The sequence below is a fragment of the Dreissena polymorpha genome, chromosome 15 (genome assembly GCF_020536995.1).
Source record: "Dreissena polymorpha isolate Duluth1 chromosome 15, UMN_Dpol_1.0, whole genome shotgun sequence".
NCBI lineage: Eukaryota > Metazoa > Mollusca > Bivalvia > Myida > Dreissenidae > Dreissena > Dreissena polymorpha.
In genome coordinates, this window is record NC_068369.1 from 29,980,192 (window position 1) to 30,122,286 (window position 142,095).

At 35.2% G+C, this 142,095-nt stretch overlaps 3 protein-coding genes across 8 annotated transcripts; 1 reads left to right on the forward strand and 2 right to left on the reverse strand.

Moving 5' to 3' along the window:
• Window positions 1-9,394: 9,394 nt before the first annotated feature.
• On the reverse strand, window positions 9,395-11,835 carry LOC127861276 (uncharacterized). The gene is made up of 2 exons (XM_052399719.1): window positions 11,686-11,835; window positions 9,395-11,384 (listed from the first exon to the last, which is right to left on the reverse strand). Exons 1-2 carry the CDS (start codon window positions 11,698-11,700, stop codon window positions 9,819-9,821), a joined length of 1,581 nt encoding a protein of 526 aa, XP_052255679.1. The 5' UTR covers window positions 11,701-11,835; the 3' UTR covers window positions 9,395-9,818.
• LOC127861277 (solute carrier family 25 member 44-like) lies at window positions 11,792-35,839 on the forward strand. Of its 6 annotated transcripts, none has more exons than XM_052399720.1 (6): window positions 11,792-11,841; window positions 20,012-20,434; window positions 21,638-22,154; window positions 24,088-24,215; window positions 27,905-28,136; window positions 32,176-32,324. In XM_052399720.1, exons 2-5 carry the CDS (start codon window positions 20,285-20,287, stop codon window positions 28,091-28,093), a joined length of 984 nt encoding a protein of 327 aa, XP_052255680.1. In that variant the 5' UTR covers window positions 11,792-11,841; window positions 20,012-20,284; the 3' UTR covers window positions 28,094-28,136; window positions 32,176-32,324. The 6 variants fall into 6 exon arrangements, with proteins under 6 accessions (XP_052255680.1, XP_052255683.1, XP_052255682.1 ...); XM_052399722.1 differs by lacking the exon at window positions 11,792-11,841 and adding an exon at window positions 14,266-14,358; XM_052399724.1 differs by lacking the exon at window positions 11,792-11,841 and adding an exon at window positions 14,302-14,447.
• Window positions 35,840-41,164: 5,325 nt separating this feature from the next.
• LOC127859653 (kielin/chordin-like protein) lies at window positions 41,165-115,584 on the reverse strand. The gene is made up of 61 exons (XM_052397158.1): window positions 115,509-115,584; window positions 111,170-111,316; window positions 109,522-109,608; window positions 107,975-108,022; window positions 105,633-105,776; window positions 104,359-104,400; window positions 103,159-103,302; window positions 102,038-102,070; window positions 101,201-101,344; window positions 99,913-99,945; window positions 98,929-99,072; window positions 97,391-97,423; window positions 96,784-96,927; window positions 93,856-93,888; window positions 92,840-92,983; window positions 91,363-91,395; window positions 90,418-90,561; window positions 88,980-89,012; window positions 86,853-86,996; window positions 85,463-85,495; window positions 84,301-84,444; window positions 82,725-82,757; window positions 82,157-82,300; window positions 81,431-81,463; window positions 80,176-80,319; window positions 79,181-79,213; window positions 78,170-78,313; window positions 77,799-77,831; window positions 77,179-77,322; window positions 76,306-76,338; window positions 75,119-75,262; window positions 73,920-73,952; window positions 73,262-73,405; window positions 72,715-72,747; window positions 72,242-72,385; window positions 65,054-65,086; window positions 64,363-64,506; window positions 63,467-63,499; window positions 62,178-62,321; window positions 61,896-61,928; window positions 60,746-60,889; window positions 60,224-60,256; window positions 58,585-58,728; window positions 57,473-57,505; window positions 56,469-56,612; window positions 54,978-55,010; window positions 54,531-54,674; window positions 53,767-53,799; window positions 53,005-53,148; window positions 52,674-52,706; window positions 51,538-51,681; window positions 51,228-51,260; window positions 50,368-50,511; window positions 48,798-48,830; window positions 47,368-47,511; window positions 46,662-46,694; window positions 46,021-46,164; window positions 44,687-44,734; window positions 43,483-43,632; window positions 42,415-42,459; window positions 41,165-41,404 (listed from the first exon to the last, which is right to left on the reverse strand). Exons 1-61 carry the CDS (start codon window positions 115,582-115,584, stop codon window positions 41,316-41,318), a joined length of 5,445 nt encoding a protein of 1,814 aa, XP_052253118.1. The 3' UTR covers window positions 41,165-41,315.
• Between the last annotated feature and the right edge of the window lie 26,511 nt (window positions 115,585-142,095).

A 142,095-nucleotide genomic window follows, 5' to 3' on the forward strand; every position in this document is an offset into this window, starting at 1 on the left:
GTCCGTCTGTTACCATGTATGTTTATTCAATGTTACATAAAAAGGAATTGTAAGCAGATTTCAGTCTTACAGAAAAAAATCTCTATAAATATTTTTCCGTACAACACAACATGTATACAGTTTGGGAAACTGTAAACAATTTATAATGACAAGACAAAAAATGAATAAAAATGAGCCGCGCTCTGTGAAAAAGCGGTCACTTTTCGTGTAAACTGGATTTTTGCTAAGAAGAGACTCTCTGTAAACGAAAAATATTTTAAAAGCGGAAAGTGACGCCCCTGATAAGCCTGTGCGGAAAAATATTCCACCGGGATTCAAAGCCTGGACCTCGAGGGGCAGCAGCTTAATCGCTACAATTGCACCACTCATTCCTCTGAAGTTCGTATGGGTGTTTTTGTTACTCATATATATCACTGTTTCAGTCACAGTTAAGGAATTGTTCGTTTACGACGGAGGATTTAGAAATCCGATTATAGAAAAAAAAATGATGAACCTATATCGAAGCGAAACCAACAATAATAAACTGCATAGGTTTCGTATGTCTTGTGTGACTTGGATGGCTTCGATCACTTGGTGACTTAATTCACCTCGGTGCCTTGGATGACTTCGATCATTGTTTACCAAGACTTTGAAATTAAACATATATAAGGAGAATATTTTGCATAGGCCTAAACGGTCGAAAGTCCTCCAGCCGCCCCGTCACGATAATAAGAAAATTGAATTTTCATGTATTTCGCGATTCATGGTTCAGGTGTGGCTTTACTTTGGTCGAATTTTTTAAATTAAAATTCAACCATAACGTAGTTAAGCAATCATAAATGACCATAATTACATAAACGTGGTTAAAATAAAATTCAACCGCGAGATGATTAAAACTAAATTCAACCACGAGATGGTTAAAACTAAATTCAACTACAAAATGGTTAAAACTAAATTCAACCACAAAATGGTCAAAACTAAATTCAACCATAAAATGGTTAAAACTAAATTCAACCACGAGATGGTTAAAACAAAATTCAACCATAAAATGGTTAAATCTAAATTCAACCACGAGATGGTTAAAACTAAATTCAACCACGAGATGGTTAAAACTAAAAATCGAGATGAGCCAACCGCGCATATTTCTATCTACTGCCGATGTATCACGATGGAGGGCTAATCACTCTGGCCAAGCAGACGATGTACAACCTCCGCGCAGTGATTGAACTGGAACCAGAATAGTTGAAGCAAATAACTGCCTTCATAACCAACCACGTGATGAAAGCCTAGCCACGCGGTACAATAATTTAGCCGTCGTTATTTTACTTTTTTTTAATTTAGATAATTTATTATTTTATTATGATCCTAAACTTCTAATTTATTATTTTATTATGAACCTTAACTTCCAGAAAGTCAAATTCACTTCTTGAATTTAAGAGAAAAATCACTCAATGTCCAACAAAGTCGTGTCCATTATTCAACGTTGGTGATAGATTACAAATCTATCATTCTCGTCTGCGACTTGGCTGTAGCTCCTTAAACTACGATCTCCATCGTAGAAACCTTACTTCTCCACTTGATTGCATATGTGGTGCCATTGAAACTCCGTCTCACTTCTTGCTTCACTGTCCAAGGTATCAGCACATACGACACCATTGTTGTTACACTACGCCTCAGTGCCTTCTTAATTAACTATCCATTTCGTTTGTATGATATATATCCACACTACCATGATCCGTTTTAACTTTGAACCCGATCCAATCACAATCCTAACAATTACGTGAGCGCATCCATGTTTTTGTGGTCGCCTAAATGCAAAACATATATGAGTCAACTCCACCATGGAAACGAATTAATATCAGCTTTGCGCTTGTTTTCTAATCCATGATTTATACTTTGCAACAATGTATTGAATTATATGATTACGAAATGAATAAATACGTTTAAACTAACCTACAATTGTATAATCTTTTTTTAACATACAAGAAAATGATACTACTTTGCATAATATAATAATCAAACAAAAAATAAAAGCCTACCAAATTGTGTATGATTTTCTTGTGATGGCAGAGAGTGTATGTGAGAGCATGGAGAGACAACTCTGCGTGGAGATTGGACGAGTTTGTGCATAAATCTATCTTAAGTCGATGTATCACATATCACTTGAGATTAGCCAATCTCCACGCAGAGTTGTCGGTCATTGCTCACACATACATACAACCTCAGCCATCACAAGAAAATCCTACCAGATTTGGTAGGATTTATTTTTATTTTTGTTAAGTATTGTATTATAAAATGAAGTATCATTTTCTTTTATATTTTGAAAAAAGTATATAAATTTAGGTTCATACTAAAATATATTAACTAAATTCAAAAATAAATAACAACGGTAAAATTATTAACCACGTGGCTAGGCCATCATCACGTGGTTTGTTATGAAGGCAGGGTGTCACGTAATCGTTCATAGTTCATGGTCGACACATAGTTTCTAGCAATGTTCATTACTCTTAAATTACTGGAGTGTAGCCTATCATTCAATATCTCATCATGCGCGTAATGTCATGATGACGAGATTTGCATTAACTACCATTTTCTCGTGACGCACATGGGACAAGTCCGTCCCTCTCTATTAATGTTGGTTTCTCTGCATTATGTAGGATAAAATATTCAACAACACATATATCAGTTTCTAATCCAGTTTAATGTCTGACATATCTAATATTTTCAGTTGTACAAATACGCTGGGATTGCTACATGATTGTATCTTTTTCCATCTGTTCACCTCTAGGTCTAAATGCTAACTGACTATTTCCCTCTAACATTTGCCCCGTGAAACTCAGTTATGAATCCCATTGGTCAGTGTTCTATGCGTGCTTGTTGCTGGTTGGCTAGATTACTAAAGATGCTGAATCAATGAAGCCCTGGGAACGGGATAAACAAACCACCCAAATATTTACAAGCTTTATCTGTATAAACACTTTTGCTTGACCAAAACAAACATACCTGGCCTTGTGTCAACTATACTATTCTTTAATCTCTCCCTCATCGATAAGCTTATTTGTACATATATGCACTTTGTTTCCTACCATAATGTGACAAGGGATTTGATCCAGTTATGCTGGTTCCAGTCAAATCTCTGCGCGGGGGTTGGAGACGAGCGTGTTTGAAATTGTTTCGTTGGAAGGATTTTTGGGGTCAAAATAAACATAGGTTCCGGTCAAAAACAAATCAATTTCAATTTTCTTGCGTCTTAATGCCTGAATATGCGCCTATTTGAATTCATGATATTATATTAGTTTTGTTTACTACTATCTCATAAAACGATCTATTATTCATGCGGAAAAATAAAAATATATAAAGTTCATATCATGTAAATATTGTTATAGAACGCATTTAAACGAAACTAAAACACCCAATATGAGCTGGTGACTTAGGTCCACCGGACCGTCGTGCGTTCATACTTTACTTGATTATAATTATGTATTTGTTCCTGTGTTGTTTTGTTTGCACATGTAACGGTAATCAACGATGTAATTCCTTACCAGTATAAATTAATTCCTTATTGTGAGATATTTAGTCACCTTATCAGGGCCGTACACAGGAAATTTTGACTGGGGGCCCAAAGGAGGAGGTTGCAGAGGTTGCCCCTCCCGAATATATATTTTTTTATTAGGCACTATTTAAGGTGAATTTTAATGCGTATAAAAACCTTGCTTTTTGCTATAAATTTATGGTATATAACAAGTAAATCAGCACCTTTCTGAAGTCCAAAGCTTTATCCATTGGCGTGAAATTCACAGTGACACACATGTTTAAAGCTTTAGATTTCAGAATTGTATGATGTTTTATGAAGAAGGAAAAGCAACCTTTGAAACTCAAAAACCTTTATTAAGAAATGTAACATTAAGTTTGACTCTAGAGCAGGTGTGATTTCAAAGAGAAAATACTAGTATGGTTACATGTCAGTAACTGACATATAACCTACTAGTATGTTCTCTTTGAAATAAAACCTCCTCTAAAGTTTCAAAGTAAATTCATAATTAAATGTTTATCATCTACAACACAGTTTTCACAGAAATGTATCATAAAGTATGACTCTAGAGGAGGGTTGAATTCAACGAGAAAATACTATTATCATTTAGACCTACGACCTTCTGTATCAGTTCCATCCATTCGCTGTTTCTCTTTCCGTGGCCAATCAAAAGACGTGTTACACCAACCATCGATAGATGAAGCATTGAGCACAATCGGTAATTGACAGATCGGGGATGTGTGTACAAGGTGATAAGAAAACATAGCCTAGGGACTTATCTCCAGTAAATTAGCGCTAATCCCCTTGTGTATCAGGGGCAATAAAACACATCTGCGTATTTGTATTGCTGGGAAGTGTACTGTGGGCCCTTTCATGTGAGAAAAGTTTACAGCAGGCCCAATATTAAAAAATCATAAATCAACAGCCAGCTGGGGGGGGGACACAGGCCTCTGGGCCCAGTGCCTGGTTACGGGCCTTCTTATATCAAGATAGCGTCTGTTAAGTATCTCCTAGATAGGACTTAGTATCTCTTAAAAAGGACTAAGTATCTCTAAAATAGGACTTAATATCTCTTTAAATGGACTCAGTATTTCTAAAAATTGACTTAGTATCTCTTAAGTAAGAATTGGTGTTTCATCATAAGGACTTGTCCTAACAATCTCCTAAATATGAGACAATGAAAAATAAAAATATTACAGAATGTTAAACTATGCCGCTTCTATCTTTAAATGCCCAGAATAAAGGCATCTTCTGCTTGAATGTGGATGTATTTTCAAAGACGAAATCGATAAACGGTAAGGAGTTGATAAGATATATTTTAACAATATATTCTATGTTGTATTGCTTAGCAAGGTCAACCATTATCAGTGCAAGAATAGTATTTAGACCGAGACTCAGCTAAAACCAAATACTTAACACATGTTCAACGTAAAGTTAGATTAACCTTGCTATATAGACATGTGTAACGTGTACTGATAATGGATATTGTATTGCCGTTTTGGTGAGATTAATAAGGCATGGTCACACCCAAATAATGGCGAAGTACACGTACACAATATAGCAACGTTTCTAAAATCACTTTTCGGCAAATCTGTCAACCAATGTATAACCAATAAATTTGAAGAAAGCCCGCTGCTTAATTCGTGGACCGCTTATACGTACCAGTTTTGTTTCCATGTCTTTCTCAAATCTAGGTTATCTACCTTGCGTTATTTGAAGTGATGTCCAATGTTCACTTCCAGTGACTTTTATTTATTGTTTGGTGAAGTAACAATTCGATAACATGGTGATATATTCTGTCGAGAACAAAGCCACTTAGCATCGTCGAATATTTTCTGACAATTGTGCAGTTATGATCTGGAAATAAGGAATCTTTGTTTTTATCATCATTGTTATCTGAAAACAATGTACCGTTAGAATAAAAAAAACATCTAAATTAAAAAAAAAGCATAGATCTATAGAATTACTGATCGAATAATATGTTTCGGTTTATTAAAATAAATATATGGATATTGGGCTTATTTTTTTCCGTTTGTTGTTCGCATTTTGTGGCATATTTTTCTAGTAACGACTATATAAATGGTAATATTGCTATTCGGGTGAAAACAACGTTTTAATTTCAGGTTCCGTCCAATAACATTCAATTCTTTATGGGATTTGTCATCGCATTATGCCATATATGTTCTTAAAAATGTTGCAAACTATATCAAATATGCACTAGATATATAACAATATGTTACCGTGTAATACATGTACATCACTCTCCATGTTAAGAAGTCTATACACTGTTTTTGAATCAATGTTTGCATTTGTCTGTTATTATAAAACATTACCTGAACAAACTGACTACTGATTTATTGTATTCACATTTGCCACTATGAGTTTTAGTGTTTCTTTTTTCGAGAAACCCGTATAATTCGCGAAAAATAGCAAAGTATAATGGACTCTTTTTATTTCGTAAAAACAATAGAAGGTTTCTCGTAAACTATCAAGTTGGATCATGTAGTAGTGGGAATTAATACATATTTTTGGTGTGCAATGCTATACTCTCTAAAAAGACACAATTCTCTAGAATTGGGATACTTGCCATGACTTTATTTTTGAATATCTATGTGTGCATGTGGTAGGAAAACATTGTTGTTTACTACAAATTCACGGTTTTACATTAAGGTTTAAGACTTTAAAGGACCGACGTGACCTCTCCCGATTGACCATGTTTTACAAGGTTGTGTGTGGCTTGGTAGCCATTCCGCCGCCATCATATCTTGAGAGGCCTAGGAGGATGACTCGTCATATGCACCCAATCTCATTCAGACAAATACATACATCAGCCAACTACTTCAAATACTCATTCTTTCCTTACACCGTTGTTCTTTGGAACAGCCTACCTGCCTCAATTGTACAGCAGTCAGACCTAGAGGGGTTTAAGCGTTGCCTTAGTCCCACTCTACTCCCCAGTCGTCCCTGAATGCACAAAACAGTGTTTTGAACAACTTTTAACCTATAAATTTGTTTCTTCTTGTTTAACACTATCACACTTTTATCTTCACCTCATTTTCACGCTTTGAAGTCTCCCTTTCAATGCTTTTAACCCCCTTTTATCTTGCACTGACACGCGCACCTGCCAGTAAAATACCCGCGAGGGGAGTCCGGCAGTATTGAAAGATAGATAGATAAGATAGATAGGTTGGAGACTACATGAGACTTTAACAGTTGGCGGGAAACCCTCATCAACTGGAGAGAAGACCGGTAAAATGATGGCCGTAAAACAGTGACCGCTGATTCGCGTCGAGTTTTTTTTCTTGCATATTGCATGACCTATATTGTTATTGATTAAATCAATTTGGCTTGGAATGCTTGTTAAGAAACGGTTTGGTTATTAGAGTCTCTATGTGCAAAAGTTTGACTATTTTTTGTTAGAGTTATTGCTTTCATATTGAATTTGTTAAGAGTGCTCTCCCTTTGTTGTTTTTTCGAAAACGTCAATTTCATTTGTTCGACATATTTTTTGTTAGAGTTATTGCTTTCATATTGAATTTGTTAAGAGTGCTCTCCCTTTGTTGTTTTTTCGAAAACGTCAATTTCATTTGTTCGACATATTTTTTGTTAGAGTTATTGCTTTCATATTGAATTTGTTAAGGAAAACTTTTAGTATATTGTGACCTTATTTCACTTTTTGTAAATAATTGCCCGATTATTTAGTATAACTTATGGAGAAGTATGACGCCATCGGATTAATTTTCCGTTTGTATAACACAAACGGAAAATTAATCCGATGGCGTCATACTTCTCCATAAGTAATACGGGCAAAAGCCGCGAAGCGGGCGTTGACCGTTCATACATATGGGAATTTAGACATAAAATTACATAAGAATATCACATATGGATACGTCTCAAAAAAATTTGCCACGCGACATATATTTTCGCGATGCTATTTATGACCTTGAACAAATCCAAAACACTATGACATATGCTAAATCACATGTAAATACATACCTCAGGAAAAGTTATATCAATGACATCATAATTGTGTAGCGAATCGCACTAAATATTCTCGCATTATTTGTTTTTCTTCGCAACCGTTCCAGAATTAAGTCATTTCTCATTATCTCCCCTGAATGCTCTTCTTCAGTGGGTATAAGCCGAAGACTGGTCCACTACATATAGTGACAGTCTTTACCAAACAAAATTTAGGTGAACATAACCCGTCTTTAATATATTGCCGAATCTCAGATTTCTGTCGAAATTATTTGCTTTGATCTTCTCGATATCTTATTGTTATTATTATCCTGACAAATCACAAACGCTTGTTAAAAAATTATTTGTTTTAAACATTATAGTTGGCATCTCTATTTTTCCAGTATTCTCGCGGTATTTCAATAACGACACCCTACTGTTTTAAGTAGTGTTTATTTGTCACAATTGGTGACGCATTTTCCATTCGCTCTCAGAAAAAGTTTTACGTGTGATCATGAGCAATATTCTGGTAAGTTTTCGTTGTTATCCACCAGAAACACATTTATTCACAAAATTTAAAGATATTCCGATCTAACTTGCTAGTCTTTTAGCTTTAATTTTTTACGTATTTACACCTCGTCTGCTCGCACTTTACCGATATCCCGAAAGGTTGCATATCACTATGATTAGTTTAGGCCTAAAACCACAAAATCCGAAACCGTTGGATTTTCGTATCACAATCTTACGTAAAAAATCTTCCAGATTCGAAATCAACAAAAAACAAGACATTTATAAATGGTCTGCATTATTGATCAAATTTTAAGATATTTGTTGGTGTTCCGTTTTTAGAAGCTGTTCTGCCAAGGCAAGAGCTGGGCATCATACAAGCCATTCTATCCAGCAAAACTGACTGTTTTGGTTTACAGAAATCAACAAAGGAGGGATTCCTGAACTATCAAAATTTCCAAGCTATACACACAGTTATTATCTGTTGTGATCTTTATTGGTTCTGTTGGTTTACTTGGATGGAACATGTGTGAACTTTTATAGAACTTTAAAAAGTCTATATATCCTCCAATTACCGTAAGTCGACCGGTTAAGGAAACAAGTAAAAGAATTTCTGTATTTACTGCAACAAAATGCAGCAATATACTATTTACCTTCAGAGGTTTATTTAATTCCCGTTAAATCAATGTCAAAAATGATTATTTACAGCATGTTTTACTACGCAAAGCCGATAGTTCCATACACACTACAAGAACATTAACTCCGTGCGTTGTTTACCTTGAGTCGATAAGTCACATCCGGGAAAGGGACAGCACTCTAGTGGTAATGGATTAGGCCAACTTAATTTAAAACTTCGCTTCTCTGAACAATTTTAACACGAACTAAAACAGTAAATATATATTAAATATGTTTTCAATATTTTATAAATACAATTGAATAAGTTTCTTTCACTTTTCTTAAGAACAATTTTCACTCTTCTTTAGCACAGCATGGACACATAAATGTTGCACCTCTTCTGATGACTTGAATTTCTGTACAAAATGACAGGTGTACCCAGTGGTTGCAGGCTCTATTGTATGTGCCCATTTTACAAAAGTCGTTTTGGATAAGCCTTAAAAGAAAACAAGTAAAAAAATCACCATTAAGAAGAGGTCTGAAAACCAATTTAATAAAAAAAGCTTTGCCTTAAATTTACTACGATTTACTACTATTTCCGATATGAAGCGCTGTAAATGAAAGTGTTATGTTAAGATCGTCTGCTTTATGGTGGACGAACCAGTTATCGAACACCTAAGAAATTAAGTTAAATTTGCAAACACTTAAAATAACAAAAACAATTTGTTTTAACAAATAACTAACAGTTCAATCATTAAATAACTTATCTGTAAAGTTTTCAAGCAAATATCCGTCAAGAATTCATAACAATGATTCCTTGTTTATTGTCACCTCTAGCAGACAAAACAAAATGGCGGCCGATGTAAACATGACCTATTACCGAACAGTTCATAAATACTACTCCAGTGAATATAAACAAACATGAAACTGAACAATTTTTTTTGAAACATGAAAATTAACAAAATTAGAAAAGCATGTAGCTTTGAACACAAAAAAACAAGTCTATTCCTCTGCAATATTGTGGCAAGGACAATAGAACGGGTCATATCTCCTAACAACATTTGTGGCTGTGCAAAACTGCAAGTGCACCCAGTGGCTACAGTTATCAAAGTCACACTTGGCCCACTTTACACATATCAATGATACGCAGTTAGCAAGTTCTTTTGGCTGAAAGAGGCTGCATACACAACAAGTTTCATCATCATCTTCATCTTCAGAGGATTCAACATCAGTGTTTAGATGGGAGGGTCCAGGCTCTGGGTAAGTGTGTTGTTTTGTTGATTGTTTTTTTTTTCAGTTGTTTGTTCCTTGTTTGTGAAACTGTTTCTTTTGTGGGCATAAGCTTCGAATGTTTGTTGGATTGTTCAGTTTGTTGCTTGTTTTTCTGTTCATTTGTTGTTTCAGCTCTTTCCCTGAGTTTCTGTTCAATTATCGGATCTGTTATTTCTTTGCCAGATGTAAATTCAAGAATGTTATTCTTTTTCTTTGCATTGTTGAATTCTTTCTTTTTGTTAATGACAACTTCTGCTTCATAGAAGAAAACATCAGGATTTCTTTCATGCATGTTTTTGTTGATTTCAGGAACAGATGGTGCAGCAACATATGGTAGCGAAGTGGTAAAATGCTCCTTGCTAACAGCTGACTCGTCAACAGGAAAAACACCTGATTTCTTGAAGGCAGATCGAAGATTTTCCACAGACAATGCTGCTACGTATGCAGCAGATCCAAGAGGAGCAACATTGTACCTTGTTATTTTTGTAGAGGGATTTTCTCTGATAAATCTGTGACACATGGAGTTGTAGATTTTTTGAAGGGGTCCAAAACAACCCACATCAAGGGGTTGAAGGACATGGCTTGTGTGGGCCGGTAAGATGAATAGAATAATGTTATTCTTCTTTGCCCAATCCAGCACTGGAACATTTATGTGGCTTTTATGACCATCAAGCAGAACAAGGATAGGCTGTGACTTGTCCACTCTTTGCACATATCTGAGGAAATGGGTGTCCATGTAGTGTAAAAACACAGCTGAATTTGACCAGCCACTGTCAGACATACACCCTGATGACCCTTGTGTAGACCCTTGTAACAGATCTGCATTCAGGCGTTTCCCTTTGAAAACAAAGAATGGTGGAAGCTGTGTGCCTAATGCGTTTCCACATCCAATTATTGTTGTAACGCAGGACCTTGACGAAGTAACTGCTGGTGCCTTCAATGTGCCACTTATTATGAATGGTGGGGTATGCTCTGTTTGGATACCTTTTTCGTCAATGTTATAGACACACTCAGGTTTGTTGTGGAGGTCATGTTTTTCAACAACGCTCATCAAATTGTTGAAATATTCATGAACATTGGCCTCTGATGTGGCTTCAGCTCTGTAGTTGGACAGTGCCCTCGGACGAACAACTCGCAACTCAGGCCATCGCTGCTGGAAACCCTTAAACCATTTCACAGACAAAGGTTTATCATTTGGCCTTTTACCAAGGAACACTGCATAGTTTGTAGCACTTGCTACAACTTCACTGATGGTATAACCATACCCAAGGGCAGCCATTGTCTTGACATGGTCAACTAGTTTGACCTCTTCTTCCTGAGAGAAGAGTGGAGCTGGTCCGGGTTTGAGGCATTCAGGGTCAATAACCCCTTTCACACGGTCCCATAGTGTAGTATGAGGAACACCATACTGTTTTGCAACAGTTCTTACTGGCAAGCCACTGTCTTTTACTTTAAGGTATGCATTGTGAAGAGCTGTTGGTGAGTAAAGACCTCTGTGTTTAATTATCTTCTTAGGATTAGACTGAAAAAAAAGAAAAACAAACTTAACTTTATGATGATCAATTGTCAAGAAAGAAAAGCTGGAATATTTTTTCGGAACTGTGCTGTAGCTCTAAGAGCGATAATAAAACAAAGTCACATGACTATCACATGACTGTCACGTGACCCGGACTCGACGAAAAAATCTACGTCTGCTGCAACCAAAATTGCAAATGGAAATACGCTTTTTGGTGTGTAAATGCACGTTTTGATAAATGCATTCAAAAAGTAATAGCAAAAAATACATAAAACCGTGTAAATAACAATAAATGCATTTCTTTTACCTGTTTTCGGCGCATTTGTTGCAAGCTTAGTGGACAAGTAGGTCACGGACTTCATAAATGACCCTTTGTTTATGGATGTGACGTCATGCGCACTTTTGCGCATGCGCATATAGAACCAAAACAAACCGTCCGATATCAGGTTCTGTTCGATAATAGGTACTTACACGATACATTAAAAATTTTGTGGGAATTTAATAAATAGGACCAATAAAATGTATGGGATATAGTTAAATTTGTGTAATTTTATTTAAATTTTAATTTGAAATGCAGTTTTACCTGTTTTTTCCTCATTTTGTTTTTATTCGTTTGTTTATAAGCGTAGTTATGTCACTTCATCGAAAAACTCGGAGCGCTTGCGTGTGACGTCATCCAAATGGCCGCGTTCTTAATGTAAACAAAGTGGTCGAAATTAGGTCATGGTCGACTTGCGGTAATCGTACGATATGTCTATCTATAAACAAAAATCAGCTATGGTATAATAATATCAGATGTGCAAACAATGTCAATGGGTTGTTAAATTAACAATTTGAAGGCAATTATGCTGAAAAATATGAAAGTTCCCATGCAAATTTTGTCTGTATATCGACAAGTGTCTGCCAATAAATGTTAAACTAGTAATACAAAACTTACCGCAAGTATGTAAAAGCACTACAGTATGTACCTGTGATCATTTTTAGTAAGATAGTGTAATTCTAAACAGTAGCAAATAGCTTGTTTAGTAAATGCAAAATGCAATTAATATGATTTCCGTTCTATTGTGTAATTAATAAATTGGTTGTTACTTGTTAATCCATGATACATGTTTTATGGCTAGTACAAAGCCAGCGATGTTAATTTTGTAAAAGGTAACACAATAACAGCACTTTGTTATTTCATATACTAGTACGTAAATATTCTTGTACTGTAGGTTGATGACAGTGTTTTAGTATTACTTATTTTGTAACTATTATTTTATGTGCAAATAAATGATGTGAAGTGTTTTGTATCTCCACACAATACCACATACCAATTTATATATGTACTGTGTTATGTGTTATTTGAATGTTTAAATAAAAAATATATGGATGATATAACATGATGCATTCTAATATTTGCATTCAAATTGTAACTATAGAGCTAAGTGTATGCAGTTTAGACTGTGATTTTAGAATTGCTACAAAATGGCTAGTTTTTTAGTGGCGACAAAATTTAAACTTTTCAACAATAGTTTGCGAAAGAAAATTAGATACCTGCAAGATACCTGTATTTATTAAATATTTTAATTGCGAAACAAGTATGTTGTTATGCTGTTACACATAATTATACATTGATAATAAATAAGAAGACAATTAGTGGTGTTAACGTTTCCCAACAGTAGAAATCATTCTTCTGACGAAGTCAGTGATATACAGACGAAAGCTCCAGGTATGGCTTTCAATACCTAGTGTGTGTTATTTGACAGTCTAAAACTTATTTGATTAAAAAAATCCTGTCAAATTTGTCAATCAAAATTGATTTGACACATCACATGATTTTGATTATGTTAAATCAGTGTACTGTATGCTAAATGCAACTGCTTTAGCAAGCTGTCAAGTTGAATTGAGACATTTGATAAAACAAACTGTTTCCTGGGTAGGACCAGTACTTATTGTCTATATGACGTACCATGACGTCGAAAGTCTACAAGACCTACTAGGTAGAACGAGTAATGTACTTCGACGTACAATTTTCACCGACCCTTGAGTGTTAGCCAATCAGAAGACACCTTACGTCTGTTGCTTTTAGAGATATTTGACATTGAACATTATTATTATTATTATTTATACCGAATTATGCGACTATCGACCACTTACTCATAGATATTGTGCATATTAAGTAAACATTATTATTATTGTAATTTATACCAAATACGCACAATATGAGTTAGCGGTCGATAGTCACATAATTTGGTATAAATTAACCACTTAGGGGATCAATACAGAGACCTCCCAGTGACTAAGCCAGTTAGCAGACATCCCATCCACTATACCACAGACACCGAACCAGCTATAAATTCCTGTGGCTAGAAAACAAATTTTTTATTAGATGCTAGATCTTTAAGCTTGGAACATGTAACTCGTTTTAAGATTGATTTTTTTGGATGCATTACTTAATTAATGCAACAATTGGCTAGATTGAACTTTACCCATACGCAGTTGTTTACCACTATCGACAAAGCGGGGGTTTGGGGGCGGTAGCCCCCGATACTAAGGAAATATATAGGATAAAAAGGATTATAAGGTGTTGCGTTAGTTGTTATGTGTTAGGTGTTAAGGGTTAGGGTACGCTGTTTGATGTTCAGTGTTGCGTACCGGTAAAGTTCAATCGTCCCCAACAATTATATTATTTTGAACACAATCATGTCCATATATTTATTAAAAATACATGGTTATCAAAAAAACTTCAAAGCTTTTGCCCGTAAATTAGGTAGCACCTATAATCATATTACTAAATAATCGGGCAATTAATAAGTAACGTTTCAACATAACGTTGATGGAAGGCCGGGAAACAGATTAGCAATCTCTTGCCAACATTTTTTCTTTGGGTCAAAATTTCTTTTCGTTTGATTTTGACAGTTGTAGAACTTCCGGTGAAAATAACAGCTGCTGACCAAGACCTTTAAAATGACCCATTTGATAAAGTTATGACATAAAGGTCAGAGGATTAAAGCTTGAATGAGGCTTGTTAAAAACATGTTTGAAGAAAGATAAACATCTAATTGATGAAATGTGTTACTGTTTGAGGTTATGTTCGTTTCTGAAATGAAAAAAGCGAAAAGTTTGTTGATCACGTTTGGTTCGTCAAGGTTCAATTTTGTTTACTCTGTGCGTGAATAGGTTAGAGTCCACTCAATCATTTTTTATTCCCATCAACAGGGTTTATGAACGTTTCATGCCACTACCTTTTATGCCACTGATATTTGTGTTGAAAAGCGGTATTCGTTTGGTCCCAATAGTAATATTTAGCCGGATAGGTGTGAATCATATTGGGAAACTTTTAGTTCTTTGGTTGTCACCTCTGTGCAATAGGAGGTTTTATCGTGACGTCTCAAGAGGGGTTTTCCATTACTAAAAATAGATTGGCCTTCAACCCTCTTGATCACGGCCATTTAGATTGTATCAGAGTAAAAGTCGTCGGAAGACTAAATACTGACAATTTCACACAAACAAACTATAAATACACGTATTCTTTCTTAAAGTATCCCTGAGTGACCCGAATCGACGCTGCCCTAATTCAACGCCATGTTTGTTTTGCCTCTGTTTGATACATAAGCGACATCCGTTGACGTCATACAATAGCACATGGTACACAACGCACAATTTACTATAGTTGTTGTTTGTTATGTGGAAAAAAGCGTGTAAGATATGGTTGATTGGTTTGCAATTGATGGTTTTTTATGTATTTTACTTCATGCAAAACTTTTGAATACTTTACACCCAATTGTCTTTGTAAATAAGACCGTGGGATAATGCATCGGTTTCGTCTGCAAAAGTTCACTATTTCATTCATAAGTCACGTGACTGCCATTTAACAAAACATCATATAAATAGATTAATTTTCACTATGAAAAAGGTGTACGCGTAAACTTTCGATTTGAAGTCCGGATAATATCCGATATGTTTTTGGTTATGCTGTAATATAATTTTAACTACATGTAGCAAGTGTTTATGTTGGTAATTGCATATTAGGTTGATTACTTATTTTCATTTACTTAATTATAATTGTAGGTTCCACAAAAGAAGTACAGGTTATATATTCACCTACTTCCATAAACACAGCTTATGACAAGGGGTTGCTGACAGGGGCCCCTATTAAAACCACTGCCAGAAAGTATGGCATCCCAAAATTAAAAACCTTAATTGATTTAATTTATTTCAGTTCCATATTTCTTTTACAGTGATACAAATTTAAGTACATCAATCATGAGTTAATATTTTATGCATTCAGTCTCCACAAGAGTGATATTTACATTAATATCAGGTAACCAATCGAATGCGTCGTTTTAGGGCACTCTCAACAAATATGGCCGCCGTTACATAGACTTGGGTCATTTCGTTTTTCAACAAATTTTTGTTGATAACACAATCAATTGAATTTAAAATGTGTAAATAAAAGGTAAATGTGTAATGAACTAACACAATTAATTACATAAATCCCTATATTGAGCAACAAAACTTCAACAAACTGCTTGTATGCGTCAAAATTGGGCACTCAAGGATAAGACTTTAATAAATGATATTTCAAAAATAATAACACATATAATAATTTAATTATAATTATAAGTGGTGTGAATGCGAAAGTGTTATTTATCATCAGCGATCGAAATTTAAGAGGTGCATTGAATCAGTTATAAAACAAGGCCCTAAAAAGCGCAAAACATTACAATCTGTAAATCATTAATGTAGTTTAAATTTTCTTTTACATTGAATGAATTTTCGTTTCGTTTACATTGAATGAAAATATTTATAAATTTAATTAGCATTCAAATGGAAAAAACACCTGCATATTTTGAAAATTGAACTGGCATGTACATGTATATTGAAAACTCTACCAGTGTTAATTAGCGGTACAAATCTAGCATTTTATGATACCATAAATCTAAACATTTAATTTATTTTACGCAGGTATTTTATGTCCCTACTATGATCAAACGTGTTTGCATGTTTTCATCATGATGTTTCGAACACTGCAGTAACGCACGATCTTTACACGTTATAGCGGAGTTTACATTTGCATGTACCCGTTAAATACGTTAATTGTGTATGATGCTGCGTCTCATTTGGGTCTACGCTGTTTGCTGAAAGGAATTTCTGTAAGAATTGTTCTAAATATAGAAATAAAATACTAGACATCCCTAATTTTGGAAATAAATTGATCCAACTTTGAAGGATGGGAGAGTCCACTAGGCATTAATGGGTTAAACCAACTGTTAAGTATTTAGCTTAAATGACTGCTCAAGATGCCAAGAGATGACATGAAGGTATCATAAATTGTGTTTAATGACCAGACACATGTGGTTTATGCAGGGTATAGGTCCCCTGGTTTATGACACCCTGTTTTCTTAGTAAATGTCTTGACAGTATTCGATCATATCGAGATAATCGGTTGGTGATGAACAAAGGGGCAATTAAACACTGGGATAAAAATGCTGAAACAATCAGTGTAAAAATTGGTGTGAACAATTAAATAAAAACAATTACATTTATCAAGAGGATTTTATTAATCTGTAACAAGGTAAGTTTTTACAGTCATATAGGTTCAAATCAGTTCGTGTTGATTAAATAAAATCAATCTATTTGTTGTTTGTTTTCGTCCCTATTAATTTTGTGTTCGTTCATTGAATTCAATTTATTCTGAAAGAATTTCAATTTCTGAGTATTTTGTTGTTCTTAAAAAGGATCGCGAATATGTGTCAAGTAGAGATTATTATGGTAACCTTATCACGATGCGGTTCATCAAATGCAAACAATAGCGAAATGGCCGCAGTGTTGACTGCCAAAATTTACAGGGGTAAGCATGCGCAAACATGACGTTATTATCGGAATTCCTAAAACTTTCTATGTAACAGGGCTCGAATTTAACTTGGTTTTTCTACTTTTACAAATTTGCGAGCAGCTTTAATACCAACTCGCAAAATCAAAAACATTATCGCAAATTTTGCTAGAAACATAAAAAAGCAAGTTTGGTACTATTAAAACAAAGTATAAAGTACTTAACATACACATTTTATTTCTGCAATCATACAAAGATATCAGTTCCTTGGACCATACGGGCCAACATCAGGTTGATTGACGTGATCATCTTCATCGACATCAAGTTTTAGTTTTATATTAAGTTCTTTTTCCCACTTTTTTACTGTTTTCGTTGAAGGATTTTATTTCCCTTTTTTTTCTAACTCAAGGGTTAAGTTTGCTTTATCTTTCGTACTGTTATTTCTGTCTGTGGGCAAAAAGAAACAAGTTATTTTTCGCTTCGACGCCATGTCTGTTCAAGTTCAATGAACACGTATGAAAAGTCGACTGTTTCACGTTCTTTGTACCAATACCATCCTCGTATCTGTACTATAAGTATAACAGTCTACATACAAGATGCGGGCTTCTGCATACGAGTATTCGGGCGTTCTATAAATTGACATAAGGTTTAGTGTTCACGATGTTGCTGTCTTTTTGCTCAGCGTAACATTCTAGAGTAAACGCAAATTGATACCTTACTTTTAGAAATCATCTGCCCTCTGTTCAACTTTATAAAATCCCTGCTGAATATCCAATAAAAAATGCTGACAATGCGTTAGATAATAAAGGGCACTTAATATTTATAAGAAACAGATTGCACATTTACATACTGTTTTTTATATCACCAAGACTAGACATGGTTAAGTTTTATGAAAAATAGCACTGTTAGATCTTTTAATATGCATAGTCGGTATGTCAGCTGGTATAACCAATAACACGGCCGTTTTCTTCTGTAGCAAGAGCCTTATATAGAGAATTATTTATCGACAAAAAGGACTTTATAAAAATTACATATTTTGTAGGATGTTTAAAAAATAAAGTTGAGATATAGAGTCTTATAATGTGATGGGCCATAGTTCAGGAATTGGTGGAATCATACAAATTCAAAGAACAACGCCTTGCCAGTTAACCGTTTTAATCGTAGTAGACGTTACGACCAAAAAGTTGGTAAAAGACTGAAAATACACAGAAAAACAGGTTTAGAATGACGTAGACTTATTAAAATACTTTTATGACTAGTGATATTACAATACAATATCTATTTTAACGTGTACCAGTTGTTTAAAGAACATATAAACCTAACACAAGTACGAATAGGTTTGAGTACGAATCTTGAAAATGGTAAATTTTACTATGAAATATTCAAGAAGAAACTCTGAACTTATGCAAAATGAACATTATTACCAATATGACTAAATTAACAATATAAACACAATATCCTTACACTGTGTGGACTAAAGAAAGCCATGAAATTACAAGAAAATAAATGTGCGGGATGCCCGACCAGACGTTTCCGGTTCAATACTAGGTTACATTATACTATTATTAAAGCATCGATACAAAAACCGACACGGCTCGGGGATGAATCGAAAACAGAAATAAATGGAACAGTCGTTCCAGAACATATAAACTTAATTCATAAGAGACTTCTTTCTTTAAAAAATGATAAAAAAATGGGAAATTGGGATTTTTTAAATAAATAAATGGTTTGGAATCGGGTCCGTTTGCTTTGGGATCGGGTCCTTTTTACGGCCTATTTTACATAGCAGAAATTTTGTAACCCCTATATAAAAGCCCCTCCTAAGAGAATTTCTTTTAAATGATGCAATTTTTCCCAAATTTTAAGCTTACTTTGGGAAATTGTGTACCCTTTTTTAGTTTTGTTGATAATTTTCCCCAAAAATAGAAGGCAAGGCCCTTTGTCCCAAATCAAGAAAAAAAAGGCCCTAAATAAATATGCAACCATGAAACAAGCTTTTTACTGACATCGGTTGTTGTATTTGTCTTGCGGAAGGCTTTTATTGCAATTTAAGTTAAAATAAATATTCTATAAGATTGAACACTTTTCAGAACAATTTTCGTCAGAAATCCAGGGATAGAAATTAGTGAACTTGAACTCGCCAATATAATTTCAGGAGTTTCACTGCACACGGATAGAAGTCCTAATCTTGAGCTCAAAATTTCAACAGTCAAATGTATTTATTTATTGTGTACATATCCTGATGAAATTATGAAACATGTCATTTGAACTGACATGCAAGAAATGTATAATGATTTCAAATCTCTCACCTTTCATGGATTTAATCATAATAAGTTACCATTCATATTAAAATGATTCTGTATTTGTACTATTAAAGTACATTGCACTTGGGTGTTCTGAATAAACAGACTTATTAGATTTATTTTCGGAATTTATTTAAGAATTGTATTTTGTACTTATTGATAATATATTTAAACAATGTATAATGCAGTTTTATCTGGTCGCTTAATATTCGAACACAATATAACATAGTTTCATACACAACTACTTGAGATGTACTGGTATGAAACCCAGGCAATTGTTGCGTGTTTCGGTACTATACACTGAGCACGTAAAAGAACCAAGGGATCTATTCACAAAGTGCTATGGTATCGCACCGGGATTCCTTGTATCTCAATACTGTCTCTTCTGCATGCTGTCTCTTCAGCAAAACCAAAGGACCCCATTGGAGATAAGTGCTTGCACTTTCATGGGTTATTCTTGACTGAAAGGTCAAAATAAATCAACAATTCATGATTTTGTTTTTATTTTTCAGGGAAAGGAAGTGATCACAAATGATGTTCACCTGATAGAGGAGAAGGGATGAAGTTTACAATGAAAATAAACAGTATATGAAGTGGATACCTAGGTGTTTTGTTTATAATTTTGCTTAATACTTGTTTATGAAAAGTTTATGATCAGGAAATCATCGGTCTTCTTACAACTTAAAACCTGTGATATTTTATTATTTAAATGTTGTCACTTGTTTTGTTGCTACCCTAAGTTAAGAAGGTCCAGTACAGGAAATTCAGCTTAATAAAAATAAAAAATGGATGAAATGACAAGCGAAGAAATCCACATTGTGGAGTTGCACATGATGGACAAGAGAAAATATTTTCCTCTTACCATCGCTTCAAACATCGCAGTTAGATCGCTACTGTATCCCTTCCACGTGGTACGGACACACCTTCAAACCCAGGTTTGTATAATAATGCACTCTTAGATCAGGGCTTTTTTTTTTACTTGAGCAAGGGCCTTATAAAGAAAAAGGCCCCTCCCCCTAAGAGAAAGGCCCTTTACCCCAAGGGAAAGGCTCCTTTCCCCAAGAGAAAGGCCCCTTCACCCAACAGAGAAAGGCCCCTTCCCCAAGAGAAAGGTCCCCTTCTCCAAAGAGAATTTCTTTAAAATGAGGAAGTGTTCCCCAAATGTCAAGATTACTTATAGTAATTTTTTTCCTCTTTCTCAGTTAAGTCGATATTTTTTTCCCCCGAAATGGAAGGCCATGCCTTTTTCCCAAATCAAGAACAAAAGCCCAGTGTTTTTTTTTTAAATAAATTTTGTCATTTCTGTACGTTGCAGCTAAAGGCTTAGTTGTTAAGTTGTTTATACCATATCGGCAGCACTTCTATCTGACAGAAGAGAGACATAGCATAAGCCTCAAGCTTTTTTCCCAGCACTGTCAAATTGTACTTTGCATTATTTTGCAGTCTTTATAATGTTTTAAGCAATATACCAGTATCAACCTGTTTGGCATTTGTATGTCAGTGTTTTTTTGTGTTCAAATTTAGGTCTGGTAGGGGGACCCATTCCAAATGGAAAAAAGTATATATTTTTCCCAAATGGGATCCAAAAAGTCCCAACTGAAGGTTTCCAAACAAATATTTTTTTTAATAAGTCTTAATATTTAGTTAACCTCCCCTCAATCTCTTGAGCCTTAATAAATTTAATATTGAAATCACTTTTATTCTCAATTTTAAAGCATTTGTTTGCCTAAAAATTATTACACTTTTTCTGAATTTAAGAATTTAAAACAAGGCAATTTTTCTCAATTCAAAGGGACCTGGTCCCATTCCCAGAAAGTTAAAAAAACACACTGTATGTTGTATTGTATTGCTAACATGTGTTTATAAATAAGTCGTGTTCTGATAAAACTGGGCATAACATCATACGCATGTGCGTAAAGTGTCGTCCCAGGGATGACACTTTCCGCCTAAACTTGATTTTCTGTAAGGAGGGACTTCCTTGAAACTAAAAATACCATAAAAGCGGAAAGTGTCGTCCCTGATTAGCCTGTGCGGACTGCACAGGCTAATCTGGGGACACTTTACGCACATGCATTAAGCCCAGTTTTCTCAGAACGTGACTCAAATAATTAAATAAATATTGTTTAAACCAAACTCAGGTCGGAAAAGAGGCATACTCCGGTACTATTGACGCATTCTCAAAAATATACTCGAGTCAGGGATTGAAAGGGATGTATAGGGGTCTACCCGTGCATCTTTGTTTAGTGTTACCTGGTGTTGGGTATATATACACCTATGAGTACACGAGGACGTTTATCAAACACCACACTTCGCTGAGCGATATGTCAAAGACACTTATAGCGGGCGGCATGGCCTCTGTCGTCGCCCAGATCTTCAACACACCTTTCGATATCATTTCTCAACACATGATGCTTGTGGATGGACGCAAGCAGCCTATGCAAGGGATCAAAGCAAAACCCGCTATACAGAAATCGTTGCAGCAGATTCACATTCCTGATGAAATGAAACAAAAACGCTTTGGTGTTTTCCAGACGGTCGTGAAACACGTGTTTAAAACTGATGGGATTTTAGGTTTTTATCGAGGACTGTCCATGTCGATGTGTTTATTTGTGCCGAATAGTGCACTGTTCTGGTTCTTTTACGAGCATCTAAAAGGTAGGTGGAAAAAAATTCTTCCAGTAGTAATTTTTATGCCCCCGGATCGAAAGATCGGGGGCATATTGTTTTTGGACCTGTCTGTCTGTCATTCATTCATTGTGTGTGTCCCAAAACTTTAACCTTGGTTAAAGTTTGGTCATTACTTTTTATGCCCCATTTTGCATTATTGAAGATAGCAACTTGATATTTGACATGCATATGTATCTCATGGACCTGCACTTTTTGAGTGGTGAAAGGTCACGGTCATCATTCAAGGTCAAAGGTCAAATATATGGCTTCAAAGCAGCGCAATAGGGGGCATTGTGTTTCTGACAAACACATCTCTTGTTGAATATTGAAGATAGCAACTTGATATTTGGCATGCATGTGTATCTCATGAAGCTGCACATTTTGAGTGAAGAAAGGTCAAGGTCATCCTTCAAGGTCAAAGGTCAAATATATGGCTTCAAAGCGGCGCAATAGCTGGGGGAATTGTGTTTCTGACAAACACATCTCTTGTTGCACAGCGTTCTAGATAAGCTACGTGTCAGCGTAATATACACATTAGAAATATCAAGATACACTCAATTTATAATTTCAATGCATACATTTAAGCAAGCCAATCTGGACTTACGCAAATGATGTAAATTCTCTGCGTATAGCGTAAACAAAAATATAAACAGCTGATTGTCATTTGCCAAAATATGAGACTGGTTATCGTAAAAATTAGAGCTAATTTGTGCGCTGGGTTGAAGAAATAGTTAGCCAGTCGGTATGTATACTCTGTTTCATCTAGACGCATGGTAAATTTAGTTTTGATTTTTTTAACACACAGTCAAGCGCTTATGTGTTCTATTAAATTACATGAAGAGTTCAGCATGGCTTCGCAAAACAAATTACTTCCCAAAGTAAAATTGATTCTTTTATACAGCAAAAATTGTATTAAATTAAAACATTGTACTGCCAATACTGAATGATTTAATTTTCTTTGTTTTCAAATCAAAAAGGACACACTTAAACGCTTATTAAACAACTGTTGAAAGTTGGCAAAAAAGTTTTCCGTGGCTCATGCTGGTGAAAGCCTTTAAACCAGGGCAGTTAGAAAAAGAAAAACACTTTAAAAAACCTACTACTTTGAAGGGATACACATAGTAAATGGTTTATTGTGTTTAACATGATTAAAGTAGTGTGTCTGTACCGCGTCTATATTCTTGTTTTACTTTTAGCAAATTACCCTTCAAGCAAGGCAAAATTTGACCATTTACATGCTTTGAAAAGTGGGGGTATTTACCCCCATGGGTAAAGAATTATCTATAACGCTGTTGCAAGAGCTTTTTCTGCCATTGGCAAATTAGCCAATGGCTACAAATTTGGCAAAAGAAAATACCATTTGGCTATAACATTTTTTTTTACATCAAACACCATAAAACATATAAAATGTAAAGAATTTCTATGTTCTACTGTTAATTTGGCAAAAGAAATGGTTGAGTTAGGAGGAAACCTGTTTGCATTTATCTTTTATCCTTGATATTGATTTTAAAAAAAGTGATTTAATAAAATCTTATTTAGAGAAGAAAAGTTCTGCTTAAAATGTAATTTCAAGCAGAGTGATTGATTGTCATAAAATATTTGGGAAAATTTGTGGAAATAATATAGTAACTGGTAGTTGTGCAGTTGCGGAATGCTAAAACACTTTGATTTTAACTATAAAAAAAATAAAAAATTTGCATCAGTCACTTTCCGATGTGTTTGTGTCGAATTTGTTCATCCATCAATCAATAAAATCAAACAAAATTAATATCCCACGGATAATGATAACTTTACTAGATGTTTGTTTATGCCCCCGAAAAATGCTCATTTTCTATCAAAGCGTTTATCAGGGGCATAGTGTCATCCTATGGAGAATGCTTTTGTTTTAAGTTACGTTTAAAGTTGAAGTTTGGGTTTCTAGGTGAAATGATGAGCATTCTGCCAGAGAGTGTTCCCCGTATGTTGATCAACAGCATCGCGTCCCCGATGGCCGGAGTTGCAGCGTCCATCATCACCAATCCAGTAGACGTGGTGAAAGTGAGAATGCAGGTAGGCAATATTGGTGACTGTGCCATTTTGTTCTTGCACCGTGAATTCATAAGGTCCCTGCTACAAGGGTATTGAGTACGAATGAGCCATGTTCTGCAGGGATCAGCATCTATCATCAACAATCAAGTAGATATGGTGACTGTGCCATTTGGTTCATGCACCATGAATTCATAAGGTTCCTACACTTTGAATTCATTAGCAACCATCATCACCAATCCAGTAGATGTGGCGAAAGAGAGAATGCTGGTAGGAGATACCGGTGACTGTGAATTATGTTCCTCCATCATGAATTCATAAGATTCCTGCACTTTAAATTCATTAGCAACAATCATCATCAATCCAATATTTTTTGTGGAAAGTGCTCGTGCAGATAGACAATATTGGCGACAGTGAATTAATGTTATGAACAGTCGTGTTCTGGCAAAACTGGTGAATGTGTGCGCATGTTAATTGTTGTCCCAGTCTGAACAGGCTTATCAGGGATGATGGAAGACACAACCCACCTGGGCCAAAAAAAAAATAGGTCGGTTTCCGGTCGCCCGACCGTGTCTCCCGAATCGGCGCCGACCCTATACTGTTTATTGGGGTGCCGAAAAAAATATTTTTTTTGTACTTTTATAGAAGAGACTTCCTTTGAAAGAAAAATTCTGTAAAACGGGACAGTGTAGCCACTGATTAGCCTGCACTAATTAAACCCTTTCCCATTTTCCCATTTTCAGAAGCAAAGTTAAAATGGCTATGTGCAAACAGCGTAAAGCCAGAACAGCTTGCAAGTAACTTGCAGTCTGTTCAGGTTTTTTCTGTTTGCTGCTCATCAGTATCTAACAGTTGGAAATGGCCTTTAAAGGGGCCTTTTCACAGATTTTGGCATTTTTTAAAACTTATTCATTAAATGCTTTATATTGATAAATGTAAACATTGCATCGTAAAAGCTCCAGTAAAAAATCAAGAAAAAAATTAAAAAAAGGAAAAGAACATTGCCCGGAGCAGGTTTCGAACCAGTGACCCCTGGAGTCCTGCCAGAGTCCTGAAGTAAAAACGCTTTAGCCTACTGAGCTATTCCGCCGAGTACACATTTGTGACTTATTTTATACCTTATATAAGCAATCTTCGTAGTTTCACAAAATTTAACGACAAAAACAGAACTCTCCAAATTATTCAATCGTTTCGCGTTGCAACGCTTTATAATTTTTAGGTTTTAAAATCGTCAAAAGATGCATATAATGGCTATATTAGAGCATGGTTAATGTTCAGTATTACTGTTTCCTCACAAATATCATAACTAAAACGAAAACTTACGAATCTGAAACAACTTTTTTCAATTTTGTCAATTTACCAAAGCGTGAAAAGATCCCTTATAAAGCTTGAATAAAGTAAGAAAGGTCTTTAATTAAATGTTACTTTCCAAGGGACTACAAATGTGTCAAAATACTTATCTAAGTGGGAAAGGGTAAATTAGAAATTGTATGGTGTAGTGCATGCTATTGGCTTGTTACTGGTACATGTAACTATCATATTACACATATGTTTACATTTGTGACCAAAATGAACGGCATGTTGCCAACTAGCCTGCTCTATACGTAACAAGAAATATAACTTTGTACACTGTTACATAATTTGAATATTAGCTACTCACTTTGATTGGTCATTGTCGGCTCAGGTACTACTTCAATGTACCCCGGGTATTAAGTGTATTGCTTTTATATGTTGCATACTTGTTTACCAACATGACCCCAACCTATAAACAAGAGCAGACCACTGTATCAAGCATTTTGACATAATTATGGCCCCTTAGATAATTGAACATTTTGCTTAAATTGCCATAGCTTCTTTATTTATGATCACATTTAATTATTACTCTGACAAAACAACACTTACCTGAATACCACAATGGATTCCACCCAAACAATACCCCACGCCCTTAGCCAGAAATTTTCCCCTCACCCCTCCAATTTTTTTTTAAACATCATCTTATAAATTACCTCACCCCACATTATACCCCCCTTTCACCCCCCTACCCCCCACTTCCCCCATTATTTTTTGTTTAAACATCATCTAATAAATTACCACACCCCACATTATACCCCCCACCCCCCCTACCCCCCGCCCCCCATTTTTTTTAAACATCATCTAATATATTACCACACCCCACATTATACTCCCCTCTCTACCCCCCCACCCCCCCTACCCCCCACCCCCCACCAATTTTTTTTAAACATCATCTAATAAATAACCACACCCCACATTATACCCCCCTCTCACCCCCCTACCCCCCCCCCCCCCAAAAAAAAAAAACATTTATTTTTTATTTTTGAAAGATCGTCTAATAAATTATTGAATATGAACAATTTCCCCATGATGGCTTACGTTATACTGTCAAGCACTCAAATAGTCCAGCACACTGTCCTCTGACAGCTCTTGTTTTGAAAATGGGTCCGTTTAATGGGCCCGTAGAAACGTCCGGAAAAGGCCTGTAAGCAGGGCACACAAATGATATTTTAAGGCTTTCCTCTTGTCAGACAAATTGTCCAGTTGTCTTAGTGTTATTTGTACTTTAATCCTAGGTTGAAGTAGTGTTTGTTGAATATACTTAATAATATATTTATCTTTTTTGTATACCCACCCCCTTCAAAGATGGCCACATAAAGCAGTTGCACTGTTTATTCATTTGTCTGTCTGTCTGTTTGTCTTTCTAGCCATCATGATCAAAATAATAAGAACAAAACATTATTAACTATGTAAGAAGAAACTTTAGTAGCACTTTAAATTATACAACTTGAGAATTGTTTTTATACAGATAAAAGGTTGGAAGTATTTAGTATATTGATTAACAATTTAGTATTTAATTTTGCCAATATCCTTTTTTATAATGCTATTTTTCACATTCCAAAAGCCACGGGTGTAAAAAAGAAAAATAAAAAAATAAAAGTTAACACCTTTGTGGTTCGATTCCATTGCAGCTGAACACCACATTGCTGTCTATCAGCCAATTAAAAAATGTTCTGTTATTCGAATACTCTGCCATCCCTAATTTCCACCATTCAATTAGAAAGCTTCACCAATTTAATTGGAAAGTTTATCCTATTTTAACACGAAAGCTCAATACGAATTTTAGTAGAAAGCTCTTCCAATTAAATTAGAAAGCTCTATTATTTAAATTAGAAACCAACACCATTAATATAAGAGAGTTCTACCATTTCAATAAGAAAGCTCTACCATTCAAATTAGAAAGCTCTACCATTTAAATTAGAAAGCTCTACCATTTAAATTAGAAAGCTCTGCCATTTAAATTAATCTGTCAAAGAAATCAAGTAGGGCTTTCTAGTTTAGATGGAAAAGCTAACCCTTTTTTCTAAAGAAAGCTCTACCATTGAAATTAGAAAGCTCTACCATTGAAATTAGAAAGCTCTAACATTTAAATTAGAAGCTCTACCATTGAAAGTAGAAAGCTCAACCATTTAAATTAGAAAGCTCTACATTTATACTAAAGAAGTTTTATACTTGTTTAAAAGATAGCTCTAACATTTGAATTAGAAAGGTTTACTATTATTATTAAAACATATGTCATTTAAATTATTCTGTGAAAGAAATTAGGTTGGGCTTTCTAGTTTAGATGGAAAAGCTATCACCTTTTACTAAAGAAAGCTCTACCATTTTAATCAGAAAGCCCTTCTTGATTTCGTTAACAGATTAAGCGGACAACCCTCCGTGAGACGCTCCGGACATTGCACAGGGAGGAGCCCTACTTCTGGGCCGTGAAGGGCATATACGCGCGGCTGGCGCACACCTCGATAAGTTCCATAACTCTGATTGTCGGGTATGAGGCCGTTAAGCGGCTCAGTCTCAAGAAGCAGTATCTGGAGCAAGTGCGATGGTGATCTCATTTAGGATGTTTGAATTTACACTGGTACATTAGTCAAGGTATGTCCGATGGTGATCTCATTTAGGATGTTTGAATTCACACTGGTACATTAGTCAAGGTATGTCTGATGGTAATTTCATTTAGGGTGTTTGAATTTACACGGGTACATTAGTCAAGGTGCAGTATTCCTGATTTAATATAATGATAAATAACGTTAAGAATGTTTGAATTTACATGGGTACAATAGTCAAGGTATGTCAAATGGTGATCTCATTTAGGATGTTTTAATTTACATGGGTACATTAGTCAAGGTATGTCTGATGGTGATCTCATTTAGGATGTTTGAATTCACACGGGTTCATTAGTCAAGGTATGGTATTTCTGACTATGGTAAATAACATTTAGGATGTTTGAATTTACATTACTCAAGGTATGTTCGATGATGATCTTATTAAGGATGTTTGAATTATCACGGGTACATTAGTCAAGGTACATTATTTCTGACTTTGTTAAATCATAAATTTCTATTTTTGTTTCAATTTTCACTCCAATCTTTTATTTCAATTTACATGGGTAAATTATTGAAGGTATATAATTCTGACATTCATTAGAATTACTGGTCAATTGATGTCATGTATTAACAAATACCGGTATCTGCATGGATGTCGCCATCTTGACTGACGTGATTGCCCTCAGTACACACATAAACATCATATCTCTTTCTGCTGTAGGTTGCATGTTCAATATGTTTTATGGCTGGATTAGTTTTGTGTTTGTCTAAAAATCAGTGAAAATCAAATCATTAAGCAAGCCCAAGCATGTAAGTGTCTCTTGATTGGTCATTGTTGGCTTGGGGGCTATTTAAATGTACCCCCGGTACTTGTGAGTTTACTTAAATGAACCCGGGTACAAAAAATATACTGAAACAGAGCTCCAGATAAGGGTCGTATTTTCGTAATTACGAATTATTTTCAAGTCCGTTACGTATTTATTTTAAAATCTTGTCGTACCATTAAGAATTACAAAATCAAGTTACGAATATTATTTTTACATCGGTTCGTATCGAGTTTTATTGAGTTCTTTTCGCGTATTAAAGATCTTTGCGGTGCTTATATAGAATGGTTATCTGGTTTGTTTAACAAAGCGCATTTTTTCCAATAAAAGCGGCGTGTACAGTCTATCTGTCAAAAAAAAATGGCGGCGCCCAGAGAGCGTCCTAAAAAAATGCAAAGCGTCCAAAAACACGCTTTTAACATATTGTACGCAAAGTGAGCCGAAGTTAAATGTTTAGAAAGACATTATAGAAAAGATCTTATACGATGTTGTATGTTCAGTTTCCGACACAGTCGGAAAACCTAAACAAAAACGAGACAAGACGGGTCCAAACTTAAACACAAAAAAAACATTGAACGAGTGGAAGGAGACCCGTTTTAATTGTGAAATGTGTAAAAATTCATCTAAGGCATGCAATCTTAGTACAGTTTGGGCATATGAAGGTATTTGAAAAATAAAATTGTATAATACTGAAAAGACACTATTGAACTTGTATAAATAAAGTTGCTAGTATGTTTATTTTGATTTTTTTTGCATGAAAATAACCATTATTATTTATTTTTAGGTCATTTATAAAAAATAAGAATTATTTTCCAAAACTTAGTAGTAACGTTAAGAATAAAATTTCAGATTTAAGAATCCTTTTTGAAAATCTGGTAGTAATTTAAAAATTTCACAAAACCTTATCTGGAGCTCTGCTGAAACGTTCCCAAGAATAACATTGCTGAAATGGCCTTTGTCTGCTCATTTTTATGTCCCCCACCACTATAGTGGGAGACATATTGTGTTTTCCCTGTCTGTTGGTTGGTTTGTTTGTTTGTTTGTTTGTTTGCTCCAACTTTAACATTTTGCTATAACTTTTGCAATATTAAAGATAGCAACTTCATATTTGGCATGCATGTGTATCTCATGGAGCAGCACATTTTGAGGTGTGAAAGGTCAAGGTCATCATTCAAGGTCAAAGGTCAAATATATAGATTCAAAGCGGCGCAATAGGGGACATAGTGTTTCTGACAAACACATATCTTGTTTTTAAATTAATTATGTTCATATTTATGTATTTATGTCAATTTTTTGTTAAATGGCCCCCAAATGATTTTAACTCACACTCAAATAAGGTTTTTGAGGAAGGTTTTGTTCAAAGAGATTTTTTTTTGTATCCTGTAGTGCGTTTTACTCGATTTGATTTTGGGTAGGGAAAAAACTTGGTACTGAGTGTACATTTTCAGAGTATGTTTTTCATGTTGTATATTTTCCGTATCCGGGGTACATTAAAGTAGCAACCAAGCCATTTATGACCAATCGCGAGCGAGTGTCTATGTAAGTGTAGTACATAAATGCAGGATAAACGCAGAAGCAACACTTTTCGAATAAATATTTCAAATAGATTCTGCAGTTATATCAGGCTGTGGGCAAGATCAACAATAGAGTTTGTAATATGTTGTACAGACACATTTCTTGATGAATGAAAATGGTTTGACGTTTCACTATGATTGTTTATATTTTGCTGCAACATTTATTTCAGAAGATGGATGAAAAAGGAGAATTTCATCTGATTAGAAAGTTTTAACTGTAAAATAATATATATGCGTTGGCATACAATTTGGTGGGAAAAGAATTTTTTGAGAAGCAAATAATTTAATTCATGAATTTCTGATTGTGAAAAAATATGGTAATTTGCCAAAGTGCTCACCAGAGCACAATGTGCTCATGGATGGTAGCTTTTGTTCGTCGTCCGTTGTCCGTTGTGTGGCGTCAACATTTGCCTCGTTAACTCTCTAGAGGCCACATTTATTGTCCAATCTTCATGAAATTTGGTCAGAAGATTGGTCTCAATGATATCTTGGATGAGTTCAAAAATGGTTACGTTTGCTTCAAAAACATGGCTGCCAAGGGGCGAGGCATTTTTCCTTATATGACTAGTAAAATCTTGTTAACACTCTAGAGGCCACATTTATTGTCTGATCTTCACGTGGTCAGAAGATTCATCCCAATAATATCTTGGACGAGTTCGAAAATGATGCCAGTTGGTTGAAAAACATGGCCGCCAGGGGGCGGGGCATTTTTCCTTATATGGCTATAGTAAAACCTTGTTAACACTCTAGAGGCCACATTTATTTTTTAGGATCATCATGAAACTTGCTCAGAAGATTTGTCCCAATGATATCTTGGATGAGTTCGAAAATGGTTTTGGTTGCTTTAAAAACATGGCCACCAGGGGCGGGGTATTTTTCCTGATATGGCTATTAATGTACATGTATATGGCTATAGTAAAACCTTGTTAACTCTCTCGAGGCCACATTCATTGTCCAATCTTCATGAAATGTGGTCAGAAGATTGGTCTTAATGATATCTTGGATGAGTTTGAAAATAATCATGTTTGCTTGAAAAACATGGCTTCCAAGGGGTGGGGCATTTTTCCTTATATGGCTATAGTAAAATCTTGTAAACACTCTAGAGACCACATTTACTGTCCAATCTTCATGAAACTTGGTCAGAAGATTCATCTTGATAATATCTTGGATGAGTTCAAAATTGATGCCGGTTGGTTGAAAAACATGGCTGCCAGGGGCGGGGCATTTTTCCTTATATGGCTAGAGTAAAACCTTGTTAACACTCCAGAGGCCACATTTATTTTCCGATCTTCATGAAACTTGGTCAGAAAATTTGTCACAATAATATCTTGTTATCTCAGGTAAGCGACTTTGGGCATTTCAGGTCCTCTTGTTGTTAAATTCTTGCATCGATTAACCCATGAAATCAAAGAAAAATTAATGTCGCAGTAAATAATTTTGATTTTACTGTTTTTCTGAAGAAAAATTGAGAATCACACGGATTTCTGATTTTGGAAAATATATAAGGAATTTGCATCGGTCGTTTGCCAATGGATTTTGATTTTACTGTTTCCTGAAGAACAGTTGTGAAAAGGAGCCTGGCCTGATGTTTTCCCATTTCAGACCATTTTTTTATTTGTAGACATTTGCTAATTTGGTGAATGGCAAAGAAGACCCTGTAAATATGGCCCCTGATGTTTTCCCATTTCAGACCAAGTGTCTTACCATACGGGGCTCCCTAAGGGCTCTTGTTCAGGAGGAGGGACACCGCTGGGTTCTGAAGGGGATGACGGCGCGGACTACCCACTCTGCCCTCTACTTCCTCATCATCATGTCGGTCTATGAGTCCGTGAAACGGTTCAGTCTGCGAACTGAGTATAGCAACTCTGTGAGATGGTGATACAACTGTAGAATTGCATGGACTAACCATTGTGCGCTTATATTTTAGTCTTTGTCAGTAAAGAGAGTTCAATACATGTTTCTTAATCAGTATTTATTTAAGTCCTTGCAATTGTTTTATTTTTTTGTCATGAGAATCCAATATATGTTGGATAATGATATCCGTTTAACTGTCTTAAGGGGACATTTTGATTTTTTGCTATTAATGTAGTGATTATTTCTTAATCACAGAATAGATAACAATTAAATTTAGAATTGTTCATTTCAATTGGTCTTTCACTCTTTCTTGTTTTTAAAACTAGATCATTTCATTATTCAGAAGCAAAGTGAAAATGGCTATGTGCAAACAGCATAAAACCAGAACAGTCAGTTTTATGCTGTTTGCTGCTCATCAGTATCTTAGGGTTGGAAATGAAGCCTTTAAAACTTGAATCTAGTAAGAAAAGTCTTTAATTAAATTTTACTTTCTAAGTGACTACAAATGCGTCAAAACACATATCTAAATGGTAAAGGGTTATGGGGTGTTAAACCAATATAGAAAGGGATTTACCTGTCCTCAGATTGGTAAAATAACAATTTATTAAAAATATGTAAAAATGTTAAGTGCATTTATCACTTATGATTGTAATAAATAATATAAATTACATTAATGCCCAAGAAACAAAATGTTGTGATTATCAATGGCCATATTTGTTATGTTTTTTTTCTTAATAACTTGGTAAAGTAAATACTTAATTTATGTCATTGCTGGAAAATGACCCGCTTTGAAGGCTCAATTTTGTTTATGATTATTAGTTAATTAATAGATTAATGATGATTTCTTATTCACAGCATACATGTAGATAGCAATTAAATTTAGATTGTTCATTTTAATTGGTCTTTCACTTTCTCTTGTTTTTGTAACTATTTAATTATAGTCAAGTGAGTTAATTTGTCAAGATATGTCCATTTTTTCACAGTTTAAACATTGCAGTTAAAACAACTATTTCAGTTTGTATAACTAGAAGCATTGCATTTAATTATTGTTTCTTGTGTTATTTTGCTTCAGGAATTGAGATCCAAGACTTGAAAAGAAAATCATTATGTTATAGGATTTAAATGTGAACTTAAGCTTTTTGTTACACAACAAAAGGTTAAAATTCTTAACATTTTAGCAATATATTTACTTTTTCATTATATCATATTTTTATGCCCCCGAGGAGGGCATGTAGTGATCACACTGTCCGTCCGTCTGTCTTTCCGTCACACATTGCGTTTAGGTTTCGAAAAATGCTCATAACTTCTATGTTTCTTCAGATGTAATCTTCATACTTGGTATGCATTTCTTATTGACAAGGCCTCTCCATACGCACACAAATTTTGACCCATTTGACCTTTGCCCATCTATAATTTAGCATAAAAGTAAGATATATATTACAGACGTTAATAAACGGCTGAGCCGGACCGGGCAGTGATAAATGGCCCCAGGTCGCAAACGGCCCTCAGGCTAAAGCCCTCGGGCTGTTATGCTCCCTGCGGGCCGATTATCACTGCCCTGCCCAGCTCAGCTGTGACAATTATCGTCTAAGCATATAGTGTTTGTCATTATACATTGTATTTCAAAGCTAGTCCTACAAATGGTAACACAATAGTATAAGAAGTTAGAATAGGCATTAACACTCTCAATTATAAGCAAAGTAAAAATGGCTATGTGCAAACAGTATACAACCAGAACAGCCTGCGAGTAATAGGTTTTATGCTGTTTGTTACTCATCAGTATCTTAGGATTGGAAATGAAGCCTTTCAAACTTGACTATGTTAAGAAAGAAATTTAATTTGATTTTCTAATGGACTTCAAATGCGACAAAGAGCGTTTCTGAGTGGGAAAATGGGAAAATGCTTAATCAGGGATTATTGGTCTTATTACACAAGCATTTTACCATTAATGGTTTGTCATAGTTACTTTTGTACAGTCAAGTGTAAAATAGAAACTTGCATATATAATTACAAAGAACATTATGAGCGTATATGCTTGTGAAACTGTTTCACTTACTTGGATTCACTATTTCACTATTGTTGATTTTGTCACGTGATAGACTGAACATGGTATTTGTTACCCATACTACCAAGATTTTGTAATTGTGTCAAATGTTCCATGAAAGAAATTTTAGTCCTACCGATTATTATTCCTGTGTCTGATAATATTTATTATTTAAGTCCATTCTGATTTTTATGTTCTGATGCAGAAAGAGAAAAGAAAAAAAAAGAGTGAACATTTCTATTAATTTTCAGCAAACATGAAGTATATATGGGCAAAAGTGTCTTTGATATCACAATCTAACTCCTTCAGTGCTGGAACCGAATTTTGAAGGCCTTTGCAAACAGTGTGGATCCAGATGAGACGCCACAGAGTGTGGCATCTCATCAGGATCCAAACTGTTTGCTATTCTGATAATATTCTTTGAAAAAAATCAAAGAAAATGCTAATTTTAGAAATTTAGCAGACGACATTTTAGCAGACGACAAATTTCCCAGCATGCAAAGGGTTAAAACATAGATAAAATAGACAGCAACATTTTAGAGTGATTACCTTTCCTAGCCCTCCCCCCCACCCCCAGCATATTAATGATCCTTTTTGCTTCTTAATAAAATCACAGACTAAGCAGAATTTGTGTGTACACCAAAAAAGAAAAGAAATGGAAATGTTTCACTATAGTTTTCTCCACTGATTCATCCCTGACATTCAGCTATGATTATTAAGAATCAAAAATATTTAATAATAATAAGTTAAATAATAAAATATTAATGAGTTATAATTTATTGTGTAGTGTTTTTATTCCACATGATAAAATGCAGTTTAAACAAAAAAATGCTGATTGCAATTATTGGTCGTTAACTTTTTATTATTGTTTTTGTAACTGTTTGAATTCTTGGTTGGTTGTGTTCATTTGTCAGAATGCGCATGGTTTTTTTTCACAGTAAAAATGGAAGTCAAAACTACTATTCAGATAGTATATTAATTAGAAACGTCACACTTTGCTGTATTGTTTTTTGTTGAATTTTAATTTCGAAGTTGTAACTCAAAACTTTGAATGGACATTTTTGTGTGTAAGGGAAATTTTCTATGTGAACTATAAACTATTTTTCGTTACAAAAGGCTTAAATGCTGTAATTAGTAAGGAGTAAGGTCTTAATTGTCTTTTAAAAATACAAGTTTTTAACAATTACTGGCTTAAGTTGCTTATTTCATAGATTTTTTTTACTATTATTTTTTAATTTATAGTGTTTTTCAAATTAAGATTAACGATTATAGGAAAATATAAGGAATATTTAGAAAGTAACAAATATGATTTACAAATATGATTTTATTATTACGCTTGTAATGTTTTTTACCATGAACTGTTTGCATAGTTAAGTGTTAAAGGAAAACAACTGAGCTTTGGCTAATCCAGTTAAAAGAGACTAAATTAAATATTGAATAAATCATGCATGCGGAATTTACTTATTTTATTAATTTAATAAAGGAATATATGGCTGCAGAATTATCAGACATATTGGCCTGACTGCTTACATGTATAAGACTAACTCCCAAAATAATAATTTAAAAAAAAAACGAAAGAAAAATTATTATAGATTGGTTTCTTAGATGCATATCACTGACAAAAAAACTAAATGCATTGAAATCGGTAAAATAATAACCATTTGGTAAATATAATCATAATTAGCGAGGCTGTTTTCAAAGAAAACCCGAGCTATTGTCATAGCCAGCTCGCCGTCCGACGTCCGCCATAGGCGTCGTGCTAAAACCTTAACATTGGCCATAACTTTTTAAATATTGAAGATAGCTACTTAATATTTGGCATGCATGTGTATCTCATGGAGCTGCACGTTTTGAGTGGTAAAATTTCAAGGTGAACATCATCCTTCAAGGTCTAGGGTCGAAAAAACAAAGTCACGGGAAGTAATAAGCTTTAAATAGACATGACCTGCCCACGTATATATTTTTGTTAAATAAATCAAAGCGGCGCAGTAGGCGGCATTGTGTTTCTGACAAACACATTGTGGCAAAAGGTCAAGGTCATCCTTTATGGTCTACGGTAAAAAATACAAATTTAAGGGAAGTAATAAGCTTTAAAGGGAGATAATTATTCAATATTGAACATAGCCACTTTATATATTTGGCATGCATGTGTACCTCATGGAGCTGCACATTTTGAGTGGTGAATCTACAGTCACGGTAGTGGCTTTTAATTATTTGCTACTAAAAATACAGATTTGTTACAGACAATTATTTTAAAGGGAAGTAATTTATATAATTATAAATCTCATATTATATATTTCCTTACCAAGAATTGAAGTTCTTTTCACAGTTACAGATTTATTATTTAGATTATTTATAACCCAAATAATTGATTTGTCAAAGGTTTTTTGTCCCCTACCGGTTTCACCGGAGGGGACTTATGGTTTGCGCTCCGTCTGTCAGTCGGTCCGTTTGTCACACTTTTCTGGATCCTGCGATAACTTAAGAAGTTCTGCATATTTTTTCATAAACTTTAAACATAGACAGATGGCAATTTGGAAATTATGCACGTCAATTCATTTTGATCCTACGTAAACAAATTGTGGTTGCTATGGCAACAAATGCAAAAAATAAAAAAATAATGACAATGGTGGAGTTTCACCGGTAGGGGACAATATTGCTTGGCAATCTCTTGTTATATTTAATTTGAACCAAGAATTTTTTTAGCATAAATTTGCTTTAACGCGTGTTTGACAAAGAAGCAGTTGTCAGTGAAATAAAAGTTATTTACTTCCGTAATAATTGATGTCCTTTAAAATGTATTGAATAACTGTAAAATCATTATTATTCGTGGGACATGCATTTTCTTTGATTTCGTAGGTTAAACCAGTGATTTCAATTGAAGCAGAATCCTGAATTTTGACTCTTGCAAAAAATTAGCCTTACATGGTTTTGACACATTTGTTTTCCACAATCCAACTTGAAAATGGAACAGAAATGATCAATGTATGTATGAAATGTATTTCTTTTGACCTTGAGGTCAAGGATAACCCATGAAAGTGCAAGCACTTATTTCCAATGGGGTCCTTTGGTTTTTGCTGAGGACAGCAAGCAGAAGGGACAGTATTGAGATACAAGGAATCCGGGTGTGATACCCTAGCTCTTTGCGAATAGATTCCTTGGTTCATTTACGTCCTCAGTGTATAGCACCGATACACGTGAGAATTACCTGGGTTTCATACTAGTACATCTCTAGTTGGGTGGGAAACACTTGAAGCATTTCTGAAATTTCCAGTGCCCCGGACGGGATTTGAACCGGGCACCTCTGAAATGGTAGACCAGTATGTTACCACTAGACCACTGCACCACCCTTAAATTAATAATGAAAATATATAAGTTTTTGTGAAAAGTTTTATTCATTATAATGATAAATAAGCAAAACCTTAAACATGCATTTAGAAACATTTCAATTTACTTCAGTGTTTTGACCATTATCATTTTTTGACCCCTGATTATTTGGAGACCTTGGGTCATTTTGACTCCTGGTTTTCAAAATCAACTGAAATCCCTGTTGAACGATTATTAGTTTATTATGTTGGTGTGTTTTTGCCAAAATCAGAAACCCACGATTTACGTGTCCACAAAATAGTCATTTTTATTAAAAACTACACTATTTTATGCCAACGAATTTTAATGATTTTACAGTAAATGTTTTCGGTAGACATAGGGTTTTCTGGACTAAGCCTGGCAAGGATTTGCGGTCACCTTATGTACCTTATTTTGATGTTATTTGGAATCATCGTAATTTCACAAACACTATCATCTTTTTACATTTAGTATTGAGGAAATCTTTGTCTAATAAATTGTCTATAATTATCATTATCAATTAATGCACTTGGGACGTTTTTGAATTTGTCAGATGTATACCATATCTATATTTATTTATTACCAGTGTTTTTATCAATTTATACAGATTTTTAAATGTATAATGCTTGCGTTTTCTTTCCTCTATAATAGAACGCTTTAGCAGTAAGGCGATAGCCTGCGGAATATGTAGGATATTTTAACAACTTGGTCAATGAACATATTGTTTTGATTCTTTACATGCTACAAAACAAGTGCTGGTTCTTTTTGAAAGTAGTTGTGGTAGTTGTGGTAATGGCGACAGCAGTAGCGGCAGTAGTTGTAGTAGTATATTGTTGAATCGATTTATTTATCCTTATAAACTCTTTTTTTGCATTTCTATCAGGATAGTCATGACATAAATTCATTTGAAGACATCGAATATAGGGCTTATTGTTATCATTTATTAATGTTTAAAAAGTCCGGTCTTTTTCTTGCCTGGTATTTAAGAACGTATTAAGAACAAAAACATTTAAGTAACATAAATACTGCAAATCAACGAATATTTCGCAAAATATTTCGTAAAACAAAGTTAACCCATAGTGGTATGGAAACATAGATTTAAAGATATACAAAATGCTCATTTTTTATGGAACAAAATATATTCCATTTTAATTTCCCGCAACGATATCTATTCATACGACACTATTCATACGACACACGAACACTTAACTGGGAACATAAACATGTGTTGAAAAAAATCAGTTGAATATATTTTCCCGCAAAACACAAAAAAAAACACATTTTGTATCTTGTTAAATCTATGTTACCAGACCACATCTAGCGTTGAAATGTTGGCTATTGCTAGCAGGAACATTGCTTTTTTTGTCTTAACTTTATTTTTTCGAAATATTGTGCGACATTTTCCTTGATTTTGAGGGTTTATGGCCTTTAAAGCTTGACTGCATCTTCAGCGAAGCTCTGTAATACCGTAAAATCATTTATATTTGTGGACATAAATTTTCGTTGATTTTTTTAAAGTTCACTTTCGTCAACACGTGAATTCTTTGGTTTTGATTTGGAATACAAACATTACGAATTTGTGTCGTTCATTTTCTGATGTGTTTGTGTCAAATTCGTGGAATGGTCAATTCACTGTAGTGCCGATACCCAGCCCATGAAACACGCACATATATCATGGTGGGGAACCGGCGACCAATCAGAAGTAAGCTTCGACCAATCAGAAGTTACCTTTAATTCGTGGATCGGTCAAACCAAAAAATCTTAGAAGATTTATGTCGCACAAATTATAATGACTACAGTAAATAATTTAATTTAATCGATAATTTACTGAATAATAGTCTACATATTTGTCATGTCGGCTTAAGAATAGAAAATAGTCTCGTGGGACCAAATAATTCATTCAAAGTGCACGGCCGTCCGTTCAAACGCAATACATTTTCCAATCTCCACGCAGAGTTGTCGTTCCTTGCCATCACATACAACTCTGCGTAAGGCTCAGCATGCCATTTTGTCTACCAAATAGGTAAAACCGAACAAACGCATTCAATGTATATTTGAGTGGATATTAAAGATCGCATGCATTAAATTAATAAATATGACTTTTAAATGTACGATAACTCGTGCAAAAACTTGCGAGTTTTAATGCAACTCTTGGGAACTATTTTATCGCCCATTTACGCAGATGGAATCATTCCATGCACTTCACAAATGTAAACAATTGAACATACTTTTTTATTGAGTGACGTTAGGAATTGCTTCGACGTGTGTATGTATGTTGGTTTCTTAACATAAAAAACATATCAATTTTATATAATAATGAATTAAGACTGATATAAGATATCATGGTATGAGATGGTTTTCTTTAATGCAGTGAATGCAATGTAACCGTCGTGCAAGAGATTGTTTAGTATACTGTAACCTCAATGATGATCGCTTGGAATGATCATGACATGAATGAGACGCTTTCATAACAATAGTCCGTTCTGAGCCCAACACAGAGGTGAATGTAATGTGACCGTCGTGCAAGAGACTGTACATTTTCTAGGATTTTGATAGCATTACATTAAACTAACTAATTGTGTATCCGGTGGTCAAAAGTAGCGCCTATATTGAAGAAGAGTAACTTTTCGCTTGTAAAACAAAAACCAGAAAATTGCAACCATATCTTCTGTGGTCATTTCCTGTATACTTTATGTGTATGCGACATGTTGGTGCATTTCTTTTGGGAATAAATCGAAAGATGAACATTTTGAATGCGTTTATTTAGGTACTGGGCTCGTGTCGAATGTTTACTGCTGAAACCCTGTTTTTGACAGTTTCGAATGGACGCGAAATGGAATTTTATCATCAGTACCATGATGACATATCTGTTTATCCCCATGAGGCATGTAACTTCTAAAAGTGTCACACTGTGCTGTACATGTTGTTGTCCGGTTTCACCGGAGGGGAATTATGGCTTGCGCTCTGTGGTTTGCGCTCTGTGCGTCTGTCTGTTTGTCTGTCTGTATGTCTGTCTGCCTCTCTGTGAGTCTGTCTGTCACACTTTTCTGGATCCTGCGATAACTTCAAAAATTCTTCATATTTTTTCATGAAACTTGAAACATTGATAGATGACAATATGGGCACGTCATTTCATTTAGTTCATACGTCAAAAATTCTGGTTGCTATGGCAACAAATATAAAAAAGATTTTTTTTACATACTTCTGAAAATGGTGGAGCCGGTAGGGGACATATATTGCTAGGCAATAGTCTTGTTTATTTTGCCTTTATACTTTTATTAATTTCTCTAACGCCCTAGAACGGAGACTAGCCGATGTCAACAAGAATATCTTCTGATAATGTTTCAGTATTCCGGTATTTCGAGGTATCTTGTACACGGAAGCTTCCAAACCATTATTCCACAAAACAAAATTAACATTAAACGGGTAATGCAGATTATGCGTCATACATTTATTGCACAAGAAATATATAATTATACACACAACATCATACGTAGACGACAACGTTAGTTTTAGTCCGGTAACAACACAAATTGTTCACAATGTCGTCTGCAAGATTCAGTTGTCGTTGGGTCTTCGGTGTTTGCCTAGCAACCGTATTTGCTATCCTCGCATTCGATGTTGCCATAGTTACAGCGGCATTTCTTGCACGGTTTGTAGTCTGGGACATAGTCGCCTGCAAAACGCGACATTTCGATTTACAGTAACGATGGTGTCAGTGCAATAAATTAGTGTTATACGTGAGTGTAATAGATTAGTGTAATATATTCATGTTAAACATTAATGTAATACATTATTACAACGCCTGATTGAAATACATGTGTGTATTAAATTAATGTGGTACATTAGTGTTGTAAATGAATGTAATACCCGAGTCAAATACATGAGTGCAATAAATGAAATAAATTATTGATTGTAAAACATTACAGTGTGCTATATAAAATCGACAAATTAGTGTAATAAATTAATGTGATACATGAGTGTTGTAATAAAGGAATGTATTAGATGAGTGAAATAAATAAATAAGATACTCGATTGTTATAAATTAGTGGATTAAATGGGACGCTAAGCTTGAATTTAATGATTCGTTTACATGGGTTTAATGAATGAGTGTAATACAAGATTTAAAAAAAATTGACGCTTAATTTGAATTTCAGGATACGTTTTACAGTGGGCTAAATCAGCTTGTGACACAATCGCCCTTTAAAATGGTAGATCATAATAGCTCAAAATATAATATATACATCACGTACTAGATTTTAATACTTTACATATGTGAATAAGAGTTTACTTTATGTAACTAATGTTTTCTTTTTGTAGTTTTTATATAACGAATCACACGAGGGAATAATTCGTTTTCTCGAAACTTATTCAGTCTTATTAAAAACAATTGGCTTTATCGCAGGTTTTTTTTCGTTTTGCAATTTAAGTGTGTCAGTTCGTAACACATTTCAAACACAAACAACATAAATACTATTTTGTACAACACCGTAACTTTTAATATAGCACTACCAATCTAAGAAAAAAAGAGTGTGTGTTAGGTATTTAAATAGACGTAAAAAGACGTATTTTTGAGGAATCGGCACCGCATGGAAATTCCGACGGTTCTAAATATAAAGTCTGACCAAATCTCGGCACCGGATGGAAATTCCGACAATTCTAGCTACAAAGTGAGGCAACTCTTACCATCATCGTAATCTTTTCCATATGGTCCTTTGTTGCACGGTTTCTCTGGAAAGTTAAAAGAGACATCAATCATTTTCTTGATAATATTTAAAATTAAAAAATATGATTGTTTAAACACAAACGCATCAATTTTGTTTTATAAGTTAAACACACTTAAAACGAATGATTATGTTTTTACAGTTAAAAACACCATATCACGCAAATGATTAAAGTCTCTATAACGCTCGAAATCAACGAAAATTTCGTAAAGTATTTCGTAAAATAAAGTTAACACCTAAACAATCAGTGTTCCTTATAGCAATAGCCACAATTTCAACGCTAGATGTGGTATGTTTACATAGATTTTAGTAGATACAAAATGCTCGTTTTTATTTATTTGTGACACAATTCATTCCATCTTAATTTCCCGCGAATATATCTACATACGACACACGAACACTAAAATGGTACCATGTTAGTGTTCATGTGTCGTGCGTTGAATAGATATCGATACGGGAAATTAAAATGGAATTAAATATGCAAAACAAAAATAAAAAGAGCATTTTGTATCTACAAACATCTATTTTACCAGACCACATCCGGCGTTGTAATTTCGGTAATTGCCATAAGGAACACTGATTTTTTATTGTTTAGCTTTATTTTACGAAATCTTGTACACATTTTTTGTTGATTTTGAGTAGTAATGTTACTTTAATGTTTTAAAGTTTAAACATCTTAATCTTGGATGACACTTTAGGCACTCATATCATGTTATAATGCACGTACTTTCTTTCTATCGTACCACTATTTGTTCAAAATGCACAGGCTAATCTTGGATGAAACTTAACCCTTTGCATGCTGGGAAATTCGTCGTCTGCAAAAATGTCGTCTGCTGAATTTCTAAAATTAGCATTTTCTTTGGGTTTTTTTTCAAAGAATACTTTCATAATAGCAAACAGTTTGGATCCTGATGAGACGCCACGTTCTGTGGCGTCTCATCTGGATTCAAACTTTTTGCAAAGGACTTCAAAATTCGGTTCCAGCACTTGAAGAGTTAACGCTCTCGTATTATGATTAAAATGCACGTACTTTCTTTGCACACTTGGCAGCATTTTCCCTTCGGCTTTATCCGCTCGTATTCCCCGCAGGTGAGTTTTGGGCATGCGTAGTCCTCACATTCCATCTTGCCGTCTACGCACGTGCAATACTTGCACGGATCCTCGCTGGGAGTGTTATAGCCTGCAAAAAGTTTGCCCTACAGATTAATGATTTTTTAGAAGAATATTCTGATTGTCGTGTAAACTTGTGCATTACATGCAAACCAGCCATTACCCTGCTACAGGACACTCGCTAGGAGTATCGGGTAACGAAAAATATTTTATTTAAGCCAAAAAGCGGGTGTCCGAAAATTAAAAGTGTCCGAAAACATAGAGTAATAACGGTACTGTAGCCCGCACATAGTTTGTCAATCTTAATAAAAAGTATTCTTACAGTTTATACCGTATGACTATTACAGTTACGTAAGGGGTGTCACGAATATTGAAAGGAAATGTTTCTTCCGGGGATAACATATCAAATCCGATTTCGTATTATAGTAGACGGGATTTTTATGCTCCCCCAAAATTTTGTGAGGGAGCATATAGTCGCCGCTTCATCGGTCCGTGCGTCCGTCCGTGCACAATTTTTGTCCGGGTTATTTCTTAGCAATTAATGACCGGAATTCTATTAAACTTTATGGGAAGCTTCACTATCAAGAGGAGATGTGCATATTATTAGGTCGGATGATTTTTCACAGAGTTATGGCCTTTTGAAATTTTCCATTAACTGTACATATAGTGCAATTCTTGTCCGGGCTATTTCTCAGCAACCAATGACCGGAATTCAATGAAGCTTTATGGGAAGCTTAACTACCTTGAGGGGATGCGCATGTTATTTGTGGGTTCTGGTAAGATGATTTATTTAGAGAGTTATGGCCCTTTGAAATTTTTAAGTTGCTAAACAACCCATCGTATTATTTTGTCCACATTTATGCCCCTCAAGACGTTTCCTTTTCTCTGAATATATAGTGCAATATTGTGACAAAAAAAACTTTGGGAAGCATCACCCGTCTCCGACGGTTTCTTGTTTTACTGGCCAGAGAAAAATTATGCAATGCAATTAGACACTTGACGAAACCACGTGGTGATGACTCATGAATGCCACTAGCAGTCTCAGCAAAAATCGAGCACAATTATTTGATGTTAAAAAGCACGGCAGAAAAATAAATGTTGAGCCGAATACCAAACGTTCGTACCATGCTTATATTCTGCGGCGTACTGCCCGGTCGTCTTGCATTTGTTATCTGGAAAAAGAATAATTTATAACATTAAAGGGACTGTCAACCACGACGACGAAGAAAATAAAAGTTGTAAAATACCGTATTTTTTACAATTATAAGTTTATATTGATTAAAATATCACGACTGGTATATTACATTACTTGAAAAAAGTTTTTATACTTTCTGTATATTTGGTAATAAATTTTACTGGGTATGTCTACCAGGTAACTACCAGTTAACTATAAATAACGCCAGTAGATTGATCATCATCGACACGTGGTAAGCACAGAAATGCAAATTGCGCACGCGTAGTGAATTGTATATAATTTATATACAAAATGATCAATATGTTTGCGTTATTTATAGTGTGTATATCGTTATGTTACCTAATTTCGCGATGTACTTTCGATTTCACATCGCGAAATTTTATTACCGAATATACTGAAAATATGAACTTTTTTCAAGTAATGTAATATACCAGTCGTGATATTTTAATCAATATAAACTAACAATTGTAAAAAATATGGTATTTAAGAACTTTTCTTTTTTCGTCATTCGTGGTTGACCGTCCCTTTAATTGAACATATGAATAACATTGCTGTAATAATTAACTACTTTAGTAACCCATCACAAACACGACACATTAACGATAAACGTCAAATCGTCATGAAAATAATAAAATGTTTTTCTAACATACAACAACAATTAAACAATAGTACTTTCTGCTCTGTACAAATACATTTTTTAGTAGTTGAGTCTGAGATTCTAAACACATTTGAATGCTACACGATCTAAATAGCTTATTTACATGTCTATAAAAAAATACAATTTTGCAATAAGGTATTTCTTTTTTTGTGTCCAATATACAATTATTTATTAAAAAACTGGAAACGTTATATGCAAACGTAAAATACTTTTTTCATATGTTCCTGGTGACTAGTAAGTATTTAAACAACTAACCCATTTTCATTGCAATTTCAAACACATTTATACTTCAATTTAAAACACAATATATTGCAATTTAAAGCACAGTTGGACCTCGATTTAAAGCACACGTTGATTCCCATTTAGAGCACATTTTGACTTCAATTTAAAAACAATAGATTGCCATTTAAAGCACATATGGACCTCGATTTAAACACACTGTGATTCCCATTTAAAACGCATTTGAACTTCAGTTTAAAAACAATAGATTGCCATTTAAAGCACATTTGAACCTCGATTTAAAACACACTTTGATTCCCATTTGAAACACATATTGATAACTATTAACAGCTCATTTAAAAAAAAAACATTTTAAACCCACTCACATTCTTTACATATCGGGCAACATTTTCCTGGCTGTGGGACAGTGACGTAGCAATTCATTATCGGGCAGACCACGATGTCGCATCTCACTCTACCGTTGTCGCACGTGCAATTCCTGCAGGGGTCAGCGTCCGGAACCGGTTTTCCTGGAATCGATTGAAACGGAAGTTTTGTTTACAACGATCCATTGTTAAATTGAAAATGTAAGAAAATATTTTAAGACTGTATATTTGTTTTTCAACAATCTCGAGTGGATACAGAAGTAAAGAAACCATCGAAACCAGTACATTTTTTGTTTATAACCATAACAGAACAGACAGTTTATTAAGACTTATACATGTGTACATCGTCTTTAAAACATACAATAATAAATAAAGCATTGTCACGTGTCACAATATATTAATTGTAATCAAAACCATAATTCAATATATATATATATATATATATATATATATATATATATATATATATATATATATATATATATATATATATATATATATATATATATACATGTATATATATATATATATATATATAAGACCGTGAGGTCGAAAGCTTCGGCAAAACACAATACAGCGTTTTTGTTTATATATATATATATAGGATAAAATAATTAATATTGATTGTGTGTCCTACTCACCGTGTTCGTAGGTTTTGCCGTCACGCGTGCAACCTGAATTTGCGAGAAAACACTATTTTAATTGCCCAAATAAGTCTACAAATATTTGACAAGAATGGAACAAACAATGAATACAATTCATGTAGATTTAGATCAGTTTAGTGATTGTTAGTGAGCTGACCGAAATTCTCAATATTCATCTGAGTGTATACTCAACTTTTATTAAATACAAATCAGCAGATACGTTGACAATGTTCATGACAATGGGCTCCAATCTCCGCGCAGAGATTTGTCTGGAACCAGCAAAGCTTGATCAAATCCCTTCCTTCATAACCAACCACGTGATTATAGCCTAGCCACGTGACTTAATAATATTACCGTTGTTAATTTTACTTTTTTAATTTAGGCAATTGATTGTGTTATAAAGATTCTAAACTTATTTACTGTTTTCAAAATATAAAAGAAAATGATACTACTTTTCATAATATATTACTTAAACTAACAAAAAATCATATTTGGTAGGATATTCTTGTGATGGCAGAGATTATATACGAGAGCAAGGAACGACAACTCTGTGTAAAGATTGTATGTGAGAGCAAGCAACGGCATTTCTGCTCGAAGATTGTATGTGAGAGCAATGAACGACAGCCCTCCGCGGAGATTGTATGTGAGAGCAAGGAACGACAACTCTGCGTGGTGATTGGATATTTGACTCAGGTTTACGTACTTTCTTTACAGCGTGGACAACACCTTCCGGCCGGTTTGTACGTGTCGTAGCATGCCAGCTTTGGACAGGAGATCGTGTCACACTTAACCTCCCCACTGAGGCAGCGGCACGTTTTACAAGGGTCGCTATCGGGAACAGTTTGTCCTGGCAAAACAAAATGTGTGAATTACTGATTTTGGAAGGAAACAAATGAATAATTTGTTTCGGTAATTTTCGGTAAATTTCGTTAAGTGTCGTTTTACAATTCGTGGATCGGTAAACCCACTAAATCAACGAAAATGCATGTCCCACAAATAGGAATGATTTTACAATGTACCTGTATATAAAGGCTCTATTTTATCCTATTGCCATTTGAAAATCGATATTATAACAATGATCGTATAAACTTGAGCTCTATACTATCGTTATTTTATATCAGATTGTGTTTTATTTTCCAAAAAATGTAGAAACTGTTTCTGTCAATTACGGAAAACAAAAACGTCAAAATATGCGATATGTGATAATTAATAGAAAAGGGGAGGAAATAATAGGATAAAAATAGCCTCGCGCTACCATGGTTCTAAGCCAAGCAAGATAAACTTGATCTTTATCCAAAACTCTAACAATATTCTCTAACATATGCATCAAATGCGATTATTTATCTTCACACACCACGAATGCATTTAACAATTTTGTAAAATAAAACATATATTTGTATATAGTGTACCGGTACTTCTGGGTCGATTTCCTTTTTACTTGAATGGCATGCGTTTGGTAAGAGTTTGAATAAATTGTGTTTGAGTTTGAATAACCAAGTTTGATTAGATTATATAACAAACTATACGAGTATGCTGTTGTAATTTTGGCTACTGAAGTGTCGACTACGCACACAGTGTAACGTACTCCCCTTTGTGTACTAACTGGTGTTATCTAGATTGCGTAAAAGTAGTATATGGAGTTGTATAGATTGCGAAACAGTAGTATCTTGAACTATCTAGATTGCGAAACATTAGAACCTGGATTTATCTAGATTGCGAAACAGTAGTATCAGGATAAATATAGATTGAGAAACAGTATTATCTGGAGTTATCTAGATTGCGAAACAGTAGTATCTGTAGTTATCTAGATTACGAAACAGTAGGTTCTTTGTTTATCTAGATTGCGAAACAGTAGGTTATTGGTTTATTTAGATTGCGAAACAGTTGTATCTGGAGTTATCTAGATTGCGAAACAGAAGTATCTATATTTATCTAGATTGTGAAACAGACGCAGAATTTGTGCATGGATTACGTTTGGTTATAACCAATATGGTGCCTACGGTAATTCACTCGTAAAAAATGTTGTTGTTTTTTATCTTCCATTTAATGTTCGGTCTAACCACATATCAACAAAAAATAATATCCTACGAAAAATAATTGCTTCACAATATGCACGTTGCTCCAGGTACCTACCGTGTTCATACTTCTGTCCGTTTTTTTCACAACCTGTATAAACGAGAAAAACACACACCGTAAAACTGTGTAATATTGGACAACCACGTGACATGTATTCACTTCGGTACCAGTAAGTATTATCGGCATGCGTACAGCGAATGCTGATAGACCACTCTGGCTTTCAAGTATAATTTTATTATACACACACGTTAACTTAAATGGCTGTCATACATTAACAACTTAACACACATAATGTCGTGCAATGCATGTTACAATATCATTAAATAATGGGTTGATTTTAATTTTGGTTTAATTCTTTTACACCACGGCATGTATGCCATTTACATGTGTTTTGTAAGCTATAGCAGAGTGGGTTATCACGTGACAAACAAGATGGCGACATCCATGCCGAGACAGGCATTTTTTTCGTTTTATATCCGTTATTACTTGTATTTATTGTACAAATTGCGCTCACTTACTATTAAATGTCTTAGCGGGATGATCCACTAATAGCTCCATTTTGAACATTCGCAGCGAGTACAGTCAAGATACAAAGCGAATTATAATACGAAATAAATGCTGATCACTTTCTTACTGATATTGCTGGAAAGAGAGCGTCATTAAAAAATCAAACTCAAGTAATAATGGGTATAAAGCGGCGAAAATACCTGTCTCGGCATGGACGTCACCATCTTGCCTATCACGTGATTATCCTCTCTGTATAGGACTAACGATAAAATGACACAAAGTGCTGCTTAAAAGGAGCAGGAGTTTGCGCTATTTAAGGCATGTAATACTTTAAAAATGTTAAAAGTAAGTTGCAAAATCCCAAATATGTCGATTGCAATCTAGACCTTTCCTTCTTAAAAGTTCGGCGCTCATTTTAACCGCGTTCTGAAAAAAATGGGCTTAATGCATATACATAATGTCATCCAAGATTAGCCAACACTCTGCACAGGCTAACCAGGGACGACATTTTCCGCCTAAATTTAATTTGCATTAAGAACGAGACCATTATCAAGCAATATAAGTCCCCTACCGGCTCCACCATTGTCAGAATTTTTATTTAATTTGTTGCCATAGCAACCAGAATTTTTGACGTAAAAACAAAATGAAATGACGTGCATAATGTTCTTATTGCCATCTATCCATGTTTCAAGTTTCATGAAAAAATATTAAGAACTTTTAAAGTTATCGCAGGATCCAGAAAAGTGTGACTGACTGACTGACTGACTGACTGACTGACTGACTGACTGACTGACTGACTGACTGACTGATTGACTGACTGACTGACTGACTGACTGACTGACTGACTGACTGACTGACTGACTGACTGACTGACTGACTGACTGACTGACTGACTGACTGACTGACGGACGGACACACAGAGCGCAAACCATAAGTCCCCTTCGGTGAAACCGGTAAGGGACTACTAAACATTCTTAAATCGTAAATATCAATCAGAGAGGAAAGTTTCGTCCCTGATGTCCCTGTGCGGGCTGCACAGTCTGATCTGGAACAACACTTTACGCACATGAGTTAAGCCTAGTTTTCCATGGGTTCGGCTCATTTATAGAGAAGTACTTGCCTTCCTTGCATTTGGCACAACATTCTCCCTTTGGTCTGTACGAAGCTGCGCACGTCAAAGGTGTACATTCCTTGTAGCCGCACTTGACCACGCCCTTCACGCACTTGCACGTGGCGCACGGGTTGTCGTCTGGAACGCTCTCACCTGATTGGTCAATGAGTATGTTGTCAATTCGTGTTCAAGATGTTTGAATTTAATTAAAGCAAGTGTGAGTCAAGCAAACTTGAAGCAATGAGATCGGAACCTTTTGTTTTTAGAACTTTTTTGCTTATTAAAAGTAATTCTTTTCTTAGGTCCGCCTACTTTTTTTAGGTACAAATGACAAAGACACGTACATTTATTTTAATAATCTAAACCAGTAAATTGTATTTCAATTACCAAGACACGTAAATTTATTTTAATTACGAAGACACGTACATTAATTTCAATTACCAAGACACGTAAGTTTATTTCAATAATCGAAACACGTATATTTATTTCAATTACCAGGACAAGTGAACTTATTTAAATTACCAAGACACGTATATTTATTTCAATTACCAAGACACGAACATTTATTTCAATTACCAAGACACGAACATTTATTTCGATTACCAAGACGCGAACATTTATTTCAATTACCAAGACACGTACATTTATTTCAATTACCAAGACACGTACATTTATTTCAATTACCAAGACACGTACATTTATTTCAATTACCAAGACGCGAACATTTATTTCAATTACCAAGACACGTACATTTATTTCAATTACCAAGACACGTACATTTATTTCAATTACCAAGACACGTACATTTATTTCAATTATCAAGACACGCACATTCATTTCAATTACCAAGACGTAAATGTGCAACTCACCGTCTTTGTATGTCTTCCCGTTTCGAACGCAATCTGAAAAAAGACATTAAATAATGTAAACATAATTACTATCAGTATTATTATTATTATTATTTGTATTATTATTTGTATTATTCAACAGTAGTAATTGCTACAAATGTAATGAACAAAAATGGCATTAAGTGACGCCACAAGGGGGGAGGGTACATGGCGAGACGTCACAAGGGGGCGGGATACATGGCGAGACGTCACAAGGGGGCGGGGTACAAGACGAGACGTCAAAAGGGGGCGGGGAACAAGTCATGACGTCACAAGGGGGGATGGTACATACCTGTTCTACACACGGGACAGCACTTCGCGACTGGTGTGTACGATATGTCGCAAGGTGGAGGGGCACATGCCGTGTAGTCGCAGTCCACGTCTCCGTTGTTGCACGTACAATTCTCGCACGGATCCTTGGTCGGAACGGCCTCGCCTTTAAACGAACACAAAGCAAAGTAAAACGGTTCAAGCCGGAACGAACATAACGTTAAATAAAATGGTTCATACAACAATCTTTTTACATGTAATTTACTAAATCCCCAAAGTTATTTCTTTGCCAATGTGTATGTTACATGCACACTATATTTTGTATTCGACATAATAAAAAAAACTTATAGGCGACATAAGTGACATTTTTGTTTTGGCTGAGTACTTTTCCATATGTGTGTATTTCGAATTTTGTGAGGTCTTTTCGCGCCTGCAATATGCGAGAACAGGAGTTTTTGTCAATAAACAGAGGGGGTAATCAAGTGATAGTTAAGAGAGCGACATCCATGCCGAGACATGTATTTTTCACCGTTTTATACATTTTATTACTTTTCTTTAATTTTTAAATGACCCTCGCGTTAAAGCCCTATCAGCGTTTATAAAGGGTATAAAACGGCGAAAAATACCTGCATCGGCATGTACGTCGCCATCTTGACTATCACGTTATTATCCCCTCTGATAAAGCAATTTGAATTAAAATATGTTTGCAGACATTGTTTACCTGTATACGTGAAATATTGGTCATTTGAGTACTCAACATCAGTCGTTCAATTGTATTGTACATAGCTATCAAGTTATTATTGAGTAAAACCTATCTGACTATCTGGTTTTATGGATCTTTTATGGTGAATTCCATCGTGATCTTGATTTTAGATGAACATATTGCCACGTATTCTTCTTACGATTCGGACCCAATGGAAACGACTTGATGCATTTGCGAAACGTTTTGTCCCAGATTAGCTTTTCCATTTCCACCAGACTAATCAGGGAAGACACTCCTAGCTTTTTATTGAATTTTTACTTAAAATAAAATCTTTTCTAAACGAAAATCCAGTGTAAGCGGAGAGTTTCGTCACTGACAAGCCTGTGCGGATTGTTTTAAGCACGGTTATCCCGGAGCGAGGCTCGTACGTATATTTATTAGTAAACACAACTTACCGTCTTTGTACGTCTTGCCATTCATTGTACAGCCTGCAAAATACACACCAATTTTAGTGGTCATATTATGGCGAGATTTCATTAAGCGAAGATGACAAAACATAATTTATTTAAATCAAATCCAATTTAAAATATCTTCATTCAAAATTAAATTTCTGTCTTAAATGCAGTTTAAATTTCACAGTCACACTATTGTAATGCACATTTTATACGAAATACAAGTTCTTAACCATTATTAATTACAGAATGTAGGAAAAATGTCGATAATAAATAAAAAGTTAAAAAGGACGAAAATAAAAAAAATAGAAATATAAAAGACAAATTGACCGACCTTGCACGCACTCCGGGCAACATTTGCCTTTTGGTGTATATGTGTTGGGGCACTTAGGAGGTACGCAGTCATTATACACGCAGTCGATGTCACCGTTTCGGCACGTGCAGGTTTGGCACGGGTCATCGCTGGGCACGTTCTCACCTGGCGGCAGACGATTGTATTGTTTGCAGCAGACGATTGTTTAGTTTGCGGCAGACGATTTTTAGTTTTTGGCAGACGATTGTTTTGTTTACGACAGACTATTGGTTACTGTGCTTTTAACTGTTTATTAGGTATTCTAATAAGGATCCGACAATGGCGACAGACGATCGGTTAATTTGCTTTCAAATGTCAAATCTATTACTATGGATCATAAATTGGCTGCAGACGATTTGTTAGTTTGCGACAGACGATTGTTTAGTTTACGGCAGAAAATTGTTTAGTTTGCTTTTAACAGTTTACTTGCTAAATCTTTTATTAAGGATCGTGAAAAATGATGACAATATATAGCATAGTAACAGAAGCAAACGAATCTGAAAATTGCTTTTAATATCTTTAATAACAAATTTTACGGTCGAATTACGATGTAAATGTGTATCGATGCATTTTGTGCATTGAATTTTAAATGTATGCAAGAGTAATCGGCGATTTATAACATATAAATTGTGATAAATCGAACCTAGTTCTTGTTATCCTCATGCAGCTTTGTTTATCTTGAATATCTCACAAATAATCAAATGCTAGTTAAATAATTGTTCTACTATGAAACACATGGCTTACCTTCTTTATAATCCTTCCCGTTCATTTTGCATACTGGAATATACATAAAAAAGATTAACATTATATTCATTATGCAAAATTACTGACCACCAAAACGAATAATTATATTCCATAACAATAATAATGAGTGGAATTAATGAAATAATCTTATTTGTTGAGTGGCGATACACTTATCTAAAAACCCGAATGCAGCATGTGTTTATATCGATTAGTATATAATTGATGTCTGCATTTTTATGAACACATACAATGACGATGCATCAGGAAATGACCATATAGTCAGGAGAATGTCCATATACAAGAATGCATTGATTTTAAGATCCTTATATTATTTAAATAATTTACTTTCATATACCGTGAAATCATTTGGACCGTACTCTGTGAAAAAGGGGTCTAATGCATGTGCATAAAGTGTCGTCCCAGATAAGCCTGCGCAGTTCCAACAGGCTAATCAGGGACGACACTTTCCGCTTTTATGAAAAATACAGGGGCCCGTCTTATCAAACATCGTAAGACATTCTCACCTTACGATGCAATTTTCAAAGAAGCTCTCAAATATCCTTGATATTTGAAACATACAGATCATAATCACTTATATTCTAGAATAACAAAAGTCAATCTTAAGTTAATATTGTCGTACGATCTTTGATAAGACGGACCCCAGTTTAGGCGTAAAGTGTCGTCCCTGATTAGCCTGTTCAGCCATCGAACATAATGATGATTCAGCAGAAAAAGATGACTTCAAACGGCCTGGGCTAGCATACCTTGGACACAATCCGGACAGCATTTTCCGGGGTTGGTGACTTTGTTGGTACAAGTTAGTGTTTGACAAGATGTGTACGTGCATACAACCTTCCCCTGCGTACATTTGCACGATTCGCAAGCGTTGTTGCCCGGAATTGACTCGCCTGGGGAACAAAAGGGACATTTGACGTACATACAGATTGGTCGGGATTATGATTTCGTATGTATTTAAGAATCTTACAAAGTAAAGGTTCCATTTGAAGAACATTAATTTAAAGCCATATTGATAATATCGTACACATCTGTTTGAAAGAGGTCCTATTAAATGCATACATTTATCAAACAAAACATTAATTCATGAAAGTGAGTTACTTTTGTTGATGTTAAAAAATATTTACGAGTAATCCAATTAAAAATAGCTACTTAAATACTAAATTGATTCGTTTCATAAAAGAGACAACACTTACCCTCCTTGTATTTCTTGCCATCCTTCTCGCAGCCTAAAACAAGGATGAAATCGTATTACAAGCGTTAGAACAGTAAAGGCCCTTTTTTTGAAAACCGAGATAAATTCATATGCGTAATGTGTCGTCCCAGATTAGACTATGCAGTCCGCACAGGCTAATCAGGGACGACACTTTTGCTTTAATGGAATTTTTCGTTTAAAGGAAGTTTCCGAAGTCAAACATATATGCTGTAGTTGTTTTTTTGGTTAACCTTCACCCTTATTTTGCAGAAAGTAGCTACCTTTTCACAACAACACCAACACGTGTCTCGAAAAACATTTATTTTTATTACTGCATACTAATTGAAACATAATATTAGTCATACTGAAACATTTAAACAAAAACAAAAGAAGCACATACATGTCATACAAACATTTTAAAGCTAGTCTTAGTTTATAGACTATGATGTCAGAGGGGGTAATCACGTGATTGTCAAGATGGCGACGTACATGCCGAGGCAGGTATTTTTCGCCATTTTATACCCTTTATTACTTGTATTATTTTTCTTTGTATTATTCCACATTTATATAGCACCCTTTTCATACTCGAGATGTGCGTTCAAAGGCGCTTTACATTTTTGCCCTGATCACGGGATCATAAGTCGTCCATTAACATCTTGGCGCAGTATGCAGCCACGGCACATTGGCTTATTTCCCTCACAGGTATCCATTTATACACCTGGGTGGAGAGGAGCAGATGTGGGATAAATTTCTTGCTAAAGGAAATTCCAGTGGTCAGGGCGGGATTCGAACCCGGGACCTCTCGATTCATAAGCCAGTGTCCTACCATTAGACCAATGCTGCCTTATTTTTTTTAATTCCGCTCACTTTCCAGCCAAACAAGTAAAAATATTACTGGCGTTTAATTCATACTAATATGCGCTCTATATCTCGACTTTACTCGCTGCAAAATTTCTTAGCGGGATGACCTATTTTGAGCTCTACTAAGAAAATTCTTGAGGAGTAAAGTCGAGACATAAAGTGAAATTTTAATACGAAATAAACGCTAATCACCTTTTAACTGATATGGCCGGAAAGTGAGCGTCATTTAAAAAATAAACAAAAAAAGGGTATAAAACGGCGAAAAATAACTGTCTAGGCATGGATGTCGCCATCTTGACTATCACGTGATTACCAACTCTGGATGCCATGTTAACTATTTTCAATTTTGTATTAAAGTGGGCAAAAATTGAGTTTCACAAGCATTTACAATGTAAAATATATGTGAATTTAAGAAATATATACTTCCTGTTAAACAACATTACCTTCAAAATAGTAATATAAAATAACGAAATACGTGACTGAAACTGGTTATTCATTTAAATTAATACGACTTGACGAGTGTTTCAGAAATAGTGGCAATAACCTATAAACTAGGATTAGAACTGTAAACCAATTTTAATATTGTCATATTTTTTGCGACTCTACAAAATAATTGTTAACGTCGACCCACCTTCCGCACACGCAGCGCAGCACTGTCCTTCCGGTCTCAACTGGTCGTCGCACGAGAGCTGGGTGCAGTTCTTGTAGTCACACGTGACCTCTCCGTTCTCGCACACGCACGTGGCGCATGGGTTTGCGCTTGGCACCGATTGTCCTGATCACGGCACCGAAATAAAGTCAACTTGTTAGCATGTGTTCGCGGCATAGAACTAAATGCATATGTGAGATTGTGGTCACGGCACCGATAAATAGGCAATATTTAAGCTTGTGTTGTCAAGGCACCTAAATGTAGGCAATTTGTGAGCTTGTGTGGTCAAGAAGCCGAACGATAGGCGATATGTGAGCTCGTGTGGTCAAGAAGCCGAACGATAGGCACTATGTGGGCTTGTGTGGTCAAGGCACCGACCTATAGGCGATATGTGAGCTTTTGTGGCCAAGGAGCCGAAATATAGGCAATATGTGAGCTCGTATCTCTGAATCTCTGAATCTGAATGAATACATTGTAGTGTCCAAGTTTGCCTTTCATTCATTGTGTGGTCAAAAATGCGAAATATAGGAAATATGTTAGCTTGTGCTGTGTTTATGAATTTTTAAAAACATATGCATGTTTATGTCTTTATATGTTATGAAATACGCTACACATTGTTACTTATATGAACCCGAGTATGTTACCTTCTGACTGAATCGACCTATCAGAGCCTTGCAAATTTAAATCGATTAATCAGAACCTTGCTTATTTGAATCGGCCAATCAGAACATTGCTTATTTGAATCGGCCAATCAGAGTCTTGTAAGTATCAAAAGTGCCTTTATTGAACATTTACAATTTATCATTTTAACGAAATAAACACACATTTAACAAACATTGTGAAGTATGATTATTATTCACGGTATCCTTGTGAACCATAATATATTGATACACTTCAAACAAGTATGAAACGACGTAAATCATAAATTACATATCTCATTATTATGCATGAGGCTGATGATGAATACATAACAGCCCACCACATACCTTCTTTGTAGGTCTTGCCGTTCATTACACAGCCTGTAAAACAAGAAAAAAGTGAAGTTACTGATTGATTTACGGTATAAGTCGAATCACCAACACATTTTGTCCGCAGCAACAAAATGCTACACGCTTAAGTTCTAATTCTAGTATGATTATGAATCCAATTTTCTTACATCATAATAACAATAAATGTAATACATATATATTACGTGCATATGTACATTTTCGTGGTTATGGTGGAAATTCTAGAGTGGGAAAGCGGTATGCGTCATTCTTTATGGCTGTGCTTTATCCGGAAGACCCGTGACAAAGCTTTAGGTTACATAGTAATTACTACTTAATGGTCAATATTACAAGAGGGCCGTATACGCATGGGCCTCGCTCTGGGAAAACGGGGTTTAATGCATATGCGTAAAGTGTCGTCCCAGATCAGCCTGTGCAGTCGTCCCAGATCAGCCTGTGCAGTCGTCCCAGATCAGCCTGTGCAGTCGGATAAGGCTAATCATGATTGACACTTTCCGCATACACTTGATTTCCGCATACACTTGATTTTCGCATACACTTGATTTCCGCATACACTTGATTTCCGCATACACTTGATTTCCGCATACACTTGATTTCCGCATACACTTGATTTTCGCTAATAGAATACTTCTTTTAAACGAAAAATACAATAAAAGCGGAAAGTGTCGCCCGTTATTAGCCTATGCGGACTGCACAGGCTTATCTGCGACGACACTTGACGTACATGCCGTTGACAACGTTTGTTCCATAGGGAGGTTCATACTATAAGTGAATTGCATAACATAATGTAACCATAGCTCGATTAGTCATTGTCGGCGCAGGTACTCTAAGTATAATAAAAAGTAGCCGGAAAAAATATACCTAACAGTTCCCCGAAGTATTGCCAGTTGCCTTTAACATTGCTTATTGTATGTGGGTCATACAGAAATAATTGTAATGTAACTCAAGGCAGTGTCACTTGTCTTCGACATAAATATAAATACGTTTGTACGAATAAAAAACAATAAAAAATATTTATACTATAAATATCAAATAAATCAATATATAACGTGTAAATATGAAATTGTACTACTGCAAAAATATTAACGTACCTTCTCTACATTTCGGGCAGCATTCCCCGCTAGGTGTGAACGTGTATTTGCATTTCGGTATGGGGCAAGGTTTATAGACGCAGTCCACGCCCCCGTCACGGCACTTGCAGTCGGCACAAGGGTTGGGATGGGGTACTTTGTCGCCTGATTATAGGATCAATATTTGGAATTAAAAACATATGAGCCTCATTATGTGGGTCTTACGCTTGTGCGTAAAGTGTCGTCCCAGATTAGCCTGCGCAGTCCACACAGGCTAATCAGGGAAGACACTTTCCGCCTAAACTAGATTTTTTATTAGAAGAGACTTTTTTTAAACGAAAAATATCACCAAAGCGGAAAGTGTCGTCCCTCATTAGCCAGTGCGGACTTCAGAGTCTAATGTGGAACGACACTTAACGCACACGCATTTAACCCATTTTGCCAAGAGGAAGGGTCATATAAATGTTTTTTTTAAATTTAATGCAAAATATAAGATTTTGATAAGCAGTCGTCGAAAATCGCACTAGTCCGACAGCAAAAAACTAGTTTTTTTTTAATTCGGGCTTGTAGGAAATCCAATATTACAAGCCCGACGTGCTTGTACAATTCATTTAACAAAACGAGTTAGAATTTCATTTTCAATATTTGTAAACAAAGTTTTGAGCCGCTTAAATCAACAGCTGCTTATGTTTTAACACACTGCGCGCACGTGCTGGGCAATCAGCCGATAATTGGATTACTGTGCATAAAGCGCATGGTTTTGCGGTTCCCGGATTATTATTATGTAAAATAAATGTTTTGCGTTTCGTTCGGGACACAGAGAGTAATGGCCGAACAGTTGTCATTGAAGTACGTCTTTGATGAATGCGAATCTGAGGTAACTGTGATTGACGCATTTGTCAACTGGCTTTTTGTAGAATAACCTGGCACTAAATTGCTTATATATTTTCTGGTGGTTCAGGTTTGCTCTCTCTTTCACATGGATATATAGGATACATTTCTGCTAATTTTTTACCTAAACTTAATGTATATATTTATAATTGTGATAAAATTGAAATCCGTGTGTGAAATTAATTTCTTCTTATTTCAGGATCCGAAAGAGGCTGGCTCAGATGAAGAGGAAGCTGACTTGGGTGAGGATGAAATTAATATGAGAGTTGTATTGTGTTCTAAAGATTGAATAAATGAATGCTTCTTTGGATGTTTTATGTTATGTTTATCTGCATTTTTAACAAAAATGTTTGGGCTAGTAAAATCTGACTCGGGCTAGTTCAAATGTCCATATTACTAGCCCCACTTGCTTGTAGATTTACATCTAAATTTCAATGACTGGATAAGTGTATTATTATTTTATTTATTGTAAACAATATATTTTTATTAATACTTGGAATTTCCAAAAATGTTAACTTTTTGACACAATGAACGATATATAGCATTTCTATATATGAACACTTCATTGTTATAAGCAATTCAATAATTTGTAATATGAATGAAAATGTTAATCATTCCAAGCATCGTTTTGTATACGTTCAAAGTTTTGCTTTCTACCCAGTAAGTCTAATCGAATTATCCTCGAATTAAAAAGCGCGAGATTTGGTAAAGCGCGAGATGTTGTAAAAATAAAATCGATTGCGCACGACTGATTGTTGGTTTGACGTACCTTCCTTATATTTCGTTCCGTTCACCACGCATTCTGCAAAACAAAACAGTATAAGTAACTAGATGTAAATATTCATTTCCATATTACGGTATTTCTTCATGTAAACATCGTAAATTGTAAAATTTATTCCCACCAAATTGAAAAACGTCATAAGAGGAAAATGTCTTTTATACTGTTTGCATTTTATTATAACACCCTTCGCAAATCGTTGTTCAGAGTGTAATAAATAAGAAGTAAATGCGTATTCACAGTCTTTTATTTCTACATTCACTCCTCTATAAATATTGTGCATATGTACGCCATTACATTTAGTCATTTTACGTGAAGTACGTTACAGTAAAGGGTCTCTAATGCATGACAGCGGACCTAAACCAAGACACGCTTCAGTGTTTTTCCACCATATTGGGAATTGAGTCGAGGCTCTTTAGTTTAAATCTATTAATATTATAAAATTAAAACACTTTTACAGATTTTGAATGGGGCCGAATTTCGGTAAATCATTTGACTAGAAAAAAAACGTACCCTTAACGCAGACGGGGCAACACTTGTCTGCAGGCTGGACCGTGTTCGAGCACGCGAGGGGCTCGCACGTGGTGATGACGCAATCGACGCTTCCGCTACGACACGTGCACTTTGCGCACGGATTACTTGAGGGCACCGACTGACCTGATAACAGAACCGCAATTCGTTTTTGAGCCTGTTTCAGGGAATCTGGGTTTGATACATGTGCGTTAAGTGTCATCCATGAACAGCCTGTGCAAACTGCACAGGCTTATCATGGACGACACTTTCGGTTTTTTTAGAATGTCCGTTAACAGAAAGTATATTCTTAAAGACAATCCAATCTAGACGGAAAGTGTCATTCCAGTTAAGCCTGTTTGGACTGCACGGGCTAATAATGGAATGACACGTAACGCACGTGCATTAACCCTTTGCATGCTGGGAAATTTGTCGTCTGCTAAAATGTCGTCTGCCGAATTTCTAAAATTAGCATTTTCTTCGATGTTTTTCAAAGAATACTATCAGAATAGCAAACAGTTTGGATCCTGATGAGACGCCACGTTCTGTGGCGTCTCATCTGGATCCAAACTGTTTGCAAAGGCCTTCAAAATTCGGTACCCGCACTGAAAGGGTTAAACATAAAATCCATATAAGCTCCAGCGCTTTAAGGGTTAAGCATAGACTTGACAGAACCAGCTCAATGTAGAGGAAGTCAGAAATGATTGAAATAATGATGAAAACATGAACGTTTATGTCAGGTAAAACTTGTTCAGTGTTTGTTTAATATATGTGTCAAACATTTGCCTCCGTATTTTTTGAATTTGAAATGAATACAACAACAGTAAAACTCTTAATAAAACGAACTTTGTTTATTTTTGGTTAGTATCATGACGACACAAACTTTATACGTAAACAAACAGGCACAAAGCACTTGACATACATACATATACACTAATAACATACATATAGCTTAGTACGCATCGGTAGGCATGTTAATATAGTATTGTTAAAATAATGCTGTTTAGCCAACTCATAAATATAACCATGTCTTGTCTGACAATTTCCGTGAATTTTTCTGATTATAAAATGATGACGACTGTTGCATCGTGTACATTGTAATAGGAGGTGGATTATTTCACATACTAAAATGCCCCATAAAATCTGTGCTTACCTTCTGTGTATTTCTTCCCATCCATTTCACATTCTGAAATATGCAATACACATCATAATGCCAAAGTGCATTGTCATAAATCATCGTATTCATAAGCGACAATAAACGTTTTGCTTAGTTCCATATTACACTTTTGGTCATAAAAATGTAGCGATGCAAAAACACATATGAAGAAAATAAGAAAAAGAAAAGAAAATATTAATCCATAGTATAGCGTGTGTAATTCTATATAGTTTGGGAACAAGTAAGCGTTAGAATTTCCGGGTATATTTTATACTATACCGTTAACGCAAGTCGCACAACACTTGTCATCCGGTTTCGTCTGGTGCGGACAAGTCAAATTCGTGCATCTGTCGTAGTAACAACGCACTCCACTCTTAGTGCACGTGCATTTGGCGCATGGGTTGCTGTCCGGTACGGTGTCGCCTGGAACGGTTACATGCAAGTATTACACGTGGTCGAATGATGATAAAAACAGATGTAATCCGAATATCCTGTGGAAATTAAAACTAATCTATACGTACGTATAAACAAGAGTGATCCAAATTAATTTTCCAGTCCGCACTTGCTCACATATTTATGAACATTAAGATGAACAGATTTGTTGAAACAAGGTCGTGATATACCGTAATTACTCTATGTTTTCGGACACTCTAAGTTTTCGGACAACCCTTTTTTTAGCAAAAATAATTATTTTTCGTGACTCTTTATTTTCGGACACACGAGTTTTCGTCCGTTTTTTATGTCTCAAAATTTTGTTTATATTTTTGTTATCTATGTTTTCGGACACGAATTTTCTTTATTATTTTTAAGTGTCCGAAAACATAGAGTAATTACGGTATTTGTGGCTTCTAATTGTGAACATGAAGATATATTTGTAAACATATTTATGAACTCGTCCGTGAACCCAAATAATATATATTCACATCGTTGGCGATACATATTCGCCGATATTGTCATATATACTCATAGATAAAAACGTATTAATGTACTTGTGATTTCATATGAATATTATTGAAAGAACACACACACGATCAAGTTTATTGACTTCTTACAGACTGACAATGAAAAAGTGTACGAACTCTATCCATATTTGTTTTTAAAGTTTTTAAATTGAGATCTGTCTTATATTATCAATAGTTTCTCTCCATGAACTTTCATGTATTTATCTTCTTGATATAAAACACAAAATACTTTAAAGAATATACACATTTGCTGTAGTACGATTTTGATCTAGGTCCTGTTAAAAATTATGTACGTCATTGACCATCTGTGTATATATGTACGTCATTATGTACGTCATTGACCATCTGTGTATATATTTTGTTGTAATATATGTGTACTCATGGGCTTAAAGTCTAAGGTATGTTGACATAAACTCTAAAAATTAGGCTAGATTGAACTTTACCGGTACGCAGTTGTTAACCATTATCGACAAAGCGGGGGCTAAGGGCGGTAGCCCCCGATACTAAGGAAATATATAGGATAAAAGGGATTATAAGGTGTAGCGTTAGGTTTAGGTGTTGCGCGCTTAGCAACGATATTAATTAACGTATTCGTTTTTCCCTCACCATCCTTGTACTTTTTCCCGTCACGTTCACAACCTGAAAATACAAAAAGGAAATCACGTCTTATCTGCTGTTTAACGTCTCAAAATTGAAAATATCTTCAAGCGGGTAATTTTGATAAAAAAAACAAATAATGACATAATAATAATTTTCATAATAAAGAAAAAAAGGATAATTCTATGAATAATAATAATAATAATAATAATTATTATTATTATTTTTAAAACATTTTTTTTAAAGATTGTGAGTAAAATATCCTCCCTGAAGACGATATGAACAGGTTTGAGTGTTAATGGGAGGTAACTGTCTACAGTCTCCCAGTTAGGAAGATTGTGAGTAACCTACCCTCCCTGCAGACGATATGTACTGGATATTTAGTGTTAATGGGAGGAAACTGGCTTAAAGCCTCTATAACGCTCAAAATCACCGAAAATTTTGTAAAGTATTTCGCAAAATAAACAGTTAACACCTAAACAATCAGTGTTCCTAATAGCAATAGCCATAATTTCAACGCTAGATGTGGTATGATTACATAGATTTTTGTAGATACAAAATGCTCGTTTTTATTTATTTGTGACACATATAATTCCATTTCAATTTCCAGCGAATATATCTATTCATACGAAACACGAACACCATGTTAGTGTTAATGTGTCGTATGAATAGATATCGTTACGGGAAAATAAAATGGAATAAAATATGCAAAACAATAATAAAAACGAGCATTTTAAATCTACAAACATCTATTTTACCAGACCACATCTGGCGTTGAAATTTCGGCAATTGCCATAAGATACACCGATTTTTAATTGGTTAAGTTTATTGTACGAAATTTTCGTTGATTTTGAGCAGTAATGTTACTTTAACTCTCCCAGTTAGGAAGATGGTGAGTGGCCTACCTTCCCTACAGATGCAACAGCACTGCCCTTCCGGTCTGTACTGGTCCTCGCACAGCAGTGCCGTACACTTGGTCACCGTGCACGTGACCTGACCGTTGTCACACGTGCACGAGGCGCAGGGGTTAGAGTTGGGCACTTTGTCGCCTGGAAAGGTAAGAATACACTAATTGCAATTCCCATTTGGTCTTAAAACAAAATTCTTACTTTCAAAGCATTTTTTCCATTTAATTAAATCACATTTTGCAAGCTTGGTTTCATTTTAAAGATAGTTCTGTCCTCTAAAATAAGTGATATATTTAAGATGATGTTACTTTATTTTTTCTCAAGACTATTTATGACGCAAAAAGACTATATTTAAAACATATGGTTAAGTTTAAACTAAATGATGTGATATTAACCCATTTATGCCTAGCGTCCTGAAAAAAGGACATTGCAAACAATTCATTGTTTGCTTAAATGAATTTCTTTATGAAATATTCTAAATATAGAAATAAATATACTTGACACCCTTAATTTTGGAAATAAATTGATCCAACTTAGAAGGACGGGAGAGTCCACTAGACATAAATGGGTTAATACATTATTTTACAATAGCAATATCCATAATATCGTTCTTATTTATGATTCTTAATTGTTATAGGCTCCGTCCTTAGAACATACGGATGCTGACAAGAAGTTATTGAGCACGTACCGTTCTTGTATGTAGTTCCATTCACCGTGCAAGCTATACAACAAAAGAAAACACATGTTATATTATTGCAATTTCAATTTCTGCGTCTTGCCGGGAGAACTGGACTTACTTCATGTGCGTAAAGAGTCGTCCAAGATTATCTGTGCAGTCCACAATCCGGGATGACACTTTACGAACATGAAATAAGCACCGTTTTCCCACAATGACGCTATGCAATAAGCCCCATTTTCCCACAACGAGGCTCAATTCAACTACTACAAACAAGGAACCTCAGTTGCACCAGCGAGAGAGAGAGAGAGAGAGAGAGAGAGAGAGAGAGAGAGAGAGAGAGAGAGAGAGAGAGAGAGAGAGAGAGAGAGAGAGAGAGAGGTCTTATGTTCAAAACAAGGATCTGTTTTATAGCAACGGTTAACATTTTTCAAAAAGTGTTTCTTTAAAATTGGTTTTCTACCTTTTTAATTAATGCAATTGGTCACTTGTCTTTAATAAAGGACCTCGAACTTGTGTATAATAAGAAGGTTATACCGCTGGAGCAACTAAAGTTGCACTTCTATATATTTTCACTGTTTAAAAATAGTTATAAATGCAATGATTATTGTCTTATTTATTTTATTCTCTATTTTCTAATCTAATTTTTGACATGTGTTCGAACAATTATGACGCATCTCTGGTGATGGATTATCTTCTAATGATTTGTAGATAATGTTTGTAATAATAAGGATAAGTATACGTGAAATTATAATTGCTGATATTTTCATTTAATTTCTACATGTTTACTTTCGTTGCTTATATTTTGATTGTATTTTATATTTTCTATATTGTAACACTTTTTTTTATTTAGTCACTACTGGTAACTGGATAGTGCATAGTCATTTTAGAACTCAATTTTGGAAACTGCTTGGTCATCGCGTACCTGTGGGAACACTTCAGACGTATGGTTAGGTGACAGTTAAACCGATATTAAAACATAAAAATGGAACAATTTGACAGGGTGGTCGAATTAAGGTTCATGTAGAGGCTTCATTTTGAAAAATGTGGGACCCCTAGCATTGAACTCAAATTTGACTAAAGGAAGAGTGCCACATTGAAAATGTATACATATATGCTTTAAAGGATGTTTTTCCTTCAAACTGTTACCAATTTTGTACATCAACGTATCATACCATTCACAAAATCAATCAAAATACAAATGATTTTAACACTAAAATATACATTATTTTCAAAAATCTGAATCATGTTTATTCCACGTATTTCGGCGGAAAATTATATAACTAGTGAATAATATCGACATTGACGAGGGCAAGTTACGCTTAAATAGTAAAAAAAGTTTACATATCTAGAAATATCAAAACTTGAACACATTTCATTTCATCACCATGGGGGCAGCCATTTTTAAATTAATAAAATAGAAAGAAACATGCTAAAAACTCACTCATCGCCTAATTTACATTCCAAACGGTTGACGATGACAAATGCATTGGATTGTAATCTTTCCGTTGATGTTTGCAAACTGCACGATCAGACCTCATAAACACTCAAAAGAATAACTATGTAAGAAGCATTTCACAAATGTTTACAATTGTTGTCGAATCACATGTACTTTATTATTGCGCATAAAATAGTACGCTTACAGACTGACAGAAAGATCGATACGTAACTCCGTTCAATTCATCACGGTATACTATTCTATTGATAATATATAATAATACATCGCTTTAACAATCTAAAAGTAGAAATAATTCTTTTAAACGTGTATTTTAATAACGAAAGTGAAAACAATGGAAGTTGGATGAATATTCTGTGAGATGCACTTCGGCTCCAGAAAAACAATACAAATAAACTAAAAAAGACGTGTGGGGGACAATTTTCAGTTGGAAAATATTTGAAATAGGGTAAGTGATGATATCTCTACGTGGTCATTTCTGTTATTTAGTGCGATCTTTTGCTGATTAATGTAAATAGTTCTTTTACTAGTTGCCACCCAACTGTCAAAATAACTATGTGTTTTCTCAGGTATGTGTATACACATACCCAGTTTTCTCACTACTGCACGTGGATTCGACCGATTTGTTTTGCACGTTTTTCTACGGAGCACAGCGAGGGCCACACTTTCAAAATGGGTAGAAGGAATCAAAATATAAAATCAATCGGTTTGCCAATTTCTTAATATTCCTTTACAATTTTATATGTCGTTATATTTTATATGGTTTAAAATTTGCAATTTGGTTGACAGGTAAATAACAAAATTGTTAAGCCTTTGAAATAGAATTGTGACTCTTAATATCCACCATACCTGGATTTTTAAAAAGAAGTTACGTTTTAGTTATTTTTAGAACTTTGTTTATGAAATTTATCCAAAGAAGGCAGTTGAATAAAAACTCATTTGTTGTTTTATGACAATAATTTTCTGTGGAACGTTGCTAACTTGACCTTGTATATGTATATAGCTTTGTATTTATTCAACTTAAGGTAGTGCATATCCTTCCTAACTTGAGATTGAGATTTTGTAAATTAGTGTAAAAATGTATTGGTTTTAAACCAAAATATAAATAAAGCATACAAATATTGAATGTCAAAAATGTGTTTATGTTATTCTATCCGTCTTTATCTTTAAAATGATATATAGTTTGACCATATTGTACCACATTGAATGAAGAAAAACCAAAGCGAAGTTTAAATGAATTTTAGCCCCCCCCCCCCCCCCATGAACCTTAAATGGTTACGAAACTGTTTTATCACTGAAGTTAAAATCAGGATTATCGAATTAAGTAGTGACAAAATTGTTTTGTTACTGAGGTTAAAATCAGGATAATTGAATCAAATGGTCACGAAGCTGCTCTGTTATTGTGTTGGAGTGTGGGAATAGCCCAAGTTGTTTACTTGCTAAAACATGTGAAACGGTTCTCACGTTTTTGGAATATGTATAAAAGCCGTAGTAATTTCATACAGAGAGCCACTTCGATAGCGAATTGCACAGTATACTTCCCAATTTTAAGGCTTCACGGGAAAGTGCTGGAGACGGACATTCACTCTTTGGACGGATTATATTTGTGTTGGAGTATCTTATTTATATCTTGTCTCTATCTTGTTTCAATTAATTAATACGGGCAAAAGCCCGCGAAGCGGGCGTTGACCGTTCATACATATGGGAATTTAGACATAAAATTACATAAGAATACCACATATGGATACGTCTCAAAAAAATTTGCCACGCGACATATATTTTCGCGATGCTATTTATGAACTTAAACAAATCAAAAACACTTTGACATATGCTAAATCACATGTAAATACATACCTCAGGAAAAGTTATATCAATGACATCATAATTGTGTAGCGAATCGCTCTAAATATTCTCGCATTATTTGTTTTTCTTCGCAACCGTTCCAGAATTAGGTCATTACTCAATTATCTCCCCTGAATGCTCTTCTTCAGTGGGGATAAGCCGAAGACTGGTTCACTACATATAGTAACAGTCTTCACCGAATACAATTTACGGGAACGTAACCCGTCTTTAATATATTGCCGAATCTCAGATTTCTGTCGAATTTATTTGCTTTGATCTTTTCGATATCTTATTGTTATTATTATCCTGACAAATCACAAACGCTTGTTAAAAAATTATTTGTTTTAAACACTAGAGTTGGCATCTCTATTCTTCCAGTATTCTCGCGGTATTTCAATAACGACACCCTACTGTTTATGTATCAGAATTTGTGACGCATTTTCCATTCGCTCTCAGAAAGAAGTTTTACGTGTGACCATGAGCAATATTCTGGTAAGTTGTCGTTGTTATCCACCAGAAACACATTTATTCACAAATTTTTAAGATATGCAGATCTAACTTTTTAGTCTTTTAGCTTTAATTTTTAACGTATTTACACCTCGTCTGCTCGCACTTTACCGATATCCCGAAAGGTTACATATCACTATAATTAGTTTAGGCCTAAAACCACAAAATCCGATACCGTTGGAATTTTCGTACCACAATCTTACGTAAAAAATCTCCCAGATTCGAAAAAAAGACATTAATACATTGTCTGCATTATTGATCAAATTTTAAGATATTTGTTGGTTTTCCGTTTTTAGAAGCTGTTCTGCCAAGGCAAGAGCTGGGCATTATACAAGCCATTCTATCCAGCAAAACTGACAGTAAACCACAGTTTTGGTTTACAGAAATCAACAAAGGAGGGATTCCCGAACTATCAAAATTTCCAAGCTATACACACAGTTATTATCTGTGGTGATCTTTATTGGTTCTGTTTGTTTACTTGGATGGAACATGTGTGAACTTTTATAGAACTTTGAAAAGTCTATATATGTCTATCTATAAACAGAAACAGCTATGGTATAATAAGATCAGATGTGCAAACAATGTCAAAGGGTTGTTAAATTAACAATTTGAAGGCAGTTATGCTGAAAAAATATGAAAAGTTTCCATGCAAATTTTGTCTGTATATCGACAAGTGTCTGCCGATTATTGTCAAACTAGTAATACAAAACTTACCACAAGTATGTAAAAGCACTAAGTACCTGTGATCATTTTTAGTAAGATAGTGTAATTCTAAACAGTAGCAAATAGCTTGTTTAGTAAATGCATAATGCAATTAATATGATTTCCGTTCTATTGTGTAATTAATAAATTGGTTGTTACTTGCTAATCCATGATAAATGTTGTATGGCTAGTGCAAAACCAGCAATGTTAATTTTGTAAAAGGTAATACAATAACACCACTTTGTAATTTCATATACGTAAATATTCTTGAAATGTAGGTTGATGAGTTTTACTTATTTTGTAACTATTATTTTATGTGCAAATAAATGATGTGAAGTGTTTTGTATATCCACACAATACCACGTATCTTTTTATATATGTACTGTATTATGTGTTATTTGAATGTTTAAATAAAAAAATATGGATGATATAACATGATGCATTCTAATATTTGCATTCAAATTGTAACTATAGAGCTAAGTGTATGCAGTTTAGACTGTGATTTTAGAATTGCTACAAAATGGCTAGTTTTTTAGTGGCGACAAAATTTAAACTATTCAACAATAGTTTGCGAAAGGAAATTAGAAACCTGCAAGATACCTGTATTTATTAAATATTTTAATTGCGAAACGAGTATGTTGTTATGCTGTTACACATAATTATACATTGATAATAAATAAGAAGACAATTAGTGGTGTTAACGTTTCCCAACAGTAGAAATCATTCTTCTGATGAAGTCAGTGATATACAGACGAAAGCTCCAGGTATGGCTTTCAATACGTAGTGTGTGTTATTTGGCAGTCTAAAACTTATTGGATAAAAAAAAATCCTGTCAAATTTGTCAATCAAAATTGATTTGACACATCACATGATTTTGATTATGTTAAATCAGTGTACTGTATGCTAAATGCAACTGCTATAGCAAGCTGTCAAGTTGAATTGAGACATTTGATGAAACAAACTGTTTCGTAGGTAGGACCAGTACATGTACTTAGTGTCTATATGACGTACCATGACGTCGAAAGTCTACAAGACCTACTAGGTAGAACAATCAATGTACTTCGACGTACAATTTTCACCGACTCTTGAGTGTTAGCCAATCAGAAGACACCTTACGTCTGTTGCTTTTAGAGATATTTGACATTGAACATTATTATTATTATTATTATTATTATTATTATTTATACCGAATTATGCGACTATCGACTGCTTACTCATAGATATTGTGGGTATTTATTAAACATTATTATTATAATTTATACCAAATTATGCCACTATCGACCGCTAACTCGTATATATTGTGCGTATTTATTGACCTGGCGTGGCTGAATTAACCTCTGACTTATGCAAGTTATGGTTATCACAAAATACGACCAACGGGGAGGTTATAATACATTATTTATCCCGTAAATGCTTGGTAACTGTTTGGTTACCGTTGGGAATTTCCTGCACAGTAATGCGCTGGACGGTCGTGATACTCCGCCCCGCATGATCAATAAATACTCACAATATGCTGAATAATTTTAATTTTAAAAAGGTAACAATTGAATCTTCTCCAAATTTGTATACAATCTAATTCAATGCATAAATACTTGAAACTTCTATGTGTTGTTTTTTTGCCATTCTGATATTTTTATTCATTTTGTCCTCAATTAAAAAAAGAGATTTTAAACATTTATTATGAATAAAACTGAATGAAAAGCGGCTCAAGAGACTAGTGTTTTGATTGGCTGTTCAGAAAAATTAATGTGTACTTAGAAGTACAAACATGTATGTTGAAGTATAAATTGTACTTTGACGTACAAATATATACTTCGAAGTGTATTTTATATTTATGTCGACGTACAATTATTGTACTTCGACGTACATTTCTCTTTTTAACTTGTAGATCTTCTTGACTTTCATCCCAAATGGTACGCCATAGTATGTCTTTAGGGTTATCTAAAGAATGCTCCCACTTAAGGAATCAATACATAGACCTCCCAGTGACTAAGCCAGTTAGCAGACAACCCATCCACTATACCACAGACACCGAACCAGCTATAAATTCCTGTGGCTAGAAAAAAAAAGATGCTAGATCTTTAAGCTTGGAACATGTAACTCGTTTTAAGATTGTTTTTTTGGATGCATTACTTAATTAATGCAACAATTATAATATTTTGAACACAATCATGTCCATTTATTTATTAAAAATACATGGTCATAAAAAAACAAACTTAAAAAGCTTTTGCCCGTAAATTAGGTAGCACCTATAATCATATTACGAATTTTATACAGAATAATACAATCTATACGATCATTTAACAAAGAATAAAGTCGATATATTCTAGAAAAGGACTTGTTTCCTTATTTCGCAAACTGATGAGTAGTTTAAAGAATCTGGAACATTTAAGTCAAAACAAAAAATTACCCAACGCGACTTAAACTAACCATTAAACACTAATATATTCACATAAGGGTAGAAGTGCCACAATATTTACACTATTTTTTTACAGTTTTCGTTGAATAAGTTATATTTAACTTATTTTTTTCTCGTTTTTAATGTTATATCCGAGACTTATAAGTTAAACGCTTACGTAATATCCGAGACTTATTAGTGAGACACTGAAGTCATTTCCGAGACCTTCTAGTGAGACACTGACGTCATATCAAAGACTTACTAGTTAGAGGCTGACGTCATATCCGAGACTTACTAGTGAGACACTGGGGACAACATTCGCCCGGGGATTTGTACACGTTCTCGCATGTCAGCTTGTTACAGGTCTTGAACGAACATCGGACCGCGCCTTGTCGGCACTTGCATTCCGCGCAGGGGTCGCTGTTGGGAACAACTTCGTCTGGAAATACGCAAATGTGTTAGTACAAGCAGCGTTCTGGAAAACTGGGCTTAATATATGTGCGTAAAGCGTCGTCCCTGAGTAGCCTGTGCAGTCCGCACAGGCAAATCAGGGACGACAGTCTCAGCTGTTATTGATTTTTTCGTTTAAAGTAGGTTTCTTGTAAACGCTAAGCCAATGTGTACGGAAAGTGGCGTAACAGGTAAAGTGTTGCAAACAAACGATGCTGTGTGGAATTCCAATTTTAAACATGATATATTAATAAGATTTTTCATGTACTATCAACGAATTACCCATAGTTGTATTTGTAAATATAACTTGAAAAGTACCTTCTTTGTAGGTCTTTCCGTCCATCACGCATCCTTCAAACAGAAAAACAAAACATTCATTACAACATCCTTTTTTGGCAAAGAAAAACATAGACAATCGTAAGATCTCCAGAAAAATTCTTCAATGAAACAACTTCATATATTTCTATGCTAGTATATTTTAATTATCCCACAAACTAACTTAAACAATGAAGCTTTAATCCAAATGTATCCGCGAATTAAAGAAATTTTTTGATATTTTTGAGAAATGGCCATTTTTCAAAAAGTATTGTCACCGATTCAAAAATGCATGTTTGCATATATTCAAACAACAAATTAACTCTTGAAGCTTAGATTAATGTTTTTTTTCATTTTTATTTACATCATGCGAACATAATTGCATTTGGGTTAAATACTTTTGTCTTGAACATATCTACTCTATATCTATATAATAATAATAATTATTACTGGCGTTCAATAGTTTTCGTCTAATACCTATTGTAGTGTGTATTTTTATATATAATGTACTTTCCAAAACAAATAAATATGTTTCAACTAACGTATTTACCGGTTCTGCATTCCGGACAACACTTGCCCTTCGGTGTGTGCGTGTTCAGACACGAGAGTGCCGCGCATTGGGCGTATTTACAGTTCACGTGACCGTTCTCGCACGTGCACGTGGCGCACGGGTCCGCGTTCGGGACATTCTCGTCTGCGGGAAAACAACAACAACAATATTGTTACGATTAGGAAGAACGCAGAAGTGATCTCAAAGAAAATAACATAATAAAAACAGCAATAATATACGAAACTAAACAAACAACAACATAAATCAACAACAATATGACATCCGGTTGAAAAAAAAACGCAGAAGGCTATTCGCAAAATAGTAACAATAATAAATGGAATTACATACAAAACAAACAGCAACAATGGAATTATAATTAGTATGTTAAATTTGTATTATGCTCGGTTCTAGAAAAAAAAGATAATCGCGAAAACAACACGATCAAACTCATGTTACATTTGTCTAATAAACGAGTTCAAAATAAACAAAAAAAGTAATTTGACGATTTGCTAATTCGTTAAAATACTGATTAAACAAAAAATCGGGAAATGCATTATCACGAAATAATGAAAGCGAAGTTACACACAAAGCAACTTCATTTTTATTTCGACAGTGACTTTTTTGATGTCAATGCAATTAATAAAATATAATTACTTACTTTCTTTGTACGTTTTGCCTTCAAATTCGCATTCTGGAATATAAAAAATACAAACATATATGCATATTTCAAATACATACAATATGTATTTTGAAATTAAAAGATACGATCTGACTCTAAAGGTTTTTATTGGGCGTGTTAATCATTCACGTATAAAATTAATAGTAGTGACATATTTAAACGGTCAGATTTTAGTTGCGTATATCATACACAAGAGTTTAAGATTAATCAGTCGCCGAGTTAGCTTTAAGGAGGGGGAGGGGTCAGCCGTCGCATCTTAACTTTGAATCTTGCAACGAATGGTGGAGGCATTTACTTGCTTTAACCGTTGCATAGACAAAAATTCGTAGTGTCCTTTTAATACAGTTTCCAGCTATAAATTCATTGATTCAATGGAACGAGGATTATCATGACACTTTTGAGTCCAATTCCTGGGTAGAACCAGTACTGATGTCTTTGGAGTATCCCTGCGACCGATACTCTAGATGGTATTGAACAGGAGATTAAGCAGCTTTAGGCAAACACCATGTTCCACACCCCATAACGTTCCTTTACAAAATCATGTCAAGATCTGGTATCATAAATTCACACCAACATCACTAAAAACGAGACCACTTTATATTTCTAGCAAAAAAGCCCTTCCCCTGGAGGTTTGAGCACAGCGGACCCGCGGTGCTTGGACTTAAAAATCAATTGTGCCGCGGCGCTTGTTTTGTCCGATCATGTCTTTATGTTTGCCATTTAATATTATAATATATGACTTTGATGAAATAATTGAGTAAAAACAAAAACAGAGTAAACAACACGGTTTTAATATCTCTAAAGTAGTAGTTTTTATTTTAGAACATGAAGCATTTTTTTAATCCACACGCAAAATACCACCCCCCCCCCCCACTCCCCCACCCGCATCAACTCTCTTCCGCGTTTCCTTGCCGCTGTACCTGGTAAAATCCTGGGGAAAGGCCTTAACCAATTGCATGCTGGAAAATATGTCGTCTGCTAAAATATCGTCTGCTGAATTTCTAAAATTATCATTTTTTCCATTTTTTTACTAGAATACTATCATAAAAGCAAACAGTTTGGATCCTGACGAGACACCACGTTCTGTGGCGTCTCATCTGGATCCAAACTGTTTGCAAAGGCCTTCAAAATTCGGTTCCAGCGCTGAAAGGGTTAATATACGAGCAAGTGTTACCTACCCTGTTTACACTCAGCGCAACACTGTCCCGGTTTTCTCACTTGGTTTTTACAGTTCAGCACATTGCATGCTTTATACGTGCATTCCACTGCGCCATTCTTGCACGTGCACGTGGCGCACGGGTTATTATCTGGGACGGTTTCTCCTGCAATACATATGCGAGGTTATTATTTTGGATGATTTCTTCTGTAATACATATTTAGGGTTATTATTATTAGACGGGTTCTTCTATAGTACATATTTGAGGTTATTATCTTAGACGCTATGTATCGTAAGACATATTTTTTGAGTTTACTTATTAAAAGCAAATATTTATTTTTATTGAACGTTGGTTCTTTGGCTGATGAACAACGATATAAGATATCTGGTATATTGCAGTTTATGTTTTTAGTTAAAAATCCACGCCTTAGAACGAAACATATTTGCGAAATGGGTGATAGAAAAAAAAATGTTGAACACAATTTGGCTTGATGACTTAAGATTAATGCTCGCAAAGTATTTGGCAGTCAACTACTGAACGTTTAAGTAATTACATAAAGTAATACTTATTTATATTAATTTCGCTGGAATCAATTAAATGAATTAGAAATGCAACAAATAAATGAGGAAACTATACAAATATTGAAATGTAAAATAATTGAGTAAGCGGTTTTATTCTACCATTTCACCCAATCTAATTTGCTTACAGTAAAAGATATAGAGGATATTTGTTGGATCCGGTGGATTATCGATTTTAATTCACGAGTGATCATAGAAAATAATATTTTCACGAGTGGCGCAGCGACGAGTGAAAATATATGTTTTCTATGATCACGAGTGAATTAAAGTCGATAATCCACCGAATCCAACAAATTTTCTTTTTATTTAATGCATTTTTCACAGTTTATATACATTGTTCAAGAGTTTAACTAACGAATTTTGCTGGGATAATGACGTCATTTCGTCAAAAAAATGACGTCATTTCACAGTAAACAATGAAAATTATCGATAATTCTCACTGATAATTTTCACTGTTTGAAACAGTGAAATTATCAGTTTTAATTCACTGATATTTCTCTATAAACCACCGGAAAGCATTAAATAAAAAACTATATTTTAAATCAATTCCTTTTGGCACACATTAAGGTCAATTACGTAAAACATGTAATACAAATCGAATGAACAAGTACTGTTGATTTTTTAACATACCTTCTTTGTATGTTTTCCCATCCACAAGGCATTCTGAAATATTAAAAATATTTGATTATTGTGGTTATAAGGGTTATAGTACTTACATTTACTCGAGAATTATCGTTAAAAACTTAATACTAAAGCAATCTTATTTAATAAAGCATGCTTAGAAATAAGTTCTCTCGTCGAAGAATTTCAATCACATGCAGCAAACTATGGCTCTGGGACATTTTCGACGCAAGCAAGAGTTCAGCAAGTTATTTTTGTTTAAACCTTTTTATTTTAGCTCGATTGCATAGAAAGCCTACGGCTTATTTAAAACGCTTTCGAGCCCGTTTCCTGGGACTAGAACCAGTACTCGGTGTCTATGGGGGAGATCTAAAGTACACCCACACAGTGGTGATCGAACCAGGGACCTCACGATCGCTAGGCGGACACAATATCCACTGCCACCTCTGTCAGTTTAACAAATATATATCTTCCCTTTTTCGATGATCATAACTTTTTGATGAGTTATAACTTAAAAGCATTATTGTGAAAATGAAATTCATAAAAAAAGTGTACAAAAGAAAAATTAAACATTCTACAAATGTTTAGTTTAAACCTATTTATTTTAGCTCGATTGCATAGAAAGTAATTCCTACTTATTTGAAATGCTCTCGAGTCCGTTTCCTGGGCCTAGACCAGTACTTGGTGTCTATATGGCAGATCGAAAGAACGCTCCCACAGCTTCTACATTCTAGAAATGTAACCTAATCGTTATATGTACATGCTTATCTGGTTACCCACATGCGTTAAGCCCAGTTTTCCGAGAACGCGACACATAGAATTGAGGCCGTTGCATCAGGATAGTGGACATACCATACACACGTTTTGGTCATAAGTCTTTACCTTTAACGCATTCCGGACAACACTGGCCCGCGGGTTTGTATTTATTCTCGCACAACGGCACGCTACATGACGTGAACGTGCACAAAACCATTCCGTTGACGCATGTGCAGGTCTGACAAGGGTCAGTAGAAGGTACCTTGTCCTCTGTAAGAAGGCGTAAAAAAGGGTTTATAATGGAAAAATAATAATTGAAAAATAATAATTTTGAGTGTTGTATTAAGCTTCATTTGCAATCATCGCCATGACCATGCTGTCGTTAGCGCTCTATTAATGAAATCAACTAACAGTTATTACGTCATAAGCCATTTGTACGTTACGTCATAATTCTAGCACCGTTAAATAATCAGCTCACCGTCATTGAAATGAAACATTTCGTCATAAGTAAACCCCCATAACATAATCTGTTAACCAACATCACGTCACAAGCGCACCAGCGTTAGACTATAGGTTTACTAGCATTTGGTCAAATTAAGTCATAGTCAAGATAAATATGTCACACATTCATCATGTGTTAACTATAACAAACTAAACTATAACAAACTAAACTATAACAAACTAAACTATAACAAACTAAACTATAACAAACTAAACTATAACAAACTAAACTATAACAAACTTACGTTCCTTGTAGTTTGTTCCATTCACACTGCAGCCTGGAAAATAAAACAAGAGATAGTTCACATCTAAAAGAGGCTTAAAAATAAAGGCACATACAAGAAATTTAAAAGGACAAGAGAGAGGTACAAAAACGTTCAACAATTATTTTACTTCAACAAGTGGTCTAACGCTATTAATAAAGCATTTCTTTATGAGCGCGTGCAAAGTCGATACGCAGGTTAATAGCCCATAAACCACGATCAATATATTTTTTTTTAAATTGAACTACACCGTTCAGGATCAATCGTTATAATGTTTTCCTTAAATCACACGGTGAGGGATCAAACTGCACATAGACATAATATTTCTTTAAACACACGGTGTAGGATCGTACCGTTCACGCAGACCGGACAACACTCTCCGGTTGGTGTGTACACCCGTTTACAGGTCAACCGTTCGCACAGTTTGCACGTGCACTTGATCTCTCCGTTCTTGCACGTGCAATTGGTGCACGGGTCATCGTCAGGAACATCTGCGCCTTAACGGAGATGTAATGAGAGAATATTAGGAGAAATCATAATTCTTACATGGGGCAGAGCGAGCGCTGATTTGTAACTGGCTAAAGGTTCGGCTATTCGCCTGATTATCTTGGGCAAATTGTCACACTCGTTCTCCATATATTGTTATCCTTAGATACATTACGTTAATGTTAAAGTGTGTAACCTCTTTGCAGTTTTTACAAATAAATTATTTCGCTGTTACCGGTTCACGTGATTCAAGATTCGTTGCTATACGTTGTAATGACCATACGCATGTTTTAAATCTGAACATCACCCAAGCAGTGTTCCACACATTGTGTTTCTTAGACTAAATACTGTACAATCATTTACACTGCCGTCAATAACGGGCGCCACCTCTTTTTGAGATGGGTTGAAAATGTATGTTTCTGTTCATTTTTGGATGAATTAATCTTCGCTGAATCGCACTACATTGCACGATTTAAAAATAATGCTATATATGCTAAAATACATATACACCCTAATCACTCAGTAAAATTATCCATGAAATTTCAAAACATCCGGATCTGAGCGACACCTCGGAAGTTACATTGGCTCATTTACTAGTGCATCTCAAACAAGAGGTGGCGCCCGTGATTTAAAGCCGAGATTTGTATTAGTCGGCATGAAATTTCGTGTTATTTTAAATGACTTTTTCGTCTACCAACGAAATTAACGAAAATAATAGCCCGACGACCATTAATGATTTTACAGAATTATACAATGCCCAATTTTATCAATCAGTGTAACGTTGATATCGGAAGAACTAAACACCGGGCCCGAGTTTACCAAAGACCAAGAAGAAAATGCCGTAACCAAGAATAAACTGTTTAAAAAGTGAACTTTACCATCTTCGTAGCGCTTTCCATCTTTCATACAATCTGTGGAAAAAAAGAACAGATTTAAGGTTTACGTCTTAGCTGTTGTTGTATTTTCATATAAAGCATATATCATAATCGATTTATCGTACATTATTTAATCACACGTCACATCCATCCAAACTAGCAATTTTTATGATATATGTTATAGATCAATGCCTACACAAATATAATCATATAAGAATTGCGTACAGGAATATAATTAGTTGTGCGGCTCCTTACTAATCTTGTAGAGAATTATGGGATAAACTGTCACTGGTTAGTGCAATAAATTAGCCTCGATTTGGGAAAACTGGGCTTTATGCCTGTGCGTAAAGTGTCGTCCAAGATTAGCCTGTGCAGTGCGCACGGCCTTATCGGGGACGATACTTTCCGCTTTTATGGATTTTTTCGTTTAAAGGAGTTTTATTCTCATCGAAAATCCAGCTTAGACGGAAAGTGTCGTCCCTGAGTAACCTGTGCGGACTGCACATATTACCGGTAATCTGGGACGACACTTTTACGAACATGCATTAGCCCACTTTCCCAAGAACGAGATTTATATTGGAAAATAATATTGGGCACAATCTTTCCACCCTAACCACCCATTAAAGGGACCTTTTCACAGATTAAGGCATGTATTGAAGTTTGTCATTAAATTCTTTATATTGATAAATGTAAACATTGGATCTAAAAAGCTTCAGTAAAAACAATAATACAATTTAAGGAATAAAAAAGCAACCCTCAACTTGTCTCGAACAACTGAACCCTGGAGTAATAGTCTAACGCCTAGACCACTCGGCCATCGGTGCTCATACAATGAGTTATGTGTCATATACTTTATATAAGCAATCCTCGTATTGTCACACAATATAACGACAACAACAGAACTCGCAACGAACATTTGCGAATCTGAAACAATTTTTTTATGTTGTCAATTTACCAAAACGTGAAAAGGTCCCTTTAAAGAAATCAACTTTACTTACAATCCACGCACACCGGACAGCACTTGCCCTGGGGTGTAAACGTGTTGGCGCATGTTGGGATCACGCACGTGTCGTACGTGCAGTCGACATCACCGTCCCTGCACACGCATTTGGCGCAAGGGTTCGGGTTTGGCACGGGGTCACCTTCATAAGAAATTGAATGTAAGATACGTACGTGTATTGCACAGTATTATAACAACATATAGAACATCGATTTAGACAATAGCATTGTTTCGGATAATAAAATAAGTTCGTATGTAATGTTATTAAAATCATAAAATGTATGCAGATATACTGGTCAAGACCTGTTCGAATGAAAAGGGAGTGTCAAATCTTATAAAGTTGTTTTTTATAAACGCACTTTATACGCTTCTAAAGTATGCAATAGTATTACAAAATCACACTTACACATCACGTTTAAGCTGTTAAACTCGTATTTTAACCCATTTATGCCTAGTGGACTCTCCCATCCTTCTAAATTGGATCAATTTATTTCCAAAATTAGGGATGTCTAGTATATTTATTTATATATTTAGAATATAGAAATTCCTTTAAGCAAACAGCGCAGACCCTGATGAGACACCGCATCATGCAGCGTCTCATCTTGGTCTACGCTGTTTGCCAAGGCCTTTTTTCTAGACGTTAGGCATAAATATGTAAACAACAGAACACGTGTACTTTGTTTGTGATTTTCCAAAGCACACGTTTGTGATTTAAGATGAGTAGAAATGAGCCTGGCTCAGGAAAATAGGGGCTTAATGCACATACTTAAGTATCGTCCTTGACCCTGAGTAGCCTGTGCATTCCGAACAGGCTAATTAAGGACGCAACTGTCCACTTTTATGAATTTTTCCTTTAAAGGAAGTCTCGTATACACGAAATATACTCTAGACAAAATGTTTTCGTGTCTGATTAGCCTGTTAAGTCCACACAGTCTAATCTGGGACGACACTCTACGCACATGCATTTCAAGCCCCTTTTTCACAGAGCGCAACTCGAATTGATAATTGACTTATAGAATACGGATACGTCAACTCGAATTGATAATTGACTTATAGAATACGGATACGTCTACTCAAATTGATAACTGACTTATAGAATACGGATACGTCAACTCGAATTGATAATTGACTTATAGAATACGGATACGTCTACTCGAATTGATAATTGACTTATAGAATACGGATACGTCTACTCGAATTGATAATTGACTTATATAATACGGATACGTCTATTGTGTCCCGGGGTTGCTCACCTTCCTTGTATGTGGTACCGTTCATCGTACATCCTGAAAAGAATGATAGTTTAAGTAAGTATCGATACGGGTTCAGTACGATATTTTTATTTGATAAATTTTAAATAAAGTTGTAATGACACGATAATAAGAATGTTAATAAATACTGAATTTAGTGGAAAATGAATTAATAAGAAGCACGATTTAATAATCAAACATCTACATTTTACGCTTTACAAAGCTTAAACATTCGCTTTCAGATAATACAAAGTCATTTTATTAAACTCTCATAATAACACGACAACAAAAAAAAACGCTTTTTAAATATAATAAAACAAGAATTAGATTGTTTATTTCATAGATGTTACTTTTGATGTTTAATACGCTCTTTGATATTTCGGCACACTTAAATGAGCAATGTGTGTGAACTATCGGAGAAACCACGCCTAGATGACCCGAACTTGGCCCAAACTCGGCTGTACTCGGCAATGTGTGTACATGTACATATGACGTCACAGCCATATTGCTCACCTTCTCTGCATACAGGACATCACTTTCCAGGCGGTACATACTGGCCCACGCAAGTCAGTTTGGGACAGGTAGTGTATGTACATGTGACGTCACAGCCATGTTGCTTACCTTCTCTGCATACAGGACAACACTTTCCAGGAGGGACATACTGGTCTACGCAAGTCAGTTTGGTACAGGAAGTGAATGTACATATGACGTCACAACCATATTGCTTACCTTCCCTGCATACAGGGCAACACTTTCCAGGTGGTACATACTGGTCCACGCAAGTCAGTTTGGTACAGGCAGTGTATGTACATGTGACGTCACCGCTCTTGCAGGTGCACGTGGCGCACGGGTTGTCGTCTGGTACGTTCTCTCCTGAGGAAATAGTCCATACGCACGATTTAATCAATCACTAGTTTTTTTGAAGTTTTTTTTCGTTATATAGCTTTTATTTATTTCCATAAATCAAAAAAAGTATATGTTTAGGTTACATGCTAATTTATTAGTATATAAAAGAGTTCCTTTTACAATTCCGTAAACTTTCTTGCTTTATTTCAAGAATTGCTAATAGGTGTATACAATTCATGCATAACATTATAGACACAAACACAAATTTCACGAAAGGATTGTACCAATGGTTATATAATTATTGCATAAATTTTCGTATCAGTATTATTAAGTACCAACAAAAATAAGACACATAAGGTCGTTTGATATTAACGTATTATCGTTATGAATGCAACTATTTTGACTTCAAATATGATATAAGGATTTTTATAAAAGAAAAACAATTTCTCACCGTCTTTGTATGTTTTTCCATTTTTCACGCAATCTGAATAAAGAGAGAGAGAAAAAAACGACATAAAAGAACACAAACAATAATAGCTAAAAAAAAAGATTTATTAGTTTGCACCCAAACATGAGTAATTTATAAGAGCAAATAAGGTTGAAGACATCCCTTTGCATCTAATAATATGTGTCAATAATTGGACACATCAAGGGCAAATAACATTTTTATGAATGTCCACACGTCGAGTACATATGTATTATGTCCCGTAACAAGTTACCTTTAAGACCATGCTTATATAATTCATATTTTCAAGTCGGTTAAACACAGAAAGATGCATATTTTCATTTCAAATAAATAACTATTTATATGTATATATAAATTTTACATTATCAATACCGATTCATATACACGCAAAGCTCGCATTGCATTTAAATATTTTAAATAAATATTTATAAATTGTTTACAGTATTTGAATGTTTTTATTGTTTTTGATATCAACAACATAAAACAATTGTGAAGTATTTTATCTTATTCATTCTAAAGCTAACTTAGCTTCAATTTCTCGTAGCTATGCGAACATGGTGAATGGTTTAACATCAGCTATCATTAAGGAACGTTTTTAAAAAAAGTGTTCTCAGAAATCTTAAAAACAATGATCTTATATTGTCGAATTGTATGAACTTTGAAAGACACGTCGATGGTTATACGTGCAAATTTGAGAAAAATACGACAGTTTAGCGAATCAAGAACTGATTTTAGTAACAATTATAAAACCATGTGAGCCGTGCTCTGTGAAAAAGGGGTTAACTGCACGTGTGTAAAGTGTCGTCCCAGATTAGCCTGTGCAGTTCACACATGCTAATCTGGGACGATACTTACCACTTAAACTAGATTGTTGCTAAGAAGAGACTTTCAAATATCATAAAAAGCAAGAAGTTTGTGTGTCGTCCCTGATTAGCCTGTGCGGACTGTACTCGCTAATCTGGGACGACACTTTACGCACATGCATTAAACCCCTTTGTCAGAGAGCACGGCCCAGATATATTCGCCGGCATGACATATCATGTTCTTTAAAAAAAACTTTTTCGTTGACACGGAAAGCGTAGATTTCTGATTGTGAAAAAAATGCAATTTCCGTCGCTCATTTTCTAATGTGTTTGTGTTAAATTCGTGGATCGGTCAACCCACTGAAGTGCCGGTGCCCAGCCCACGAAACAGGCACATAAATAATGGTGGGGAACCGGCGACCAGTCAGAGGTAATCTTTTATTCGAGGATCGGTCAACCCACTGTAGTGCCGGTGCCCACAAACCACGAAATACGCACATACATGTATATCATTTCGGGGAACCGGCGACTTAGACCAATTAGAAGTAGGCTTCGACCAAGATGCATTGAATTCAAACTAAAAGTAATATAAATGCCAACGTGTATTAATAACACATTATTATTCACTATTTGAGTCACTTTCATATAACCATGAATGTGCTAATTGCTTATATATTGTCAGTTTTGAATATATAACGATGAACTGGTATTGTTCAAGTTATATGAATAAACTCTCTTTTCTGTTCTGTTCTGCTTACCCGTCTGACATTTGGCGCAGCACTCCCCGGCCGGTACGTACTGGTCATTGCACGTGAGCGGGTCGCACGGTTTGTACGTACAAACGACCGCGCCCTGTTGGCACGTGCACGTGGCACACGGGTTCGAGTCGGGCACTGGAGCGCCTGAATGAAAGGGAGATATTTTTCGTAATAATTTTGAGACATTTTACTGTTTGTTTATATTGCAGTACACATGTATCTTAAAGTGAATAAAAAATTCAATATACGATCATTTTTCAACAAATATCAACGTTTCTTTTACATTCTGGCCTTTGTTTGACATTTATGAAACAAAAAAAACACAAAACAAACGAATGAAGCTCGCACAGTTTTTCACTTAGATATTGTAAACCAATTGTATAAAAATGCTTTTTTTAAACTACCAAACCAAATATTGTCTCCTGGTTAAAGGAATGTATCGGGGTATTATGACAAGATATCCATGAATTAATGTAAAAAATATGTATATGTATACACATGTATATGTATATATGTGTAAATTAGATATTTATATATATTATAAATTTTGAAAACGCAAAACAATAAGAGTGCTGTGAATTGTTTTGTTTTTGCCTAAGGCACAGGGAAGCAACGCTCCCGTTAAACTAACGGCTTAAATGTCAAGTTTACATGATGTTTTGCAACTTTATACGGATCTTTTATTGTAATGTACTGCTAGGACATATTTTAATAATCTCTCTCCACTTCGCATGGCTCTTTTGCTCTTGTGGTCTGGTCGAGGATACAATATCATAGCACAAAGTGTTCTTTATAACATTGGGTCGAAGAATGTTTGTGATTGAAGTTTTTTTTCGAATATGAGAAAATATCTACCAGTTTGTTCTTGACTTAACTTTTTAAAATAAAGTTGCCAGTGTGTTGTATACTGCCTATACATTTTTTTTAACCCTTTAAACGCTGGAACCGAATTTTGAAGGCCTTTGCAAACAGTTTGGATCCAGATGAGACGCCACAGAATGTGGCGTCTCATCAGGATCCAAACTGTTTGCTATTCTGATAGTATTCTTTGAAAAAAATCGAAGAAAATGCTAATTTTACAAATTCAGCAGACAACATTTTAGCAGACGACAAAAGCCAGCATGCAAAGGGTTAATAGAATTGTTTACTTTTACAGTCTTACCTTCTGCATAGCTTGTTCCGTTCATTACACAGCCTGCATAAAAGAGAAAATTGATCATTAAACCATATTATTAAATAGTTAAATTAATTATAATTGTGTTACCCACATTTACTTTATATAACATGAACAATATCTTCCATATATAAGGATAAACGCATAATGTTTTTATTGGCCTTGCTGAAAATTTGATATTCTGAATAATTTAATAAAAAGTAAAATTAATGAAAAAGAACCTTTAACACACAGCGTATTCAACACCAACAATTCATAGGTTATCGAAGTTTAAAAATTACTTAAACGATTAAAATAGTAACCCATGCTTCTTGTTTAACATCAATGAGAATCGCTTTTGAAAACAATGCATAATTTATGTGCTTCAAGTGTTGTGCCAGAAAAGCGTGTGCAGTGCGCACATGGTAATCCGTATCATCTAGATTAACCCATTTATGCCTAGTGGACTCTCCCATACTTATAAATTGGATCAATTTATTCCCAAAAGTAGGGATGTCAAGTATATTTATTTCTATATTTAGAATATTTCATAAAGAGATTCCTTTTAAGCAAACAGCGCAGACCCAGATGAGACGCCGCATTATGCGGCGTCTCATCTGGGTCTTCGCTGTTTGCAATGTTCTTTTTTCAGGACGCTAGGCATAAATGGGTTAATCTAATCTTATTAATCTAATTAATCTAATCTAGTATAATCTAGATTTTCGCAAAGAAAAAGAGGCTCATATAACTTGAGCGTTTATTTTTTGCGACAAACAACTAGTCCTGCACTGTGTCACCTCCCAGTCTAGCACTATTTAACCTACCAGTCTTGCACTGTGTAACCTTCCCGGCTTGAAGGTTACAGTATACTAAATAACCGTTTCATATAGGGCTGTACTCTCTAAAAAAATATCATATTTGATAGGAAGTCATGTTTTACACTTTTTACTATTATTCGAGTGTTATCGTTCGGAGATAATGGTAGGGCATGAATTGGTGTTCACTACTGAATCCCTGAAATATGATAAACTTGAAGACTATACTAAACCATTGCCCCGAAAAAGGTTACATTCCACTAAGAAACGGCTATAAAAAAGTTCCAAAAACAGTCGATTTTGATTTGTGTCAAGTTCTTTCTTGCATTGTACATGTCATATCTTTTTTACTTGCATAAATCGATTCCGCTTAGAATGGCCTTTAAGAAAAGATATGGTTATGGGGGTCTCTGTGTGCAACATATTGCATTTATTCTCGCTTTAAGATGTCGCGTTTACATTGAAATATATAGGGAAACTATTTAGTATAGTGTGACCTGAACTGTGTAACCTACCAGTCTTGCACTGGGAAACCTACCAGTCTTGCACTGTGTAACCTACCAGTCTTGCACTGTGTAACCTACCAGTCTTGCACTTTGGACAGCACTCGTTTTCCGGTTGGTAGGTAAGGTCACATGTCAGGGGGCTGCAGAACTTGTATTTGCAGACGACATCTGCATTCTTGCACGTGCAGTCCTTGCAGACGTCATTATCCGGCACTTTTTCACCTGCAAAATATGTAATAGTGACTTCGTTAATACACGAAACATTAAGAGGTTTGCGTTTCTTTCTAGCCTTTTGTCGTCTGCAAGATGTACTGCCATACTGATGACGTTTACACACGAAACATAAGTAGGTTTGCGTTTCTATCTAGCAAGAGTGAAACCTGAAAGAGTTATAATGTATTAACAGAATAGCTCTCCTCTATGGTGATTAATTTTGTGGTCGTAATCGAATCGGGTTAAACAGGTGCAGGAAAATGAAACAAACGAATTGCTATGACGCCATTTATATCGTAACGTGCTCACACAAAACCGAGTATGAATACATTCACATAAGTCAAGAGTGATGTTTACGTTTATAAGAGTTCTTAAGTATAAGGTGAATGTTTTCGAGCAAAGTACATGCGTAGTTTTCGTCAATGTTCGTTACTTTGTCACAGGCAATTGATAAGATTTCCTTCACTATTCGGAACTTTGTAACAGGAAAGTGAATAGTTTTGCGTCACTATTCGGAACTTTGTTACAAGCAAGTTATTTGTTTTGCTTCACTTTTCGGAACATAAGTAAAGGCAAGCCATTAGTTTTGCATCATTATCGGGAGCTTTGTCATAGGCAGGTGATGTTCTTGAAATTGTAACAAATAATTCTATTGGATTCATTTCTATTACAGATGTGATACATACGATAACATTAGCAAAGACTGATATATATCAAACACCAACATATAGATGGGAAGATGATCTTTAATTACTCATTTTCTGATACCATTTTCCTTGGACACTTTAACCATAGGCGTTCGATGTCAATGACAGTGTTTTTTTATTTTATTTATTTATTTATTTATTTTTTAGTTACCCGTTTTTTATTATAATGCATTCACATACTAAATTAATAAAAAATCTTCCGACAAAACGTCTTCTTAAAAAAAAAGATAGTTCGACTATGTACATTGATATTGACAAGGTAGGTCACTCGCCATGTTCTTAAGCCACGGAAGTGCGTCATTATGCATAATTAAATCGCTGTCACCCCGCTCGCATATTGATATGCGCGCTGGCCGGGAACCTCGCTCTTTCTCTATCTACTTACAGTTTCAACAGAAACCCCCACAGCTAGACGATGCGATAAAATCCTGTTACTATTGCTTCACTCACTTAATGGGGTAATCAACAAAATAATGTAAATTGCATACACATGAATCATCCTTACCAATTGTTTAACTTGATTTCGTCTGCCGTGGTGTTTTCCAGAAGAAGAAAAAATCAAATCTGGCGCCCATAGTGTTTAGTGGCTGTTATTGTGTATAAAAAGCAAGATTCCCGGTCTGAGGGCGCATTTGAATAAGCGAGCGGGGTGACAGCGATTTTATTATGCATAATGACTCACTTCCGTCGCTTGAGAAAATGGCGAGTGACCTACCTTGTCAATATCTATGTACATAGTCGAACTATCTTTTTTTTTAAGACGTTTTGTCGGAAGATTTTTTATTAATTTAGTATGTGTATGCATTATGATAAACAACGGGAAACTAAAAAATAAATAAATAAAAAAAACATTGTCATTGACTACGAGCGCCTATGACTTTCACATGTCCTATATAATTTACACATATACCGATCATAAAAATTTACACATATACCGGTCATAAAAATTTACACATATACCGATCATAAAAATTTACACATATATCGATCATAAAAATTTACACATATACCGATCATAAAAATTGACACATATACCGATCATAAAAATTTACACATATACCGATCATAAAAATTTACACATATACCGATCATAAACGTTTGTTGTATAAGCTACAAAACTCAATTTCAATTTGTAACAACGTATGACATGTCCAAACGTTCGAATGCGCAAATGGATGTGGGCAGCGAAATTATTAACTATCTAGAAACGCAATACAAATATTAAATTGATCCAATTTAGAAGGATGGGAGAGTCCACTAGGCATTTATGGGTAAACCAACTTACCTTCTTTGTAGTCTTTGCCTCCAACACTACAGCCTGAAAGTATAAAGATTATAATAATAAAATTTCATATGACGTCATTCCGTTCAAGGTTGTGTTTTACATATGCCTCACTCGGTCAAATAGAAATGACGAGGCTTTACCTTTGGATAGGCAGTTTTCGATTTAAATTGTGTTTAAACAATGTTATTTTAATTTCAATAATATATTTATTGAAATCACTAACTGTTACGAAAAAAAAAATCAATTAACGAACAAAACAACATCACAAAACAAACCAACAGACGCAACAACATGAACGAATCTAAACCGCGTGATCGAAAGATTTATTAATACAAAAACATGTTATTTTTAGCAAGAAATCACGATTTCCCCTAATTGTCTGTAAATGAACCGCATTTACGTTCTGGGAAAACGAGGCTTAATTAACGTGCGTAAAGTGTCGTCACAGATTAGACTGTGCAGTCCGCGCAGGCTTACCAGAAACTACACTTTTCGCCTACAGGTTACATTACACTGGATTTTCGTTTAGAAGAGTCCTCATTTAACCCTTTGCATGCTGGGAAATATGTCGTCTGCTAAAATGTCGTCTGCTGAATTTCTAAAATTAGCATTTTCTTCGATTTTTTTTCAAAGAATACTATCAGAATAGCAAACAGTTTGGATCCTGATGAGACGCCACGTTCTGTGGCGTCTCATCTGGATCCAAACTGTTTGCAAAGGCCTTACAAATTCGGTTCCCGCACTGAAAGAGTTAAACATAAAATCCATATAAGCTTTACGTGTCGTAGCTGATTAGCCTGTGCGGACTGCACAGACTAATCGTGGGCTACACTTATAGCGCATGCATAAAGCTCCAATTTCTCAGAGCGCGACTCAAATGATGTCAACGCAATTAAAACCTTTTGTGTCATGGACCGGACGACACGGAATTTAGGTTAAAGTTAACTAAGAAATCATTGATAGGTTTAAAAATTGGAGACTTCATCGGGAAACGTGCGGGTTACAATCGGCTTAGAAGAAGTCGGAAAAACGTTGAACAAAACAGTGAACTTTGATTATTGTCAAATTCTTACTTACATACCATACCTTTTATTAAGATAATATAAAGTTATGACTACGTGCACTATTTTGACTTTATTGTTTACTTAAGTATAAGGTCTTAACATTGAATTACATGACGAAAACAACCTATTTATGCCTAGCGTCGATAAAAAAGGGCTTGCCAAACAGCGTAGACCCAGATGAGACGCCGAATAATGCGGCGTCTCATCAGGGTATGCATTGTTTGCTTGAAGGAATTTCTCTAAGAAATATTCTAAATATAGAAATAAATAAACTAGACATCCCTCATTTCGGAAATAAATTGATCCAATTTAGACGGATGGGAGAGTCCACCAGGCATAAATGGGTTAATAAGTATAGCGAGACCTCTACGTACCTTCCTTGCATACAGGACAGCACGCTCCACTCGGTATATAAGTGTTGGCGCAAGGTAGCGCCACGCACGTCTTGTATGTACACTCGACCTCGCCACCTTTGCACGTGCAGGTGGCGCACGGGTTGCCGTCTGGGACGCTTTCCCCTGGAACACGTATGAAGCATGTATGTGTCAATTAAGACATGTAATTGTATCCGTACTAAATTAACTGTGTAATATTTAAGAGTCGCGTTCTGAGAAAACTGGGCATAATGCTTGTGCGCAAAGTGTCGTCCCAGATTAACCTGTGCGGACTGCACAGGCTAATCGTGGACGACACTTTACGCACATGCATTATGCCCAGTTTTCTCAGAACACGACTCATAATATAAATATAATGTTATATACATGCTCTCTCAAGAATAATATCTTAAGTATTTATTATTCAACACATGTATTATAATATTAGTGTGTTATAAAGATAATTATGCCTTATTATATATACTAACCGTTCTATTCTTTCTGTTCTGTTATTAAAAATTGTATGAGATTCTTGCAAGTTTGAATTTGCCCCAGTACTTATTCCTTAGTTACTTACTAATTACGCACGTATGTATAATAATATTAATTTGTTATCAAGATAAGCTGTAATATGCCTGTTTGTATAAAATATCCGTTTTGTTCTGTTCTGCTATTAAAGCATTTATGCAATTCTTGCTGGCTTGAGTCTCCATTACTAAGGGACCCTGAGTTTTTCCCCAGTACTTATTCCTTAATTACTTACTAGACCCGATTTTTGTAAAATTATAACTAAAACATTAACTTGTTTGCGTCATACATGAAATGTAGAGCCAACATTTTATGGAGTAAAGCGCAAGAAGTAATTTCTATAATCTTTTAGATATGACTGAAACTATTAACATATGGTCTATTTTTTATCGGAAATGTTACAAAGCACTTATTTACCTTCCTTGTATGTCTTTCCGTTCATAACACAGCCTGAAAAAAAGCGGAAAACTGTTTAGAATAACTTACTTTTTAAGCATTTATGCATATTATTTGTCACAACATCCAGTAATTAAACATATCATATATGTTAAAAATGAATAAAATAGTGTACAATACATGTTAAAAAAAGGTACTTCTATTAGCATGTTCAATATTCTTCGTATTAAAAGACACTATATGACAAAATCCGATCCTACAGTTTCGCAAAGGTTATGAACTAGTTAAACTGAACTATCACAGATAATCGTAAAAAATCAATAAAGCATGGGTATCTGACTACAGCGCGAAAAACAAAGAATTAAAAAAAAATTAAACAAATATGTTAAACATGCACTAATGAACAGAACACTAGAACAGCAGACACGTTGTTCTTATTTATGCATTTATTCGTTTAATGGCAATCTTTGCAACATGGGCGTCGTCCATTTTCTAAATGTTTAACATGTTTGAAAATTTCGTTTTATAAATTGTTTAATGTAACGTATACAGAAATGTATAAATACACAATTAATGCAAGACTATTTGGTCCGTGCTCGGTTAAAAAGGAGTTTAATGCAGGTGCCCTAAGTGTTGTCCCATGCAGGTGCCCTAAGTGTTGTACCATGCAGGTGCCCTAAGTGTTGTCCCATGCAGGTGCCCTAAGTGTTGTCCCATGCAGGTGCCCTAAGTGTTGTCCCATGCAGGTGCCCTAAGTGTTGTCCCATGCAGGTGCCCTAAGTGTTGTCCCATGCAGGTGCCCTAAGTGTTGTCCCATGCAGGTGCCCTAAGTGTTGTCCCATGCAGGTGCCCTAAGTGTTGTCCCATGCAGGTGCCCTAAGTGTCGTCCCAGTCCGCACAGGCTAATCAAGGGCGACTTTTTTCGCATAAAACTTGATTTTTGCTATGAAAAGACTTTCTTGAAACGAAAAATATCATTAAAGCGGAAAGTTTCGTCCCTGATAAGCCTGTGCGGACTGCACAGGCTAATCTGGGACGACACTTCACGCACATGCATTAAACACCTTTTTCACATAGCACGGCCTTTATTTATTTTTTCATATTCAGCCCATGTTCATAAAATAAAACATAATTTGATATTGTTAAACTTTAAAATCTAAGCATCAAACGATGCCCATTAACAAGTCAAACATAATATAAGCCAATACATACAAATCTAATCCATAAAGGGGCCTTTTCACGTTTCGGTAAATTTACAAAATTGAAAAAAAATGTTTCAGATTCGCAAGTTTTCGTTTAAGTTATGATATTTGCGAGGAAACAGTAATACTAAACATTTACCATGCTCTAAAATATCCATTATATGCATCTTTTGACGATTTTTGTTATATATAATGTTTACGTTTATCAATATAAAGCATTTTATGACAAACTTCAAAACTACCAAAATCTGTGAAAAGGCCCCTTTAACTACTGCCTGGCAACAAGTCACACATACCCTCCCGGCATTTGGCACAACACTCGCCCTGGGGTCGGAATTGGTCCTTACACGTCAGTGCGGTGCACGTGGTGTAGGTGCACGTGACGTCACCTTTCTGACACGTGCAGGAAGCGCACGGGTTGTCATCCGGGACCTTTTCTCCTGAAGACATATAATTATTGGTTATATTATGTATGTAATACTTTCGTTTGTCCTCAAAAATTTAATAAATAATAATGTATTGGGTTTAATTGCACCGTTTGCCCTAAAGAAATATACATTATTATACTATTATGCTTTGAGTTGTACCCTTTGTCCTAAACAATATAATAATAACAATAATATAGTACTTTTAATAGTACCATTTACCGTGATGAAATATCATAAATACTAGTGCGCCTTTACTTGTTGTTCCTCTTACGCGCGTTTTGAATTAAAAGTTGTTTTCACAATCATAATTTCGAATATTAAATACTAATACGGCTAAGCGAGAACTAACAGACCAAATTATTGATTTGTTCCGATATCTTGTTTTTATAGAAGTAACTAACTGAATAATTAAATAAAAATACAAATATTGAGACATCCTGAAAAAGCCTTTATTGACATCGACCGAAATTAAATATTGTTTTATCTCTTCATTGTTGCTTTTATTAGATTTCATCCTATTAAGTCTATTAAAATCTTGCGGTTGTAAACAGTGTTTTTTCTCACCATTTAGGGAATGGGGCCCGGTCCCTTTAGATCGGGAAAAATCGCGATATTTTTGGCTAGAATTGGGAAATTGTGTTGTTCCTGTTTTGATTACAAATGCTTCACAATTGACAATTAAGAAGTTCAACTTATAGAGCGGATTGGAGATGAACTAAATGTTAAGATCTTAAAAATTTGTTTATCTTTTTATATTTTTTACACCTTCAATTAATTTAAGTTCCATTGGGGAATTATTTATTTTTGGCCAATGTGAATGAGGCCGTTTACCGGTCCCAACTTTGATCGAATAAAAAACACTAAAACATAAAAACTATACATACCTTCCTTGTACGTCTTTCCGTTCCTCACACAACCTGAAATTAAACACAACCACAACACATTAATCAAAATAAATACTGTTAAATTATTCAATTTTGTCGGCATGACATTTTGGGATTTAAAAAAAGGCATTTTCATGGACATGGAAATTCGCGATTATTTTATTTGGGAAAACAGGAAGTTGCGTCGGTATTTTTTCGTTATGTTTGTGATAAATTCGCTGATCGATCAACCGAAATGACGAATAATTAACGCCCCGAGAATTATAATGAGTTTACAGTATTTACGTATAAATCAGGGGGCCGTGTATATTCTACTCTTCCTTTATCACCTAGACCACAAATTAGCAGCCACATTATCAATGACCTACAATCATGTCACGAAATTCGTGACGTCATTAGATCGTTCTCGACTTATTTATCACGTTTGTGTGTCTACCGTATTTTATCCCATCATCAGACGTGCATTGTCGAAATAAACCACTGTGGAATAAATTTACCTTTATTTCAGCAGTGCTGAAATATAGCTGTCACGCGCGGCGAAGAATGTTCATATTACTCGGAATCAACTATAAAGTAATCATTTTTAGTAAAATCGAATCAGATTTAACAAAACAAACAATTTGATACCAAGATTTAATATAGTTTTTACACATAATGCAACTCAAAAAGCAAATAAACATTATTTACAAATATTAAGTGCGCGTACTCGTGACGTCATCATTAATACGTCATACGACACAATGCATGTTGTTTCACGCTAAAGATGCAGTTGTTTAGTGTCTTTTTTTTCATTATTTCTTAAAAATCGGGGACGTAGAGGTATGATAAACGAAAAACAGGTTGGTTACTGATCTTTTTGTAATGTATTAGGCTCGACACGATTAAAATAATGAAACAATGTTTGCTTAAAATATCTTTGGGATTTTCCGTCTAGTTCGATTTTCCTATTCTATTTTTAAAGAAATAATTTACGACTAAGAAAATTGATGGGATAAATTGAATACTAGGTCGGTGCCGAATAAAGCAAAGTTTATCTTGCTCGGCACGAAAATCTGAACCACTCGCCAAGGCTCGTGGTTCAGATTTTCTAAGCCTCGCAAAATAAACTTTGCTTTATTCGGCACCGACCTAGTATTCTCTATTTATCCCATCATCAGACGTGCATTGTCGAAATAAACCACGGTGGAATAAATTTACCTTTATTTCAGCAGTGCTGAAATATAGCTGTCACGCGCGGCGAAGAATGTTCATATTACTCGGAATTAACTATAAAGTAATCATTTTTAGTAAAATCGAATCAGATTTAACAAAACAAACAATTTGATACCAAGATGTAATATAGTTTTTACACATACTGCAACTCAAAAAGCAAATAAACATTATTTACAAATATTAAGTGCGCGTACTCGTGACGTCATCATTAATACGTCATACGACACAATGCATGTTGTTTCACGCTAAAGATGCAGTTGTTTAGTGTCTTTTTTTCATTATTTCTTAAAAATCGGGGACGTAGAGGTATGATAAACGAAAAACAGGTTGGTTACTGATCTTTTTGTAATGTATTAGGCTCGACACGATTAAAATAATGAAACAATGTTTGCTTAAAATATCTTTGGGATTTTCCGTCTAGTTCGATTTTCCTATTCTATGTTTAAAGAAATAATTTACGACTAAGAAAATTGATGGGATAAATCGAATACTAGGTCGGTGCCGAATAAAGCAAAGTTTATCTTGCTCGGCACGAAAATCTGAACCACTCGCCAAGGCTCGTGGTTCAGATTTTCTAAGCCTCGCAAAATAAACTTTGCTTTATTCGGCACCGACCTAGTATTCTCTATTTAGCTGCAGCGAATAGAAGAGAATATGGAAAATATGGTATTTTGTTTATGAATAAACATTGAAAACTTGTATGTTTTGGTCACTGATCCCAGTGACGTATATTTGCTAAAAGATTTATTTATTAGCATTAATCTGTTCTCATAAATTTCTTACATACGAAATAGGTTTTTCTAGGAAAAAAAGTCATTAAGTTCATTAAACCGGCATATTTTTTGAGCAGGCATACATGCATATCGGTGGATATGGGCTTTGAAAGCTGTAAATGACAATCAAGCTTTTTTGAACATATGTACATGTATTATGGAAATTGATTTACTGTAAAATACGCAATATACGATGTTTATGATGCGTATTTTTTAGTTCTGTATAGTGTAGACGATTCGCTAACATTTGCAATTACACGATCACCATTGACAGGCTATCGTTTCAATCAGCAAAGTAATTCGCGTGTAAATCTAAGATGTAAGAGTGCAAGAAAAGAGCACATACATATGGCCAAGACACAATGTTTGGTTGATTTTAAAGTTATCAAATTGAAAGGATACCAAACCGGGAAACGTTGTTTCTTAATTCATACATAAATGTATAAGGTCATGAAAAGGCACCAAAAGGCGCCGAGTTTTTGATGATGCCACATCTGACATATGATCATCGCTCTTGGAAAACGGGGCTTAAAACACGTGTGCTCAGCGTCGTCCCAGATTAGCCAGTGTGGACAATCAGGGACGAAATTTTCCGCTTCTGTGTTAATTTTCGTTTTAAAGAAATCTTTTCTTAGCAAAAAACCAGTGTAAGCGAAAAGTGTCGTCCCAGATTAGCCTGTGCGAATTGCCTGCACCAATGCAAATAGTTGTTAGCGAATCGTCTTCACTATACAGAGCATTGTTTCTTTTATACCTAATTATAAAATATGACATTTCTGCAGTGAAATAACAGCAGTGAAAAAACAACAAATTGTTATTTTCACCGGTGAGAATAACACATTTTCGGAACTACTTTTTTCTATTTTTATGATCATCATATTAACGCATATGCATTAAGTCCAGTTTGCCCAGAACGTGTCTCATATACTTTTCAATGTCTTACCTTCTCTACATTCGGGACAACATTTACCGGCCGGTTTCACCTTGTTAGCACAGGTCAATGTCGCGCATGTGGTGTAGTTACAGCGGACGAGGCCGTTCCGACACACGCAGTTTGCGCATGGGTTTTCATCTGGGACCGTTTGGCCTGAAAACATTTTTTTTTAAACAAGTCTATTATTTGTTTCTAAGCATATTCAAATGCTTGATTTTGCCATTCTAAAGGCATTGTTTATATTATGGGTTGTCAACATATTTGCTCAGAAACAAGTAAACAATAAACAATTTGCAATGAATTATTTTGTTCTGTATATGTCACACTTTTCAAACAAGGAATTGTTTGGTAAGGAAAAATTCGAACATTTTGAAAGAAAACAACAACAGACAAAGAACCACACAGAAGTCGACAAGAAGAATATTTTGCTTTAGTTTGCGTATTTGCATAAATACACTCCTTAAATTGTCAACTGTAAATTGTAATATTACAAACTATATACAAATAATGGCTATATATGAAAGTATATCCAAGCTAAGTTTAAATTACTGTTAAAGAACGTGATCTTGTTTTATCTTTTACAATATTTCAGTAAAGCATGTGGCAGACGTCTTACCTTCCTTGTAGGTAACGCCATTCATTTCACATCCTGAAAAGTAAGAAATACACGCTGAAAGCATCAATTGAAGAGCAAAAATACGGAAAACAATTCTCAAGATAAACCCTTTGAGTGCTGGAACCGGATTTTGAAGGCCTTTGCAAACAGTTTGGATCCAGATGAGACGCCACAGAACGTGGCGTCTCATCAGGATCCAAACTGTTTGCTATTCTGATAATATTCTTTGAAAAAAATCGAAGAAAATGCTAATTTTAGAAGTTCAGCAGACGACATTTTAGCAGACGACAAATTTCCCAGCATGCAAAGGGTTAATACCAGACACATGCTACAGGACAGAATCGGCGATGCCAAGTAACTAAGATAATTAAATGTGTTACACTCTAAACGAAGCAAAGCAATGATATTACACTGTTATAATAAGTATGTGCGATCATAATAACTTACAAGTATATTTTAAACTAAACACACACTTTTTTTGAATTACAATCAACTAGTTTGGAAACAGTTTCGCTGGCATACGCTTGAATTATTTGTATATGTTTTAATTGTTACCATTAAATGTTTTAAAATACAATCGCATGGTTTCAAAACAATTATACTTTGATGCGTAAATGTAATGAATTCTAATTAAAATTATCAGAAGTAGGTTCTGGGGACATTAAACATCACCATTGATTGACAGGTATTTAATGCGTAAGTCCCGTATAAGCCGTTAGGCAGGGTAGATAATTGTCTATACAACTGCCTATGGTTACCGCGACTTTTAGGGACCCCATGAGACCGTGACGATTTTTACGTAGTATCGTGATTGTTTTCTTAAACTCTTAATCTAATAATAATAATGTCGTTTTGGCAATACAGTATTATAATGCATTTAAATTATCCCACGTTCACACACAGACGCCGCCCATACTACGATCAAAGCGTGGCCGATACGTGGCCGATCGTGGCAAATCGCAGGAGAAACGTAGTGGAGTCTTCATAAGCGCAGTATGATCGCGGTAGAGTCTTTATGATTGGAGAGCTCTACGATCTCGCCACGCCTATTTTGAACATGCTCAAAACAAGCGTAGCGGGATCGTGGCCAACAAGAAACAAGAAGAAAGAAAGTCGAAATGAGACCATAATTTGCCAAATTGCTCGATTTAGACTCCACTCGGCCTCGATCCGCCCCGATCCTAACCTTTTTTCAGATCGTGGCTTGATCGGGATGATCGTCGAAAATTCGCAGCTTAAAGGACATTGTCACAATTTATGTCATGCCAGCCTTGACACTGGTAAGATAATTGGAACGTGTGAAATCGACTTGGTACTGGCGTTCTAGAAGGCACTAGTTAGATTAGGGGCCTAGGGCGTGGGCCCCAAAAGTTTTAATCCAGATAATGCCCAAGTTTCTTAATCCGGCATTGTATAGAAATATGCGATTTTAATTATTTTTCGAGCTAGTTTTATGGATTACCGACCAGCCATTTTGTTTCACAAAAAAATCGTTCGGAATGCTAAATAAAAAGGACTCAAATATCTCTAATAACTACCTTCGACGCATTTCGGGCAACACTCTCCCTTCGGCGTGAAGCTGTTGTCGCAATTCGGATTGGTGCAGTTTGTGTACGAGCACGTGACGTCCCCGTTCGTGCACTTGCACTTGGCACACGGGTTATCATCTGGGACGGTGTCACCTGATTGGCCAATCAAAGACCAAGGAATTTAAATAACGAAAGTATTCAATTTCGCCGATGAAAAAGTAATGAATCGAGAAATGTTGAACGTAAGTTTATATTGAAATACTTATAATGACTTCCAGAAATATTATTATTAGAAAAATATGTGTTTCCATTAACCAGTTATTCTTTTAATTTAAAGTTAGTAATTGACCATACGCAAAAGAAAAAACCATCAACCTCAGCGCAAAGATTTGACTGGAACCAGCATAGCTGGATCAAATCCCTGCCGTTATAACCAACCACGTGGCGATAGCGGAGTCACGTGGTTCAATAATTTTCCCGTTGTTATTTTTACTTTTGTTTTAAATAAAGGTACGTATTTTTTATTATGACCCTTAACGTTTACATTATTTTCAAAATATAAAAGAAAATTGTGCTAATTTTTATAATAAAATACGTATCCAAAAAAAAATCCTTTCAAGTCTGGAAGTATTTTCTTGTTATAGCAGAGATTGTATGTTAGAGCAAGGAACGACATCACTGCATGGAGGTTGACTCATCATATAACATGGTACTTAATGTAAAACTTGAGAAAAGCTCGTGTCACCGCCTTGGAACGGTTTATGCGAAGCAAGTTATTGGTGACATGTATTTACAAATTCTTACAATATCATCGCTGTATTGTTAGGAACGCATATCAAATTTATTTTGATAAAATGACGCTTACCTTTTTTGTAAAGGTTTTTCACCAAGACAACTAAATCTAGCAATACATGATTGTTAAACCCAATGCAAGTTACCAATTGTGAAACGCAACAATATAAAGAGTACACACAAATAGAAAACGCTATTTACCTTCATTGTAGTTCACGCCATTTAGAGTACAACCTAAAACAGTACGAAGACAAAGTTATTTATTTGATGCTGTGCGGTGCTTTATAGGGAAATATCAGTGAATTAGAACTGATAATTCACTGTTTCAAACAGTAAAAATAAAAAGTGAACATTATCGATAATTTGAACTGTTTTACTATGAAATGACGTTGTTTTTATGTCATGACGTCACTATTTTAGCGTAATTCTCCAGTTAAAATACAAAAATAATCATTTGTAAACATATAAAAAAAGACTATTTGTTTGATTCGTTGGAATATCGATTTTAATTCACTCGTGATCAAAGAAAATATATTGTCTATGGTCGCAAGTGAATTAAAATCTATATTCCACCAAATCCAACACATATTCTCTATATATATTCAACACTATTCCAATATAGGACTTCAACTAACGTCACTCAAATAGAGCTCAAACATAACTTCAAAAAATACACTTTTGATTAATATTTGAATGGTTTATTTAATGTTTTTGCTATTACCATTTTTAACCGTATACATTCTCAGATTTTAATTTCTCAACTCTATTATTTTTATACCTCAAATAAATAAATAAAATGAAACCTCTTTTATCCTTACGTAACAATATTATGTATTGGATAATATTCTAATTATACTCTATATATCTTAGGCTTTAAGTCAAGGTAGGGCCAATATAACGACAGAACAGCTATATGTGAGAAGTATTTAGCCAAAAAGGAAACCACTTGAATCAATCGGCTCAGGTTCTAATTATGGGTCATCTTTAATATACTACATAGTACTCGGGGTACTGAAAATATACTAAAAGTACCCCGGGGTATTGAAGATAAACTCAAAAATACACAGGGGTACTGAACAATATACTAAAAAGTACCCCGGGATATTACCGGGTGAAACTAAGCGTATTTTCCGTACCTGGGGTGCATAGTAATTTACTAAACAGTACCCGGGGTACCTTTAAGTAGTACCTGAGCCAACAAGGACCAATTGAGCTTTTAATTGATATCGGAAAATATAAAGCCAGAGCATCTGTGTGTGAGAAGTATTTCGCACGACAGGAAACCAACATTATCGGTAAGTACTCTAAAAATATTGAATATTCTTAAAACTTTGCAATACTGAAACATCTTGAAAATGAAGTCTAGATAAGGATTAAAGCACCATTTTTAGCCTGAATATATGCACAATCTGTGGAATTTATATTTAATCTGAAACTGTTCTTTCTTCTTAAGTCTAATAAGTGGATGGTTAAACCGGGATATTGTTACCTTTTTTGCAGACTGGACAACATTCTCCGTACGGCACATAGGTGTTCGTGCACGTGAGCGGGTCGCATGCGCGGGGCATGCAGTCGACGTCACCCTGGGAGCACGTGCAGATGTCACATGGGTCATCGGCAAGAACTTCTTCACCTGATCACGTGATGAAGAACAACAACAACAAAACGGTGAGCAATGAGAAAACTAATTTTCTATAAGTGTGGTATTTTGGAAATTTAAACTATTTTTAAACTTCGCAAGTTGAACATGTTTGTTGTTGGAGAATATTTCGAGCTGTTCAGACGATTAAACGTAGCAAAAGAATTGAAATTGAATACATTAACGACGCGAAAACTTGTTGTGTTGATTTTAGAACTGCGTGTTTTACCTGCGCTATTCCAACGATTGTTAGATGTATACAGAAAGTCATCAATGTTGAGAAGTTCATAACACTCAGAAATTATTGAATCAGCACATCAAAAAAGATTGCTGTTACATATTTTCTTTTGTTAAATGTCAAATAATTTGCCATTATACATTATACCCATTTATGCCTAGTGTCTAGAAAAAATGCCTTGGCAAACAGCGCAGACCCAGATGAGACGCCGCATGATGCGGCGTCTCATCAGGGTCTGCGCTGTTTGCTTAAAGGAATTTCTGTCAGAAATATTTTAAATATAGAAATAAATATACTAGACATCCTTTATTTTGGAAATAGATTGATAAAATTTAGAAGGGTGGGAGAGTCCACTAGGCATAAATGGGTGAATGAAAGAACGTGTGCGTCTTTATGTTTGCAACATAATTTCTTTTGTATTAGTTATCAATTTAGATATATTTACATACCTTCTTCGTAACTCACTCCATTGATCACACAACCTGAAAATACAAGAAAATTATTTTTACATACAGTGCAATGCCATTAGATGTCGCAATTTGAGAGCCACATAAATACTAAAAATTTCGTAAAATCAAATTAAACCATAACAAATCAGTGTTCCGTATAGCATTAGACGAATTTCAACGTTAGATGTGGTCTGGTTACAAAGAAGGTCTGGTAACAAAGATGTAACGAGATACACTTTCCGTAGCCAATCTCGCTTTTGCTCGTAAATGTTCGGATATTGTCGCGCGAGTAGTTTTTTTGGCTTTAAAATCGTCCATAAAACAAGTCAATAAGAGCAATATCTCAGAATGACATGCTGTACAAAATAAACGAATACATAAATAAATATAAAAAACGTTCATAAAAGCATTCACGATAAAAATTCCTTGTTTGTGTCCTTCGTCCAAGCAAAGACAATGGTGATAATCAAGATGGTTACGTTCATGCCGAGACAGGCAGTTTTCTCCTTTTTTAACATTTATTACTTTTGTCTAATGTTTAAATAACGCTAACTTTTCAGCAAGAAAATCATTTGCGTTTATTTCGCATTAAAATAAGCTTTATGTATCGACTTTACTCTCTGCGAATTTTCTAATCGCAGCTGTAATTATGGTATCCCGTTAAGAAATTTCGTAGCGAGAAAAGTCGATATATAGAGCGAATACTAATACATTATAAACGCTTATCACTTTCTTGTCCATATAGCTGGAAAGTGAGCGCCATTTTTAACACTAAATAAAAGTAATAATGGGTAGAAAATGGCGAACAGTAACTGTATCGGCGTGGACTTCGCCATCTTGTTTGCCACGTGATTTCTCCCTCTGATCTCACGAGTTTATATTAAACATTAAGAATGCCAACAACAACGTTACTATTCTCGTAGGAGCTGAGTAACAAGGTGCATGGTTTTTCCCCCCTAATATTCGGATGATGTTCTAGATTGCTTTGGGTAAAAGAAAAATGTTGTTCCCAAGAAAAACGTTGTGCCCACGTGGTGAAAATCCAAGATGGCCGCCAAGATGGCCTTTCAAAACCTATAAACATTGACTGTACTGAGCTGTAGAAACAAATTCACATTTACCGTTGTTGCAGACAGGACAGCATTCGCCAGCACGGGTATACGGATACTGGCACGTTGGCTTGGCGCAATCTTTCTTTATGCACTCCACATTCCCCTTGTTGCACGTGCACACCAGGCATGGGTTGTCATCCGGAACGGAAGCACCTGTAACCAATCTGGATGTGAAATATACATAGGCAACTACGTAAGACCTATTAATAACATATGAGCCTCGTTTTGGGAAAACATATTTTAATTTATCACATGCCATACCCTGTTTCCCATAACCATTGCATATATTTTGATCTTAAACATGAGTAATATACTTTTTAAGCGTTTTCATTGGCTTAGTTTTCGTGTATTGGCCAATCGCATTTTGTTATTTTGCTTAAATGACGTTGCAAGGTCAAATGACGTCACGAAATGTAAACAACATTTGGGATTTACCATTATGTTTGCGTAATATTTATTTAATTTGCTCATTCAAAAGCATGTGATAAAAAAGATCTGACACTCGTTGTCATATCATACCATATTTTATTAAACTCGTCCAGGAAATTCGTAAGTAAGCTCGCCAACGGCTCCCTTACTAACACAATTCCAAAACTCGTTTAATAAAATATGGTATGATATGACAACTCGTGCCAGATCCTATATATAAGGGCGTAAAGTGACGTTCAAGATAAGCCTGTGCTGCCCGCACAGGCCAATCAGGAATGAACAGTTCCACGTTAACTTTATGGATTGTTCCGTTAAAAGGAAGTCTCATTTGAACATGAATACAACTCGGTTCATGGCGGAAATCTTCATTCCGATAAGCTTTTGCGGACTTCTCAGGCTATTCTTGGACGACACTTTACGCACATGCATTATGCCTGATTTCCCAAAGCGAGGTCAATATTGGCAAGTGGTAGAAACAAGAAAAATACGTTTTTATAAATTTGGCTTTCATGTATACATTTCAAATAACTCACTTCGTGGTTCCTTATTTGAAAAATAAACGCTTTAAAAGACTGAACATTAAAGCTTACATAGTACGATATCGTAAATGTAATCAAGAACTAGTCGACGACATAGTGCTAAATTATTCTATATTTAAGATCAAAACAACAATCGACAATAAGTTGTCACGGGGATAATGTATTAAGCACACCGGAATGTAAAGGTAATGTCGAAATAACGTTGTATTAAACAACATACGAGAGTAAATGACAAACATACCGTTCTCGTATTTCGTACCGTTAACTATACATCTAAGGTCAGCTGAAATATATATATAATAAAGTAAAATTAAATATATAATAATATAATAGAAACAGCATAGCCTTATCTGTCTTTATGAAACACCAAATACAATTACTGCTACATATGTCAATAAACACTTGTTTGATTAAAAAAATAGCATTATAATCAGTAATGGGTGTGTATATTGGCCACATAAGTAATGTCAAGTAACGTGATTGTAAAAATTAATTAGGTTTAGTTTAGTTTAGTTTATTTAATCTCTATTGCATTAACATTTTTATGCAGAAAGGGTTTCTTTCGAGTGTTTGCCCTGAAAAGAGGTAGTTGTAAAGGCTGACACAAAAAATAAACAATATCATCACGAACACAAATATGTGACACGTCATGACTTGATAAAACTTCACACACGGTACATTTACAAAAACAATCATTCACACGCATATTGTCTTCCTTGTTTAGTTCTCTGGTCAATATCTATAAAAATTGAACTACAATTGTTATTGTCATATTTGGACCATGTTGTCGAATAAAATATAAGTTTTTTTTTTATATGTGACGCTTTGTTTTGATATGCAAACAGTAAGATAAATCATTACTGGCACCACTTCTAAACCACAGCATGCCTACTTTGGTTGCATTCCACTAAATCATTGTGTATCCATCTAGGTCGCAAAAAGTGCCTATTTCTAAAGTGTTGCTTTCGTGTTATTTTTTAAAAGTCATTTTAACGATCCCAAACATGCATTTCGTTATTGTTTCCTATATTCTAAGTATATCTATAGCATTTTGGTGTATTTCATTAGGAGGCTACATTGAAATATTAACATGTTGTGTGCGTTTATTTAAGTAATGTGCTTTTTGTCGAAATCTCACTGCCGAAACACTGTTTTCCGATCATGCCTGCATGATATATCTTTTTATTACAATTTTAGGTTGAAAACGCATTCATTTATTTGATATTAGGCTAGCACAATCTGATTTAAAGAACATGAAGTCAAATTCCTTCAAACTTTGCCGTTTAATTATGGACCGTATCCGTAACATGGAGATAGTGTAACCTAACCTTCTCCGTACGTGAAATGGAAAAAGTGTAACACTTCCTTTTCCGAACGTGAATTGGAAAGAGTGTAACCTAACATTTTCCGTAACAATCGGTACCACTCGCATATTATCATTATCCGATATTTGACGGAAAGGGCCGAGAATGTGCGATTGTCTCCGTACGTGAATTGGACAAAGTGAAACCTTACCTTCTTTGCAGACGGGACAACACTTTCCAGTCGGGACATAGGAGTCGTAGCAATCGGGTCTAGGACACGCTCGTCGCTGGCAGTTCACCTTCCCGCCCTTACACGTGCATATCTTGCAGGGGTCGCTACAGGGAACGTTTTGGTCTACAAGTAAATCAAAATGTATGTATATAATGCGTTTGATTATGTTAGTTTCAATATATGAGCCGCGCTATGTGAAAAAGGGGTTAAATGCATGTGCGTAATGTGTCTTCCCAGATTAGTCTGTGCAGTTCGCACAGGTTAATCAGGGACGAAACTTACCACTTTTATGATATTTTATGTTTCAAAAAAGGCTCTTCTTAGCAAAAATTAAGTTTAGCAGGAAAGTGTCGTCCCTGATTAGCCTGTAGTGACCGCACAGGCTAATCTAGGGACGAAACTTTACGCACATTTATTAAACCACCTTTTGTATAGCACAGCCCATTTATATTAGTTATTTTGCATCCAAGACATTCGACTTGTTTGTTGAAAAATGATCACTTTATTAAACAGAGTGTACCTAATATAATTGCGGTAAGTAAGTCATCCCGTATTTATCCTATAGATTTTTTATTTTACAATAAATCAAAATTTATGTATATGATGCGTTTGATTATGTTAGTTTAAATATATATACATATATGAGTCGCGTTCTGAGAAAACTGGGCATAATGCATGTGCGTAAAGTGTCAACCTAGATTAGCCTATGCAGTCCTGCACAGGCTAATCAGGGACGACACTTTCCGCCTAAACTTGATTTTCAGTAAGGAGGGACTTCCTTGAAACTAAAAATACCATAAAAGCGGAAAGTGTCGTCCCTGATTAGCCTGTGCGGACTGCACAGGCTAATCTGGGACTACACTTTACGCACATGCATTAAGCCCAATTTTCTCAGAACAAGACACACATATATATATTGGCCGTTTCCTGTGGAAAAGGGTTTACATGAATGTGCGTAAAGTGTCATCCCCGAGTACACTGTGCAATTCGCAAAGGCTAATCAGGGGCGACACTTTCCGCCTTAACTGGAATCTTTGCCAAGAAGAGACTTTCTGTTAACGAAAAAAATCATAAAAGCAGAAATTGTCGTTCGTGATTAGCGTGTGTGGACTGCACAGGCTAATCTGGGACGACACTTTACGCACATTCATTTAACCCGCTTTTCACAGAGCACGGCTGATATATTAGTTCGATTGCATTATAAACCTTCGACTTGTCTATTAAAAACTGCTCGCTGACTTTAACAGAGAACATTATACAGTTTCGTAAGTAAGCCATCCAATATTTATAATCAATCGTAATACATCGGCTATCTCCGGATTCCTCTGCAAGATAGGCCTCGTGCAGAATGGCCGCCATCTTGTCTTGTAATATTACGTAAGTAAGCCATCTAATATTTATCTTTTTTTTTTAGTTTAACCTATTTATGAAGGCACGATTGCATCGGAAGCTTTTTGAAACGCTCTCGAACCCATTTCCTGAGACAAATAACCAGGACTTGGAGTCTTTGTGGAAGATCTAAAGAACGCTCCCACAATGAGGATCGAACCCGTGACCTCTCGGTCGCTAGGCGGATTCAATATCAATAACACTAAGGCGACCGAGTTGATTTATTTCGCAGTATATTTATTGTACAATACGGAGGATTAAACCCATGACCTCCTAGTCAGACACTCTAACCACGTCGCTAAAGAGCATTCTCAAAAGCAATTCTGTTGGGAGTGACCCTAAATCACTACACTGTTTCCCTCTTAATGTTCCCATGCCCCAGAAACTTCGCTACAAGCGTCGACCGCTTCAAAGCGGCTCCCTTTAAGTTTCTATAACGCTCATAATCAACGAAAATTTCGTAAAGTATTTCGTAAATTAAAGCTAACACATAAAAAATCAAGTGTTCCTTATGGCAAAAGCCACAATTTCAACGCTAGATGTGGTATGATTACATAATTATTGTAGATACAAAATGCTCGATTTTATTTATTTGTGACACAATTAATTCATTTTAATTTCCCGCGAATATATCTATTCATACGACACACTAACACCATGTTAGTGTTCATGACTCGTATGAATAGATATCGGTACGGGAAATTAAATTGGAAAAAACAACGAGCATTTTGTATCTACAAACATCTATTTTACCAGACCACATCTGGCGTTGAAATTTCGGCACTTGCCATAAGGAACACTGATTTTTAATTGGTTTAGTTTATTTTACGAAATATTGAACGAAATTTTCGTTGATTTTGAGTAACAATGTTACTTTAAACGATAACACAAGCTCAGACCCATTTATTTATTCATCTATGATACAGCCTTACCGTCTTTGTATTTTCTGTCTCCTAACATACAGTACTTGTAGTCGTAATCTGAAATTATATGTCAAATCGGGATTTGAAAATATAAAGTGAAAACGGGATCTGAAAATATGATTCACAACGGGATCTGAAAATATAAAGTCACAACGAGATTTGAAAATATAAGTCACAACGTGATTTAAAACTATTACTAACATTGGAATCTGAAAAAATAAGTATCAACGGGATCTGGTAATATATGTCATGACGGGATCTGAACATATATGTCACAACGGGATCTGAAAATGTACGTCACAACGGGATTCAAAAAATTGATGCCACAGCGGGATCTGAAATATAAGTCACACAGCAGTTTTTCTTCCATTTGTGTTTCATATATGAGTCGTGTTCTGAGAAATTTGGGCATACTGCATGTGCGTAAAGTGTTGTCCCAGATTAGCCTGTGCGGTCCGCACACGCTAATCAGGGACGGCACTTTCCGCCTTAATTAGATGTTTGCTAAGAAGAGATTTCATTTAAACAAAAAATGTCAAAAAAGCGGAAAGTGTCGTCCCTGATTAGCCTGTGCGGACTGGACAGGCTAATCTGGGACGACACTTTACGCACATGCATTAGGCCAGGTTTTCTCAGAACGCGACTCATATTATCATTAACTTATCATTGTTGTGACATCAGATTTAAAAGAGATTGCCACGGCGTACGAATGATATAATGACTTTTTTTATATATTAGAATGTTCTTGCATGACGATATAAGACATTTGTATAAATAAATATTACTGGTAAAGGCCAACCATTATAAATTTATTGAATAATGAAATCTGATAATAAAGTACCTACATAAACTTAGCCATGTTTGTAAATAAAGCATTTAGACAAAGACACCTGTATAAATAGTATAATGTTAAATGGTGTACACTGTATGACTCCTCGCTATCTTTTAGATTGTCTTTGTTGTTTTTATGTTATTGTTATTACGTCAAACTTAGGCATTAGAATCAATAAAAACCTTTTATCACTTGCTTACTTACACACTACAACTTCTGATAATGTTCCATTTTAACGTTAAAAGAGATAGTGAAAACGACGTCATGCTATTAATTTTTATCACATGCCATACCATGTTTCCCATGTAATATAACCATTACATATATTTTTATGTTACATATGCGTAATATACTTTTTAAGCGTTTTCATTGGCTTAGTTTTCGTTTATTGACCAATCGCATTTTGTTATTTTGCTGTAATGACGTTGCAACGTTCGATGACGTCACGAAATGAAAACAACATTCGGGATTTATCATAATGTTTGCGTGAATATTTATTAATTTGCTCATTTAAAAGCATGTGATAAAACAGATCTGACACTCGTTGCCATATCATACCAAATTTTATTAAACCCGTTCAGGAAATTCGCTAGTAAGCTCGCCAAAGGCTCGCGTACTAACACAATTCATGAACTCGTTTTTATAAAATATGGTATGTTATGACAACTCGTGCCAGATCCTATATGTATGTTAACTGTTAAAGCATATCAGTAAGTGTAATCACCTTCTTTGCAGGTGGGACAGCATTTGCCGTACGGCGTGTACTTTTTAGCGCAGGTCTGGGCCTTGCAGTCCGATTTGCTGCAATCCACTGAAAAACAGAACGTATTGGAAATTCATTGTTAGTCGTGCGACATAAATTGTCGTGGATTTTGTAGGTTGGCCGATGCACGAATACAACACAAGCACAAAGACCGACACAAAGTTCCCATTAATTTTCATGAACAGAAATCGACGAACTTGCGTCAACAACAACGAAAAATACATTTTTTGAAAAATCACCCAATTTCATGCTTACGATTTTAAATGTTTTTTACTATACCAGTCCAATGTTATTGATGCATTATAAAGTTGTGCATACATTTTCAAATTAAAAGTAAAACATCATATTAAAACAATACAAACATCCCAGTTTCTCGATGGCGCTCAGAATATAACTTCTATTAAAACAAACGAATTTAATAAAAACATTTTTGTAAATTCAATATCAAAATAAATAACAGACATTTTAAAAAGGAAAACCAACACGCGCAGAACCTCATAGTCTATTTGACTTACTCATAAAAAGCTCATCGTCGTTAAAATTTAAATGCAATAATTACATGCGTTTTAGATCAATAAAGTATACATAATTTCGAAGACATATACACGTAAATAAACAAGAAATAAACATGTTTTATTTAGAATGCAAAATAGATGTGGTTACTACATAGTGACCTTATAATCTATTTATGTGGTCCGTGCTCTGTGAAAAGAAGGTTTAATGCATGTGCGTAAAGCGTCATCCCAGATTAGCCTGTGCAGTCCACTCAGGCTTATCAGGGACGAGTGCAGTCCACTCAGGCTAATCAGGGACGACTGTGTAGTCCACTCAGGCTAATCAGGGACGACTGTGCAGTCCACTCAGGCTAATCAGGGACGACTGTGCAGTATACTCAGACTAATCAGGGACGACTGTGCAGTCCACTCAGGCTAATCAGGGACGAGTGCAGTCCACTCAGGCTAATCAGGGACGAGTGCAGTCTACTCAGGCTAATCAGGGACGAGTGCAGGCCACTCAGGCTAATCAGGGACGAGTGCAGTCCACTCAGGCTAATCAGGGACGAGTGCAGTCCACTCAGGCTAATCAGGGACGACACTTTCCGCATTTATTGTACTTTTCGTTTACGGAAAGTCTCTTCTTAGCAAATATCAAGTTTAGGCGGAAAGTTCGTCCCTGAAAAGCCTGTGCGGACTTCACAGGCTATTCTGGGCATTAAACCCCCTTTTCACATAGCACGACCCATATGTATTAATCTCATCGATGGGACATTTTCAATAACACTTTATATACATAAGTTGAATAAACCATTATGTTGTTGTCAAATAAAAGAATGACTATGAACTTAAAGTCAACAAATGCATCACACAAAGGACACATCTTTCATAAAAATTAAATAAATGAATGGCCGAGAACGCACCTTGAAATTATGGATGAAATGCAGATAAATGCCTAACCAAGAACACACGTAGACATCTTTGAAGAGAAGTCAATGAATGTATGACCTAAAACGCACCTTGACATTTTGTATCATTTGCCAATGAATGCATGACCAAGAATGCACCTTGACATCTTTATTGATAACTCAATTAATGCATGGCAACGAACGTACCTGGTGTTATTGGTGGCTTACACACGCGTCCGTAGCCCTCTGCACAACATTTCTGGTTTCCAGGACAACCAGCATCGCTAGTACACTCCGCCTTTTTGTCGTAGTCTGAACTTCTTGCTCTCGGACATACACCGGGCTTTTCGGAATCTGGCAAATGTAACCGATAACAGTAAGGTGTGTTTTAAGGTAATTAGGAAAAGAAATCGATCACAATACAATACGGACTCGTTTATAGTTATTTGGTAAATGAACCGATATCATTACAGTACGGTCTCATTTATAATAATATTTAAATAAACCGATCTATTTTATGCTTTCCACTGGTTTATAGAGAAATATCAGTGAAATAAAACTGGTATTTTACGGTTTTAAACAGTGAAAAATAACAATGAAAAATATCGATATTTTCACTGTTTTACTGAGAAATTACGTCATTTTTCCGACGAAATGACGTCATAAATCCAGCGAAATTACCCAGTTAAACTCTTTTACAATGTGAATAAGCGGTGAAAAAAGCATAAAATAAAAAGAAAATTTGTTGGATTCGATGGAATATCGATTTTAATTCACTCGTGATCTTGAAAAAATACATATTTTCATTCGTGGCGCAGCCACTTGTGAAAATATTATGTTATATGATCACTCTTGAAATAAAATCGATATTCCATCGAATCCAACAAATATCCTCTTTATCATTACAGTAAGGTCTCATGTATGATTCATATGAAAAGAAACCGTTAGCGGTACAATCCGGTCTTGTTAATGGTTATTTGGTAAATGAAGCGAGATCATTACAGTGCGGTCTCCTTTATTATTAATATTTAAAGAAACCGATTACAGTACAGAAGAGTTTTACTTATGCTAATTGGAAAATAAACCGATCATAGTACAGTACGCTCTCATTTATGGTTATTTTGAAAATAAACGGATAGAAGTAAAGAACGGCATCATTTATAGTTACATAATTTGAAAATAAACCGTTCGCATTACGGTGCGGTTCGTTTATGGTCAATTGGAAAAGATAGGAAAAGAAAGTTTAAGTTAAACGTGAGCAGAAAGCGATATCAGAACGGTTTCATTTTTGGTTAATTGGAAAATAAACCGATAGGGTATAGGAGAGTCTCGTTTATGTTTCATTGGAAAATAAACCGATAGCAGTCAAGTATGGTCTCATTTATGGTTAATAAAAAAAAACAACGTTAGAAGTACAGCGCGGTTCGTTTATGGTAAATTTGAAAATTGGAAAATAAACAGATAGCTGTAAAGTACGGTCTCATTTATGAATAATAATCTTTGATTTTATGTTGTCATTGAAGTATGCCTGCCTTTTTTTATAACCAGTGATTTTTTTGCTTCATATTTTACAGCCTGTGCCATTTAGATTGGGAAAAATGGCGCGATGAACAATGGAATTGGGACACATAAAACGTTATTAATATGGTTTTATATATGTTATATGAACAGGATTCCTATTGATTGTAAGTGAATGTTTGACTTTTTATTATTTTATATGTCTAATGATTTCTTCGTTGGCGTTTTCGTTGTTTTGTGTCTTATTTTGTTATTACTGTTGGCTAAGTATAGACTCTATTTTGGTATATTTCTTTATATAATAATAATATAATGATATTTCAATAAAGTACCGTGGCCGATATGATCATATTTTTTTTCTGGCAGAGACGAATAATGGCACGCTTATAAATTCAGGTTTTGTCTATTTATATTTACGACATGTCATGTGGTAAATAAGTATGTATGTTTTATGTTTGTATATCGTAGAAGTCTGTTTACTCGTGGGCTGAAGACTGGCTAACTGAAAACGGAAATGAACCCGATTTGCTAGAGGCTAGCGGAAATATTCGAGTCTTTACGGGGAACTGGAAAGGAACCCGATTGGCTAACGGAAATATTCGAGTCTTAACGGGAAACTGGAATGGAACCCGATTGGCTAACGGAAATATTCGAGTCTTTTCGGGGAACTGGAAACGAACCTAAAGCCTGTCCAGTTTTAAGAATGGAATTGTGCTCATATGTAAATACGGATACGCCCCACCCTATTCTGAATAGGGGCCCTTTCAAAGATCTTACGAAATGTTCATTACTTAAAAAATGAACGGTTATTTTGTATATGTTTATAAAGTTGAGAGGGGGCATGCACGATATAAAATTGTACGTAAGGCTTAGGAATGATAATTACACGCGACATTTCTTTGCTACAAACTCTAAATAAGCGAATTTCATAAAAAATCAGTAAACAACAGCAAGCAAACACTTTCCAAATGGAGCATTATTATATGCCTGGGATATAAATGAATGGAGCAACATCAGTGACAAAGGTATGAATGAATGAAGAATTTTCATTTGCTATGATATACATTGCTGTTTCATTGCTAATGTTAGATAAGTACTGAAGTTCTGTTGTACCCTATTTCAATATATTACTGGAAGCTTCTGTTTTTAAATCTGATTAAGTATAAACTTAACCAAGTCGCTCCCATAGTATGGTAGTAAAAGAATTACATTAGCATTATATCAAATAATCTTGGTGATAAGACATAAACACATAGCCAATTAGTCCAAAGTTTATAGATCCAGTCCGAATACGTTCAAGTTTATTGATTTACTCAACAGCGCAATTTAAACACTGTTAAGAAAATTAACTATGTTCAGTTTGAAATGCTTTAAAATACAAGAGGATATGTCGTATATGTAGTTTACAATAATAATATCTTCTTTAAAAAGGAATATACTTTGCCACAAAAATAAATTATTCGAGGTTAAACAAATGTGCAATTTGGTACCAAGTGCTCTATTTAATGTTTCGTTAGTAATTATAGAGACCTATGATGTATTTGAATTTGACAAGTACTTGGATAAATACCCTAGAACCCCTCTTAAAGATCTTCATGAAAGCTTGTGTAATGATCCGATTATATATGCCCCTGAACTAGCTTTTTACAAAATAAGGTCGTTAACGGATTACATGAGCACTTTATCAGATTATCTCGTGATAAGGCATATTTAAGACCTAATAGTGAATTAATATGCAATTAGGCACCATGTGTCGAGCTTATCCATGTGTGTTGTAAGTCTTGGGGCGCGACCTTTGTCGTATTTAGTTCTAGCTAGAGGCGTGTTAACAGGATTAGCAGCATATGTGAACATTCCTAACGTCGCCATTACACTCTGATAAATCAGGTCGCAGGAACACGTGACTTTGTTGGTTAAGGTATGTAAACACACATCAGTGGTGTTTTTTCAGATAACGTTTTAAAACAAGTTTTCTAAAGAATGTCAACTAGTGCATACAAAACATGTATTTATGTTGCTTATGGCAATTGAAAAACATCAGAATTACTTCATTTAATAAGCATGTGTTATTTGCCAAAGATTTGTAGTGTACAGCATTGATGTAAACTTCTATGCTAAACGAAACGTGAAAATTTGGCACCCATTTCTGACTTATTCAAGGATTAATTCTAAATCTTAAATTATCGGCATAAACTACAAGAAAAACTGCCTTGTACGCACTAACGATTTTTGCAAATGTATTTCAATAACTGAAGATATTCGAAAAAATAAGTGTTTACATTCTGTCGAGCCCATGTGTAAACCACATGTCAACCCCGACAATCCTGCACCCTGATATGTGTACAAAACAATCACAAATCAAGAATATATCAAATCCTAATTTAAGATTGCTTACTCAACGTAAATACCGGAAAATAAATCACAAATAAGGTGTTTGAATATTATTTTCATGAACTGCCAATTACATTTTTCTCCAGGTTAAATTCTGCAATAAGCTAAACGTATCGGTGTAAATATTTTACATTGGTGTTCTTTTTACTAATAACTAGCAAAAACAGTTCAGAGGTATGGTCCGTGCATCATTCGCAAACGCAGCAATTAAAGTAAAATATTTTTTGTTTTGCATGTATTGCTCTGAAGGATATAAGTGAATTTTCAGTGAAAGTATAGTGTCAGTACCTTCTGCATTCCGTATCGGGGTTTACTCATAACATGGTGATAAAGCCAATCGAAAAATTCATACGATTCGCGAGTTGAGAAAAGGGTAGTTAATGCACGTGCATAAAATGTCTTCCTAGATTAGCCTGTGCAGTCTACACTGGCTTATCAGCACGGTACTTTCCGCTTTAACTGGATTTTCGATAAGATGAGACTTCCTTTTAACGAAAAATACGAAAAATACGAAAATGCGTACGGTATCGTCTTCGATCAGCCTGTGCGGACTACACAGGATAATCGTGGATGACACCTAAAGCAAATGTCTGGATGCAGTTTTCCCAGAACGATTCTCTTATTCAAGTGTACTTACTGCCTCCGCCAGTGGAAAGCACACCGTCGATAGAGATAATGACGAGGCACGCAAGTAGGGCCTTGCTGAACATCATCTTTGTCCTGCGACAAACACAAACACACACATATGACAATATATAGGAATATGCAAGTTACAAAGACACACAAATATAGACAATAAATAACGAATATGCAAGTAACAAAGGCACACCCATATGACGATATATAGTAATATGCAACTAACACTGACACAACAATATAGACAATATATAGGGATATGCAATAAACACAGATACGCCAATATAGACATTAAATAACGAATATACAACAATCACAGGAACGCCGATATGAAGAACGAACGCAGAGAAACCGATTTAACAACATATAGAAACAATAAAACATCATAAGAAAATACTGTAGAATCATAAATACTCGTGGGATATTAATTTTCGTAGGTTTTGTAAATTGACCGATACCCGAATTTAACACAAACACATCGGAATATGACCGATGAAAATTCAACTTTTGTTCCAAATCTGAAATTCAAGAATTTACGTGTCTACGATAAAGTCTTTTGAAAGAAAAGAAAGCAAGAAATTTCATGCCGTCGAATACAAATGATTTTATAAAATAGGTACACTGAAACATAAAACATCATATCAAGAAAGAAGCTAATGTTACCATATGCTTGTATTGTAGGATACAGTTACGAAAGATACAGTGTCATACAAAGACACATTTCAAAAATATATAGTAATGATGAAAAATATATTTACCAAAGATTTAGTCAGCAATGATAAAGCTACAAAAGAAACGGTTACCAGAACCAATTGCAAGTAAATTGTTTACACTTTGCTTAAAAGAAGTCATTGTCTGTTTGCATAAGGTCGTTTAACTTGAAGCAAATAATTATTTTCCATACTTAAAAACGCACCGAGGTATAACATACGTGCTGTACGTTACAACCACGCAATGGTTCACAAGGAAATCATTTTAAGTTCATCAAGTAGGTAAAAAAACTACGCCATTCCTGATTATGGGTCAATACATTTTTTTTGCAATGTTTGCGTAATAACAAGTTGTGTAGATTGTGTCTTTTGTCGACTTAAACTGCTCTATTCTCTCTCTTTATATACTTTAATAATCAACGGCGCATCATTTTTAAAAATTATTTTCAATGACAATTTTAGAAAAAAGAAAGTAACACAGTTGATTTTATGTTCACAATATGCATTGACGGATCAACAAGTGAACTGTCTGTTAAAAATGTTTTAACGTGGTATGTTTCGATCGAATGTTTCCACTTTTAGAACGTTCTAATTATAATTCAAAGACACTAAAGACAAGTTCTTCCCGGAAACCGGACTTGAGAATATCTCTATAAAATAAAGGCGAAGTAGCATAAACGTGTTGTAAATAAAAGCAAATGACTCTGTAGACCGAATGCTTAACCCATTATGCCTAGTGGACTCTCCCATCTTTCTAAGTTGGATCAATTTATTTCCAAAATTAGGAATGTCAAGTATATTTATTTCTTTTTTTAGAATATTTCATAAAAAAATTCCTTGTAAGCAAACATCGCAGACCCAGATGAGACGCCACATCATGCGGCGTCTCATCTGGGTCTACGCTGTTTGCAATGTCCTTTTTTCAGGACGCTAAACATGAATGGGTTAAGATGTCGAAAATCGAAAAGGATTGGCCATAACTATCCGGTTAGTAAGGTAGTTTGTTATCTATAAGAGTTAAGTTAACCATTTCCCACTCTGAAGCAAAGTGATAATTGCTACGTGCAAACAGCATAACACCAGAATAGCCTGAACAGCATAACACCAGAATAGCCTGTGAGTAATTCGCAGTCTGTTCAGGTTCTATACATTTTGCTGCTCAGCAGTATCTAAGGGTTGGAAATAAAGCTTTTACAATTTAAATCCAGTAAGAAAGGTATTTAACAAAATTTATTTTTCTGAGGGACTACAAATATGTGAAAATACGTATCTAAGTGGTAAGGGTTAAAGAAGATGACTTACGTTTAAGATGCTGCACCGTCAAGAGGACAGACCATGGACACTCGTGAAAACGTGCCCCTTTATATGCATATGGTCCACCGCATGAAGGTACCTTGTACTTGGGCAACTGTTACTTAACATGGCCGCTCAATAGGCTTAGAACTAATTTTGGGTTCAACTTACGTTTCAGCATCTGTCTCAAGCATGTAAGTGCAGTTAAAGGGGCCTTTTCACAGATTTTTTTCTCACAGATTTTGTTTTAAAGTTTATATTAAATGTTTTAAATTGATAATTGTTATCATGGAATCTAAAAAAGCTCCAGTAAAAAAAACAAGAATAAAATTAAAGAAAGAAAAAAGTTACCCTGAACTGGGCTCGAGCCACTTACCCCTGGAGTAAAAGTCTACCGCTAAGAACACTCAGTCATCCGTACTCCTACAATCAGTGATGTATTTTAAACTTTATATAAACAATCCTCATAGTATACAACATATAACGACAACAACAGAACTTTCCAAATCATTCAATCGTTTTGTGTTGCAGCGCTTTATAATCTTCGGTTTTTTAAATCTTCAAACGAAGTTCAGTATTACTGTTTCCTCACAAATATCATAACTGCAACGATAATTTGCGTACTTGAAACAATTTTTTTAAATTTGTTAATTTACCAAAACGTGAAAAGGTCCCTTTAAGAGATTTCTGATTGACTGATTTCTTGGCATAATGTACTATTTCAAGGGTTACATAGCTGAAATTCCACGCAGGCGTGGCTTTGCCGGGCGTTTGAGTTGATATGTCAATATACACAAAGTTTACGTTTGCATTTATAAATTATTCATGAAGACGAAGTATAAATGCTCACTTTTATTTATCAATTCTTTAGAATAATATAATAGTATAATATAATACATTCGAACCCTTATAGAATTGAAAATATAGAAGAATTTATGAGTAATAAAATAATTGTAATATTTTAACAATATTTGCATATGGGCAATTAAAAAGAAATCAAATTGTCGATTCATTAACGGTATAATTAGATTGTTAGGAATCAAGGGTTAGAAACACATTTTTATACAGTTATACATTTCTGGTTCTTGCAATATCTATTGTACGAAGGATATGTGCATTTCCTTTATTAATCTAGGGGCCTTCAATACATTTTAGGGTACATTTCATACTGGGTCCTTCCTAATATGTATCACTGCATCAGGCCTTTCCCCATGTGGTTTTAGCACAGCGGCCCCGAGGTGCCTGGAATTCAAAATCAATTACGCCGCGGCGCTTGAGTTTCCGATCATGTCGCTGCGACGCTTAAAAAATTTCACAAGCGACTTCAAGCTCTGATTCCTGAGAAGCAGTACAGCGAAAACGAAAGGTTTATTGGGCATGTAATATCACTTGTACGAGAGCCTAAGCATCGAGCAAATAGACGGTTTATAGATATTTAGTTAAGACGGCGTGTAAAAAAACGCCGGATTGAACATGTTATCGTACGGAATTAAACCGACAGTTGTCGCAAACAGTGCATGTCCCCGTATCGCCCATGATTCAGATGTGTACTGTTTGATCAGCTGTAATTAGTACATTAGCAATCCATCGTGACACCTTTCATGGGAACGTCTGAACGAGGACCAAGTATTTTGTGTTAAATCCGCTGCTTGTATATCGTTCATTTCATGTAGTAATATGCTAAGCTGGTACAATTCTCACTGTTGCTAACATGCTTAGCTTGCAAATTGTTCACTACATTAAGTAACATACTTTGATGTTTTTTCCCCATAAAATTCGATTCAATTAGTAATATTTGCTGCTTAGATATTAAATTGTTGCTTTAATAGTTTATTTTTTACTTGCATTACTTGTATATGTATCACAAAATCGATATCCAATGCCATGCTTGTATATAGGTAGATTCATCTTGTTTAATTATTTGCAAGCATACAGGTCAAAATTATGTATTAAATGTTTGGGCTTCCTTAACGATCAATTAAAGTAGCAAAAAATCATTTAGACCAAAGCTTTGGTGCATAACGATCAGTTCAACAGGGTGCAGGATAGCGTGACTTTGTGAGGTTCCAAATTAAAGGTATGTATGTTAACACGCCGGTATGTGGTGCTTTTTTCAAATATCTTTTTAAAACATTTTTTTTTCTTAAGAATTTACTAGTGCATAACAGACATATTGCTTTTGGCAATGTGAAAATCATCACAATAACTGTTTTTAATAAGCCTGTATTCTTGTTCGAAAATTTTGTATCTACTGCATTTTTTGTACACGGTTATGCTTCACGCAACTCGAAGGTTTGTCAATTTCCAGACGTATTCAATGATTTATTCTTATACCCTATGATATCGGCACAAACGGCAAGAAAAACTGTCATTCAAATACTATAGATGTTTGCAAATGTATTTCAATAACTTTAGATATTTGCAAAAATAAAGTTCTTAACGGTGTGATTACATTTTTTCTAGCCCGTTTGTAACCCGGGAAAGCCCGTTGATCCTGCGCCCTGTCAACGTTTACGTTGCCTGTGTAGCAGACAATTCAGCAAGTAAAGCGCCATGCTTCACTATCGGTTAAATCAGACACAGGCACTCGGCATTAGTTACTACCCTCCCCCCTCCCACCTACCCCAGCTGCTTCCCCCGCCTCCCAAAACTCTTAACATTGTCCATTAGTTATACAAAATAACAAGACAAACAATTTTGTTGAATTTTTTTTTTGTACTTATATATATATTTTTTGACAACATTTTTGTATAGCTAATGGGTAATTTTGAGAGTTTTGGGAGGGGGATAGCAAATCGGGGAGGGGGGGGGGAAGTAGTAACTAACAGCCAGTGCCGGTGAATTCAGATAGTTACATACCATGCACTGAACTCGTCTATTTATTTATTAAAATGTGTTTATATAGGTCAATTAATGAAGTATAGTGCCTTTCTTTCAAATAAGTCAAATTAGTAAGTAAACTTTGTCGAGTGTATATCTGTCGATAACGATAGTGAAATGCATGCATTGCTTTTATAACGGTCCATTAATGTAATTACATGAATTGCTTATGTGACAGGTAATTCTTATATTAATAAATCTTGATTTCGTATCGGTCAATTCATTTTTTTAAATGATTTGCGTGTGATATGGAGAATTCAGTAAAACATTTTTCTTTGCATTCGCATCGGTAAAATCAGTTATTTAAAGGCTTTGCTTTTACATCGGTCTATTCATGGAGCAAGCTGTTTGGTCGATTAAATCTGTATAGATATGTTTGCGTATTGGTAAATTCAGATTGTATTTAAATTCTTTGCTTGAATATCACTAAATTCAATAAGCTGCTTTCATATGATAGTAAAGGATATAGATATAAATATTAAAGGATATAGAGAGCTCTACGGCAATCGGCCCTTGCATAAACATAAACACATACAAAAGTGCATATAGGTCTAATTTCAATATGAACACATATCATTTAATAAAGATACAGAACAACAAGTGTTTAGGTTAACAACACTTTACGACTTTCGTAGGCATATCGCATATACATAGCACTATTTCGTTAAATGTTTCATCACGCGAGGCCAAGGCGTTATTAAATTTGTTGATTTTTGGCTGATTATAAAACCTGAAAGTAATATACCTTTCACGAATATCTTCATAGAAAGAACATACAACTAAGAAATAATATTCGTTTTCTTTACAAGATACTTAAAAAAAACTTCAGAATTGTGTTCATTGGGGGAGCTGTCACTCTGAAAATCACAACATGATATTTGGTTGATGTCTTTGAACTTTGTCATTTTGACCTGAAGTTACATCAGGGAAAATATTAATTTGGGTAAAACCGTGACATTGACACAAACCATTAAGCTGTTCAGATCCATATGAGGATTCAGAGCTGAGTACAAATCGGGTGTTATTTTTTGAATTTCTTGACCCCCTAAAGAATTACGGAGCTATAGGTGTTTTACCTTTATTGACCTAAAGTGAACCTACGAAATGTGTACAGCTTTTGAATCTTACAAGATATCTCAAAACGGAGTCCAGATTTGTGTTCAGCGATGCGTCACTTAGACAATTGATTGATGTCCTCGAACTTTGACATTTCTACCCAAAATTTGACCTGATGTTTACATCATGCACATTGTTTATTTTAGGGTAAAAGAGTTACCTTGACATAAAACAACATTAAGCTGTTTAGATCCATAAAAGGATTTAACGATGATCACGAATCCGGTGTTAGTGTTCGGATATCTTGACCTCTTAAAGCTGCAAATGTTTGACCTAAATTGACCTTATTTGTCCTTACGAAACGTGTACATCTTTTGAATCCTTCAAGATATCTCATACGAAATTTAGATTTGTGTTTAGCGTTGCGTAACATAAAAAATAACATTGGTTCATGTCCTTGAACTTTGACATTTTAACCCAAAGTTTGACCTGACGTTTACATCAGGGAAAATTTTGAATTTTGGGTAAAACCGTGACCTTGATAAAAACATTAAGCTGTTCAGATCCGTGTAAGGATTCAACGCTGAGCAAGATTCCGGTGTTACTTATCGGATATCTTTACCTCTTAAAGAATTACGGGGCTACACATGTTTGACCTAAATTTACCAAAATTGACCTTACAAAACGTGTATAACTTTGGAATCCTACAAGATAGATTTAATCGGACTTCATAATTGTGCTCAGCGAGGCAGTCGTCACTTACAAAATGACATTTGGATGATGTCCTTGAACTTTGACATTTTGACCCAAAATTTGACCTGATGTTAACACTAGGGAAAATGTTGAATTTTGGGTAAACATGACCTTGACACTAGACATTAAGATATCCAGATCCATGGAAGGATTCAACGCTGAGCACGAATCCGGTGCTAGTTTTTGGATATCTTTATCCCTTAACGAATTACGGAGCTTCAAATGTTTGACCTAAATTGACCCAAAGAAACGTGTATAACTTTTTAATCTTACAAGATATCTCAAACTGACTTCGGATGTGTGCTCATAGATGCAGCGTCACTTAGAAAATGATATTTGGTTGACGTCCTTCAACGTTGACATTTAACCCAAAATTTGTCCATCCGGGAAAATGTTTAATTTTGGGTAAAACCATGACCTTGACTCAAATCATTAAGCTGTTCTGATCCATGTACGGATTCAAAGCTGAGCACGAATTCAATGTTAGTTTTCGAATATCTCTATCCTAAAGGATCACTGAGCTACGGATATTTGACCTAAATTTACCAAAATTGACCATAGGAAACGCGTTGAACTTTTGAACCTAACAAGATATCTCAAAACGGACTTCAGATTTGTGCTCAGCAATACAGCCGTCACATATAACATTTTATTTGGTTGATGTCCTTGAACTTAACATTTTTATCTAAAATTTGCCCTGATGTTTTACATCAAGCAAAATGTTGAATTTCGAGTAAAACCGTGACCTTGACACAAACCATTAAGCTGTTCAGATCCATGAAACGATTAATGCTGAGCTCGAATCCGGTGTTAGTTTTCTGATATCTTGACCCCTTAAAGATTTACGGAGCTTCAAATGTTTGACCTTAATTAAACTAAATTGACACAACAAAACGTAAATAACTTTTTTATCTACAAGATATATCAAAACGGACTTAAGATTTGTGCTCAGTGATGCAGCCGTCACTTAACAATGATATCTGGTTAATGTTCTTGGACTTTGATATTTTGACCAAAATTTGACCTGTGGACAATGCTGGAATTTGGCCAAAACCGTTACCTTGATACAAACATTAAGCTGTTTAGATCCATGTTTCCTTGTGGACCTTACATAACTTTTACGCTTGACCAATCTGCTTCAAGAACGGATAAAGTTAATACCATGTAAGGGTCGGCCATTAGGGCGACGTTTATTTGATGGTTTTATTTTTTTGCAATGTTTCTTCTAAATCAGTTCAATGCCATGGGATTGTTTTGTTCAAAACATAATGTCGGCGTCATTATTCTTGCAGTACTGCTATTCCAGCGGTATTTTAATCGCGCCCCCAACGGGCTGTTTACATTTCAGAGTTCATGACCGAAATTTTTATTCGCTCTCAGAAAACAGTTTTACCTGTGATCATGGGCAATATTCTGGTAGGGTGTGGTTGTTATCCATCAGAAACACGTTTATTCCGTACATTTAAAGATGTTCCGTTCCGCTTTAAATGTTCAGTATTTTAGCTAATGTCCAACTTGTTAACAATTCGACTGCGCTAAACCTTTCCGATATCATTAAATTATTAATATACACCGTTTACGAACGGTTACACATCGATGTATCAAGATTAGACCTAAAACCACTTAATCTAATAACGTTTGATGTCTTTACCCATTCCTTAAAAGTATTGGGTCTTAAAGGTAATATTACAAATGATTTTATTTGCAGACAATTAGCTGTGGTAAGAAGCCCTTCAACATCGGATTCGTACCAAAATGTTTCATGAATGTTTTCAATAAAAAAACATGACACTAACAAAGCGTCCGTATCAATTATCAAATATTATGATTTTTTGGCCTGGGGCGAAGCCCCTAGGCCAAAGTACTTAAACCGTTTTTTGGAATAAGCTGACTTGGCTGGCTGCCAAAACAACCGCGAATGAATGAATTTGAAAAAGTCCGATTTACCACTTGGCGGTCATTCATGCGCAATCAAAGAAGAGGGACCTATACAAACAAATAGGTCCCTGCAAAGAAGTTCTCAATAACCCGCATTGTGAATACAGAACATAACTATATAACATGAAAGTGTCATAAAACGTGTAATAAAATATTATTGAAGCAAAATTCCTAAGCATTGGATACGGCATAGGTTTTATTATTGTTTGCATATTCATGCGAGAATCTCACTTCCGTTTTATCAATGAAATTCCATTTTGATGACGATGTTCTACGTTTCTTATCACGTTACCAATCAGTGACATTTGATTGGTTTACTTTTAATGAAACCTAAAACAACCGTACAACTGTTAGCAATTATTGTATCTTTCTTTTTCTTTTACGATGATTTAAGAAATGTCTGCACAAGTGACGACGGTTGGGGTTTTTTGTTTGTGTAATTTGAATGTATTGGATTACGGCGAAATGTGTAAAAAGAGTATGACTAGTGTCCACTCGAAGAAGTTGACACTGGCTCGATGGACTGCCGACTGCGACAATCAAAGACACGGTTGATCAGCTGTACAAAGGTGTAAAACCTCTTGTATCTTGATCATTTTGGTGAGAAGTAAGTAAAATCACTAAATATATTTTCTTCAAACTTGTACTCGTTGTTTATAGCTGACAACACATATTTGTTAAACATGTTACACAATATAGTAGGCAGTATTTTCACAGTTATGCCCCTTTTCAACTCAGCAAATTTCTTTAAAAATGCAATATTTTCAAATATCTCCTTCAATATAAGGACATTTTCTTCAAACTTGCAATAGGTCTTTATACAGACGAGGCATATTTGTATGAAAAGTTACATCAATATTTGGGCAATATTTTTCAGTTATCGAGTTATGCTAGGGCAACAAACAACTGCAGTTAAGCGTTGGCACCCACAAGCAGTACTCTTTTTTGATAAATTACATTTGTTCTACTTATATCTTTGCAGATGTCAACCTTAGAAGAAATCATGAACATGGACCAAAGCATGCCGTACGACAAGTCTGCAAGGGGCAGAGTTGTGTTTGCAAGCAGTCCAGAGACATATACTAATGCCACTGGTGAGACAAAGCAGTCAAAGTCTGTTGCTATAGCAGATGACAAAAAAGCTGTGAAAGTTGTGTCGTATGACCCAACCCAATTCAACAAACTTGAAGGTAAAACAATAATGTTGAGAAATTTCATCCGAAGGGATGGGTATATCATTCTAACCCGAACATCTAGACTGTTCCCAACACAAGAAATTGAAGTCCCTGACAGCAAAATACAAGAGGGTAAGGCTCTTGTCAATCTACCAGCGGCTCCTGTGGTTCCATTGAGAGAAGCACTAAGATCACTTCCAAAAACCAAAACGACTGTTTGCGGGAAAGTAATTCAGGTATTTATATTACTTCTTTTCATTGGCTTATAATTTCATTATACCCCCACAAACGAAGTTAAAGGGGGTATATAGGAGTCTTGTCTGTCTGTTCCATCTGATCTGTATTGGTTGTCCGCTCTTTGACTCGAATTGTTTTCATCCAATCTTCAACAAACTTGGTCAGAAATTTATCTAGATGTCTAGGTCAAGTTCGAATATGGGTCATGCCGGATCAAAAAACGAGTTCACGGGGTCACATACAGCATGTTGTATGCTCTCAAATTCAAGTAGTTTTCATCCAATCTTCACCAAACTTAATCATAAGTTGTATCTATATGATGTCTAGGCCAAGTTCCAGTCTTGGCATTATTTTTTTGAGGCACTAGCTTGATCAGACTACCAGCTTGGAAATTTCAATAGCCCGAATAAATTCTTACTAGCCCGAATTCTGTAACATTTGTAAATATGTTAGTCTTGGACCTAATCCACTCCATCCGGTAATAATACTAGTGAAAGTGTCTAGAGAGATCAACTTACTACACTGTTCAATAAGCATCTACTCAATGAGTGCCCAATGGAGATTACCGATTTACTTCTGAATAGGCTTCTATAGCAGGGGTGTCAATTGTCCCAAATGTGAAATCTGGAAAATAAGACTGAGGGTCAAGTGTCGCACGTCCCCAACCAACAGCCCTTTATCTTTCTAGTTGCAATTACTGGTTAACCCTTTCAGTGCGGGAACCGAATTTTGAAGGCCTTGGCAAACAGTTTGGATCCAGATGAGACGCCACAGAACGTGGCGTCTCATCAGGATCCAAACCATTTGCTATTCTGATAATATTCTTTGAAAAATATCAAAGAAAATGCTTATTTTAGAAATTCAGCAGACAACATTTTAGCAGACGACAAATTTCCCATCATGCAAAGGGTTAATATGTATTCTTTAATCTGATATTGTCAACTATTTGTTACACATCAACTGAAACTGGTAACTCAAGGATACAATGGAAAATAGTATAGACCAGACCATTCGTATTACCGCATCTGTATTCGTCATTGTATAGAAAATGTTATAAAGAAAGTCGAAAATAAAAAATAAAATAATTAACATCGACGAAAAACACTGAATCCAAAAAAAAGAATGCCCGAAAGATGTATGTGTTTTGCACATGAAGTAAATGTGCATATCGTTTAATTTCAGACAATGAAAACAAGTTTCTTAGAAAATCCGTAATAAATAGATAATTTTGTTAGCATTTGCTTTACAATATGTTAAGCTGATAGTGCAGTGCTTTACTTTGCAAATCGATCACTTAAAATATTTTAAGATGGTGGACATTGTAAGATTTTAGGAAAGTAGCAAGGACTTTTCGTCAGTTATCGTTCATGTATGGCTATCACCAGCCAATCAAAAATCAATAAATAAAAACCTGGGCACAATCGGTACCGAACAAACAATTTCCGGAATGCCGAGGAAGCTATAACAATAGGAAGCTATTTCGGCCATGTAACTAAGTTCAAACACGGAAAAAGCACTTATACGATCGGGCTACTGGCTTGGAATTTTAACTCGACAGACGCAAAAATCATAACTCGGTCATCAGTCGAGTGGAATCCAAGACTGAAGTTCGAATGTAGGTCATGCCAGGTCAAAAACTAGGTCACAGGGTCACTTAGTGCGTTTTTCAACATTCATCAAGGTGCTTTTGTGAAGGCAACATGCAAAACATTCTGTGTCCATACAGCATATGGGGGTATTCATCACGTCTGTGAATAAACTCTAGTTTTCTCAGTTGTAAACCTAATTTAATTATACTTCCTAATTACACAGTATTTTGTGGAGTTGGAACAGGACATCAATATGGGACTATATTGTTTTTTTCAACAGTGCATAATATGCAGTTTTACATGTTGTTTTGATTTAGTTTGACAAATAATAATTAAAATAGATACTTTCATATATAATAGCATCATTTAAAATGTTTTTTTTACAAAACTGTTTGTTATGTCTCCCACTTAAGTAGTGGGGGACATATTGTTTTTGCCCTGTCTGTTGGTCTGTCTGTTGGTCTGTCTGCGCCAACTTTAACATTTTGCAATAACTTTTGCTATTTTGAAGATAGCAACTTCATATTTGGCATGCACGTGTATCTCATGAAGCTGCACATTTGAGTGGTGAAAGGTCAAGGTCATCCTTCAAGGTCAAAGGTCAAATATATATGGACAAAATTGCTCATTTTATGAATACTTTTGCAATATTGAAGATAGCAACTTGATATTTGGCATGCATGTGTATCTCATAGAGCTGCACATTTTGAGTGGTGAAAGGTCAAGGTCATCCTTGAAGGTCAGAGGTCAAATATATGTGGCCCAAATCGCTTATTTTATAAATAATTTTGCAATATTGAAGATAGCAACTTGATATTTGGCATGCATGTGCATCTCATGGAGCTGCACATTTTGAGTGGTGAAAGGTCAAGGTCATCCTTCAAGGTCAGAGGTCAAATATATGTGGCCCAAATCGCTTATTTTATGAATACTTTTGCAATATTGAATATAGCAACTTGATATTTGGCATGCATGTGTATCTCATGGGGCTGCACATTTTGAGTGGTGAAAGGTCAAGGTCATCCTTCACAAGGTCAAGGTCATCCTTCAAAGTCAAACGTCATATAGGGGGACATTGTGTTTCACAAACGCATCTTGTTTTTTTTATAATTTTAATAATATGAAACTGTCCATGCCACACACAGTTGAAAACTAAAATTAAAATGAACTTAAAGCTTAATAAGCAATATCCTATTAATTATTAAGCTTGAAGTTTAAATAAATCATTACAAACATAAATTCAATACATGAAAGGAACAGTTTTGTTTTAGAACATCAACAACACAATGTCCATTCCCAGTTTGATGTCTAATTCCAAATTCACATAATACAGTGTACTTATAATACCTTTGGAATTGGTTGCAAAACATGTCTAATTATTGCGATGGCGCTCATTTCATTTAAGTCCCCTAATGTGTTCCATACAAAATTACATAGTAGATTACTGTATAAATATGCACCGACATGTTAAACCTGTTACAAAATAGTAATCTGCCATATTTTGGATGGTGATTTTATGCATTTTTAACTAGCACATTTACCTTACACCGAACACAAAAACATGTATGTTTCCGGTTACACACTCAAAACAATAAGGGTCAGTAGGTTCGGATATTTTTAACCAGGTTTTCCGAAGGAAAAAACTGGTTATTAGATTGGCGAATGCGGGCGGGCTGGCTGGCTGGCTGGCGGGCGGGCGGAACAAGCTTGTCCGGGCCATAACTATGTCGTTCATTGTCAGATTTTAAAATTATTTGGCACATTTGTTCACCATCATTGGACGGTGTGTCGCGCGAAATAATTACGTCGATATCTCCAAGGTCAAGGTCACACTTTGAGTTCAAAGGTCAAAAATGGCCATAAATGAGCTTGTCCTGGCCATAACTATGTCATTCATTGTGAGATTTTAAAATCATTTGGCACATTTGTTCACCATCATGGGACGGTGTGTCGCACGAAAGAATCACGTCAATATCTCCAATGTCAAGGTCGCCACGACTAAAAATAGATTTTTTTTAAAACAAACTTACAAAGGGGGTTAATTTTGTTTGTTCATTTCAAAAGTTCAGTTTGAGTTTTCTCCCTTTATCAGATATTTTTTTCACAATGAAAACCTGGTTTTGTGACAATTTTGTCCCTTGTTTTTATATTTGGTTCGAAAATGTTCGGAATTATTAGATGTTCGTACTCATATTGTACCAACATGATTCAAATAATTTAAATCAAAGTTACGAACAAAACAAATCAAGATATTACAGATGCTGACCATCTTGTGATAATCAAGTACTGTTTCACACTGAGGTTACCGCACAAAACAAATCACGATATTACAGATACTGACCTTCTTGTGATAATCAAGTACTGTTTCACACTGGAGGTTACGATTTCATTTAATAAAACACGGAAACATTTACATTTAAATGAATGCAAAGCTGTCAAACTTCGCATCGAGGGAACGATTGGTTTTTATAATTAAATAATAAAAAAACTACCGAAAATTAAATTACAATAATTTGAAATAATGTTTAAAATGTATTAACATTTTAAAACAAGTCGGGTTGTATTAGATATGAACATGACTGTGCCTTGTCATTGGATTTGTTTCCCCTACCCTGAATTCCAAAATGGTGGAAGATAATGGCAGCTCTGCCTTCTTGTCAAGCCACTACGCTTGAGCAGTCGGCCATTTTCAAAGATAGCGGCGTGGTTTAAAGTTCAGGCCTTTAAAGATCTACATAGGGACCAACTAGTGTCAAACAATATCGTTGTTGTCCACTCGCGATTTTTTGATAAAAGAATTGCAGTCACGGGTAAACTCTGACGGTCGATCGGGTAAGCGGAAATAAACATAATTTTTCGTTAGGCCTTATACAATTCATGCTCCATAAAAACAGCTCGTAATGACTAATCTTAACCCTTTTACACTCCATTTTTAGCTCATCTGAGCACAACAAACTCTTGGTGAGCTATTGTGATCGCCATTTGTCTGTCATGCATCATGCAGTGCAACATTAACCTTGTTTACACTCTAGAGGCTACATTTATTGTCCATTCTTAATGAAACTTGTCTGTGGGTGTGTCTGTCCAAAAATGCTGCGTCGCGTGAACCTCCAAAATGCTTGAGCTAAAGACATGCAACTTAACAGGAATATTGGTCAGCATGTTGTATATCCTTCAAGTCATGCACACCATTACTGACAGCTTTTGTCATTTTGCTAATAACTCAATATGTATGTAATCATGTTATACAGGATGAAGAAGAGCGCGACATCCTGGTAGGAAAGTCGAAAAGTCCGACAAAGATCAGAACAATTTACATACAGGATGAAACGGTGGACAGAGTAAAAGTGGCTTTGTGGAGAAACACTAACAAAAACGTCAGAACTGGGGATTTCGTCAAAATCACTTATTTGACAATACACACTTACCAAACAAAGTACACAACTGAAACCAGCTTCAATTCTACCTACACAACTTCAGTTACTGTAAGTAAACATTTTGACTGCATACTTTCAGGATTTTTCAAATAATTTAGCTAAGATGCACTAATGGTGGGCAGGACACCATGACAAGTTGCCTATTTTTGTGCCCCCCCCCCCAAAAAAAAACAAACCATGTCCGTCTGTTTGCTGTTCTTCCGTGCGTCTGAAAAAAGTTTGTGATATGCATATCTACACAAGTATAAGACCTTCACCCTTGAAACTTAATAAAATTATTGCTTAACATGTAAATTTGTGCACCTGTGGTTTTCCATTTGATTTCAATATCTGAAAGCAGAGTAATGGCTCTCGACTTAGTAAAATTATACTTAATAAAGTTTGCGCATATCTATTAAAGTATAAGGCGTACAGTCTTGACACTTCAAGAAAGAAAAGACCTACAGTCACTGTCTTGAAACTTCTTAGCATTATTGCTCACTATGTAAAGTTGTGCATCTGAGTTTTATTTAGTTTTGTTTCAATTGGTAAAGCAGAGTTGTAACCCCTGACTTAGTAGAATTATACTTAAAAGAGTTTATTCCTACAGTCCCGAAACTTAATAGGCTTGTTGCTCATCATGTGATGATTCGCACCATGTAACATGTATGGCCCTTGGTTAATTTATGTTGCTTTTAATATGAGAGACTTAAGACTTGTAAGATTTTTGCTAATCATGTAATAATAAGCTGTGAAGGGAGGCACCCGTGTCCTATGGACACTTTTCTAGTCTATGTCAAGTCAATGCTAAATGTCACCTGTTGTTATTGTATAAAACTTTAAAAGCCAATGCAAAAGGCCTACTAAAGGTATCTTGTTCCTGAGTAAAAGTATGTTCTATTTAGGTTTTTCCCAAATTCTAGATTTCACAACACATTCCTTCCCATTTGAAAGAATCCATCCAGTACCTTCCCCAAAATTTTTTGAAATCCCCGAGTTGCTCTGTCTAGACATAAAAATTAATTAGTATTCTTATAAAAAATCAATCTGATTATCACGATTTAATTTAATTCAATTTAAGAAGCGTTCGACATTGTGTGGCTGACTTTAGATCACTTGCCTCTCACAGATGTAGGTTCCATCCTCGCTCTGGGAGTTGAATTTTTATGCCCCCCTTCTAAGAAGAGGGGGTACATTGTATATTGCTTTGCACATGTCTGTCGGTCGGTCGGTCCGTCCACCAGGTGGTTTCCGAATGATAACTCAAGAACACTTGAATCTAGGATCATGAAATTTCATAGGTACATTGATCTTGACTCGCAGATGACCCCTATTGATTTTGAGGTCAAACGTCAAGGTCACAGTGACCCGAAATAGTAAAATGGTTTCCACATGATAACTCAAGAACGCTTAGGCCTAGGATCATGAAACTTGATAGGTAGATTGATCATGACAGGCAAATGACCCCTATTAATATTCAGGTCACTAGGTCAAAGGTCAAGGTCACAGTGACCCAAAATAGTAAAATGGTTTCCGGATGATAACTCAAGAACGCATATGCCTAGGATCATGAAACTTCACAGGTAGATTGATCATGACTCGCAGATGACCCCTATTGATTTTGAGGTCACAAGGTCAAGGTCACGGTGACCCGAAATAGTAAAATGATTTTCGGATGATAACTCAAGAACGCTTTTGCCTAGTTTTCGATGTGTTGGTAACTCTGCCCTGCCTTCATTTAGATTGATCTCGGTACAATTTATAAACATTTCATTATCATTAGCACTTTGCTTTTTGAGTGGTTACTCCTCCGTTGTTATATGAATAATTTAGTGAAAATGTTAAATGTGTTAAAATATTGTTCCAAAATATTTTATAACACTCAATAGTGATGCCATCAGATTCCGGACTTTTGTTATTTGGCATTTCTTAACGAGCTTGTCAATATTCATATTCAGTTTGTAATCCTTCACATACTTGTTGATCCACTTCCTTTAAAGCATGATGTGTTATTTTAAAGAGGTTGTTATTTTCGGCATTCTTTCGTTTATAGTGTTTCGCAAAATAGGCTTCTTCTATTATTTGACTTTTATTAGTTATGTCTTTGCCATTAACTACTAGTCTGTGTATAGTTTTGTGTTTGCTACTACGTTTTAAAATGTTTGCACAGTATTTTGTATTGTTTTCATTGTGTTCAACATGCTGTGCCCGTGCTCAAAGTAATATGCCATTGAGGTGTGTGTGATAAATTCCTTCTATTATTTTTTTTGTGTTTCCTTCTTCAATGGAGGTGGTATAATTTGTGTTTCTTTTATGCATCTGTTTTTCAAGTGCTTCAATGACTTTTATGGCTTCATTTTCAAGTTTGTGTGTTTCTTTTTTTTTAGCTTACCTGAGCACAACGTGCTCATGGTGAGCTTTTGTGATCGCCTTTTGTGTGTCGTCTGTCGTGCAGCGTCAACATTTACCTTGTTAACACTTTAGAGGTCACATTTATTGTCCAATCTTCCAATCTTCATGAAACTTGGTCAGAACATGTGTCCCATTAATATCTTGGACGAGTTTGAAAATGCTTCTTGTCGTTGAAAAACCTGCGTGCCAGGGGGCGTGGCAGTTTTCCTAATATGGCTATTATAAAACCTTGTTTAAGACTCTAGAAGTATTATATTTTGTGTCCAATCATCATGAAACTTGGTCGGAACATGTGTTCCAATAAAATCTTTGACAAGTTCAAAAATGATTCCGGTTGGAAGAAAAACATGGCCGCCAGGGGGCGGGCAGTTTTCCTATTATGGCTATAGTAAAACTTGTTCACACTGTAGAAGTCAAATTTATTGTCCAATCTTCATGAAACTTAGTCAGAACATTTGTTTTAATGATATCTTAAACGAGTTCGCATATGGTTCCAATTGGTTGAAAAACATGGCTGCCATGTGGCGAGGCAGTTTTTCCTTAAATGGCTACAGTAAAACCTTCTTAACACTCTAGAAGTCACATTTTTCGTCCCTCACAACATGTTTCCCAGTAAAATCTTAAACGAGTTCGAAAATGGTTCCAGTTGAATGAAAAACATGGCCGCCAGTGGTCGTGCCAGTTTTCCTTATATAGCTTTAGTGTAAAGTAAATTTTCAACATTCTTTCGTTTATAGTGTTTCGAAAAATAGGCTTCTTCTATTATTTGACTTTGATTTGTTATGTCTTTGCTATTAACTACTAGTCAGTGTATAGTTTTGTGTTTGTTTCTACGTTTTAAAATGTTGTACAGTATTTTGTATTGTTTTCATTGTGTTTAACATGCTGTGCCCGTGCTCGAAGTATTACGCCATTGAGGTGTGTGTGATAAATACCTACTATTATAATTTTTATGTCCCCCACTATAGTAGTGGGGGACATATTGTTTTTGCCCTGTCTGTTGGTCAGTTGGTTTGTTTACGCGAACTTTAACATTTTGCAATAACTTTTGCTATATTAAAGATAGCAACTTCATATTTGGCATGCATGTGTATCTCATGAAGCTGCACATTTTGAGTGGTGAAAGGTCAAGGTCATCCTTCAAGGTCAGAGGTCAAATATATGTGGCCAAAATCGCTCATTTTATGAATACTTTTGCAATATTGCAGATAGCAACTTGATATTTGGCATGCATGTGTATCTCATGGAGCTGCACATTTTGAGTGGTGAAACGTCAAGGTCATCCTTCAAGGTCAGAGGTCAAATATATGTTGCCCAAATCGCTTATTTTATAAATAATTTTGCAATATTAAAGATAGTAACTTGATATTTGGCATGCATGTGTACCTCATGAAGCTGCACATTTTGAATGGTGACAGGTCAAGGTCATCCTTCAAGGTCAGAGGTCAAATATATGTGGCCCCAATCGCTTATTTTATGAATACTCTTGCAATATTGAAGATAGCAACTTGATATTTGGCATGCATATGTATCTCAAGGAGCTGCACATTTCATTTTTGTAAGAATTTCCTTCTACAATGGAGGTGGTATAATTTGTGTTTCTTCTGTTTTTCAAGACCTTCAATGACTTTTATGGCTTCATTTTCAAGTTTGTGTGTTACTTTTTTTATTAGCTTACCTGAGATCAACTTTCTCATGGTGAGCTTTTGTGATTGCCTTTTGTGCGTCGTCTGTCATGCAGCGTCAACATTAACCTTGTTAACACTTTAGAGGTCACATTTATTGTCCAATCTTCATGAAACTTGGTCAAAACATGTGTCCCATTAATATCTTGGAGGAGTTTGAAAATGCTTCTCGTCGTTGAAAAACCTGCGTGCCAGGGGACGTGGCAGTTTTCCTAATATGGCTATTATAAAACCTTGTTAAGACTCTAGATGTTACATTTTTTTGTCCAATCATCATGAAACTTGGTCAGAACATGTGTCCCAATGAAATCTTTGACAAACTCAAAAATGGTTCCGGTTGGAAGAAAAACATGGCCGCCAGGGGGCAGGGCAGTTTTCCTATTATGGCTATAGTAAGACTTGTTCACACTGTAAAAGTCAAATTTATGGTCCAATCTTCATGAAACTTAGTCAGAACATTTGTTCTAATGATATCTTGGAAGAAATCAATTATGGTTCCAATTGGTTGAAAAACATGGCTGCCAGGTGGCGTGCCAGTTTTTCCTTAAATGGCTACAGTAAAACCTTGTTAACACTCTAGAAGTCACATTTTTAGTCCGTCAAAACATGTTTCTCAAGAAAATCTTCAACGCGTTCGAAAATGGTTCCAGTTGAATGAAAAACATAACCGCCAGTGGTCGAGGCAGTTTTCCTTATATAGCTTTAGTGTATAGTAAAACCTTTTTAACACTCTAGAAGTCACATTTATTGTCCAATCTTCATGAAACTTAGTCAGAACATTTCTACAACCCATATCTCAGATGAGTTTGAAAATGGTTCTGGTCTGTTGAAAAACATAGCTGCCAGGTGGCGGGCCAGTTTTCCTTACATGGCTATAGTAAAACCTTGTTATAACGCTAAAAGTCACATTTGTGGTCCAATGCTTATGAAACTTGGTCAGAATATTTGTACTAATGATATCTGGGCTCAGATTGAAAATGGTTTAGGTCCGTTTAAAACATGGCCGCAAGGGGGCGTGTCATTTTTCCTAATATGGCTATTAAGTAATGTTAACACTAGAAGTCGCAATGATTATCCAATCTTCATGAAACTTGATCAGAATATTTATTCTAACAATAGCTCAGCTGAGTTTGAAAATGGTTAAAATACGTTGAAAAATATCGCCGCCCGGAAGGGGGGGGGGCAGTTGTCCTTATATGGCTTTATTGAAAACTTGTTGACGCTATATTAGCCTCATTTATTGGCCAATCTACATGAAACTTGGTCAAAACATTATTTTGTCCCAATGAAATCTTAGCGAAGATTGGAAATGGGTCATATGAGCTTAAAAACTAGGTCACTAGGTCAAATATAAAAAAAACATGTTGAAAGTCACTTTCTTGGTCTAATCTTCATGAATCAGCTTGCATTTGTCCAGAATAGTCTAGTACCTTTTGCTCTCAGGTGAGCGCCTTAGGGCCTAACAGCCCTCTTGTTTTAAATGACTTGCATCTTATTGTTGTGTTAAGTATCTTGCCTTTAATTATTTCCCATAAGGTGTGTGGATTTGCATCTTTGTTATCTTAAACTGTATTGGTTATTACCTGTTATATTTGTGTTTGATATTGTGTATCTTTTCAAAAGCTATTATTTACTTTAAAAAAAAGAACATTTTGAATAACATAATTGAAAACTACAATTACATAAACATATGGCATACAGTTAATCATAATGAAAAAAAATACACCTGGCACTCAAACACAAATGCAGTAATATTTTGGAGATAAGATTTTTTTAAACATGCGAGTCTATTGCAACATTATCGAAACATGCAACATAAAACCAGGATTTATGACTGATCACTCGATAGTTGAACTTTAACTGCATGAAATACAACCTGAAATAGCCCAAGGTACTTTAAAGATTTCCATTTCTTTTATCTCTAATAATGGGTTAAGAACAATATTGAAATCCTCTCCGACTATCTATGTTCGGACCGTAAACGTTCATTAATGTTAATTGTGTTTCGTGTATTTTTATATCTATACTTGCTTGTCTGCCAATCATTATTACGTTCAAGTAAATCACTGTTACTCCTGTATGACTTTTACTCAGACAAGCGATGCCTTGTTTATTTGTATGTTGTCCGCTAAGATAAATATCTCCGTCCCAACCACTTTTTAATGTTTTTGCTAAGGTATGTTTTAGGTGACTTTCCTGTATAAAAAAGACTTATAATACCTTTTTTTGTCTAACCATTTGAAACTTTTAGTGCATTTATCTTTGTTATTTAGCCCTTGTACATTTACAGTACATATGTTAATACTCACACAAAAGAACCAAAATTGCATGATACCATTCTTGTTCCAAACATTTTAAAATCATTTTGTAGAGCTAGATTATTAGTTAGTTCATTATGTCAAGTTATATTAAGCTTTGATGTTAAAAACAATTACCTTCCATGTTCTACAGGTTGTTGAAACATTGTATTCATTAAATTGATCTCAGCACTAAGTACTTGTTCATTTATTACGATGGTATTGGTAACTTTGCCCTGCCTTCAGATTGATCTCAAAACCATTTTCAAACATTTCATTATCATTAGCACTTACCTTTCAAAATGCAATGATTGTCATTATATTGACTGAAAATAGTCTACCAGTCACACATAACTTAATTAATATCTCCCTTTTTAGCTCGACTTATAGAACAAAACCACCGCTATTGTCATAGCCAGGTAGACGGCGTCCGCGTTTGTTTAGTTGTCTGTAAATGTCAATTTCCGCAAAGACTATCAAAGATATCCTCTTCAAACTTACAATACTTGCTCAATTTCGCCTGTTTAGTCCATCCTGACAAGGCTGGACCATGCTCTAACTTTGTGGTTCATGATTGGATATACTTTATTTTTGTCCAAAACTCCCCTTTGGACAAGACCTTCCCACTGACCTATTTTATGATGACCTTGACCATTGAATGACCTTACCTTAAAGGTCGAAGTGTTTAAAACTAGATAAACATATTAAGCACGAGTATCATATAAAACCTTCAACTTCATAACATCAGCATACATGTACACTGTATCTGGCAGCAAAATAGCGTGGATCCGTTTACATTTACTACAGTTTAGTCACTACACTTCTTACCAAGCACCCTAAATCTTGCCCCAGGCCTTCAGCGCCTACGGCGCTTTGATTTTTCTATTTTCTGTTTTTAGAAGCTGTTTTGCAAAGCGCTGGGCATCAAACAAGCAATTCCATTGAGCAGATCTGACAGTTTTGGCTTTCAGAAATCAACAAAGGAGGATTCCTGAACTATCACATTTTTCAAGGATGTAAGTTATTAGCCATGGTGATGTTGTTTATTGGTTCTGTAGGTTTAATTGGATGGAACATGTTTGAACTTTTGTAGAACTGTATATGTCTGTTTGTAAACATAAAATGGCCTTACAAACATTATATGTGCAAACAATGTCAAAGGATTAAATTAACACTAAGGAAGGGATGGCAATCAACATATTCAAGAAATAACATAGTTCACTTGTAAATTTTGTTTGTAAACTGTGTATGTTGAGCGGTACCTTAAACCATTTATGCCCAGTGGACTCTCCCATCCTTCTAAGTTGGATCAATTTATTTCCAAAATTAGGGATGTCTGGTATATTTATTTCTATTTTTAGAATATTTCTTACAGAAATTCCTTAAAGCAAACAACGCAGACTCAGATGAGACGCCGCATTATGCGGCGACTCATCTGGGTTTACGCTGTTTGCAATGTTCTTTTTTCAGGACGCTAGGCATATATGGGTTAAACTTGTAATGAAAAACTTACCACAAGTAAGTAAAAGCAACCAATTTAATATCCCAATGTCTTATTATTTTAAGTAAGACAGTGTAATTCAAAACTGTAACAACTAGCTTGTTCAGTTCATGCATTACCGGTAATAAGATTTATTGCTTATTGTGTTATAAATAACGGCTGTTACTTAGTGTTCAATGATAAATAGTACACATAGTACAACACCAGAATTTCTTTTTTAAAGATAATAAATTATGTTACATGTACTCTAAGAAATTGATTCAATCAAACTGCATACTATGCTGTATTAAACTTGTTTTCTATACAGGCATTGAATGGTTTATGATAAATTCCTTGATTTCACAATTGTTCAAAGGATATCAACACTTTGTTATTACATTTGTACGTAAATAGTATTGTTAATTGATGGCAGTGGTTAAGTTAAAGTGTTACTTATTGCTACTAGATGGTTCGATTAGTCTTTCGCCCCTATACCCAAAAGATGATTACTGATATATATCCGTTTGTTGTATGTGTTATTGGAGTGTACAAATAAATATAAAAGATCTGACTGATATAATTTTATGTTTTTGTTTGCATTCAAATCATTATTTTATAGCTTCCAACTAAGTGTATTACGTTTAATCTCTGATTTATGAAATGCTATAACATGGCCTGCTTTTTAGTGGAGCCAGATTTTTTTTTGTATTGGCTACACAATTCTTAGTTCTTTTATTTGCGACATAATTTTAAACATAGCGACAGTACTCGGAAAAAAACAGAAAATCAATACCTAAATACCATTCGAGAAACATTTATCTATGAAGTATTTCAATTGCAAAACAAGTCGGTTTTCCTTCTACATAATTATAACTTGATAATCATGTCAATCATTTGACACATCACCACTTTGTTTGATTGTGTTAGATCAGTTTATGATATAATCATCAGCTTTAGTCAGATTCACATGATGAGACAACGTGCTTCCTGGGTAATATCAGTACTTGATGTCTTTATGGTGATCAATCAAACGCCCCCACTATAGGGATCGATACCGAGACCTCCCAGCCACTTAGCGGACATCATATCCGCAAAGCCGCAGCCACCGAACCAGCTTTGAACTCTTGCGGCTAAACAAATACCACAAGAGAACACAATTTTATTATAGAAGATCAAAAAGTAGGAAGAAGTAAAGCACTCACTTATCAAGCAAGAAAAAAGAGTTATTTTTGAGCTGCATTACTTTTCATTTATTCTTCAAATTCTTTTTTTACACAATAATGTCCCCATACGTATTATAACACATGGTTATCAAATAAGCTTTTGTCCGTGACTATGGTAGCACCTATTATCATATAACGTAAACAATACAAATATAACTCCTTAAGATCTGGAAGGATTTTGTTGTGATGGCAGAAATTGTAGGTTACATAACACAAAATCATTGTGTACCCCTCAGCGGTCAATTCGAAAGCAGAGCCTATTTCCAAAGAGTCCCTTTTCTCTTATTGAATAAAAGCCATTTAACAATGTTTGACATATCTTTGTTGGTTATTTCTAATATTCGGTTTTTGTCTGGAGTACTTTGGATTGGAAGCTAACTTAAAAGAAGATTTTTATTTAGGGGGGGGGGGGGGGGAGGGGGATGTTTTTCCTTGAATGGTGCTTTTGTCTAAATAAGGCTTCCGAAACACGCTTTTCTACCGTGGGTGCATTCGACAGCGATTTACTTTCTTAGAAAATGCGAGACGGTATGATTATATTGCAATTATATGTAGCTGTGCGAAATAAACAAGTGTTTGTCTTCGATGCAATGGTAGCTGTGCGAAATAAACAAGTGTTTGTCTTCGATGCAATGGTAGCTGTGCGAAATAAACAGGTGTTTGTCTTCGATGCAATGGTAGCTGTGCGAAATAAACAAGTGTTTGTCTTCGATGCAATGGTAGCTGTGCGAAATAAACAAGTGTTTGTCTTCGATGCAATGGTAGCTGTGCGAAATAAACAAGTGTTTGTCTTCGATGCAATGGTAGCTGTGCGAAATAAACAAGTGTTTGTCTTCGATGCAACTGGGTCAATTTAGGTGAATTTAGGTCAAACATGTGTAACTTCGTTATTCCTACGAACAAATCTGAAGTCCGTTTGGAGATATCTTGTAAGTTTCAAAAGTTAGACACGTTTCCAAGGGTCAATTGTGGTCAATTTAGGTCAAACATCTGTAGTGATGTAATTCTTTCGGAGGTCAAGATGTTCGAAAACTTACACAAGATTCGTGGTAAGTGTTGAATCTTTACATGGATCTGAACAGCTTAATGTTTTGTGTCAAGGTCATGGCCTTAGCCAAAATTAAACATTTTCTTTGTCAAAGTTCAATGCCATAGAACCAAATATCATTTTTTAAGTGACGGCTACACTGCTGAGCACAAATCTGAAGTCCGTGTTGAGCTACCGTGTACAATCGTGTAAGATTCAAAAGTTATACTAGTTTTGTGGGTCCATTTAGGCCAATTTAGGTAAAATATTTGTAGCTCCGTAATTATTTAAGGGATCAATAAATCCGAATAATAACACCGGCTTCGTTCTTAGCGTTGAATCCTTACATAGATCTGAACAGCTTAATGTTTTTTGTCAGTGTCACGTTTACCCCAAAATTCAAAATTTTCCATGAGGTGAACAACTGGTCAAATTTTGGGTAAAAATGTAAAAAGTTCATGGACATCATTTTTGACGTGACGGCTGCATTGCTGAGCACAAATCTGAAGTCAGGTTTGAGATATCTTGGGAGATTAAAAAGTTATACACGTTTCTTATGGTCAATTACGGTCATTTAGGTAAAAAATGTGTAGCTACGCAATTGTTAAAGGGGAGAGGATATCCGAAAATTAACACCGGATATGTGCTTAGCTTTGAATCCTTACATAGACCTGAACAGCTTTATGTTTTGTGTCAAGGTCACGGTTTTACCCTTAATTTAACATCGTCCTTGACGTCAGGTCAAATTATGGGTCAAAATATCAAATTTTTAGGATATCAACCAAATATCATTTTCAAAGTGATGTCTGCATCGCTGAGCATAAATCTGAAGTCCGTTTGGAGATAAATTGCATTATAAAAAAGTTATACTCGTTTCGTAGGGTCATTTTTGATCAATTTAGGTCAAACATATGTAGCTTCGTAATTCTTCAGGGGATCAAGATACTCGAAAACTAACATCGGATTCGTGCTGAGCGTTGAATCGTTACATGAATCTGAACAGCTTAACGTTTTGTGTTAAGGTCATGGTTTTACCCAGCATTCAACGTTTTCCCTGATGGCCAAATTTTGGGTCAAAATAAACAAGTTCAAGGACATCAACCAAATATATTTTTCTAAGTGGCGGCTGCATCGCTTAGCACAAATATGGAGTCCGCGTTGAGATATTTTGTAAGATTAAAAAGTAATACACGTTTTTTAGGGTCAATTTAGGTCAAACATTTGAAGCTCCGTAACTCTTTAAGGGGTCAAGATATCCGAATAATAACACAGGATTCCTGCTCAGCGTTAACCCTTTGCATGCTGGGAAATTTGTCGTCTGCTGAATTTCTAAAATTTGCATTTTCTTCGATTTTTTTTCAAAAAATACTATCACAATAGCAAACAGTTTGGATCCTGATGAGACGCCACGTTCTGT

Bases quoted from the DNA above. Each gene is read 5' to 3' on its own strand.
- LOC127861277 (XM_052399723.1), top strand. From the start codon at position 20,285: ATGGATGAAATGACAAGCGAAGAAATCCACATTGTGGAGTTGCACATG. The intron at 22,155-24,087 runs GTAGGTGGAAAA...TTGGGTTTCTAG, and splicing joins CTTTTACGAGCATCTAAAAG to GTGAAATGATGAGCATTCTG. The intron at 24,216-32,175 runs GTAGGCAATATT...TTCCCATTTCAG, and splicing joins TGGTGAAAGTGAGAATGCAG to ACCAAGTGTCTTACCATACG.
- LOC127859653 (XM_052397158.1), bottom strand. From the start codon at position 115,584: ATGATGTTCAGCAAGGCCCTACTTGCGTGCCTCGTCATTATCTCTATC. The intron at 99,946-101,200 runs GTAACAATATCC...GTACTGTTTTAG, and splicing joins TTGTCCAGTCTGCAAAAAAG to GTTGTACTCTAAATGGCGTG. The intron at 97,424-98,928 runs GTAGTTATTAGA...CTTACTTTTCAG, and splicing joins TTGCCCGAAATGCGTCGAAG to GATGTGAAATGAATGGCGTT.